We start from the raw sequence: 144,179 nt of genomic DNA, 5'->3' as shown, positions 1-144,179 counted from the left end.
CCAAATAAGACATTATTAAACATAATTTTGTGCATCGGTTAATACAGTTTTTGGACAACCCGATACAATAACGAAAAGACGGAACATAACAGGCTTACCGTGCTCATTTTATATATTTGGACAAAGTTAGCTGATGAATTTTCAAAATATTTTCAGAGTGAGTCATTTATTTAATTGCCGTCTTTTCGTTTTGCTCATTTATATTCAACACACAAGTAATTTCAGATGGTTTGAATCTGTTTTACTCTATTAAAACAGAAATCGATACTTCTAAGAATTTCAAAAATAAAGAAAATATTATTTAAATACATTTTGTAATATCAATAACCCAGTTTCTATATTTAAATCTTGTGGTTAATCGTGGTATATATAACGTGCACATACGCAGTACGTATAATTTTACACGCCGCAATTAACACACCATTTCATAATCAATTATTTTACAACAAATTGTTATTGATTCCTTGCCATTGTGTCTGGTGATAAACCAATAAACGTGATAATATCTTCGTGCCTGCTATCAGTGGATTCATTTACTACCGGTCTATACTTATCGATAATATTTCAAGACACGCGTATATAAATCTCTCACAAAAATATGCCCACTCTCAGTATCCACGCGAGAATGAGTAAGCAATGGAATGTGTGAGAGCTGAACGTAGTGACAAGCCGTGTCAAGTTTTGAGTAAATACCATCGATAACAGATTACACCTACTTAGTCAGCAGAACGATTGCCTGCGGCCGATAACTTGGCAGGCGAACAAAGGCCGCGTCCCTGACAGGCAGAGTAACTTGGCAGCCTGCCAACATTGTTGGCAGCTGGTGTTTATATTAATACGTTACTAAAAATAGATAAGCTCACGAGTCGTAACTAGGCTGTGGAAATTTTCATAGGCGTTTTCTGGGGATTTTCCATTGACTTACATATCACGTGATATCCGCCTCGCATAACAAGTCTGCGCAGAAATAAGAGGACATTGTATAGAACGTCCTCAGTCAGAGAAGAGGCGGAGTTCAAGACGACATGTGGTTAGTCATGTTCGGTAATATCTACATTGTAAGTTGGAAAGGACAACTAGCAGATATTGAAATATGATTGTATTACCTCTCATTATCTGCGAAAGCTCTTGGCAAAATTTCAAAAAATATAATAACCTACTGAAAATTCCAAGTTAAACTGATAATGACAGAAAAGAGTGAACCGGTTTAATGTCATGATCGGCTGGGATTGAATATTTGGCAAACAAATATTTTCTCATAGGATTAATTATGAAATATATACAAAAATGAACACGTTTAGTCATCGTGTTACGTGCGGTGTATGACGTCATTTTTAATAATGACGTCATTATGCATGACGTCATTTCAATTTCCACATATGCCACCATCATATTTATTTAAGTGTGGCATTTTATATGACGCTTTTATTTTTTAAGAAATGTGTCATTTAACGATGATTCCAAACAAAAAATGCTAAATCATAGAAAAAAAATCGAAATTTATGAAAATGTTTATTAAGTTAAAAACGTGCGAATATATAAACTTTAGTTCACGAAAAATAGTGGAATGACGTCATATAAAATGACAAAATTTATGTGTTGGAATGACGTTACAGACATTATCATCATCAACAAGACCACAAATTTCAACTAGGATTTGTCAATAAGTCTGTAACAGGATTAAATAACTTATGACACGGCTTATGTGACGATGTCGTCATAAAATTTGGAGATTTATAATAGTATGTGGGTTAACGTATGTGTACGGGCATACCGCCTCGAGTTCCTTTGTGTTGATAGCCTTTGTTCGATACAAAATACCCTGTGGCGGTCCTCCGCTAAACTAACCGGAAGTAACACAGTGAAGCCTACACTCTTCAAAGCGAGACTGCAGTAATGGCGGCATGTTTGTATCATGCTAATCTGTTTCGATAATAATGCGATTGCTTCCTATTTGCAGGTTTGAAAATGGCAGACGAGATAGAATTTACAGAGGAGGAGAATCCTTTTAAACTGTGCGTGCTTTGTGCAACTGATTTAAAGGACAAATCTCCAAAATTACTTCCATGTCTGCACACTTTGTGCAACGCTTGTTATCAGACGCTCTTTCAAGTTTTAAAACCTGAAGACCCAAAGCTCGAGGTCTCGAAAGATGAATCTGAGACAGAAAAGGAAAATGGCGATAAAACAGAAACATCCGGAGGGGGAAGCGGTGATCATACGTCGATAGACAGTCCGTTAGTTTTAGTGGATCTTGAAAAACCGGCGACCGGTGACAAGACCAGTAAGTGATTTGCATGGAGCTGACCGTGCTTGGTTAAATTTGTGTATAAACTATTGACGTACAATATGTTTGCCATGTGCGTAACTAAGTACAGTATAACTTTGAATATAGTCACATGCATGCAACAAGCAGTCAGAAATTATTTATTAATTTAATTGGTAAATTGCACAATGTCCGATGTTAAAATTGTTATCACATGTTGTTATAACTGCGAGTGTTATATGATTACATGTGTGTATTGTAATGATGTATTCAATCTAGGCCTACAGATGTATGAAATTGATCAATTGTGCAAAGTAGAATGTATGATATAAATCTAAATAAGTACTTATAATAATAATAATATTAATTCAGGTAAAATGAACTTCACATTTTATCTCGGGTTTAAAAAAAAAGAGGATATATTTTAGAATATTATAAACAGCAGTGTGTAATTTGGTGTTTAGAATAAGCCCACTGACAGATTTTGTTAAAGTATACTGCTGTAACTAGCACGAAAACCTTTTTTTGCTACTTAATATTAAAAGTTTTTGATAGTGTTGCTGAACTGGACTGGGTCAATCGTGGATGGTCAGGTAGCTCAATCGGTAGCGTGTCCGTCTAGAGTTCAGAGGGTCCCAGGTTCAAATCACAGTCTTGCTGTGCATTTTTCCTTCTATAGCAATTGTTGGGAATTTTCATTCATCTATCCTTATAAATGTTATCTACATGTACTAGTCCATGTCATTGGACCAGTGCAAGTGGAATTGCACAAAGCTGACTTAAGTGTATATATCCCAATGACTATTTGATGACCATGGGAATTAAAATGTGTGCCACTATGAGTCCTGTTGCCATAGTTTTGTTCGAGAGTGGGTGTGGAACATCCCTGCATATATATTGACTGCATTATAATGGAAGATAAAGAAATATGAATTTGGTTTTACACATGTTCATGAATCGTTCTTAATAAACACTGTTTACGTTCTGATAAGGTTTCTCAGTGATTTTTTGGACACAAGATACATCCTAGTCATGGATTTACAAACTTTTGAGAATCCACAACATCTCTGGGAAATAGACAAATTAAACTCCCAAACGTTTTGAAAATGATATTCATAACTCATGGATAAATTAATCCCACAAAAATCAATTGTTTCTTTAAAAATACATTATGGTGGATCATATATAGTTAATTTGCTCTTAGATAAATCTTAAGTCTCAAAAAATTGATATCATGTCTAGTACAGTATTACCCTAACATTAAAAAGGATCTTTTGGGTTTTTCCCAGCCAGGTGGTAAGGAAAGCTATACAAAGGTTAAACATGTATGTAAATTGATAGTAAATAAAAATATATATAAATACATATTACACCTTATAAAACTGTTATTCAATACACTCTAAAGTTCCAAGGAATTCTTAAATTAAGAAATTATGAAGAAGTGTATTTGATGATAATATCTGGAGGATTCAGATTTCATGAAATATTTTATCTTTTATATTTTACAGAAAAAGATGGTGAAAAAAGTGAAGACAGTTTCTCTGTGTCCTGTCCAGCATGCAGTATTGCTGTTGATAAGGCGCTGGTGATTGACAATCTGTTTGTGAATGTTGATGCAGACACACCAATAGTAATAGATGAGGATGAAGAGGAAAAGGAAGAAGTTCACAAATGTACAGCATGTGATGAGAACGACGAAGCATCATCTTTCTGCCTAGATTGTCGCGAGTGGTTGTGTGATCAGTGTGTTTTCGCACACAAACGTGTAAGAATCACCAAAGATCACTCAATCTCACCGAAAGGTGAACTTAAAAAAGATGACGAACCTCCAGTTACAAAAGGACAGAAGAGCATGTTTTGTCGTACACATAAACATGAACCTCTAAAATTATTTTGTGAAACATGTGATAGGTTGACGTGTCGAGATTGTCAGCTTTTAGAACACAAAGATCATAGGTATCAGTTTATGAATGAGGCCATTACGAAACAGCGAGAAATTCTCCAACATGTGGTCGTTAAAGTGAAACAAAAGTTACAAAATTACAACCAGGCTGACAAAATACTCCAAGCCAAAAACCAAGAATTAAAAACAAAGTTGGAAGACGTTTGTGACAACATAAGAAATGTGACTGATACACTTGTGAATGAAATAAAATCACATTCTGACAAACTAGTTACTCATCTAGAGAAGTACATAAGCAGTAAAACTTGTGTGATATCAGACAAACAGAGGTTAGTGAACGACGCTGTGTTTCGAATGAGACATTCTGTACAGTTTGTGGAAAATGCTCTAACATTGGGTGACGACCTGTCAATTCTCTACACTAAGGGCTCTATGATGAAAGTTCTGGACCAATTGTCACGTACTGGCATTCCATTTCACCCAAGCATTCTTAACTACGCTATCACATTTGAACATGAAAAGGACTTCCTCCTGAAAAACATTATTAAAGTGGGTCATTTGGTAATTGATGGTACTAATTATCCAAATGCGTGGCTAGGGGGTCATGTGACATCACAAGCCTCCCCAGTTGCTCTGCCTAGTGCCCCTTTTCAGACCACCCCTCACTCCCATGCCCCCAACATGACAGTACCTCATCGTCCCCCTATCCCAGGCTTTGAGAGTGTTGCAGCTAGAGTTCCTCCGAATATATACAACCATATTAAGAACCAAGTTAAGAATTATCCACCAGAGAAACAGCGGGAGATGTTTCAGAAAATGGTTGAACAGTACCAGCTTCGACAACAGCAGAAAGCAATTCAGCAGTTTAGACAGCAGCAACAGTTACAGCAGCAGCATCCACCACCTCCGGGAATCTATGGGGGAATACTCAGTGGCTCCAACTACCAAGCAGGGCAGGTGCCTGTCATAGAGGCCACGCGAAACCTCAACAATATCACGAATGGTGGCATGCCAGCACGTGCTCAGATGTCGGGTGCATCTAGTAGGTTCCCAGCCAGTGGCGCGATACACAATTTGGCAAATATGGGTGGAACATACTATAACACTGCAGCTCCGAGTCGGCCCCCTGCTCCTGCCGGAAATCGCAATCAACCACCACCATCTTACAACAGGCCCATGCTTCCCCAAGGTATGAATGCATATGCCATGCAGCAGCAAAACTTACCAAAGCGTAGCACTGCCCCTGACCTGTCTGGATCGGGTGGTTACAGTGCACCGCGATCGGGCATGTGTCAGGAGGCATCAGGTCCAACGCAGGGCGGGTACCGCCAGAGGCCGCAAATGTCAACCGAGGGGCAGCACCAGCCATGTAGCCCCACCGCTGGGTGGCAAACAACTATATGTGATCTTACCAATAAATATCTGCCCTCCACGCAATCAGGCCCCAAAACATTTGAGCAAACAAGATCCCCAGGTAAGGCTCTTGGTGTTGTTGTGAATATATAACCCCAGGCAGTTAGTTAGTAGCTTCCCACTCATTAGTTTAACCTCCCAAGTCACCAATCTAGCATGAACTAATACTATTTGCACATTTTACCCTAGTTTCATTTTCTGTTGCAAGGGAGACAACTCTTGAGCTAATCTTACTTCCCCATTTTTCAGTCGGACACTAGATGACAGCATGCTTGCTAACATTCTTTTGCATCAGGTGGTTTGCTCTGTTCACTAATTTCACTTAACAAGTGTCTTGATTTTACAGCTATTTATCAGTGCATATAACTTGTAATTACATAAGTGTTGCATGGTCGTAGTAGTGCGGCATAGCCTGTAGTTGATGGCAATCACTTAGTGATGTCGTAGGAACATAGCACAATAAATGTTTTTTGCATAATTTTCAAATTACCATATTAGTGTGCCTNGGTGGGTGGGTTGAAAAGAGGGGTTTGAAAAGTGTACAATTTTGGTACATGTATTGATTTTGACCGCCATAGTAAAGACAGGTCACAAGTGCAGTTCCAAGTAATTTTTATATTAGAAAACTTGGTCCAAACTTGTAAAGTACATAAGCTTCCTAGCATTCTTGTCTGTAGCAAATTATTTGATATTTATAAGAGACGGGCAATGATAGAAATTATTTGTTACTGGCATGAAGTCTAAGACTATATCTAAAGCTAGATTGACATTTTAAATCTTTTGTCTGCTAGGGCCCATAGTACAAAGTACATGCATACTATAGATCCACATATACCTATCAATGCTAGCTAGTGGGATTTAACAGCTAGTAGGCCTGCAATAACTCCAACTGACTTCGCTTCGCATGGACCTTTGCTGGCTCGGTCGAGTCACGTTAAGTTGATTTTATTCAGTTCGTTATTTGAGGTCTGATTGCGTGAAGCTGTGCAGTATTGATATCGCTGAATAATTAAGGCGAAGAGTTTTGTAAAAAAAATAAGATGATTTTCGCATGAGTCCATGTATTATTTTTTTGTGTGTGTGCAAATATCTGATTGTGAACACTATTTGGACATATTTGACTTGTTAATAAGTCATGAATATGCTTATAAATCTAGTTTGGGACATCTTCACATAGCTGTTGATGACTACGCCCCCTTAATTTCATCAACCTTAAGAAATTGATATTTGTACATATGTACATAACAGTGTAGACTATGTATAAGACATGGTGTCTCCAATCACGAATGTACATCAAAGGTGCAAGCTGGACAGCAATACATTCCTGTCAACTTTTATTCCATTAAGACAAGACATTATTTTAAGTAATCAAACTTTTTGAAACTAGCCACCAGCATTAAAGACTGAAAAAAGCAATGCTTTGCTTCAGATTCCTACACTTTAGAATGGCAATATTGATCAATGTTGCTGGCCTAGTGGCCTATAGCTATATAAGCAACCATACATGTTGGACAATATTAATACATCTGTATGTATGTACATCTACCCATGGTCCTTAATACATATTTCTAGACATGTTACTGCACAATAAAATAATGTAGCTATATATGTTGTACAATGTATTGTTAAATTTGTCTTACGGTAGATATAAATCAAGTACAATGTATCGGTCTAATTATGGGATCTTCACGATATCATGATATCGGGCATTCTAAAAAGAAAACTTTTGAACTAGTTGGATAAACATCAGTTCTTTACAGGGTTTGCACTGGTAATGTCATAAATGAGATCCTTTTGAGCTTAAATAGGGTCCTTTTGCATAGCTAGAAAACCATTCCTGAAAACAAGTATATGGTCCTTTTCAATTTCTTTACTTCAGAAGGCTATAAGTGATTTCTCGGATGCTGATGTATGATTCCTGGACTTGCACTTTCCCTGTGGAACTTGCCAACATTTAAAGAACTGACCCTGTCTCTGAGTTTGATTAATGGGGGCATGGGCGCTGTCAACATTCTGAGAAAGAAAATTGATAATTAGAATTAATTGTGTATGTTATTGATATTAGTTACTAATTACTTGTCAATAGGTGCCCAAGCTGCCTCTCACGCTAACCAGACACCAAGTCCAGCAGGGGCTGGGTTTGACCAGTCAGGAGGTGCAAGTCAAGGTGGGACGAGAGTCACTCCCGACCTACCTCTAGCTACAAGTAGTGCTGATTCTGGACAGGCTGTGGGATCAGTCACAGCCAATAGGTAAGGTTTAGATCTCTCAGCAATTGTTATTAACTTATATTATTCACCCCTGAAATTTCATAATGAACTATTCCAACTTTTGAATTGGAAGAGTTCAAATGTGTCTTCAGGTGTTAATTTAAGATGATATCCTGCAGCTTTCAGCCAATGTTTGATTATTTAAAAAACAATGAAGTGCTATGTTCATTTTTTCTAGCATCATTTAAAGAGGTTCTCAACTTTACAGAAAAAACATAAGTCAACAGAAATTGTAAAGGACTATGTTCATTTTTCCAGCAAATGTTATGAACTTCCAAAATTCTAAAGATAAGTCCTAAAATAATGCATAAAATAGTTTCAGTTTAAGTCATAAACCTTAATCCACATTATTTTCACATTACAGTCATGTAAAACTAGAGTTTACAGATTTTCCTCCTTGTTCCTTCTCACAAATACAAGCACAGGTAAGTTAAAACTGCAAAAAACTTTGCATCTACATTGTATATGTATTCAATTAGAAAAGTTATAAGATCCAAATTTCAGAAATCTCAAATTGTTCTTCAAACTGTTTAACAGCCACTAGATTATTGACTTTTATCAGTTGATTATATTCAATGTATATGGATGGCCAGATTTGTTAAGTTGGTAATTGTTATGATTGAAGTTTGAATCGGCTTAAACAAGCAGGTCAATTGCAAAAAATATTGGAATGTTGTAATCAGTACATATTTGATAATCTGTAAAATTGTAACAACATGAATGGAATATCATTTAATGCCTGAATACTGATACTGCTGATTATAAAATATCCCTTTTTGATTCAGTCATATGTCTTTAATATAGATAATTTTCATGTAAATTTTAACCATTTTTTTCATACAATTTCATCTTCAATAAAACATTGTTTTGCAGTCTGTAGCACCAGTCCCTTTACCTTCCCAGCCACCCCCTCCCCTTGTACACATGAAACCTCCTGTAGCACCTGTGGGGGGAGGCAAGACGATGCCAGTTCCCATCAACAACGACCCCAACGAAGACTACTGTGCCGTGTGTCAGAACGGTGGTGACTTGTTGTGTTGCGACAAGTGTCCGAAGGTTTTCCATATTAGGTGTCATGTCCCTGAGCTCAACGCTTACCCAAGGTACGTCCAGTAAGTCCATGCATTATCCTTTGGAGAGTACTCCGATCCTTCCTAATTGCTGTTGTTGGATAACTAGGAACTTTTCTAATCACTATAGTATCATACACAGGCCAATATCTATTCCTTGGTCCATTCATAATCACTTTTATGCAAATACAAAGTTTTCTTTACTTCAAGTCATTTAAATTTGAAACAAAATGTGTTAAAAATAATTGGTCCATTTTCTGTGCATTCATATCTATTCTCACCAGAAGTGGACATTCTACTTTATAGGAAGTTGATGTCCAAATAGTAATGCTGAATTTTATAACTGCAGTTTTTGTAAAGGTTTTAAGATTAGTTAGTATTTTGAAGTTACCCGCAACTTTAATTTATCCCTTTGATTTGCCATGGGGAAATTGGTTATTACTTCACTCTAGTGTTGTTCAAATAATCGATTTAGTCAACGTCTGGTTTTGAAAATCGATTAACTGATCCTCGTTTTCCATGATCGATTATAGTTTGACAAATTTAAGTATTAACAAAAAATAAACTCGGATAGTTACTGTTATTACTGCCGACAGCGAGTTGTTCGTTCTTGGGCCTAATAACTTGACCTAACGTCCCACACAAAGACGATGCTGATTGGCTAGCTGGTCCACCCGACAACCAATCGGAACTTGCGTTTCAATAGAAATGCTGCATGGCTCTGTCAGTGCATGACAATATGGCAAACCAGGACATTCAAGAGATTAAACTCTATGACCATACAGGGCTACTGATTTAAACGTTAGGAAGGTATTGTTCCTCCTTAGCTGGATATAAATAAAACACTTTGTGTAAAAGTGTGGGCTATCTTACAAATAAAATGTTAAGTTTGGCGGGGTGTCATCAGGTGAATGCCAATCCATCGCAGCATATCTGAATACGAGATGCAGCTGTCGCAGCATAATGGACATTGCAAACATCATCAATTTTATTTCCAAATACATATTTTTCAATTATTATAAGGTTCTGTCAACATACGTATTGTTTTTGTCTGAATGTTGAGCGTTATTAGTGAAATTCTCTAATGTCTGGTTTCCCCCTGAAACGAAAGTGAAAGTAGATTTCGGAAAGCGAATATAACCTTAAATTACTGAATTTAAGTTCAATTTGATCGATCATTAGTTGATCATCAGTCACTTGATTGGAAGTGATGATCGAGTATAAATTTACAAGTGATTCCCAACACTACGTCACTCATTTTCTTCTGAAACTGCGAGTAAACATGGCTCAATGATTTGGTGTTTTGAAGGACGATACAACTTACGAATGGATTAATTATTTGTTCACAGTGGAGAGTGGAGCTGTAGCTTGTGTGCAAAAGATGACGACTTGTGTCTCGCCCAGAAGGAAAACAAGGAGTTCACCATTGTTCCAGGGACCGGCAAGAGAAAGGCGCCAACGGGGCTCACTGACAACGAAATCAAGGTAGGAAACACAACAAACAGCTCAATCAAGGTAGGAAACACAACTAACAGCTCAATCAAGGTAGGAAACACAACTAACAGCTCAATCAAGGTAGGAAACATGACAGACAATGAACTTATATGGATGTCAATGTATTTTTCAAATAAATTTAGAGGTTAAAGGGTTTTATAACTTATAAACATTTTACATCCAATACTTTTTGATAAAGGAGGATGTTACTTCTTATACCAGATTTAATCTAGCAATAATTCCATGTCTGGAAACGAGCCCACTCATATTTACTGGTACTGCATTTCAGTAGAAAATCCAATGTTATTTCATTGTCCTGTAATAGCACCCCCTCCAACACTTTGATATCAAAATTATGTGTTAACCCCCCCTGTTCTTATTGCAGGATAAGTGCAGTAGTGTATTTCTACTGTTAACTCTGTAAAGAGTAATGTAGCAAAGCGTCCATTCCTGGTGGCTCTGGTTCATCTATTGTCAAAATAAGATGACCAGATGGGCTTTTATGCTACTGTATTTAGGTAATGACATTGCAATGACGAAATACTTTAAAATGATCCTTTATTATCCCCCAGAATATGTGTACACAGATGTCGCATGACCTTAATTATCTGTTGCAAAGACTTCGGCCCTTTTCATGTATCCCTTTCAACTGGTTGATCGGTTTTAAATGTGGCACTTTCAGGTGCAAATCTTGGGGGACCTGCAAATGTAAAATTGTTTATGCAGGCCTTGCAAGGCTTTGTCAAAGCTCGCCTGAAAACAGCATCTCTTTGCTAGGTCCGACCTTATTTCATATACGAACAACTCTGGTCCAACCGATTCAACAGTTTGGATGGCGATAAACAAATGCGTCCCTATATAAAACCCCTGATCAATTTATCAGGACTTAGAGTGCTACTTCCCCTTGATCCTACTGACTCTCATTATTATTTTATATGTTTACCAGGCGTGCGAACGAATACTTCTGGAGCTCTTTTGTCATCAAAAGAGCACTGTGTTTCACGAACCTGTCAGCAAAGCGGTGAGTTTTTTGGATTCTTTTGTTTTTACGATATAGTCTAGATCTGTTGCATTATTTGTTATTTTTCATATATTTATAATTATAAAATACTATATTGCAATGAACTTTATTTGTGAACAAGTTCTGTTTAAGAGCTTTATTCTTAGATCAAGTACCTTAGTTTTTAAAAGACTAGGTGAAAAACTTTCCTTCAAAATTGATTTGTGTCCTACATCTCATAGCGTGTGATACAATTTTCTGTGTTTGTAATATATAAGTCTGTGTTTGGCAAGTATAAGTACAATATGATGTGCTTATAAGATTGATGATGTTGACATGGCTATAAACAGGTCTGTAGATTATATGTTTGTTGTTTTAACAGGTGCCAAACTACTACAAGATCATCACCAACCCTATAGACTTTGGTAAAATCAAATGTAAACTGCAGCGACAGAACTTCAACCACTACAATGTTGTGGACGACTTTATCGCGGACATGCTGCTGGTTTTCAGGAACTGCAGAACTTACAATGATGTAAGTTCTACGACCCAAGTACATAACATCAAAGTAGGAACTGATTCAAATTCTGGCATGGTTAGCTGGGTAGATTCGCCCATCTCCAGCTTGTATCATATAAGTGTCATATTTTCCGGAAGATAATTGAGAATTTGCAACCAGCAATTTAGGTCTGCAATGAAATATTATTTCTGTATATCAATGGATAAGGCAGACATTTATAATGAAATTAACTTCTTTAATAACCATTTGTGATTTATTTGATGTTTATCAGGTTTTGATAATAAGTTGTCTACCTGTAAATTATAATAATACAAGCAAACACAGTAAAGTAGTGTTGGAATGACTGATTTAGCAGCAGTGATAAAACACAGTAGTGTTGGAGTGACTGATTTAGCAGCAGAGATAAAAAACAGGAGTGTTGGAAGGACTGATTTAGCAGCAGGGATAAAACACAGTAGTGTTGGAGTGACTGATTTAGCAGCAGAGATAAAAAACAGGAGTGTTGGAAGGACTGATTTAGCAGCAGAGATAAAAAACAGGAGTGTTGGAAGGACTGATTTAGCAGCAGGGATAAAACACAGTAGTGTTTGAATGACTGATTTAGCAACAGTGATAAAACACAGTCGTGTTGGAATGACTGATTTAGCAGCAGTGATAAAACACCCCGTAAAAAATAAAACGGATAAATCAGGATAAACAAAATGAAAGCAAATATTGTTAATGCAATTCTTAGTGATGGGATCGGCTGCTACCAGTAGTTCGCAAAAAAAATGTGCTTAAAATGATCTATTATGACATACTGCTTCCTTGTTGAAATCATCTAAATGTATGTCAAAGTTGACAATACTTTCCTAGCCAAAGATTAAATATATAAAAGCTTGCAGAAGAAAAATTTAAAAACTTGCTTGTGGCAACTTATCTTCCGGAAAATATGGAACAGTTTATAATCCTTGCTGAACTTCAATGTTGTGGTTTTATTTTCCTTCGAGTCCTTCTTTTAGGGAAGGTGGATGCTCTATAACAATCTCTTTATTTCTTTTTTTATCTTATTATTTTTCATCACCTTTTATTTTGTGTGCATTGGGATGAAGTGCTATTTTGTGTGTGTTTGGTTTTATTTTCATTTTGCTATCATTAACATGTCTTGTTTTTACAAGTGTTTTTGTTTTGTCTTGATAAAAAGTTTCTTTCTGATTTGCTTTCCTTAGTATCTATACAACTGTGATTATGTTTTTAACCAGATTTGTAAACAGATTTTTTTTATTTCTTGCATATATATTAGTGAATTATTTCATGGGATCTTGTCATTTCGACTGTCATCCCGGCTCCTTGCCTATTAAAGAAACTGCCTGAGAACTCTTTGCCATTTCAGAATGATTGCCTATCGTTTGAAAATTCAGCAAGTTTGTAAACAAAATGACTTGGACCCATTCAAATCTTTTGCAGATAAAACAGAAAACATAAAATTCTACAAGCTCTGCAGACAACATTTCTGTTAAAATTTTATTGAATTTATTGGATGATGGAAATCAATAAATGGAAACGTTTTGGGTGAGATTTCTGATAAAAGTTATCCCTGATTTGTGCAGAAATCCCCTGCAACATTTATGGTGAAAATGGTTTTGAAATGAAGTGCCCCAGCCCCCCTACACACTTTTGAAAAAATAATTCACCAAACTTCTTCGGATTCACTGCATGATCATAATTTAACATCATGTCATAACCCTGTTAGTTTACGTGTTTTTTCGTTTTCAAAATAAATAGTTAACAAGCCACAATAACTGTGTTTTATATAATATAAAGAGACAAATGACTTACTTTAGTGGATATTTTGGCAGGAACATTCAGAAAATTGACATGTTTCTGTACCATATCTAACAGTAAGGTTAATCTGTGGCTAATGTGATTGGATAATCAAATAGACTTTATAGTAAAACTAAAAGAAATGCAAATTACCCCATGTGATGCTTTATCACATGGCGTTTCAACATTAATCTATCTCAGCTTTTCCTTGTATCATACTTGACTCGTTTTGATTTGGTATATGTGTTAATGTTCTTTGGATGTATCAGCGAGGTTTGGTCAATAATATAAGGTTCTCACAAATTGATATTGTAACGGTTGTATTGTATTCAGAAATTCAACTTATTACAGTTTTCGTCCGATAGGTCATGGCACTCTTTCAACAATGTCATTAAAATCGTAATTATGAATAGTTGCAAGATATTGTGTCGGTGAATAGGTGAGAATTTTCAAGTTTTCAAAACTTTTATTGACGAACCATAAGTGTTTGCCTTCTCTACCATTTCATTTCGTAATAATTGGAAATTTCGAGGTGAAGTTTTGTTTCATCACTAATAACAACAGATTTATGTCGAAAGGAAGAAAGAACTAGTAATAATATGTTGAAATGGATAATTGTTTTTTGATATACCTCAGATTGAAAGAAAGGTGTTTATCGTTTCGGAAACACGAGTTTCCAATAAAGCTTTGATCTGTTGTAGTATAGTTTTCGCACTTGTACTTACTTGAAAATACCAGTTTATGCAGTTTTGAAGTATTGCAGTGCAGCGTATTACCTCATCAGAAATGTTTAATGTTCAACCTACAAATGGATGTTGGGAAAATAGCTTTGCTGTGATGTTACTATCAACTTGCTCTTGAATTCAGATACATGTATTTGAATCAGTAGTTATATATTCAAAGCAATATATGGAAACGAATTCCTCCCCCCCATAACAGAAAGTGATATCAATACAATAAAAAATTGAAACAGATGTTTGTTGATGAAAGGAAATATTTTGAAAAAAGATATCTTACTTGTTCAAAAAGATTGATGTAAACACTGAGGTTTTGTTGTAAATTTGTAATAATCTCCATTAAGAATACTGTTGTATGATAGTATTTGTTCTATGAATAATGTGATTCTACATACACTGTATTTACTTTTGATATAGTGATGATATTTTTACAATACAGGATGTTTTTTTTTCTTGTAGGCAACCTCTGAGATCTGGAAACATGGTAAGATGGTTGAAGAGGAGTTTGAGAATCTGGTCCATCGCTTCCTGCCCTGCTATGTGGATGTCCTGGATGAAGAGCGGGATCGACCTGTGATGTCAACCTCCCCACAAGATCCCGCTGCCAAAAAGAAGCGATCAGAGGATCCTGCTGTTCATTTCTCATAAGCCATAAAACTATCGGCACACCAGTAGGATATTGTCACGACAGTTGACTATTGAATGCAGTTCATTCAGGCTTCATGGGGCAGGTTGACTGACGGTTTCAGTGATAAGCAGAGAAATGAACTCGTTCAGTGCTAAGTCAGTGGGAACATGTATTTTGTATTAAATTGTTGCAGGCCAGTTAGGAATGTATGTAGAAATTTAAAACCACATACAATTTATGCCAACAATTTCATTGGAATCTCCACTTTTTCCAGGATTAAGAAGTTTTCAGAATATTGTGCTATGCTATATTGTGTGATTACGGGAGACAGCATATAACGATATGTTGGAGGTTTCTACTGTATGAGAGGAAATTACATCCTGGAGACTTGCGTTAAAGCATAGCAACTTTGTTATAACCCGACAATAAATATCTGGGTTGTTTCTCCATCTGTCCCTTTGTCTGCCTGTCTGCATTTATACCAATTTGTCTGAAATACCATACTGCTTTAATTAAACATGGGCTAAAACTGCCTTTTTCCAGTCTACTATTAAAATATATGATTGGGTTCAAACAGACTCTTTCAGCCTGTATGCAGCCTGTAATACAAAATTCTATAACCTCTATCTTGTAAGACCTATGGCTGTCGACATCAGTGTCTTACATCCTACATTATTTTAAACTGCCATTTAATTTTACACATTTCTGATATGCATGATAAAATATTAATATTTTCCAAATTTAAGAATGGCTATTATTATGGTATTGGAGTCATGTAAAGGATATTACACAGCCTTTTAAGAACATATTTTCTTTTTACATTTCGTCAGGATCTGATTTGCTTTCATGTGACTATATATGGAAGCTTATGTAGATGTATCGGTAGTTATTTATTTTGTAGTTTAGTCAGTGTTGGTTTCACAAATAAGATATTGGGACCAAAAACCTGACTTGTCATGTACTGTTTTACCTCTTAGATTATGTTCAGTAAATACCTGATGCGATAGAATTATGAACAGATTATATTGAATGAGTTTTATTGAGACATACGCAATAGCACGAATGTACTAACCATAATTATACCACATTTGTTGTGTTGTGCAAGATGATCTTGATGCATTTTCTTACTTTTACCATATGATATTGGCATTTGTCAACATGCAAAGGAAGTTATAGTAATATTATATATCGGGATAGGCTTTTGGTCTGTTTTTGGTCAGTTTGTAAACATGGTTTATAATTAACTCAGGTTAATCTCAGGACTTTCAGTTGAATCTGGACTTTTAAAAACCTCAAACATTTTCCTGAAATTTGGAGGGTTAAAACATGTCAAATGAAATTTTTCATTTCAAACCCAAGATCAAAGCTCATTTAAAGGGAGTCAAACGTGTACATGCAAAGTCATTTGAAAGTCCTGAATCTAAGTGTCATGTGTTCATTTTCTAGGTTTTCATATGAGTGAGTTAAAAAGAAATTTGATATAACAAATCCTGATTTTTACTTAACTTTATGCATCTGCTGTGTGACCCACATATCTGTGTGATCAGTTGTGATGAAATGTAAACAATGAACCAGATTGTAAATTTTATGAACTATTCTTGTTGAATGTAATATGTTTATACAACACTTTATGATTAAGTGTAGTGATGTTGACTAAAAATTGCCGAAATGACCCACTGCTCTCAAATTCCAGGATTTTCCCTGAAGTGCCATGTAATTTTAACACCATGATCAGTGTTTTTAAATAAGATACAACAGGTGGCTAAGTGATTGTCAAAAACCTATTTTTTTGCCTACTATTATTGAGATTTTGCTTATACATTTGTATAAAAAAAACTTGATCTTCTTCAATGACCATTTATTTGTTATTATGTTTGCATAAAAATTGACTAAAAAATCAAAATGTTCATAGAAGTTTTCTATTTTTGGCAACATATTTCATAGTCTAAGAAATGTTGTTGGGTCTCATGGTTTGCCAGTCTGTTCTATGTACAAAATGTATAAAGATTATCAATGGGAGATGAGATTAATCTAAGCGAAATTTGGTTAGAGTTTAAATAATGATGTGTGTATACAATGTGTATGCCTGTCGGAATTAATAGTGCTAGCTCAGATGTCGCAGAGTTTGGACAGTAAAAGAATGTGAGACAAATCTTATTTATAAACTAATATAAGTTATAGAGTGATTTTGATTGCCAGTCCAAACTTTTTTTAATATAGCTTATCTCATGGAAGGACAATCTGATCTGTCCTGTTAGTTAACTTTATTATAATGTAATTTGTCTGCATACATATTAAATAATGTTTTTAATATTTCATGAACAAGGTTAATAGATCATTGGGAGTGGATATATAGCATTGGTGAAATCTTAAAAACCACATTGATTTAACTTCATTTTGTCAGTAAAAAGTAAAAAAATGATTTAACTTCATTTGGTTAAAAAAAAAAAAAAAAATGATTTAACTTCATTTGGTCAGTAAAAAATAAAAAAAGAATGCCTTGTGATATATATGCAGGGTTGTGTACCTTAGTGGTACAACCATTGAAACCAGTCTGCATGGCACATCATACTTTATTTTAAAGGACTACCATCAATGTATTCCATACTGCAAAGATGCATGTACAACCACATACATGTACGATATTTGACACACAAGGTTGTTGATGGAAACATACTTATTAAGGATATTTTTCCCCACATAGAATATGGGTACAACTGTATACTTGGAATCTTTGACAAAGAAAATTATTTGCCCTTTATCTGTGAATCCAATTTTCCAGTGTGACTTTGACATTCACGGTGTCAGTGGAAATGTATGATAATATAAAGACATGTTCTATTATTCCTTGTTAAGATTAAGATGGAAAGGGAAAGAGAGAAAATTCAGTTAAAATGAATATTTTTTCCAGTAGAATAAAATTTGTTTGGCAATATGTATCCTCAATAATCAAATGTGTGCAAGGAAAATTGTCTTACCATTATAGAAATGATGCATCTGTTCATATGAATTTATGAAATGTATAAAGGAATAACAAAAATAACCCTGTGATGTATGAACTATTTCATTATGTGTTCTGTATTAGATGAATAGTGATAGTGTATGGCTGTGTGTTGATGCTGTCGCTGTAGATTTATGTAACTGTGTTCGTGATGTATGTGTATTGATGCTGTCGTACCAACCGTGACTCGTATTGATGCTGTCGTACCAACCGTGACGTTGAATGTCCATTGATGTTGATGTATGGCGTTCTGAAGGCATTTACATAATTTCTGTGGACAATTGTGTAGTACAAGATTAAAATGTTCAATGTGTTCTGTAAATATTGCAATGTGAAGGGGAAAATGTTGTGACAAATTAGCAAATCTTAATGAATTATTTTGATACTTAGCTCATGCAATTGCATGTTCCATGACTCATGATTGATAAAAAAGTCAAAAGATTATTTTGGCGGTGTTATGTTTCGTTTTTACTCCATACAGATGTACGACAGATCATACTTTATATTTCACTTTGATGATTGGATTTAATGTAGTGATTGCATTAAAAGTACATAAATTTCGAAACAAGAAAGAAAGCCAAAACAAAATTGCTACTCTTTGGTGCATCAAGACCAGTAAACAAGCCTAGTGAATCAACAATCTTGACTTAATCTTTTTATGTCACGAACCAGGTGATGTTGCAGCCATGACCTTTAGCTTACAGCTTCAGCAGCCGTGGTATAATCTTTACGTTCTGGATGACCAATTGCTGCAGGTCGATTCAGGTGAAATTGGTGTCGGAACAACTTGAAGCAATTGTTGATTTTGCAACCACGACATTCGTCCTCCAGAACACGCAGCTGTCTTACGCTTTGGAAATTTTACTAACCTCTAACGTTTCCAAAGGAACCGTTGACTAAGTTTGGTATTCAGAGCCACCGAACGAATACAATTTAAAAAATAGTAATACAGTTCTGGGAACCATGGAACGTCGGAATAAGAAAGGAAGACATCATCCAAAAAATGCTGAAGGCGGAACCAAAGAGCGTTCTCAAAAGCAACACATTTCGTGCATCACATGTGGTATCCGTTATAATGACTCGATTCCAGAATTTATTTTTACATGTCAACATAGACCTAAGATGCAGTGAATACTAATTTTGCTTATGAATGACATTGGAATTTCGTAGCTTGAATTCAGGACAAAAAAAATACCGTTACATTCTTCAACGTAGAGTTTCTAGTGGTAGAAGCTACGATACAATTTCAACGTAGATTAAAGAAGAACCTAAGTGAAAAAACACTTTTCAAAGAGTTGTGGTGGTTAAGTGGCCATCATTGCCTCACGGACGATAACTGTCAAACAAAAGGAGTGCTGAGGGCCTAAGTCATTATTGGAGCCCACAAATTTATATCCAGAAATACGATCAAATTTACGATCGTAGCCACAGGGTTGTGGGTTCGAAGCCTTCGTGGGGCAGTCGTCTGGTATTAGCCGCAGCCGCTGGCTTTTCTCCACCACCACTTCCTTACTTGCCTTAAAGGCCAGTGATGGGGTATCAAAGGGAGACAACTTGCGAAAATGAATGAATATGTAAAACTTTGGCTGCCTTCACTTCAGAGAAAGATTTTCATCAAATTCAGGGTTTTCAAAACAATATTTGATACAGATTTTGTCATGGCTACAGAGTTTTTGTGAAGAATCTTAATTATGGTTATCATTTTCTTTGCAAAAAAATAATTAGGTAATATTCCTAATGTAATATATTGGAGGCTGTCAATCAAATTTGAAATTTGAATTTGACCCACAGTAAGTTGTTGCCGAAAGTTTACAACTGTGTTGTTGCCATGGCCCTAGCTACGCATGCTGAGTAAACAAAAGTCCCTACCTTATCAACATTTGGCGGCAATGACCAGAAACCAGATCCCTTAGGCACATGCACATGTATGTTAATCCAATTATCACAGTCAATAACTGATAACAAGACAGAACCACACTGCCTAAACACATAAATAGTAATTTATTCAAAGATATGACCCATATATCCAATACCACCAGGATTTGTAAATCATAATATACAAGATAGATCACAGGCATTCTATACTTCTGCTGATATCACACAGATTCCTCCTTCTTTGTCAGGTTTGGTTCCATAAATGACCCATGTATGGGACACCACCTGGATTAGGATACCACCTCCTCACTTACTGTATTACATCGTATTATTATCGTGTATGGCTATATTTCTCTAGTGCTTGCTTTTTCCTTTGTAAATAGCGAGCATCTTTCCAAAGCTGTCGGTGTAATAACATTACCCAAAACTTCTTATAAACTTCTTTCCTGCTATGATGATTTCGTGCATGATGGTTGGTTCCCACCACAGTTGTCTGTAATTTCCATCTGTAACGCAAGGCTGACTAAAATAATGATGACACTCAGTTGACAATGTATCTTTTTCAACAATACATTCCTCATACTCTCCTATTTCAAAAAGGCTGCTGCTTGCTTCACATTTCTCTGGATTTTCATCAAAGTTGGTCATTGTTGCTTTACATCGATTCTCAAATTCGTCAGTATCAAACCCTATATAAACCTTCTCTTCTAAATCCGTATCAGTAAAATGGGTTGGGGGAATCCTTCCCTCCAAACACCCCAATGCAGGAATCCCAGTGTGACCAGTCGGTATTAGGTCAAGGACTTCCTGTTGCATCATTATGGGTGTGAGAGAAGGGTATCAAATTCTCTTTGATGGTGAGTGCTCCGGAACTTAATTATAGGTGAGGTACATTTTGGGGTATTATTTGTATATTTGTCTTCAAAAAGTAATAAGTTAATTAATAACTGTCTGATAGAAAATAAAAATACACACACAAAATGAATTGTAACGATATTAAAATGCTGATCGAATAAGTATACAAATACATATATTTGTCATTGGTGATTCCAATAGTAAATATAAGATAAAATCCTTTTTGTTGCACCACATTAACCTATATATTTGAACTATTCTATTACAATGCATAGGGACTGTACAAGGTAAAATAATATGTATTTATGAATAATTAATAGTTGACTGGGAAAGACATTCGTTGATATTTGATAGATGATATATGTATGTATTGATACAAAAGAGTTGCGTGTAATATGTATGACTCGTGGTTTTATCAGATATAATGACAAATAGACCTTTATAGGTAGCATCCTGGTTATCAATACAAATGGTACTAGTCGAATATATATAGTCACTAAGCTACTAAGTCACATTACAATAGAAACTTCAAGAAAGAATGGCAGCTGAAAGAAAACGTGCTTCAAGTTTTAAGATTGAAATTCCTTGTGACACCAGCAAAAAGCAAGTATATTGTCAAAAATACACGAAGTGAAGCAGGTGCTGTACAGACAACTGAATCGTCAAGTGAACAATGGTGACATCTTGGACCACGTGTTGGACGCCTTTATTGAGCAGCACAAGTGCCATTTGGATACCGTACGAAGAAATACAAACATGGCTACCTTTCTACAAGTGCCTAAAAGAATGTTTATCAAAACGTGTTTATGACAGCAGAATCATCATTATAAAAGTTAGTGGAGGCCACTGAAAACCATGCTCGACTCTGTGATGGCAACATCAGCAAGAACACTTTGTTTAGTAAAGGACATGTTGCTGTAGTGCGACTCAATCGTCAAAAAGACAAAAACAGATTTTGGTCGTCATCTCCATACCTGCCAAACAACGAATATCTTGTCAACCATAGAGTGATTCATGGATTTGTGTGTAGTAATATATGCTTCCTGTCCAATTACAAGGTTTTGTAAAGCTTCAAATATTGGACACATAAATAAAGAGAAGAGAGATTACATGTTTCGGTTATATAAGGATTACATAGAATCAGAATACAGGGACAGCATTGAGTGTACGACAACCTTCATGGTATCGATATCATGACGGATTAGCATGGTTGGAGAAAAAATGCAAAAGATTCCAGCGTTGTGGCTATTGGAGAACAAACACAAAGTACTGGAGTGTATCCATGTGACTAAGTCTGACATTGCGTCACAAAGACGAGCGGTTCGGCACTGAAAAACTTATCAATATTTTGATTCCAGGATGTAACTATCAATATTCACACACATGAAATGAATTTGATAATCAGCCACTTACGGTCAATCAGAATGATGCATGGCATGCGGTCAAATATTTGAAAAAGGCGCTGTAAACCATTATTAATGTGCCGGCATACCTGAGAGGAAAAACATGGTCCGAAGAACTAGTTGACAAAGTGCAACCAAGGTGTACTCATTTCCATTGGGCCATGACAAATTGTGAAAACGACCAACCAAAACTGCAGAAAGCTTTAGTGAATGCTACACAACATTATCAAAATGTACATGGTACATCCTACAGCTCGATATCAAAAGGAGCAAAAGTATAACCGTCCGTGACTCGCCTGAGGAGTAAAATGGCAGAAAAAAATGCTTCTCAGAGTTGTAACAAATTCTGCTGTGTACAAGCACCGCGAAAATTACGTACTTGCCAGAAATACATATTACGTGGAAAGTTTCAACAACACCATGAACATTTTTCAGGACAATAGAATCAGTTTCAGTGACAGTCAGTACCTGGCAAGTTCTCAACTTGCAGTCTGTCACTGGAATGAGAATGTTGACAGACTCTTCACCTCAGTTTAGAATCCCCGTAGGGCGGAGGCACCACGTAGTAGAAAAGGAAAGAAAAATTATAAAGCACCAACCTATCATTACAGGGATGCTATTCGGAAGAGATTGATCAATAATATCTTTCAGTGATTTATCATTTACTGATATTAACACAGACAAAATGAAACTGTTTTAATACAGAAAAGTGTTCGAATTTTTGATTTAAAAAACAGTCAGGAACACGAAACCTTCATGTGAGTAAAAATACTTGTTCACACAATCAGTAAGTGATGCAGTATTTTTGTATATATTTGTATGCAACATTGAAGCTAAGCGTTCGATAGGTACATTGTTCAAACCTATTGGTGCTGACAGCATTTCACTACCGATTCTACAAGTTCAACAATTTCTACATCTCAGTTTTCAACAATGAAATATTGCAATATGTTCAAAATGAGAGTTCACATGCCATTGTAAGCAATTGTCGGAAATGATGTCGGAGCAACCAGTAATTGATGACTAGAATCACTTCACTTTCTTGTTGAGGCTTTTGCGATTGTATTCGTAACCGGTGGCAAAACTTCTAACAGCGAAACTATAGACGACGTATTAATCTGTCTTATATCTGAAGTCGACTTTGTGCAGAGAAGAAGAACACGGGAGTAGATTTACATTCCCTTTATCGGATATCGAAATTGGACGAAAAATACCTACAAAATGGCTTATTTAAATTCCTTAACAAAACGTTTCTAAATTTAACCAGATTTCTTACTTGGTTTTGGTGCGCCGCCCTTATAAACTTATTAAAAGTCCAAAGGACTTCTATAGAAACATGAATCTGCCAAAAATGTCCCGAATGACTTATTGTATACCACGACTCCTCGTGCGAAACTCGCATAATAGCTAAATGATTTGATCTTCCACACTTCATTGGTTCATTGCTGATTTTGGCGAGGAACAAGCTACACCCGTTTAACCTACTTAGGGAAAGACAACTCGCACGAACTATTATTATGACAACGTCACCACTGTTATCACTTCATACGCCTTTGATACGACTAAGATTTACAGTACGAAAGTGTGTTTGGAAAGTGATAAATCACGGAAGGAATTTTGAAAATCAAGGAAGATGAAAAACTTACCCTTAGGTTGAGAATTCTCTATACAATTCACGGGAGTAATATTCAATTAATCAATCTTTTGTCTCTAAAACTAGCAAACAGATGTCGCTATTGTGTCAAGTCAAACTGCATTGAGTAACGTCAACTATGAGAAGAAGATTCGAAACACCACGGGCGGGATTGGGGGACTCCTCTTTAGCCCGTGCAGGTTTGAAACATAGGGTTGCTGATCATAAACGGTGCCTTATTTTCCCCTTCCCGTCCTGCAGAATAGGTTGCTTTCTTCGGTGTCTTATACTTCAGGGACAACGAAGAAAAACCCAATTGGTCTGGTATCCCGATTGAAACACCTGAGATCATTATCTTTTCTTGCATACCTGCTACCTGCTCTTTCTTTTGTTGGCGTCTCACAAAGCATCCTTTCCCGTCTTCATATGACCTTAGAGACATTAACCCTTAACCTATAAAAACACACTGTCTTTCTAAAGATTCTTAGTAATATAAACCTCATGTTTTATCAACTTTAGAATTTTGACCTCGGGATGAGATTCCAATAAATCTGTCCCAAGAGGGAAAAATATCAATATTAAATTTGAAGAATATTTCAGCATTGCTGCTACACCACTTCAGTGGTACTAAAGGTCAAGAGAATGAAAACACAAGGTTGAATGTACCGAAATAGGTGTAAAGAATAGCAAAAGGGAAATGTGTGTATAAAACCCTTTATCACGTACAAAACAGGAAAAACTCCAGAAATGTTAATAGTTCACACATTCGGAAACAACTTTTTATGCTATACACTGGTTAACCTTGTCTGAGAATTGGTTGTTTAGGGTTTAATGCCTCGCAGGAGCCAAGGTCAGATGAGGACGGCCGTGTCTGAGGACTTGATAGCTTCAATTTAAAAGGATTCCGGAAAATATCATCTCGTAGCAGTCGTAGCCAAATTATCGGACAGTTAGCTCAATTTTGCGCCGGAAAAGAAATTATGTTCAGTATATATTTATTTTGGAATTCCCGGTCTTAACCAAAGACATCACATCATGTCAACTGAGCTTAATTGTATTACTGATAACGGCTTCCTGCACATAATAGACTTTATTGTAATACAACGTATTCACCTTATTATATGTGTCGTTGCTGACATCCGATGTAGAAAGCCTCCCACAAACCATTGTCGTAGTGATTAAGACTAGGAGGTACGGAAAGACACGTAATTGTATGACGCGACTTATTGCTTTACCTATCTCATTAAGCTGTAACGCAACCTTATATAACATAGTCTCCCTTTTTTGTCGTCTTAATGTTTTCAATAACAAGATGTTTTTTTCTCAGATATACTGGTAACCTTAGAATGTTAATGTTTGTATCTCATGTACGCTGGTTCTCCATAACATCATGGATGACTGTCGGACAATTATTAACGTTTGTGTTTAAATGGTTATTGCTTTGAGTTCATTTTTATGCTGTTTAAAAACTAGTTTCAGAGCACTATCTTGAAACCCACGTTTTTCCAAAATATAATGTGTCCCCTCAAAATTCCAAACGAATTCGGATTTGTGTTGCTATTATTTCGGTTATACTTAATAAGAAAAAGGCAGAAAGGATTCGGAAACAAACAACGTCTTTTTAACAATGAAATCGACTACTGTAAAATGCTTCATTCGCGGTATTCCATTGTCACGGATGTAAAAGATCTTGCTAAATATGTAAATTTCGCGATACATTTTTTCACGGATTTTAGGTCTAGTGACTATGGCGCTAAGTAATGTGCATATAATTTGCTTAACAATTGGAAACCTAGACATGTCACACAAGGGAGAATGCATGACTTGATCCTTTAAATAGAAGGATATTGTTGTTAACAGCCTGGCAGTCCATTTAACCAGTAGGAAGTGTATTCATACATTATATCATGCTGATCCCATTATTCAAGACATAAAATTCCAAATATATCTTATTCTAAATTCAGAGGCCGACTACGGTCTTAAGAGCCTAGACATAACTCAAGAGGATAATAAAAGCTCTGGATCCGAACGAACGATTGTTTGCTGGATGTGTATTACTGAAATCGATAGTAATAGTTGTCGGTAGAATATATTTAGAAAGTAACCTTTTTTATTTCGTTATGCTCATTTACAAATATAACTGTTTAAAAACTTATTTTTGCACACGTTAAGGGCCACCGTTAGATGTATATATATATTCAAAATGATCTATTCAGTACTATTGCCTCCCATGTTTTGTCGAACACGTGATGTCAGTTTTGAGACAGGGTTTGGAAGAATGGGGATTATTAAGAGTCACTCGTGTCAATGTATTTTTAAAAAAAAATATGTTAAGGAAAATGGGAATTGAAATAAAACTTTGTTTATTTAACTAGCATCATTTTTGTTCCAAAACGGGTTGAGTAAGAATTGTCTTTCCTTTTAAAAGATTGTACCTATAATTTCATTTAATTAAGTTTTATTGATGCGATAATACTGTCAGTTGTCTGTTCGTCCGCCAACTATTGATCGGTGTTAACTTTTTCCTTAAACGTTTTCTTAAAATCCATAAGGCGTGGACAATGTGTATTTGATTTGACTTTCTTGGGCAAAAGGCTACCACATGACAAGAATAAACATTTCCCGAGAAAGATGTTCCTTATTTCTATGGTAGTATCAGATAAGTTTTCCAGTCTGCCACTTGGAAGCATATTGGCGATTCTAGAAGGTTCTTCCTGAGTTTTTCAAATAGTCGCAGATCATTGATATTTGTTCGGGCTGAGGTTTAGAGGCATTGGCTGTTCTGGGAAAATGTTCCGGATGTTTCTGGACGACACCAAAATCTGTCAGTGCCTCTGGAAAATCGTATTTGATAAATGTTAACACATGCAGCAGAATGCTGTGGAGACTAAATGATTACCACAAGAATCCACAATGTTTATATAAATCCATGGGTATATCCTATACGGGGTCGTTTAGTTACATGATATATTTAGCTATAATTAACAGACAACAGTTGAGTTCGAGCAATAACACTTGCAATCTGCCATTTTATTTTAATTCATTTTTTTTTCCATCAACACAATGTACAATACAAGACATGGAATATTCATCATACTTCTCTGCTAGTAAATGTACAGTGTATACAAATGATTCAATATACACGGATTCCTGTTTAGTTAATAACATTAAGAAAGAAAACGATTAAAACAAAGATGAAAAAATGAAAAGTAAAGATGAAATTTAATATAAAAATATTTTTGCTGCAAAAGAGTAAACCACAAAGTACCATAATTTGCCATTTCCTCCCTTGTCATTGCAGATTCGGGAACTTTTTGTTTTGATATGAGGCGATCAATACAAGACCTAGGCAGATTTTCTTCTTTATTTCCTGCGTATTAGATATAAAAAAAAAGATCAACCGTTCAATGGCACCAGCAGGAAATTCCAACCTTTTCTTTTTCTCTCCAACCCGCTTCTACGTNCCCCCCCCCCCCCCCCCACACGCACACGCACCAAAACCCCCTTACATTAGCCCTCCAATCCTCCAACTAATATACTATATTTGCGATAAACGTCTAGATTACATACACTTAAAGGCACAGTGTTAGGTATACGAAGACCACCTATAATTATTAATTAATTTAACGATCTAATGTTTTCTCCTGTTCATGTTAGAAGAGTTTATTTAATGATGAAATCAAAAAAAGTTTCTAATATCATATGTTTATCTATGTGAATATATTTGCGCTTTTTACGATTATTTTATGACGTTTTTACTTTTACATTGAGTGGAGTGTTAGAATAGCACAGATAAATGTTAATGGAAGCGGTCTCCGTATTGAGAAAATAAAAGGGTTTCTGCAATTGTAAGGATATAGGGGTGCTGAGACAGATATCTATGAAGTAATAGAACAAGGTCAACAAATAAGGATAAACTATGGAAAAAAGAACTAAGGCAACGTTAATATGGTAAGATATCTTGAGACTCGAGAATCATCTTGACAAAAAAAAAAAAAAAAATATCCTTAAGGATAAGCATTTCCTGTAACATATCTGGCATCCTCGCATACTATCGCCAATTCAGGAAGCTTCCGTCTGAAAGTCACACACACTTAAGAGCGCGTATATATATTTTATCAATGTATATTATACATTAGTTATATATTTCTGATTGAATTTGAAATGAAGCAGTTCAATTTCATTATTATTTATGCTTCACTCGAAATATATGTATGTTTTTATATATATGAAAAAGATATTGTATTTTTTTTCATATTTATGCACCATTTATAAAAGACCTAAATACACATTTCTGTAATTTTGTCATACAAGCAATGCACATGTAGTGTTTTTCTTATTTTTCTTTTTCTTATATAACTTCTTGTACTGTATCATTGCAGGGATATTTGACGGAAAACTTGCGGAGAATGCCACATTCGGTACAGGGAATGCTTGCACTGACGGGGCACATAATTTCGATTTTTTCTTTGTGAGGTTATTGGAGTCTTTTGTTTTAATGTCTACTCTGTTCTAGCTACGTTTCTGGATTTTGGACTGAGAATGTTGATTTACCCTTCTGTATTGAAACTATGAATATGTTCCATTCTACTAGAACAAAAATGTAAAAAATAGTTTAGGCACCCCAAAGGGCTATTACGAATTGTTCAGTGAACAATTTGATATAATCTGCTGTTGACCCTGTAATTAATTTGTAAAAAATGTTCAAAGATTATTTTTGAAGCGTGCGCTTGGTCAATAAATCGGCTAGTAGTTACGTTCTTTGATAAATAACACAGATACGAAAAACAAGGCAAGTGTAAAATTATCAGGAATCATTTTTCGAATTAATACCATATTATGGAGACAAATAAATATAGAGAATTGTAATTAATTAGATTAATTAAAATGGTATTTACATATATTACATAATTATATATTTAATGAACAGAAGATAAGCAGGTTTTACAAGCGGTAGATTCTGTGGAAAATATACATAGCACATTGAACAATATAACTTGCTATGTGTATTTTCCAGTATCTACCTCTAGTAAAACCTGTTTTTAACTTACGCATAGCCCGACTTTAGGTGTCGTAAATTTTCATGAAATAATTTTCTTAACTGACCATGTTATTTTTAACTAAATGGCATTGCTTTACGTATATCTTTTTGCGGTTATCTTATTTTTGCGCTTTTCTCTCTTTATATATTGAGCTAGATTATGATTGCGCTACAGTAACTGAAATATCCGTATATTGTTTTCCATACAGATATTGTGGGTATGTCAATGTATCGAAGCTTATTTGTTAAAATTCGCATTGTGCTGAAATTTGAGTCCGCTAAAATGAATATGTTTACAGTATGCTACTAAATCATTTCAATTTAAAACAAGAGATGCATGATACGAATGATTGTAATACTGCTAATTGGCGGGAACACATTTTCCCTTGTGTTTATGAAACATTTGTAATATTGCTAATAGGCGGGAACACATTTTCCCTTGTTTTTATGAAACATTTGTAATACTAAATCGCTTTTATTGAACTACTGGGAATTGTCCAGAAGTGTTGGCGCTCTTTTAACACATACCCTGAAATAAGAAATTAAATTGGTTACGTTCGAAAGTAACGTGTTAATGTACGTATTGTAACATTGTATTTTATGTTGTAGGTAATGTATTGAAAGACAATTAAAGCTGCTGGCTGAAGGATCTAGAGTTGAGCGTTTTCTAAATAAAAGCAAGACTATTACACAAGGCACGGGCAGATTTGTCAGCTTGCTTACATTTACATAACAGTCCAATCTTTACGTGGCTACATTACTCTTCACCAAACAATAAAGTATATAAACAACACTCAAAAAGTATCAAGATGTCCATTCATGATCATATAAAACACGATCATTTTGGACGCAATCATCTGGTTACATAATTCAACTCGTTGTTTCACATGTTATCATTGTAATGTCTCCCGAAATAAATTTCTACGTCACAACTTTTCTTTCTTCTGTTGATACGCTGTGTTTTACAAGTTTGTCCTTGTTGTCATGACAACAGGTCTCGGAGCTGATGCCACTTTCCTTACTGTTCTGACTAGTCTGACTCATAACACTATGCTTCTCGTCCAAAGTGGTTTCCCTGACGTCACCAGATTGCCGGTCATCCGCGTGAGCGTTGCTGACGTAAGACATTGCACTGAGCTGTCGACACTGTTTTCCAGACTGAGCAATGCTTTCCTGGTATTCCAGCATCTCATCTTCGTCCTCGTAGGCCGAATCTCTATTGTTGTTTTTCAGCAGTATGTAACCCTCATGTCGAGAGGACAAACTTCGACGTTTGCACGGAGATAATCTGAAGTCTTTTGGTGAACACGGTAACTCAATTAGGCTGTTTGATTTATAAGAGGGCATATGTCCCTCTAGATCTAACGAGTTACGCCAAAGAAATGATAGGTGGGATGACTTTCTCCATTCATTGATGTGTGATGTTTTGTCATGTGAATCACTTTGTACCGGAAGCCGTAAAATTGGTTTTGTTTCAAAACTCTGTACATTTGGTGCAGAATTACCATGCTGAAGTTTCCCTGTATCTATATCCGTGACTGCATTTCTGAGTTTTTCTTTGTTTTGGCGGTATTTAGCAAACAATTCTTGAGCAGTTATATCCTTCTTCACAGTATCCTCCCTTTGAAATGAGTGTTCCATATCACATTCCCGCGCACTTTCAAGCACCGTCTCGATATCGAGCCCGTCTCCACCAGTAGCAGACGTCCCACGGGTCGCACTGGGACGGCGCCGTGTGTACCTCTTTTTATAGCTAGCTCGTGGCTCGTCACCCAGTGTTGAATCATCTGATCCACTTTTCACATCCTTCCGGTCAAAGTGAATGACTATTTGTGATTCTGATCCCGCTAATCCGACTGAAAGTCGCCTTTTCTGGTCTCCGCCGTCCATGTTTTCTATCGCATCTTTACAAGGCGAAGAATCACGGCGCATGAATAATCTCGCGGTGGACGTGACTTTGTCCTCGCTTGATATGGACATACCACCCAGTAAACTGTCGCCGGATTGTTTCCGGAAGTATTTTCCATCGATACCATGTGGGTTGAGAAGTCCATCCGGGCTACTAACACCGCTGTAAGAATTGCTACAACTGCTTCGCTTTTCCGTACTCATCGGACTGTGCAGCTGTAAGTGTCTCCATGACGACCCACAGCCTATTGATACACGCCTACTATTCAGGCTGGAAAGACTTCTTGATATGGACGATTCTTCAATCCGTTTGCATAATTTGACACAGTCTCGTTTAAATTGTTTTGTGAATATTGCATACAGGAAAGGATTAGCACAGCTGTTGAGCGGCAAGACGAATATAGTTAATATTTTAGCCTCGTTTAGGCTTATCAGTTCATACCCGAAGGCAGCTGTTGCTGAGAACAGTATGATAGGCGACCAACAGAGAAAGTCTGTGAAGATTAGAATGGCCATTCGCTTGGCTACTCGGAAGTCCTTTGTGTTCCACGCTTGGGAGCCCAAAATGGAGATATAGATTTTGATGTAGCAGGCTATGATAGCGATGAATGACACGGCGTTGAATATCATTATGAAACAGACGTAGGCTGTAAAATATAAAACGAACGAATAAATTAAGTTTGTATCTTCAATTATACCTAAAACAGAACAATGCATATTAAATCATCAACTCTCCTGGAGATTTTTTTATCTATTGTAAACCACATTATGTAGGCTTAAAAGGAAATAAAACAAAGAAAAAGTAAAAACCGTATATACTGTTAACGGTTATATTTTACCGGTAATCCTATTTTTAAGCTGATATTTATTTTTCATTGCATATATATAGATAATGCGAGTGCGCCATTTCATCGATGCACTAGCGTTAAACTTCGACAATTCGCTAAAAATTGAGTGCGCAAAAATAAATACGTTTACAGTATATATAATAATTCCAGAGCATCTATACACAAGAGCAGAATTGGTACCCTTAAAAGTAATCAATTTAGGCACTTTGTGAATCAGTGGAAAAACTTACCTAACGACTCTCTTTCACTTGTTTCAAAAGGAAGACATATTGCAAATTTTCGATAGTCGCTGATTTCGAATAGCGGCAGACTGGCAACACCTATGCAGAAAATCCATCCTCCCGTCATTACAACTCCTGTAAATACAGATGTCAACGGTACTTCATAACTCGTGTCGTCATCAGGTTATTTAAGGATTAAAAGACTTCGTTCAATATTTATGATGGTATAAAACACAGCTCTGTTCAAACATATTCCTTGATACACAGTAGCGCATCTTGGAGAACCATTATACAATGTACTTGTTACCATAGAAAACACGATCTTCTTCCCGCTAAGGGAACAAGATCATGTTTATTATGGTAACAAGTTCCGTCAGAATCGGCGAACGTCAATCGCAAAACATTCGGTAATTTCCGTCATAACTTGAATTTTACGACACGTCGTGATTGGCCTCGATCCGATTACTCAAATATTTGACGGAAAGACCCGAACAGTTTCTGATTGGAAAAAGATATTCACTTGTAGTGGTACTGTAATGAGATCATATTAACGTCATTTTTGGTTGGTAGGTTTGTCAGTGCGGTACAAAAAGATTAACATTTTGTACTAATGTACGTTTACACACGGTTTCTCTGTAACCAATATTGTCTTAGTGAACTGGTATGTTATATTTAATTACTTGAGTTAGATTAGCTTCTCCACGAAAACCACAAAAATGAATACATCGCGAAAGCAAGTACACAGCTTTACACGTTGTTCACTACATTTTGATATTTAAATACATACACGTGGCAGGTATATTCTCAACATTGGTTAATGGAATAGGACATAAGTCGTATCAGCCAAGATCAATATAAAGAACAGACGTGTGTTGAGGGTAGAACTTTACATAGATGGTTTGTTTACTGAAGTGATTCACATTTCCTTTAGGCGTTATATAATCTCAATATAAACCAAATTAAATATTTATTTTTAGATATGCCCCAAAATAAAAGGGATCCTTACCAAAATGTGAGTAGTTTATATATTGTCACCCTGTCATGTGAAATATGTAATCGAATCAGATCACCCTTTTTGCTGTATTTTTTCATATGTTTCAGAACACTGGACTGTGATATTTAGGCAGTCGATATTTGAAGTGTAAAACCCGACTTTAATGAACAGCATTGTATTTACCTGCAGATTTGAGTGTTAGTCGCTTATTGAACTGGAGAGCGTGTGAAATGGCATAGTAACGTTCCACGGTAATCACTGTCAAGGTAAACACACTCAGCTCACTGGAGAACACGCCGAGAAAACCCGCCACTAGGCATCCAGGACTCATCTGCCAGCGGATAGCGTACTGCTGGAACTCGCCTATGGAAAAGAGAATCGAACACACACTAAAAAGTGAGTAAGTAAGTTTGGAAACATACTGCCTGCTGCTTAAAATCACAGTAGAGATGAATTGCTTCAATGCAGAGATCCTGATTGACTTTTCCCCATAATATGTACTGTTTACTTACTTATGCAGTCAGCGAAGTCAATAATTTGAATAAAAAATAATCAAGCATGAAACTGGTTCAGGGGGAAGAACTCTTACATGTACCTGCACGTATCGTTTTTTACTTATAAGATTTAGCTCCCTTCACTCAATATGTTGCCTTTTGGACTGAAGGCACATAGGTCGTCTCTTACGATGCCCAGGGTTATTTTGAAATATATTATACTTTACGAGAGACAACATCAGGAAGAAATGCTGAGGGTGGATGTGCAATAAATAAAAAGCAGATGTTTCCATCAGAAAGCATCCCTGCAGGTTGTGGATCGAGAAAAGAATTCACCTGTTGTTACCCAACCAATGTATCGTAAGAGGCGACTAATGTGGGAACCCACTGCAGAATAGGAGATTTACATTTGTGCCCTCTACTTGGGGACTCGAAAGCGACCAAAATAATTCTGCTGCACCCATGGCAATACTTGGCCGGGACATACCAAAGTCCTTAAACATGGTAGTTATTATTCCCTGTTTAATGTTCAGCATTATGGGCAGTGACAAGTCAGTATAATGTGACCGGACGGAATGCTGTGCTTGGTGCCTTCGGCGTGGTATTTCAGTGAGATAGCACTATAAAGTCGGCATCAGATCTGCGCTGTCACAAGGTAAAAGTGCACTAAAATACCCTGTCTCCGACAAACTTACACACATGCACGATTACACAACACACATGCACGCAAGTCCTTAAAGGACCATAGCTGTTGATAGGACGTTAAACAATATAAAACCAAACCAAACCAAACCATCAGAAAGGATGTAGTGCACTGGAATCTTGAAAGCAAGAGAAAGAGGAGAAGACCAGAAATAACATGGCGTTGAATGATGGAAACGGTACTAGAAGACACGAATCACAGCTATTTAGCTACCTCGAAATTCCAAGTGTTACGACCACTTTCATTCTCGGCTACCCTAGACTATGTCATGACAAAATCGAAGGGTCGCAAATAGCTATTTTATTGGTTTCAGGAAAAACGGACCACTCTCTATGCTAATATCTGTCCTTTGAAGATCACAGAGGAGCGACACTCGACTTCAAAACTGCCGCGCGATTCTTTTGATATCAACAAGTCTACTTTTAACATCTACAAGGTGGCGCATACAGGGTTGCATAGAACATAAACTAGCGTAACAACTGCAATTTCCAGGATGAGCTCTTGGGAGGCTGGCAAAGAACAGATATATTTGTTGATCTTCGTTGCCATCCTGAACGCCATTTGGCGTAATAAGCAGTAAGTTTGTAAGTAAGTAAGTTACAAAATGTAATAGGATGAATGTTCCATGTTACCTATTGTTGAGGCGTCCACGATGGCTAACATGCCGAGATACACGCCCATACAGAAATCCGCACAAGCAAGATTACATATGAGGAATCTTGGAACCTCCATCTTGGATCTACCGCTGATTGACACGAACAGTACTATACCATTCCCCGCAACTGCTAAAAGGAAGACCATCCATACACCGCACCGAAGAGACCACCAACCGAACAGATCATCACAGGGCAGGAATGGGCCTGGATGTAGAAAAGAATATATATATTATAAAGCTTTAATCCGATTGGTCAAATACGACATTCGCTAGACGACATATATGGTTATCAAAGTTTTACTTTCTCCACGAACAATGTACGTATTAAACGTGTCGCAACGTTTCAAGGCCGACTGGTACCTTTGTCAAACTATGACTTAGTCATGGTCTTGAAACGTTGCGACACATTTAATACGTACATTGTTTGTGTAGAAAGTAAGTCATAGCTTGACAAAGGGACTCTCGGTCTTGAAACATTGCGACACGTATAATACATTGTGTGTGTAGAAAGTAAAACGTTGATATCACATATTTCCAAACTGATGAATCTTATTGATGACATGTATGGTTATCACCTCTGTAAATGTTACGATCCCCGTTTCTTGTTCGAGAACATGACATTATTTGACTTTAATCCACTGATGCTGCTGGTCGCCGATGGGGCGACAGAAGACGCTTACCCTTGCAGAATTTATTATTGGTATTTGCTCAGGGGTCACCATTTCAAACTTTCCTTAGCCCTAGTTTTGTCGATTTCGAGTTCGAGTTACCGTTTTATTGACATTTCGGTATTTTCTTGTTTGATGATTTTAAGCTAACATTCTGGAAGAGATTGACTTTCTACTGGGGTGATCAGATGTAGCTGATTCTTTGCGAACATGGAATCTTATTTACGTGTCTGGTAAGTATGACAATTATTGAAGGGTCTCAGATAGTGGTGAAGACTTAGTACCTGGCAATGGTGTACAGTTCACGGGTTTCCTCACGTGAATTAGGGCCTCCAAACTATCGTACTCATCGATGTCCGACGGGGTGATGTTACCGATGACATGTGGACCGATAAAGCTTGTATAGTGATCAAAGTTGTAATTGTCGTCCGTGTAGTCGTCGTACGTTCGATTATCTAAGTTAACATAAAGAATCGATCGTTATTTTATATTTTTAATGAGGTCCACGTCAACATCGATTACTCACGTTTATATGGCCCCATATACACTCATATATAAGTCCTTAATCGTAATATGTGATATAACTGTATGATGTTTTTAACATTAACAAATGAAGAGTCAGCATATCATCAAGAGAAACGTACTGCATTTGCCATTGTGAGGTTACAATTGGAGTCACAACATATAGAGAATATGTTTCTAAAAATAGAAACAACGAGTCAATATCATAAATCACCAACCTTCACGTGACTAGCATTCAACCAATGTTGGAAAATGATGTCATCTATTATCATTCAGTTACAACCTCACGTACGTTTATTATTTGTTAAGGTAAAGAGTACCACTGCATCATTCATAATCTCGGAGAAGAGTTCCAATCAGAGTTTTGTGAATTGGAGTATTCTCCACTCTATTAACACATCAGCAATGCCTCAGAATTTGAAGTTGATTTATTGATTTTAAATTTTGCGTTATGTTTTTCCCGTTCAATTATTGTATTTTAGACTCCAATGCTATTCATTATTGTAAACTCCTCTGATTAAAATCAACCAATCAGGGCAAAGGGTTTCAATGACAAAATAGATTATATAAATATACAATGAAGTGGTCCCTATGTAGTGGAAAAAGTAACCAATCGAAAATTGTCTACGACTAAAACATGTTGAAATTTAAATTCAATCCAATACAACTGTAACAACAGTTTGTAAAATAACCAAATTCATCAGCCCGAGAATCTGTCAATGGCTTACCTGAAGAGACCGCTAACCATGTAACATCCTCCTTTAGTCTAGTATCGTGTTCGTCCTGTAAATACAAAAAAACATTAATGTTTGTGATCTGTACACCATTTTGTATTTGAATGAGAGCAGGATTTGTTTTCTACTGAGAAATCAATCGCTCCAAGGGGGACGGGTACCTTTTATAGCGATGTTACCTTTTTGTAGGTATCATAAACCATTTAATAAGTACAGAATCGGTAAGTTACCTACTGTTGAAAAAATAAATTATGATTAATATTAAATAATCATTAACATTTCTAAAAATATAAAAAGAAACATTTAACAGAAATATTAAATAAGTAATGTGCTATCACTTAGAATAATAACGAAAGGTATCGCTACATCAGCTCAAATTGGGGAAGAAGATTTCAACTCCAGAGCTCTTTTTTCTTCAACTTTTCATTTGAAGTGTAAATTCACCAGCAGAAAGGTCCCGAGTTTTTCTTCGTTGTTTTTCATTTTCTCTTTTGTATTATATTTATTATATTTCTCATACGCTGAACAGCTATAGTTCTGTAAAATCGGTGGCTAGATGTAATTTACAGTTTCTGTTTTTTTTTCTGTTTTAGAAAATGACAAATAGTTCTTAATAGTGATAACGACGATAAGATATTTTAACTGTATGGTACTTTGCTTTTAGGATTCCTGTCCCCTTGCAGGAAAAACACCAAAGAATTCAAAAGAGAATTTTTCATATATACAGTAAATCCCCTGAATTTCGTTTTTAAAGTATAACTGTAGCACAGATGGGCAAGGGGTCTCCTGTTTACAGGGTAGCTTAGTTACTTAGAGCGCTAGTATAACAATTTCACATCCAGATTCGAATCCTGATCTAAATTTTTACACTCGGAACACTGCTTTTTGTTTAATTTATCCTATTTTTAAAATAAAAGCTCGGCAAGGTGAAGTTTCGTCTACAGACGTTATTATCAAATCTACAGTTATATCGGAAAATTAGTTTCAAAGACGTAGTAATTTGTTTTGTTTGGTACGTATAGTTGGTTAGGATGTTTTCGGTACTTGTAATAAATTGCAGACATCTTATGGTTTCTCATTGTATACTATATTCAATGGGACACCCTATACTATTATGTATAACATATTTAGAACTTTGACGGGAAGAAAATGATTCTGTAACAAACAACAAAAATGCTTCATAACGTCAATAATTTTTACATTATCGGACGAGTTCTCTGTTTATGACGTCAGACTTCTATGACGTCACGGTCCCGGTCACTACCGATCACACTAATTCAACTTTCTGATTAGTTATTACATACATTGATATTGCAATCTGTAGTTTCATGGGTTTAAATAAAAAGTGCATTTTTCACAAGCAAATAAAAAGAACAGATAAATAAAAGAACAAAAATACGATATTACAATGTAAAAACATTTAATAAATATGCCCCGAAATTCGCTTGTAAAAACGTAAAAAAATATATCATCACACTTTCTGTTGTGAACAGTTTAATCAATCGTATCACAACATGTATCAACGATGATTTTCAATGGTAGTACCTTTCGACCAGCATATATGAAGTCACAACAATGGTAGGCGTACGACAAAACAAGTATTTTGATCTTTGGTAGTCTATTAGAAGGAACAGCCTCCCTGAGGTTCGTGTTATGGAACGTCTTCAGCACTTGCAGGTTCTGTAGTCCATCAATTGGTAGGCGTGGGAAATCGTTTTCACTTAAGTTTCTGGAGAAAAAAAGCAAGAGAATGCCGAAATGTCAACGAAACCAATATTCGCACTTAAAATCGATCAAACTAAAACATAATATGAACAAATGAAATGTTTGTATTGGCGAGGAAAATAACACCAGCTGTAACGAAAGGGCAAGGAAAATAAGACTAGGTGTTACGTAAGGGCAATGAAAATAAGACCGTGTGTTACGGAAGGGCAAGGAAATAAGATGAAAAATGAAATAAGACCAGGTTTTCCGTAAAGGTAAGTCACTTGTACTTTACACTCGCCATGTAAGTGTAGGCCAAAAAACGAGGAATGTCATGTCCTCAAAGAAATTACTGGGAAAGTGACAACAAATCCACATGGCACTCTAATGAGCATAATAAAAACACCAATCCTCACATTACACAAACAAAAAGCATAATCCCTTTATGAGAGAATGATTGTAACCAGAGGTTTTAAAGAGCCAAATTGTGACCCATCTTTAGCATTTTATGAAATACCCCAAGCTAGTTTCCAAATGTCATCAAGAACAGTTTAGTAAAATCGAAAATGATGAAGGTACGACACACCCCTGTGATTGCCCCTTTAAAGCTTGGTAATAGATACAGTATGGTAATAGATACAGTATGGTAATAGATATAGTATGGTAATAGATACAGTATGGTAATAGATATAGTATGGTAATAGATACAGTATGGTAATAGATATAGTATGGTAATAGATACAGTATGGTAATAGATATAGTATGGTAATAGATACAGTATGGTAATAGATATAGTATGGTAATAGATACAGTATGGTAATAGATATAGTATGGTAATAGATACAGTATGGTAATAGATATAGTATGGTAATAGATACAGTATGGTAATAGATATAGTATGGTAATAGATACAGTATGGTAATAGATATAGTATGGTAATAGATACAGTATGGTAATAGATATAGTATGGTAATAGATACAGTATGGTAATAGATATAGTATGGTAATAGATACAGTATGGTAATAGATATAGTATGGTAATAGATACAGTATGGTAATAGATATAGTATGGTAATAGATACAGTATGGTAATAGATATAGTATGGTAATAGATACAGTATGGTAATAGATATAGTATGGTAATAGATACAGTATGGTAATAGATATAGTATGGTAATAGATACAGTATGGTAATAGATATAGTATGGTAATAGATACAGTATGGTAATAGATATAGTATGGTAATAGATACAGTATGGTAATAGATATAGTATGGTAATAGATACAGTATGGTAATAGATATAGTATGGTAATAGATACAGTATGGTAATAGATATAGTATGGTAATAGATACAGTATGGTAATAGATATAGTATGGTAATAGATACAGTATGGTAATAGATATAGTATGGTAATAGATACAGTATGGTAATAGATATAGTATGGTAATAGATACAGTATGGTAATAGATATAGTATGGTAATAGATACAGTATGGTAATAGATACAGTATGGTAATAGATATAGTATGGTAATAGATACAGTATGGTAATAGATATAGTATGGTAATAGATACAGTATGGTAATAGATATAGTATGGTAATAGATACAGTATGGTAATAGATATAGTATGGTAATAGATACAGTATGGTAATAGATACAGTATGGTAATAGATATAGTATGGTAATAGATACAGTATGGTAATAGATATAGTATGGTAATAGATACAGTATGGTAATAGATACAGTATGGTAATAGATATAGTATGGTAATAGATACAGTATGGTAATAGATATAGTATGGTAATAGATACAGTATGGTAATAGATACAGTATGGTAATAGATATAGTATGCTAAAATATAAAACAGTGCACCATTCAATTGTCTTGTCCTTCTACGTTTCATCGTCGATGCTAGGAGGCAAACAACTAATTGTAAAACCTAATTGGGCAATACTATTGTTGAGACAGTAAGGGATATGCGTAAAACCAATTCTTTATATGATTCTGAACACTCTAGATATTGTGTTATCCACCCCATTGTTTTGGCCTTATAATTAACGGAGTAAATTATTGCCATATGCTGCAGTAAAATCTTAACTTTGTTAAACTTTTTGAATCTCCAATGTTCAAATAAGTGCCCAATTTCTTCCTATTTCTTGTGTCTAGTGATAGTATTGAACACTTGACACATAGGAACATTTTATTTATTGGCTTTAATGCCAAGAACGTGACCAATAATAAACAGGAATGTGATTTACTGAAATAGTGACACAACTGCCTAGACTTTCTAAGTTCGTGTCACTCGAAGAAATACTTACAAGTCTGTCAGAGCGATTAAGTCGATGAACGCATCGTCGTGTATTTCACCAATTTTGTTTTTTGACAAATCCCTGCAACGAGAAATATGAAAATTCCATTGATAACTATTCCACATTTTGCTACTGATTGACAAATAGTCACATTGATACATGGGACCTAATTATTTTTGTTGTTTAACTAATGCTGAGTGTGTGGTCTCTTTGCGCAATAGCTAACGCATTCCCCATTCACCATGTGGGTTTTCTCCGGGTACTCCGGTTTCCTCCCACAATAAGACCCCCAGCGCGCTCCCATCCGAGCCAACAAGAGTGAAAATAAAATGAATAAGTTCGAAGAGCTTGTTTGACAATTGTTGTAAAATACGAATATAGTTTATATTTTCATTTAACTCTCATTATGTCACGGGTAGTAGTTTCGTTGTATCTTCAATCATCTAATAAAAACCAGAAAGATATACTTAATGTTCTGGTATTTGAAATGATGTATTTAAACGATTTTTGCCCCAACCGTCCCATGCGGGCAAAAACACTTCTTTAAAATTGCGGTTTGATTCAGTTATACCAGTGTGGTCATATTGGACTTGGTTGACCGTCGGCGACCAGGTAGCTCAATTAGCAAGGGGATACCCGAATCTGGGTTGTGAATATTTGTTTCTTTGGGACGAAAACTTCGAAAAGGGAGGGACAATGTAGCGGAACTCGGCTGGGTCGATCATCGGCGACCAGGTAACTCAATTGGTAGATCGTTCGTCAAGAGTTCGAATGGTTCTGGGTTGGAATGCTTGTCTGGCCGTTGTTTTCTTTTTCATGTTACACCAGTGGAAAAATCTGTTGACTCGACTCCGACAACTTTTCATTGGCCATAAACAAGTGTAATACGTTTTGGAAAAATACTAAAGTATCGTTATCACTCGTTTAAATTAGGGCTCAAAAATAGTCCTATTTTCAAGAACACAACGGTAGTAACCTCAACACCGGACGTCATTAACTGTTGTGGGTTCGAGTCGCGTCACGGCACTGTGGTATATCGTTGAACAAGATACTTTCCTCCACTTGTTGCTGTCTACTCAGCTGTAAATGAGTACGTGGATGGGCAGTGCTTGAATTGTTGAATACTAGCTGTGAGAGCCGAAATGGCAGCATCGGCTATATGCTCCCCAGGGAGTTGAGAAAGATATTGGCTGGTTGCAAAGGCCCTATCACCACGCATACTAATTTGTGAACCGCTTTGAGACGACCTACGAACTGTGATAAAGAGATATAGAAGAACCTTGAATTATTATTATTATTTTCATACTATACTTACAGATAGTCAAGTTTGACGAGTCCACAGAATGCATTCCGGGGGATGTATGTGATGATATTACGTGTTAAAATAAGATCCTTTAGATGTGTCAGGTTGGCGAACACATTTTCATCTAGAGATGATACATCGTTGTTTCCCAAATTCCTAAAATAACAAGATATTTCATCATTAAAACAATATTTGTTGATAAACAGTAAGAAAGAAACTGATTAGATTTTAGTCCTTTATAAACTTGTTGATTTACGTACTTTTAAAACTGTTCATGGGGTTGTCTTTTTCATTTGTCGCATATGGTTACATATTATAATGAAAAAGGATAAATGTCCAACTAGCTCGGACATACCTATTATACACTTTCCATAAAACATTACATTTTAACAGAACTTAATTAGATTGGTCTTTTTCGCAATTTTAGTCAAACAGTAAATATTATTTGAACGAAGGAAATATATCAGTCTCACATTTCTGTTTTAACTCAGAGAGGTCGTATTTCTTCCTTCATACGGGAATCGCAGTTATTTTCTGTTAAATTTAGATTATTTCCTTTTTATTTCCATAAAAATAGTAATTGGTTAGGGCCTTTGTAGGAAGTTTGAACATTTTAAAATTATTTCCAATGAAGTCGCCGAAAAGTAAACACGGAAGAGCAGTTTTTATCAGGAGGCAATTGGTCTAGGAAGCGAATCCTCGTGGCAGAAATGCTTTTTGTTGTAAAATGAAAGGAAAGCACAAATGTATGTCTATTCATTTTGTTTGTATCTTTTTGCTTTTGTTTACAGGCTACCAGCACCCAATTAAACAAATGCCGGGCAAATTATTTTTGTTGGTTGAGTCACAAAATAGGGCGCTGGCACTCTCTATCTTAAGTTAATAGCAGTAATCGACTTTCCTGTCGTGCCATAATTTCCTTTCTCTTTTGAAATAATACGGAATATTTCAAAACACATGGAAGTCGTTAGATTTGTAGGCCTGTATTGGATTACCCATCAATTCTGCTAGAAGCGAGGAATATTGATTTTCCCCCGTAGATGTTCATGATTGAACACCTAATATATCTTACGTACGTAACACTCAGATACACATTCACTCCCTATCAGCATTATTGCAATGCTACAAGTAGGCATTTGGGAGGTACCGGCGCCGACAATAACGTATTATCGAACACTCAATCATTCTACAGCCTAATCGTTCACAAGGTTCATTCACACCGAGGTCCATTCCTATTTTGTACTTCAACTCGGCATCACGTTTTATCAATATAACACTCATGGCAGATATGTTTTTAATCAATTTCTGACCATTCTATGACGTAGTTGTAGGATTTTATTAATCATATCCATCAAACTCAATCGGAATAATAGAGGTATGTAATGTTATCCATTGTGGTTGAACAATGACGTTAGTAATACAGTCTGTAATATGTTTGTATGTGAGATATTAATATTCTACCCGAGGGTGTATAATTTGAGCAAGAGTCAAGGCTTTGCTGATGTTATAACACCAAATCTGCACCAAAGGTAGACTATCCGCACCTCACATAGCTACATAATGATTGACCCAGTTTCCCCTCCTCTTAACCGAACATTTGGTAAAACAGGAATCAGCAATGAAATATTACATTAGCATAGCATGATTTCTAGATAACGTGTACGCAAACTGAGGCAAGTATAAGCAAATGCAGAAAAAGTATAATATATTTCAAATTTTATGATCCGTGCAAGACCTTCAGGCAAGCATGTAAAATTATTCCTGTGTTTTGCAGGTGGTGTCATTTGCCGACTGCAACATTGCCACAGTCAGCAAAACGAAGTTTTGTCGCATTTCAATTGTGACGTCATGATAAAAAACATGTTAATGAGTGCGCTGACCATTCTATTTAACAAAACTGATTATACAATTACACATATATGCAGAAGTAGTATACCCAAACGGGTTTTAGAATACAACAAAGATGTATCTAGTCTAGTAAAAAGGAAATATGGTTGCAGGTAGTCTGTTTTTTCCCCAAACGGGTTTATACAACATAACACGGCCAAGCTATATCCTACATTGAGTGATAGAATCCATGTTGTCCATGTAATCAAACAAGTGATGGAATACAACAAGGGGATGCAAGATTTTATTTCCTTTCACAATCAGATTTCAAAATTTACATTTCAGCCACGAATGGCGTCAGTGCTTATTTAAGTAATCAATATTGATCACACACTTGTGCATGGGCTCTGTCGAGAGGAGCAAACCTAATCTCCTGTCGCATCCCAAAACCCTTCACGATTTACCCCACACGATTCTGTTCAGGTTCTGGAGCCTTGGATTTGTTGACTCATATAAAATTATACTGTGCGCCTGCTCTTTTGAAAACGAATCTGTGATGTTAGATTTGGTTTGTTTTTGTTTTATACGGTTTAATGTCCATTTAACACATAAGGTAATTTAAAGATGTGCCTGCATATGTGTAATGTATGAGTGGACGTGTGCATGTGTGCTGGAGGCATGGTATACTTGTGTTTACCGCCTTGCAATAGCGCGAGATTGATGCCGATTTGATAGTGCTACATCACTGAAGTACCATGCCGATTTGATAGTGCTTCATCACTGAAGTACCATGCCGATTTGATAGTGTACATCACTGAATTACCATGCCGATTTGATAGTGTACATCACTGAAGTACCATGCCGATTTGATAGTGTACATCACTGAAGTACCATGCCTATTTGATAGTGCTACATCACTGAAGTACCATGCCGATTTGATAGTGTACATCACTGAAGTACCATGCCTATTTGATAGTGCTACATCACTGAAGTACCATGCCGATTTGATAGTGTACATCACTGAAGTACCATGCCTATTTGATAGTGCTACATCAATGAAGTACCATGCCGATTTGATAGTGCTACATCACTGATGTACCATGCCGATTTGATAGTGCTACATCATTGAAGTACCATGCCAAATGCATCAAGCACAGTTTCCACCAGGTCACATTATCATGACAACGGGTGAACCAGTTGTTGCGAATACCGTGCATAATGAACGGTAAGTAGGGAATATCAAGGGATTTTGTGGGACAGAACCGCTTGCCTGCGTCACTTGAGCGAGCGTTTAACATTAAGACCGTACGTCAGGCATTGAACCTCTGAGCAATTTGTTGGTGAAAATTGAAGATGCATTAAAAAATATAAAGAAAGTATCCCTGCTATTTGATCATTACCGGGATATGTCACAACTGAATAACAAAAGTAGATTTCAATGCAATATTACAGAACGTGTTTTCAATTTTCTTAATGTATGTGAATACGAAAACAAACAGCATCTTCGTATACTTACAATAGATTTCCTTTTTTACTTACAAAAGCTCCAACATTCGGCAACGTGTCAGATCTGGTATTTTCTTGATATTATTGGAATGCACATTTCTGTAAAATAACAAGCAACATAAAAAATGTTGATCATTATTGTATGTGTGAACTTAATCAATATTCTTTCAAACAACATACATAGTGTCTGGAAACAGTGTCTGTATCATACGAAATTTACGAAACGAATATAATATTTTTCAACGTTTTATCGAGCATCTAGTAAGTCTTGATGCCTAAATTCCATGATCTTGACTCGTTATCTTTTTGACTTTATGACGTCATACTATACATTGTGGGTCAAAGGACGGCTAATAATAGACTATAATATCAGTTTATAATACCATTGGTTTGGTTATAATGAAATATTGTTTAATCTAGATGTCAGCATTGACATAATTTAGGTTATAAAAAGACTTAATGTGACGTCAAAGATGATATTGAGGTGACGCCACAACGGGTCTTATTCCATCAATGTTACAGTGTGCCTTAACAAATCGCATGATCGGGAGACAAACTATCTGGTCTCCCTCATACGATCAATTTGATCCATTACCCTTTCCAGTATTCCTTCCGGAGCCTGTTTGGCAGATCTTAACGCCCGATGTGCTTTGGACACTAATAAATGTGGCTATAAATAATTCGTCCTGATACATTTAATGCGTTGTTCTACTTCGGTATACTAGTATACTAATGATAAAATGTTGCCTTTTTAGTACAGAAACAGGATTATTTGATTTTTCTTGACCGATCATATTTCTTTTTGTTTTCGCCTTCATCAAAAGTATTGTTAACCTCGCAGGAAAACGTAGTCATTGTTTCATTTCTACAAGGATAAGGAATATAATAAAGGTAACCATTCGTTTTATTCGCTCGAGGAGAAACCTGTACTGAATCATAAAATATATCGGTTTGAAAATCTTTTTAAATATCATTTCATAAATAAAACAATGGAAGTGCTGTTCTAAGTGGAATCATGTTTTTGAAGATTTTTTTTTACCACAGCACAATTTATATTATTCAGCACTTCTGATACCATCAAAAGTGATAAAAGCTTTGTATATGGTTCCAGCAACTTATGAAACAAACACATACATAACATATCCTCCTTGTATTGTTTTTATGACTTTGCTCTTTCCTATCAGTAACAAAATTTGGGAAATTGTTTTATTCTGCCAATCTCGCCGAAATTTTAATGGGACGATGTCAGAGATACAGTCCTATTTCATTATTTCTTGTATGTTATAATATTGATTATTTGAGCAAAAATATTTTTTTATTACGCATTATCGTCGTTCTGGCTACTATACGTCTTACATGTACACTTTTGTCCACAATGCTTACAGTTCCTTGATATCAGGATGGAAATCACAGAAGTTAGCAGGAATCTCAGTAATGGCGGATCTGTCTAGTTTCAGAGTCTCCAGCTGAGTTGCGCCAGACAGATCAGGGAATTCCGTCATATCTCTTGCCTCTGATAAATGTCTGTAAACACGTTAACTAAACATCAACATGATCATAACTCTGCCACTGTATTCCAAAACAAACAGCAGGTAACATTCTTTAATAGAAATTGTTATATTTTATTAAGGATCCTCCTGCCATTGCCAATAACTATAATATGCATTGTAAACTATTTCCGGAATAACTCTGGACTCGATAAAAGAAAGCTACAGCTTATGTACATTTTATTGGAAACAAGGACAATTAACAAAAACAAAAGAAACGTGTTCAGAGTGCAAAACTCAACCAGGGCCGGCCCGACCAGGATTCGAACTATGGACCTCCGATCATTTTACTGTCGCTTTAACAAAATAAGCTAATTGGTCAAGGGTAGTGGTCATGCCTAGATGTGCTCAATCATATCCAGCGCGAAATCATGAAGAGATTACTGTTTAAGCGGTAAATTACAGTTGAATTATCTAGTGTTTTCCCGCAGTGGACCATGGATCCTTAAAATAATATACTAGCGGAAAAAAGAAATTGTGCATGCCCAAAATGTGTTATAAAAATAAATGTGTATGACGCAGAACAACAAGGTTTTCAGGGACAATTTATTTGTTATTTATAAACAGTTGCATTTCATTTTCCACGTTATGGAATCAATAAGTTCCGCTCAGGAGTGACGTAAATACAGCGAGGGTCAATACTAAGTTCACAAAGTTAATACCTCGTATGTCCACCGTTTGCCTGAATGCAAGCCTGGCAACGTCGACGCATTGAGCCTATCAGACGGTTCAAGAATGCTTGTGGGACGGCATTCCAGATTTGTACCAACGCTGCAGCCAAATCAGCCAACGTCATCGGTTGATTAGGTAATGCCCGTAATCTGCGCTTCATTTCATCCCAGACGTGTTCAATGGGCGGCAGATCGGGGGATCCAGCAGGCCAGGGCAACACGTCAACGTTCTGCTGGGCAAGAAAGTCCACAGCGACACGAGATGTTTGTGTCCTGGCGTTGTCCTGCTGTAGAGTAATAGGACGTTGCTGCCCTTGCACGAATGGAACGACGTGGGTCCGGAGGATCTCGTTACGGTAACGTAGCGCGTTCAAATTCCCGTTTACAACCACGAGAGGCGTTCTCCCGTTGGCTGTGATGCCGCCCCAAATCATAACGCTGCCTCCGCCGAAAGAACGTCGTTGTACCACACACGCGTCACGGAAACGATACACTCTGGAACGGCCGTCATTACTATCCAGGGGGACTCGCGACTCGTCTGTAAACAAAATGCCTGCCCAATCCCGTCGAGTAAATCGCAGATCCCTTCTGCACCAGTCCAGACGTGCTACACGATGACGTGGCAGAAGAACTGGGCGGATTGCAGGACGTCGCGGACGGATAGCTCGTTCACGCAATCGGTTCCGTACAGTTCTCATTCTTATTGGTAGCAACCTAGGGATTGTCCGTGCAGTCAAACTTGCCGTTTGGAAGCGATTTTTTGAAATGGACAAGCCGAAAATGGTTGTCCTGTTGACGTGACGTCACACGTGGACGTCCCGCACGAGGCCGATCGCCGACGTGGCCAAACTGTTGATGTCGTCTCCACAAATCCCGGATTGTGTTTCGATGGACATGAAAACGTGTAGAGACTACGGCTTGGCCCATACCAGCTTGAAGCAAACCAATAATCCGGAGGCGGTCATTTTCATTGAGCCTCGCTATAGCATTAATCACAAATTAAAAGGTTATAATGCTGTTTTTACTGTTCACTGGTCTCAACAGAGCGACTCAACAGTTGAAAAATAAACTTTCATTGTCGAATTGGATGGCTGGACGAGAAAAACGTGGAACCTGGTCAACGCCTATAGAGAGCAAACTGCACGAGAAAAACTGTCAATGACACACGGATAGTGTGTATGTGTCATACTCGGTCATGTGTGTGAATTTTCATGTATATACAGTTGGTAATACATGTTTTATAACAATTCTCCGCATGCACAGTGTCTTTTTTCCGCTAGTATATATGTGATTTTGTATCAAACATGGAACACAATTAGTAAGTGTATAATAATTAAATACAATAATAAATAAAGTACATTCAAGTGGTATGTGTCGTGCTTGTGTGTACCAGATATTCTTTAATGTCCACATGATTGATCTTAATGGACAGTTCAGACTAATGGAATAAAGTCGAAAGTATATTGTCATGTTTTTAGTAAACTAAATTTAATCAATTTTTGGAATGAAGTCTTTCAGAATACATGTATAATTCCTCTTAAAGTCTTTCCCGTCTATCAAGGACATTATTTTGGTTTAAAGTTTTCTCAATATTATAACACGTTTATTGCATACAAACTCATTTCAAATTGGCGGAAAAATCGCCTCCCAAACATAACCCTAAATTCTCTATAAAAGATTTGCAAAATTATGCCGGCTTTGAAAATATTCCTTGTATAACTTGTAGTCAATTATCTTTATAAAAAATATGATAAGCGGCCATTACTAGGTCTATCCTATTCATGTGCACCGGAATATATATATAGAGATATTATAGATTGTCCTGCAATATTGATAACCTATTTGCATACACATGTATTACCAATACTAATAAGAAACTTTAAAAAAGATGATTGATCATTTTCTTAATTAAAGATCTAAGACGATGTTTTGAAACCAAACTACAGGGATCACGTTTGTGATACAAACTTGGTAAAACGCAACATTTAATAGCTATGACTTCTAATGTCAAAACCAGTTTAGCTAGGGCTTGTACTGTTTAAAAAGCTTTATAGTAAGACTAGTAAGATTGAATCGAAAAAAGCTTCGAAAATAAAACGGCCCCGAAAAAAACCGTTGCTTAATTTAGAGATTTTAGGGCTTCTTATTTCAATTACATAGTCAACGTATGCTGAAATAACGAGCGTGCAACTTTAAGCCATGCAAAACGAGTTTGTCTACAAGGAGTGGTAATAACTTACAGGTTCTTCAATGGTAGATTGGTGAAAGCCCGTTTTCCGTAAGACACGATAGGGTTATCTTTGAGTACTAGCATGCGGATTCGGTTGTTACCGGAAAAGGCGTAGTCAGGAATGTATTGAATATTATTATCCTCTATTTGTCTGTAATACATATTAGTTTATTATTAGGATATGCATACCATTATAATTAACATCAATTCATGTAAGACAGTATCGTGCTTAACGTTGGTTGGTATTGTTGTAATATAATACCCTCGTAATTAACATTGGTTTACATAGTTATAATATAATACCCTCGTATTCAACATTGGTTTACATAGTTATAATACAATACCCTCGTATTCAACCTTGGTTTACATAGTTATAATACAATACCCTCGTAATCAACATTGGTTTGCATAGTTATAATACAGTACCTACATATTCTAAACTGGTTTATATAGTTGTAAAACAATATCGATACAACCAAAAGATCTGTAGGCATTCAAAATAAAGCTAGGGTTTTTTCCACTGGAAAAATATAATTTGTAACATGAATTTTGATTTATTTTTTGGAGATATTTATTTATTATATTAAAAAAGGTATTAAAGTTAGAACGTATTCTTTGCGAAAATATACCATTATACTCACACTGTTTCAAGGTCAGGTAAGGCTGCAAAGGCCGGTGGAATATGCTTCAGTTTATTCCTGTTCATTACCCTGTCAGGATAAATAATTACAGAAATTATAAGAAAATAAATTTAGAAAATATGTTTGCACACAAACATAATTCAAATAAACATTTTTCGAAATATAGCGCTTGGTTACATCACATCTGCTCTAGTAGGATATTTGTTATTTCTTCTACGACATAAACAATCTACTAGTTCCAGAATATGTGTTCAGATTATTGATTTTAGAAAACAATAAGTGTAGCCACTTTATTCAACAGACAAGTCATCTAAAAAGAGAAAATGACTTAATAACTAAGAAGGGGAATTATGACATTTCATGTGTTTCAGATTCTAAAATAAAACCATATGGTATGTACTCTGTCATATTCAGACTGATGGAGATGACAGAGTACATACCGTACTAGTCATCGAAACGTCACATAGAAACTATGTGTGACTTTTCATAATAAGGTAAGTGCTTCATTGCCTTTTTATTATTTTTGCTATAATATAAACACGTGTATCAATTAATCGGAAAAAACAAAAAACAAAAATGGCGCGTATTATTACGATTTTGTTTCATTGACATACGAATCTGTATCAATACATGCCTACAGCAAAATCTAGAAAAAGAACAGTATACAGGTCTGTGCCGTATCACGTCTGGCAGAAATGAGTAAATAGACACAGAAAATACCGTTAATTGCATCAATTTGGCGACCAGAGTTATAATAATATTACAGATATTACGTTATTTGTAGAACCAGTATTGCAAATCTTCTTTGATTTATTGATTGAACGAAGCGTTGTTTTCCCAAACAGACTTTCTGTTAACTTGAACAAACCGTTCAGTTTCTATAGGAATGAAATTTCGACATGTGTCAGTACAAAATGTCGACATGGCATACAGTAATAGTCAACCGAAAATCTATCTAAAGAAACCCATCGTCGACCGTTCTACGTGAACAAACTGTCGGTGTTTCTATATCAACAACAAGATAGTCTATCTAAATCAAGAATCCATTGAATAGTCGACAATATGTTTATGTAGATGCGCTATATGAACATATTGTCGACTATTCTACATGAGGAAACTACTAACAAATCTATCCACAACAACAAGCTTCGCCCTCTCTGCATGACCAAACATTTGATGATTCTTCAGTGTCATGCATTTGATCTATATACATGAAACTGTCGACGCATCTACAGGAACGAACCAGCGGCTGGTTGAAAGCAATAATCCATCCACCTATCTATAAAAACACAAGCCATTGGCGTATCTATAGGAACAACGCGCCATAAAAAGACAAGGTCGTAATAGAATAAATTGGTCTTGTGGTTTAACTACATATCGTTGTAATTTGTTTAGATATTTTTTTTGTTATAGTGGAAACGGCTTTGTGATAGAGTTGTGTTTATTGTTAAGGTATTAGTGGTATTGTTTTACCCTAACAGTTTTGTTTTAGTGGTAATGGCCTTGTGATAGAGCTGTGATGTTTATTATAGCAAAACTGGTCTTTTGTTGTTTCTATCATACATGATACCGTGGTAATTTTTTAAATATTGTTTTTTTGTTATAGTGGTAATGGCCTTGTGATACAGTTGTGTTTTTTGTTAAGGTATTGTTTTGCCGTTATAGTTTTGGTATAGTTGTACTGATCCAAATAAATATAAACAGAATTCGTAAAACAATAACTTGCCCCAGGGAGTGGTTTGAAAAAAAACCCCATCGAATAACAGATGTTGAATATATACCAGATGATGTAAATATCAACAGGCTATAAATATAACAGAAAATTCTATGCAATCACTGGCTGGAATTCGGAGAAAAATAAGGAGATTCGGTGTTCGTTTAATACTCTTCGAACGGATTTAGGCAGTAATCGATCTTATGTCTCGTTTGTGGTGATATACTGAAGTATACAGCGAGTCATGACTTGCAGGATCAATAGACGGTGATTGTATATGACGCAAACAGAAGCCAAATCGATGTAACCCGTCTCTTATATACCAACACACAAAACTAGCTATATTCACCACTAATAAGTTTATTTTTTTATTTTACATTTTTCCTATATTTAAGAGTTGAACCGATTTCAATTGGCATTCATAAAGACACATTCAATGAAGCGCGCTAGTAGTTCATGTCGGAAATGTATTTGTCCAGTTTGCATCATATTGCCTATGGATGCCAACTAAAAGCAGTTCCATACTTGATTATTATTTTTGGAATCCGTTCTATGACAGATATTTTCATAGATAATAAATTCAACCACACTTATCAGTATTCAGCATTAAGAAAAAATATTATTTTCTGTTTATGCTTGTGCAGTAAAAAGTACAAACATTTGTACAGAGAGAAAAGCAGTGTTATCCGACGCAAAAATGATGACGGCATGATAATCAAAATGTCAACCATCGAGTCATGACATCCATATACTATATGGATATAGATATTCCTCTGTCAAAGTGCTTTAATCCTTAGTTAGAAATCAATTAGTAATATACTTTTCAGTATAATAATCTAGAATTTGACTTGCACCGTATTATTAGTATTTATCATGAATTGTTTTCTTTAAAATGTATATCTTGCAACTACGATATATAAGTGCTTTCCCTGGTATTTTACTTATGTATACTTAAAGCGTTTAGTGGCATATATCCGGTACCTCAGGGATGAACATAAAGGGATACATATGTGATTACACTTAAATATGGTAAAACAAGGTAATAAATTCAGTATGCCTAAAGTATATCAGGGTGTGGCGCCCGCATTGATAGCCTCAGGGAACACTAGTTATGTTAATATACTTCAATCAATGATGACATTTCGGTGGAAATTTGAGTTTGAGTTTTGCCTAAGGTATTTCTTATCGTGATACCATGATATTAACACGCAATCTCATTTTAGTAGATACCCGGGAGAAATTAGTTTTACAATTTGAGTTCTGTTTATACTCCAGCACTCGCAATTAAAGACACCATAGACTGCTCATCACCAGGTTCATATATTAACATTAAACTACAGTACCGCCAAAATCTTTACTGATCCAATTAAATGTCTGAAAACATTATTTTTTATTTGATGAAAAACATATTGTTTCCACTTCAGAAGCATCAGGTTCAGCGTCGATTGCTTATAACGATGCACTTCGTAACGTCACAATGTATGCAATACTCGAAAGCATGCTCCAAGTGTTAGGGTTTTCTTGATGGACGCGTTCTCTTTGTAAATAAATCACATCGTTGCTACTACACTTAAAAAATATCATGAATCTGCCATAAAAAAAAATCGCAAAGATGATAAGACTTTTGCATCCCCTAAAAGCAATATATGCAGCATGCGCAAAATATTTTTGCAAACCCAATACTATTTTAGTAAATACATTTTTTTTTGTATTTCGAAATTCCCCCTCAAATTAAAAATAATAACGAGTATGCAGCAATTGTCGAATCTGTGACCTAGTTTGAAAGATTACAGTCCTCTTCTTTTTGCACAGCCGATGATTTAAATTTTAATGATTACATTACAAATCTTTTCATCGGTGCTATTTTCCAATCAAAACTTAGATACACTTCCTTCAGTCATGCTTTTGACTGTGAAAAGGCGAAAGCATATGCTATATACGGATCGTTGGCTCAGCCCAGGATATTCTTTCTGTAAATCATTAATTCATGTGGGTTCATTTGCACGTTAATTATCATCTCTTAATTGTGTCATTAGTGTATTATAAACAGCGGGCAACTTTGATTTTTAATATACTTCCTAAATGATTAGGTTGGTTTGTTTGCGCTTTACGTCCAATTAACAGCCACGGTCTTTTACGGTCGTGCCAGGGTTTGGTGGTAGAGGAAAGCCGGAATTCCCGGGGACAGAAAACACCAACCTGTGGTCGGTACGTGGCGACTGCCCCACGTAGGCCTCGAACCCGTGACCCAGTGGTTGATTGTTATAGTGATCAAGACGGTCAGACGTCTTAACCACTCGGCTACCGCGGTACTCCTAAATGATTAATGTAAGACACACAAAGATGATTGCACCTAAAAAATTTGGTAAAAAATAGTTAACCTTTACAATATGGTATAAAAAAGGTCAACCTATAAAATTTTGGTAAAAAAATGGTTAACCTATAAAATTTGGTAAAAGCAATTGTTAACTTATAAAATATGGTAAAAAAATGTTAACCTTTAAAATTTGGTAAAAAATAGTTAACCTATACAATATGGTATAAAAAAGGTCAACCTATAAAAGTTTGGTAAACAAATGGTTAACCTATAAAATTTGGTAAAAGCAATTGTTAACTTATAAAATATGGTAAAAAAATGTTAACCTTTAAAATTTGGTAAAAACATAGTTAATTTGAAAATTCGTTAAAAGAAAAGGTTAACCTATAAAATTTGGTAAAAAATGGTTAACCTATAAATACGGTAAAACCTGGTTATGGATACAGTAAGCCGAAAGTATATAAGGGTGTAAAGCCCATTTGTCTAGTTCTGGAGTCCTCTGAATGTTTCTATTTACCTACAACCAGTGATGACGTTTCGTTGATGACATTTAAGATATTACCTGAGGTATTACTTATCGTGTTTTAACGGACACCATGATATCAACACACAATCCCATTTTAGTAGTTAAACCGGGGTAAATACGTTTTATAAAATGAGATTGGTTTACTTTCCAGAATTTGCAATTAAAGACATTACGGACTGTACGTTGTCAGCTTCATATCCTGATATTAAACTATAGTTCTATTATGATTTTCTTGATAGACGTGACCTGTTAGCCAATAAATGACTTGGTTGGGATAGTCTACCTATATACTGAGCAAGTTTTATGGCTCGCTTTCAAAATGTGGAGTTTCTGTATCTGCTATGAAGGATTAAAGGAGGTGAACCGAATTTTGGCTTATTTTTCATTACCAAAAATCGAATATTGCATACAGTTCCCAAATTATTTTTGCAAAACCAATACATTGTTAACATTTAAAATCTTTGACTGTACAAATCAGAAAAGGACTGATAACCTTCCAAATGAGCCCAGATTCGACAATTTTTACATTACTATAGACATTCTTTCTTATACAAAATGTCGGAATGCAACATCCACATTTTGCACGGAGTGAATTTCCTTTAGGATAGTTCTTCCAGCCTAGGATAGACGCCATTCATCCATGTAGATACAATTGTTAATTATTATCTTTCTATTGTTATTCGTGTAAAGACGACAATGAAATCGGGCAGCACTTATTTCATTAGTTCCTAAAGATTATAATTTTGTTGATCAATCTTAAAAGGAAATAAGTGGAAGTGGAGGTAAAGTTAATGATTGTAAATACTGTCTACTATTGAACAGATCAGGCTAACTTCAATTTTATTTCAGTTAATTGTTTATCAAACATTTTGTTGTAGTTACGTCAGATGCAGTTATTAGTGTTGTATTTTTTACCAATATGTATGTATGGATAAATATGGTGAGGATTGAGCTATGTATATTTGGTGGTCGGGTGGCGCAGTGGTTTGCGCACTTGCCTTTAAACACACTTGGGTTCGATTCTCTAGTCGGACGTGAAGGAGTTTGGGGACACATATCGACCAGGTGAGTTTTCCACGAGATATGCAGTATAATGCCACACCGACACCCACATCGCACCTCCATCCAGGTCAAGTGCGTGATTATTTTCAGGTAGTAAAATTGTTTCATTATTGTTGTGAAATATTCGCCGGATATCAGGTAATTTATGAACGATGCAAACACGTAAGTTTGTCTTACTCGTTAGTATGCCATCAAAAAGGTGCGTTCTGACCAACATCTCGCGAGTAAAAATTACATGCTCTCGAAACATACCTGATAAACGGTATATTTCAATTGAATCATTTATGTTACTTACAATTCGGTTAGGACATTTAATCCTTGGAATGCGTAGTCTTCGATCTCAGCAAGCTGATTGTCTGCCATTCGTCTGAAACATGAATCGACCCATATTGAATAAACAACTATCCAACAAAAACAAAATAACTTTCTAACTATTTCTTATATATTATGAGATTACACGAACACAAACTTGACTCATATGTGCGTTCTTTTGTGTAAGGAAATACGGAAACTGCAATCAAACGCTTAAAGATTAAAAAATAATATTGAAGGTCTGGATCAAAAAAAGTTGTTTCTTGTAATTTGTGTAAGTTTATTTGGTATCTTTTTTAACTTGCAACATTTGAAAATGAAAAAAAGTATTCACATTGCTTTGTAGAATCATAATATTGTGTTGACAATTAAATGAACATAGTGACAAAATTTGAAAATGAAAAAAGTATTCAAATTGCTTTGTAGAATCATAATATTGTGTTGACAATTAAAAGGAGTTTATCTGGCTAAGAGAAGTTCCCATGTCCATTGTTTTACAGGTTTGGCAGCCCATTAAACGGACACTCATTTTGATGACTACGCAGTTGTAATTCCTAGATGGACACATCGCTAAAGCGTAGGCTTGGCATTGAGTTCGACCCCTATAGCTTTTGTGTTTTTTGTTTTATGTTTTCAACTATTATTCTGTAAAATGCAGCGCAATATGTGATTTTTATGAAATATTTCTTTGAAAACTGATTTAAACAACTTCCCACAATAGTGTCAATGGTTATGATACAGTTTGACCTCTTGTTATTATTAACCTTAATGTCAGGAGAATTCTCTCTGATGTTGCCTATCTATTTATGTGTTATCTATTAATGCATTATATACTGTGATATCCTATTTTTTGGTGGGACCCAAATTTCGATATTTTCCGAAAATTCGTGGGTACATGAATATGTGGATTACTAGTTCCCACTCATACGGAGAGTAACGTATGTCAAATACATGTGACATTAAATAATTATGTTTAATAACTCGTGGAGATATACATTCGTAGTTGAAGAGGAACCACGAAATCTATGAAATTAAAAACCCAACGAAAATTGCAGATCACAGTACTATTGATTTCAAAGGATTAAACAAATCATGCTAGTGTGAGCTAAATTGTTTGAATATACAATTATTTCGATACAACAGTATCAAGATACGACTATGCATGTTGCTGTAGATAAGTGTTATATTGTAACACTCCAGAAATGTTTCATAATCGAATATATTTGTTGCAAATAAATAAATTGTTTGCGTTTTGCGTAGAAAAGTGAGTTGACTGAAAATTCATGATTACTGAGACTAATTGAAACAAGGGGTTAACAAATCCTAACCGGTTATTTATGTTTTTGTAAAATAAGATACTCTTTTTGAGGTACATTCGTGCCATTGGTATGGAAAAATTGTAAATGAAAATTAGAATAGTGTTACTATTACCGTTTGTAATACTCCACAACCTTTTTTTTAACATGTCGCAGATTACATATACGGATCATTTTAATGATTTTGAGTACACTTAATTCAGCGAATATTTCTTCCTATTTGTGAAAATATGAAAGCGCGTTTTTTTCAACGGACTTACATCACAATGCGTATAAAAATGTTCGCGTTGTTATATCTCTTTATAAGCCCTCGTGAGGTTCTTTTAATGAGTAACGCAACAGAATTAATTCCGTTTCTATCAGCTTATACTTCTGTGCATTAATCCGTGCTAATGATTATTACATAATGCCACGCTCTTCGTACATTCAATTACATTCAATTTGCAATATTAACCTCACGATTTTGGGATTTCTATTTTACATGATTATATACCACACTGAGAGAAGATTAGTTTTATTACCTACAAGTCCCTCAAGTTCGTGTCTAACCCTAATTTTGTTTCATAATTTTGAAACACGTGATAATACGATCGACTTTGACATTTTGTTAACGGTCAAGAAAAGATTATTACTTTTATCGTTAAAAATAATATCAGGTATAACTTTAAAACTGATTTTAGATTAAATTTAATTCTTTCCTCTTATTCAACCTAAAAGTATGGGTCATCAACGTGTTATGCCCTTTTTCTGTTATGAAGATTCATATTAATTTGCACATGCTCCTTCTATGTAAATTATAGGTATCATTCCATGATTTGTTTTCACATAATATTGAATAATGATTCATGTTTGCAAATAAGATTGATGCGCACATACAAACATCGATATAACCATCTTCTTTTTCAAGTCTTAAAGCGATACTCACAGCAAAACCAGATTTGTCAAGTTGCTGAATGCGTAATCCGGGATTCGTTCTATTTTGTTGACGGATAAATCTCTGCAAAAGAGAATAAAAATTAAATTAAAAATAAAATAACTACAGGTCGAAAGATTTTGTAATTCTGTAGGTGAAAATGATTTTCACAATCTTTCGGACGGAGTAAGTCTTATATTTTGTGCTAAGTATGATGTGTTGAAGAAGACAAAATCATAATCACAGTAGTAACTGCAGCCATACAAATCCACGTGCAAAGTGAGTTAAACCTAGCATAACAAAACAAATCCACGTGCAATGTGAGTTAAACCTAGCATAACAAAACAAATCAACGTAACTAGGAAATCAAACAAACAAGACCGCGTGACAAGGGAATCACACCAACCATTGCAATACAAGACCACGTGACAAGGGATTCAAACAAACCATTGCAATACAAGACCATGTGACAAGGGACTCAAACAAACCATTGCAATACAAGACCACGTGACAAGGGATTCACACAAACCATTGCAATACGAGACCATGTGACAAGGGAATCACACCAACCATTGCAATACAAGACCATGTGACAAGGGACTCACACAAGCCATTGCAATACAAGACCACGTGACAAGGGATTCACACAAACCATTGCAATACGAGACCACGTGACAAGGGAATCACACAAACTATTGCAATACAAGACCACTGAAGGAAATTGAAATTGGTGGTTTTATTTGGTAAAAGCCTAATCAATTTAATCACGTTTCAGCTAACATTGATATGAACCATTCTTAGGGACATTTGATCAAATGTTTGATTAGAAGGTGGAGGTTAAAGTTTGGAAATAATCACAAGATTGCTTTTAATGGGAACATTTTTAAATGATTGTTTGAATACCAAAGTAAGCGATACAAGCCCTCGGAGTCTCTTTTATTTTGCGTACAATTTTGAGTTACTTTTTTCCGTCAGTATTTTGCATGGTGAAGCTTTGAACTAGACCCAAGTCAATCAGGTTTTGCCTTTTGACCAAATCACAATAACAAATACTAGATAAAATTTGATCTCAACCCGATAATATCCACTCACCATAAGGAACATATTTTCAAAGATGCCATGATAAATTCCAAATACTGCATTCGAATTATATTTATAGAATATTTGTCAAAGCGTGTTGATACTAAAGCGGCATTCAATCAGAAACCGTAAAATAACACAGATGCGTCAAATGTTGTTGATGTGCTGATGCCATTGTACCTAAATGAGCGCAAAGCAAGAGGAAATTGATCACATCTCATCACATCTGCTGGATTCAAAGATAACCTTTTTACCAGACCATGTCATTTAGTTCACGAAATCAAAACGGAATGTTATTATGGCATCTGCAACACACATGAAAAGGGCATTATATTGTTGCGAGTGTCGTAATTAATTAACATCACATCTAGCATCAGACATTGCGATACAGAATTTCAAGACATAGCTCATGATGAATTGATATGTGCTGAGGTCGTCAAAACAGCATCAAATTGATGAGCGCCATACTTACAAGGCTTCCAGAGCCGCAAGGTATTGAAAAGCATCCGTCGGAAATGACGTCAGAGAATTAGCTTCAAAATGCAAGGACTTTAGCCGTCTTAGATTTCTGAAGCTCTCAGCAGGCACTTGTTTGATGTGATTGGCGTCCAGATGTCTGAAAAAATTAAAGGAAAGTTATGATTTTGTTATTGACATGCTTCTCTTCTAAACATATAGATCACTTAACTTTATATAGTCATACAGGTCAAAGAAGTACTGAAAACGAACAAGTTTAGCGGCATTCCAATATTTGCGCCCTTTGAGTTTCAGATATTGCGATAAATTATTACTGTGCAAATTGTATTTACTTTATATAAATTTTCCTAATGCTTAAAGTGTGAGTATGCCAATTCATCGAAGTGCTTATCTTTCAAAATTACGTTAAACGCTAGAATTTAAGCCCGCTAAAATAAACGTATGATTATAAGGCATGGCCTACTTAAAATTGGTATATAGGGCAAGGAGATAATTCCAACAATACAAACAATATAAAGTTCAATATTTTAGAGCAAGCCGTTCCTTTATCGAGAAAAACAAATTTTATTAACTAATGACAAAATTGAAATATAACAGTATGTCACTAATATTTAACAAACAAGAATTCCACGGAAGTGGATGTGTCGCCTGCGAAGGAAGCTGGGAGATTACGAAGAAATAGATACACTTTTCATTTCAAGAAATGATGTTAGAAGTAAGCAATAATCAAAGATTATTTTTTTGGATGACATCATTTTGTTATATAATCTGTTATTCTGGGAAGAATACCATGAGTTTTAAGGTACTTGCTATGGATACTCATTGTCTCAATTCCACTCAAATATGGTGTCCACAAGCAAGACAAGCATCGCCTCATTTGTATCCATAAAAAAAATCTTGAAAATGCAAGTATGCTTAGCACTGCATGAAGTTTTATCGGCCGAAGGAAACTCAAGTTATCGCACGAAAACAGATTTTCTAATTATAGTAACAGTGACCTTGACCTTTGACCTTCGGACCTGCAAAGAATTCTTTATCAAGCACTTTTGGTAAGGAAGCACTGCATGAGTTTGAGTTTGATAGGCACAAGGAAACTCAAGTTATCGCACGAAAACAGATTTTCTATTTTTAGTAACAGTGACCTTGACCTTTGACCTTCGGACCTGAAAAGCATTCTTTATCAAGCACTTTTGGTAAGGAAGCACTGCATGAGTTTGAGTTTGATCGGCACAAGGAAACTCAAGTTATCGCACGAAAACAGATTTTCTATTTATAGTAACAGTGACCTTGACCTTTAGACCTGAAAAGCAATCTCAAGTTATCGTACGAAAACCTCTGTGCGGACGACGCCGACGCCGACGACGCCGCCGACGCCAACGCCGACATAGCAATATCTATGTGTCAACAGCTTTTCGCAGGCGACACAAAAAAACATCAACAAACGAACCCCATAAACCCTTCGGTCAGTGTTAGCCGAAGGCAAAATTAGCACTGACCGCATCGTTGTCCATTGATAAAATCGATTTTTCATAAGTCAGAATCGTTATAAAGACACACTACAAATGTAAGACAAAGATGGTGTGGCGGATACATTATAAGTGAACACAAACATTTAATTTAGTCGCTTAATCACGCTATAAAATCAGCAAATTTTTTTGCGGTTTACATCAGGAAACAAGGGAGCTATATTTCGGTTTTGCTTTTCTTTATGACTCGCAAAGAATTTTTAAATTATGTAGTTAAAAACAAAAAATCAAAATTATTTCAAGCGACACGAATCTTACTTGATATGACTGGCATTATAACACATTAAATTAAATAGACTACCCTCTAAACCTATTAAAATGTCTGTTTTTAAATGAAGCGCATTAAAATAGTGCACCTGTTAATGAAGTATATTTAAATAGACCAGCTCTGTTTGTAGCCTGTTAGAATACACTTCCTACTATTGAAAGCCATTAAAACACACTTCTTACTATTAAAACCCATCAATGTACAGCTACATATAATGTATTAGCCATACAAAGCAACCTTAACTATATCATCAGAAAAATGACTTATCCGGAACACCCCAGGTATTTTTCACGTTTTTTCATGATAAAAGGCCGAAATTGTTCCAAATGAAACATGACCAACTATCATAGAATGTCGATGTCCTACAGGGAAAAAACACCAATATTAATAAAATATGTATCGCATCTATAATTGAGATACGGCTGATACGCCATAAAACAGGTTTTATAACATAAAAACATATACATCATAGGTAGTAACAAAAACATTGTCACAAAAATGTGTTTAAGTGTTTTTATACATTTAGTCATTAACCCTCCATTAATCTCTTGTCAGTTGATATTGAAACTGAAATACATGCTAGCTGTATTATCAATAAAGTATATACATTAATGGGGATACTCTCAAGAACGCACATGGTTTTTTGTTTTCTCTCCTCGCTAATATGTCACAAACAGACACATCCAATGTTCATCAGACCCGGTAACAACAGATGGCTTTGTACTGCATCAAAACGTACTCATCGATCTTACGTGTAGGGGAAAACTCACAGTAGATTTTTCCGAGGATTACACATAGAAGCTCTGTCTAGGAGGTACTCATAGTAGATTCGTCTGCAGGTACAACCATAACAGCTTCCTCTAGTGGGAAACTCACAGACGAGTTGTCTGAGGATACACACAGCAGCTTCGTTTAGTGGGAAATTCAAGAAACTCACAGTAGATTTATCCGCGGAGAAAACAGATTTGGGTAGTGCCACACTCTCAGTAATATATTTTGGGGATACATGCAGTACCTTTGCCAAGGGGTTAACTCCCAGTTGATTTGTCTAGGGAATACTCACAGCAGCAACAGGTTTTGAAGCGTTTTGAAGGCCTTTGGTACAATTTCCAATTTGTTCCCATCTAGGTGTCTGTTCCAAACAAGCATAATTAAAGACAACATATTAAAAATATTAAACAAATGTACGTTCATGTATTACAGGTGGAATAACAGTCAGAAAATGATGGGAAAATATTTATAAGCTCTGTTCAATACGGCTGAATAATGTTTCAATCATTTTCGAATGATGGATGTTAATTTTGTTAGAATGCAATTTTCTTTTTTTTTAAATTGTAAAATACATTTATAAGCTAGACGTTTAAACTTTTGTTAGCGTAATTAAATCTTGTGAATCGAACGCAGCCAGAAATAGCCCATGGCTTTTCCTGAAACCTAACTCGGAAGGAAGGTGGATGAAAGGAAATATGTAATTTCCTGGTCGATATTACACCAGTCACACGCATTTTTAAAATTAAATAACGCTCAACGTTAGACGTGCAAATGTAACTCTTTTCCCGATCTGTAGCCCGGCTTTAAACCGCGTCACACGGGATATTTCATAGCCGTGTGCAGAGTGATCTGGAAAGTTGTCTAACTCAACACGAATATGTTAACTAACCTCTAGAACCCCCCCCCCCGCAAAAATGCTAAGCGTCTTCTGCTTCATCGCAAAACTGATATTTTTTTGCATGTAAGGTCACGTCCTCAACGTGAGACGGCGTTAGTGACAACGAAACAAATAGGAACACTAATGAACATCAGCCAAAAAACCAACCTTCATATCACTTTAAGAAATAAAGAAATAACATATTTCACAATTAGTTTATAACGGCGACCGTAAAACTTTATAAACCTGCACCTTGAAACCATGTTTTTTAAGTCTATCCTCAGCAGACAACATCTATCATGGAAGTCATGACATCCGAATCAATGGAGGCATGTAAACACCGTAGGTATGAGAAGGAAGAAGTCGAAAACGTCCCGCTTATCGTACATCTTAGTAGTAAGTCGTTCAGCTTATCCTAGAGCTTAGAAGAAATGTTAGAAGCATAAATTGAGGACAGCTGTTGAAATAAATGCTCACGGGGTATACTCGGTTAACAGGACATCGTCGATATTGCTGGATATGAAATCGCAGAAATCGATATTGGTTCGCTTTTTGTCAGTAATACTTGAAGAGCCGATTGATAAATTCAGTCTCATACGATAAAAACCGGCTTACAGTAGGAAAAGAAAATGCCATCTTCCTCAACAAAGATGTTGTCAATAAGGATTCGATCATGGTCACGATTTCATCCTAGGTATTTTATGCGAGGCGACATTCCGAACAGTTTATTTAATTCCTTGTCGGTGCAAGTTACCTATAGCTCCTGATCTGTCTGCAAAAATTGACCTGACTACAACACGGAGTTACGTCATCGGAACCTATTGGAGTATCCAATGAGGAAACAGAACTGACACATATATACAAGGCTCTCGGTTCGAGACGCGCATTGTTTATGAGCCGTATACATTTCCGAACAAATCAAGATATGAGCAACAAGGAAAAACAAAATGGGGGTGTGACCGTTTCAATGCATACATTTAAAAAACAGTTCAACTTGAATCAAGTGAAAGTTTAAGCTATGGTCGGAACGAAATAATTAAAAGGTTTAGGTAAGCACTCTTAGGAACATCATAACGTCACCAAGCACAAGGATATTACGGGAACTTGATTCGATGCAAAAAGGACAGACACGACGCCAAAGAAAGAACCAAGATGTCATGAATACCGTGGAACGTTTCATCAGTCTACCAACACAGGTAACCAAAGACCAGAACACTCATACCTTTGACAAAGATGTTGCATTTCATAAACAATAGAGTCAATTTTGGGTTTAGGTTCATTGTGTATCTTATTAAAATCAAACTTTGTTTTTGTGAGAACTCATATAGAGTCAGAAATCTGATCAGATTGCAATCCAGCGCTGTAATAAATCTGCAGCGGATATGATCAAATGTGGTTACTTAGTATCGCATGTCACCAAACAAGTCTTTAATAACTGGAGGGAAGTGATACATCGTGTAAGATAAGGCTATATGACAGGTTCAGCACAGTATACCTTGCGTATCCAGCCTTTTGCAATTTTGGATTTTTATAGGAAGTTTCTCGTCAACATCGGTCTGTACTTTCAACATGATCACCATGGAAAGCTTACTCCGAAGCAGTAAGATAAGCGTAATAATTTCGAATTTGCAACCGCAAAATGTCCCTTTCTTGACTGTTACATCCTTCCTTCCCCCAATAACGATGCTGGTATTTCTCAGTTTATTTAATATTCACGGAATTCGTCACGGACAAATAAACAACACAAGGTTTTGAAAGATGCGTATTCATGAGAATGTGTCTTATTATCGTTCTACCTTTTCCCCAAAGATTTCATTTCTGTTTTCCTTCTGTTTATATTTTGTCCACGTTTCATAGAGATGGAGGTTGAAGTCTTCCTAATTCTTTGGTTTTGGTCAACAAACTGTCGTTTTTTACAATGATATAATTTTTCTTTTTGCAAGAAAATCTTTCCTATTGAAAAATATATCAATACAATAACTGAGTGTATATTGCATACTCAGAATACCTAATACAGGTATGAAAATTAATTAAGAAAAAAAAAATGAAAAAAAATGAAAAAAATAATAATACTGCTGGATAAAAAATAAAGAAATATTCACGACTTTCTTACATATAAATACAGACCGGAATCATCATTGCATACTCCTTGTGTGTTCAACATCGGTTTTAACCTATTTGATTTTGGTTCTAACTTAAGTTGCAGTAAAAAGTGACCTATTTTTTTTGAACTCCATACGATTCTAATCTTCAGATGTCACACGCTAGAATAAACAATGCTGTCTATGGTATTGTTGTGCATACTTACAGGGATTTGAGTCGGTGAAGGCCATGCAAAGCGTTGTCGGACATATCCACGAGAACGTTGCTGGTAAGACGGCTGAGGAGAAATATAGCAAAGAAAGCATTTAAAAAGACGGAAGACTTCATATTGATATATACAGATTTTGTCCACAATGGAGCGTGCTTCTCCATTCAAACACCCAAATAGACGATATACTTTATATACTAATATATGCTACTTTATTCACAATAAAGAGTGCTGCTTTTTGACATCTGCCAATAGAGCAATTCCTGAAATTAGTTCTCTTTCAATTCATGGGTGTATTTTCGCAATGACAATATTCACGATGTCCCTAATAAATGTTATGGTTAGATATTATTTTTCTAAATAAAACACTTTCATGTTTAGCTTTTATTTTAAACTAATATTCTTAAACAGCGGAAAGTTGTATGAAAAATCAACATATTTCTAGAAATATTAGGTGGTATACCAAATTTTTGAAAGATCGTTTTAATTTATATAGATATATCTTATGAAAGTAAAGGACTAGGGTCGTTAAGGGTTATTTCTGGCCTCATCGGGGATTTTGAATTAAGTGTTATATTCGTATTCGTGAATAAATGAAGTGTGCAAATATCAGATATCAAATTCATCGCTGTTTAGGAGATATGGCATTACAAAGAGAGCCATAAACCCGCATTTTTCCAATAAAACGTGTGAGTATCGTCTGTTGTACGCTATTTGGTTGAACATTCACCATTTTGAAGAAAATTAACACTTTTAAATTTTTGAAAGACTCCGCATGCAACAAACAAATTTTTGTTTTTCACATGGGGAGGCTTTCATTTATGCATGCTAACTGTCCAAAAACAACTTATTTTGGCTATTATTACATAACAACACACTTCTGTTGCTATGGTAGGGCATCGACGCATGCGTATTGGGGAAAATATGTAAGAAAGATAGACCCAATTAGCCAATATTATGTTTATAACTGAAATTGGTAACTTATTCAAGTTGATTTTTTTTATGAGGCCAAATATGACCAATAACGCCCCAAGTCCTTTTGTGCTAGATATCTAAAGAGGCGGATACAATACATCATATTCATTTGATATTGAAGTTGTAAGAATATACTCATAAGATATATTTCATATACATTAAGCAATTTCCAACGTAAATCAAAATTTTAAGGATTTCTAATTATGAAGCTTTCATTTTCATATCTATCCACCATTATTGTATGTAATAGATTGAAAATCTTGATAATAAGTTGTTGTTATTTCTTTAAAAATATGCCGGCATTGAAAATAAATTTTGAAAAAGAAAAAAACACATTTTCAGTTGAGTTAAAAACTATAACATCTTTGAGAAAAAATTCATGTTACACAACCAAAAAGTGTTTATATGTGACTTTTCGATGACTAGTACGGTATACCATCTTATTTTCTTTTTTTTGAAAATATGCCATTGTAGGCGATAACTGCCTAAATAAATTATAAAATAAGGCTCCTATAAAAAAGGCGTACTTTGAAAATAAGCCTGGGATTCCTTGCTAAGCATGAAAATAGGCCGTGCCTTATTATAGAGTTGTTAGGACATCTCATAACAATTACTTCTAATGTATTAGATTACATTAGATCTTTGAACAAGCACTAAGTGTGCCTGACATACTTTTGAAATTTATAATACAGCGAAATAATCTACAGTGAACAATTTCCAAATTTAAATAAAACGCTTTTTATCAAACAAAACGTTTATGCAATTTATGTCTTTTTGATAAAGGAATACGTCTGTCGTAAGATATATATACATTTTAATACGGCATCTCTGAAAATAAACATGGCAATGGCGAATAAACGAATAAACACACCTTACTTATCCGACACAATGAACATGCATATTTTAAACCAAACTGAAACACTCCGTGGGGTATCTCATTAGATGCACATGTTTCCGGTTTTTGCCGGAGATAAAATCAATGTAACTTTTCGAGACTAGTACAGGGAGATACTAAATATGTCGATCAAAGGGAATTCCATACTCAGGAAAAGGTTGGGCTAGATGACCTAATTGATTGTAAAATACGTCAGTGTAAACTGACATGTCACGGCATTGCAGCTACGTGACAGCATTGCCATTGCCGCTAACGAGACGTGATGCCTTGTTGACATGCAAAGGCCTTCCTACTGAAGGATATGCCGTCTCTAATGACCTTAAATGTTGGGGTACAACGTTTTAGTGTATTAGGGGCATTGGTTTCATTCACGTTTGAGTGTACTTTACTCATTTCACGCCAGTGTGTTAGAAGAGGAGACGTTCATGTACTGTAGCCGTCTTGTCAACACACGTTTTAAGACGCCAAATCAACGATGTTTGGTAGAAAACGTTCGTTCAAAGTCCAGCAATAATATTACAGGAATAAAACACAAATCAATAGTCGACGTAATGATGTGCCAGAAGTACATGACATTTGATCAAAATAAGCCTTATTGGTTTTATTTCGAACAACTGTTTTGCCAAAATAAACTGTTTTCATGTTCTCATGTTCATGGAATTTAAGTAGTTTTATTGCCATGTAAATTGTTCCGACTGATTTTTATCTTTAAACGGATATATGCTGAACAGGTCATCTACAGTATATAACCATTTAGGTACATACGTATGGAAATGGGTACAAATAATATTTTTTATAGAGAGATACATGTACTAAGGATTGAAAAAAGGTCTCGGATAAAACAATGCTTAAAATTCATTATTGTACTGCAATAAATATTCGGTGGATTTTCGGCAGATTAACTTATGCAAATTCATTGTTTACACGAGAGAGAGTGCAAAAACCGTCCACCTTTTCCTGGTTCAATGTTTATTTTCATCGCTGAAACATGTTTATTACCAACTGAAACGAAAGTTATATTTTCTAGGTCCAAGATTTTTTATCAGGGTTATCTAGTATTAACATTTACTGTGAGATTAAATAGTCAACTTAAAGTGAGGGTGTAATGGCCATTGCCTGTGAAAACAGATACTTACAGATCTTCTAGGTACGTATATCTTTCAAAGACATAGTCAGGAAGAGTGGATATGTTATTCATTCTCAGGTCTCTGTAAATAGAAAAAAGAAAACAAAAATAAATGAATAAATAAACTAATCAATAAAAAAAAAACCAGGATATAATATCATTATAGATCTTATTGAGGCCTCAACAAGATAATGCTATTACCTATAAAAGACAGACGTAGAAATAGAGTTCTCCCACCCTTCACAAATGTGTCTCCCGTTTTAGCCAGGAAAGATCAGCTTGTCAATCCCCTAGGGGGAGATTAGCATGTGTTCAGTTGTGACGTCAATAAAATGTGTCACCGGTAATTGTGACGTCATCAAAAATAATTGACCATATTCATACCCTACATGTGTTTTTGTTTACAAACATGGCAGACTTCTGTCGGTGGAGTTGTGACTGAAATAATAGGATTGGAGAAAAATAATCATCTCCTACTTTGAGGGTGTGACAGAGAAAATCTCCAACCCTCGGGGTGATTTTGTTGGTCGTCTAACCCTTGGCAGAGCCTCGGGTTAGACAACCGAGAAACATCGCCCTCGGGTAGGAGGTATCTCTGTCACACCCTCAAGGTAGGTAAAGATTATATTATTCGAGTAATCAAATACAAATATACCTTGAGAGGTAATTAGTAGATATGGTTAAACGTATATTAACCTCTTTACATATCTAAAACGGTAACGCATGGATACAGTAAACCGTATCTCACTGGTAAAGAATACTAGATTATTTTATGCACATGGGTGTAAGATAAGAAAATTCCAACCAAGGGGTTTTCAAATTGAGTAAAACCCGAGGCTTGTTGTTTTGCCCACATTTGAAACTTCTTAGGGTGGAATTTCCATATTGCACACCCTTTTGCATGAAAGAGTATTTTTTTGTCATTCCAATCACCAGAAAACGCTGAGAAACCACAAAAAAAATGTGTGGCAATTTCCGCATTGCGGTATTTAAATGTTTCCGCGTGACGTCCAAACTGTTGTCAAAGTGTGAAGTCACCCATGTGATATGGGCTGTAAGAAGAAAATGTCCAACACTCCTTTCTCCTGGAACTCCTGGACAGAGTTCTGTCATATACTCACAGGAATGAGAGAGAAAAAAAGTGTCGGCTATACATTATGACTTTTGCAAACCAAACAGCTAAAATAGAAAAAATCGCTAAAAATGGAAGGAAAATGGTACACAAATAAGTCCAATGTTTATGTGCTAATAACGTTGAATTAAAATCGTGAAGAATGGACTCTGGATCTGATTTATTAATCTATTATTTCACATAAAATATTTTACCTCAAATATCTGTTGGGGTTAAGGTTTTTGTGTAAAAATATCAGGATTTGAACGGCATTTTTATTAATGTTCATACCAGTATGAACATCGAAAAATGCTGTTCAGTACATACATTTACTTTTTTATGTTAGTTATGAATGAATAGTTATAGGTAATCCCTTACATTTCTATATTGAAGCAGCTGTGTCATCAGGGTAAACGAAATTTCTGGAACAGTCTATCGTCACAAGAATGTTTGCTTTTAATAGATGTCTCACGCTATTGGAGGCGGGATGAGGAGTTTCAAAATGACACTGATCAAAATGTATTCATAGCCCTATGAATGCAATTTATTCTGGTAAATTCTTATTGAGAAACTTTCAGTATAAACGTAAATATAGTTGGTTGGGATTGTAGCTGACATGTTTTCTTTACCAAGCAGATCAATCTGTGATAATGATAGCAATTTTTGAAGGCTATGTTTTTTTTAACAAATGCCAAGTGCATTACAAATTAATCGTGACAGAGTTTAATAAAAAAAAAAAAAAAAACATGGCTAGATCAATGAAAATTTGACAAAACCTTTAGTTAATCCCTGTATTAAATATTGCATTAATTCACCAAAACCGATATTGTAGAAAACAATTTATTTGAAGGTTATTTGATTTGATAAATATCATGTGCAATGTTTCAAATTAAACGTGACAGAGTTTAATTATCAAATCATGGTTTGATTAACGAAAATTTGATCAAAAAATTATTCAATTACAGTATTTAATAATTAGAAAAAAAATCATAAAAAATTCTTGTAGAGGGATTATACACAATTATCTGGAGACAAAACACATAACAATTATTGTACATTGTTTAGACAATTACCATTTAAGTAATGGGCTTATGACTTGTAGAGTTAAACAGACGATGAACTGGCTCTCTGTGTATTTGTACATTCGTACTAAACATTGTGTGTGTCATGGGAAGGACAAGCTATCGATACCAAGCTTAATAGCATGCAGAAAAAGTTTCACTACAACAACGGTTTNGAGACTTGCACAGCTGGACCAAATCCTGCCAAAACTAGACCTACTTGATCAAATAAATGAAAAAGTGAACAATTTTGAAAAATGTATCAGAAACCTCCAACAAGAAATAATAGAGGTGCGACAAATAGCGGAACAGAACAAAGGTGTAAATGATAAACAGGAGGAGCACCACTACAATTTAGAGGAACGTGTTTGCTCTATGGAGAAAAAAAATGAAAATTTAAGGAAAGACAACAACGACATGAAAGAAAATTTCCTGAAACTAAAGACGCATTCTATGAAATATAACTTGCTGTTCTCAGGAATTCCGGATAATGAGGGTCATACTGAAAACACTGAAACTGTTCTTAGATCATTTATTCAGGATCAATTACAAGTAGATAATCCCGACGGCATATCATTCGACAACGTACACCGCCTGAGACAGCGACGTGACGGCAAGCCTCGTAGCATAATTGCCAAATTTGCCAACTTCAATGACTTGGAACGAGTCCTCAAAGAAGCTCCTATCAAGCTGCGAGATAAACCGGAGTTCAGTGTTCAGCGGCAATACCCTCCTGAAATTGCCCAAAGACGAGCCGTTTTGTACCCAATAATGAGGGAACAGAAGCGCCGTGGCAATAGGGCTACCCTCAGTTACGACACTTTATTCGTCGATGGGGAACCCTATAGAGCCCCACCCCAAATGAACCCGCCCAACGGAGCCCTACCACCGGGACGGAACAATGAGCACCACTAGGATCACGTCACAAGTGATGCTATGATATAGAATGTTGCCTGGCATGCACTCAAACTATGTTATATATACATGACCTCTTGTTACACATATTATGTGTGTCTGAGTGAAATAAAAATCTTGAAAATCTTGAAGCGACGTCGACTGTTACATGCATTGGTACAGCACAATGGTTGTAACAAAGCTGTTGTGTTTGTTTTATGGTGTTTTTAAAATGCGTCGAGTTGATACGGACACGTTACAATTTTTTTTCCCCATATGCTCGCTATTACTATTTTATTTGATAAATGTTTTGACTGATTCGTCAAGTGTAATGTAATGGGTTCAGTGACACCGATATGATTACCACCTTAGACTACAGAGTGCTCACACTAAAGTTGAAAGGCGTTGTACCGACTCGGGTCTGTAACAAGTGACTAGATGGTTTGTCACAGTGACGTATTCAATCAGATTAATCTCAATGCTGAACGTTAAGCAAGTAAAAACAACTACCATTTTTTATGACATTGGTATGTCCCAACCTGTAGAGAAAATCCAACAACTTTCCCATTTGGGCGAATGTTCAACATTAAGGCAAAAGTAATGTATTGTCAACAGCGGTGTTAGGAAACCGAGGGTATTTAGGAAGTAGAGAGAAAACATATATTTTATATCGTTTTTATCTCAAGGTATTGCCATAATGATATATGGCGAGCGATTGATAACAGTTTTTCATTATTTATACCTACGTACGAGCATGCAAACATATGCCTGTTGTATATGTACTATTGGTCGTGCTGACCGACAACTCATTCACAGTAAACAGGACTGTTCGGAGGTAGACAATAAACACATCTACCGACAACTCATTCACAGTAAACATGACTGTTCGGTGGTAGACAATTAACACATCTACCGACAACTCATTCACAGTAAACAGGACTGTTCGGAGGTAGACAATAAACACATACACCGACAACTCATTCACATTAGACAGGACTGTTCGGAGGTAGACAATAAACACATCTACCGACAACTCATTCCCAGTAAACAGGACTGTTCGGAGGTAGACAATAAACACATATACCGACAACTCGTTCACAGTAAACAGGACTGTTCGGAGGGATACAATAAACACATACACCGACAACTCATTCACAGGAAACAGGACTGTTCGGAGGTAGACAATAAACACATACACCGACAACTCATTCACATTAGACAGGACTGTTCGGAGGTAGACAATAAACACATATACCGACAACTCGTTCACAGTAAACAGGACTGTTTGGAGGTAGACAAAAAACACATACACCGACAACTCATTCACATTAGACAGGACTGTTCGGAGGTAGACAATAAACACATCTACCGCCAACTCATTCACAGTAAACAGGACTGTTCGGAGGTAGACAATAAACGCATATACCGACAACTTATTCACAGTAAACAGGACTGTTTGGAGGTAGACAATAAACACATACACCGACAACTCATTCACAGTAAACAGGACTGTTCGGAGGTAGACAATAAACAGTTACATAAACTTATATGAATATACAGATAAACAATTTTTAGCATAATTAAAAGCACATGTACTCCATTATACACAGGTACTCATTGAAACAAATGTAATCATTTAAACTGATGAAATCACCTTAACAAATGTATCCATAGAGACACATAAACTCACCTAATCAAATGTATCCATAGAGACACATAAACTCACCTTAACAAATGTATCCATAGAGACACATACACTCACCTTAACAAATGTATCCATAGAGACACATAAACTCACCTTAACAAATGTATCCATAGATACATATAAACTCACCTTAACAAATGTATCCATAGAGACACATAAACTCACTTTAACAAATGTATCCATAGAGACACATTAACTCACTTTAACAAATGTATCCATAGAGACACATAAACTCATCTAAACAAATGTATCCATAGAGACACATACAGTCACCTTAACAAATATATCTATAGAGACACATAAACTCACCTTAGCAAATGTATCCATAGAGACACATAAACTCACCTTAACAAATGTATCCATAGAGACACATAAACTCACTTTAACAAATGTATCCATAGAGACACATAAACTCACCTTAGCAAATGTATCCATAGCGACACATAAACTCACCTTAACAAATGTATCCATAGAGACACACAAACTCACTTTAACAAATGTATCCATAGAGACACATAAACTCACTTTAACAAATGGATCCATAGAGACACACAAACTCACTTTCACAAATGTATCCACAGAGACACATGAACTCACTTATACAAATGTATCCATAAAGACACATACACTCACCTTAACAAATGTATCCATTGAGACACATAGACTCAACTTAACAAATGTATCCATAGAGACACATAAACTCACTTTAACAAATGTATCCATAGAGACACATAAACTCACCTTAACAAATGTATCCATAGAGACACATGAATCACTTATACAAATGTATCCATAGAGACACATAAACTCACTTTAACAAATGTATCCATAGAGACACATAAACTCCCCTTAACAAATGTATCCATAGAGACACATAACCTAAACTTAACAAATGTATCCATAGAGACACATAGACTCAACTTAACAAATGTATCAATAGAGACACATAAACTCACTTTAACAAATGCATCCATAGAGACACATAAACTCACCTTAACAAATGTATCCATAGAGACACATAACCTAACCTTAACAAATGTATCCATAGAGACACATAGACTCAACTTAACAAATGTATCCATAGAGACACATAAACTCACCTTAACAAATGTATCCATAGCGACACATAAACTTTAACATTACCAAATTCAATAACATTGCCACATATCCTAAGATAGTAATTAACACAAATAAGGGCATACACATAAAAGCATGAACTGATATAAACAAAACCATATCGGCAAAGTAACATCGACATGATAAAACGCAGAAAACGTTGGAAAACATTTATCGCAGCCTTGAAGAGTAGGTACTTAAGAGGACTGGCTATATCTATGATAGATTTCGAGCAGAAACTTTACTGGGCACTGTTTGATTTACTCCTCAATCTAGCTACCAAAAAGCATAAACGTGAGATTGCCTACCATTAAACTGCAATAAAGTCGTTTTTCTTTTGAAGTACTCAGAAATTTTCGTCACATGACCCAATACAAATTCTGGAGTTATACATTTTTAGAGCCACATCAATTTTTCACATCAGCAAACTTTCTGAACTCACTACCAAATACGTCGTATAATATAATGCTAGATACGCAAATGTCAAAGGCTGCAAAAACAATACTCTCTAGGTTCCAATTGGTTTCTTTAAGAGGTTATTTATTACAAATGTTACGACATGTTTCGAAATTTCCTCTCGCCAAATTGTGACGACAGGGATAAGCTTACAACTCCTCAGGCGGTCATTGGCGGATACCAATCGATACAACGTTCTCAAAATACCAATTTCTGACTAGCTGTGCCGACAATTCATGAAAGCTGAGTTAAATGATTACTATAAATAGCCAGCTGAATAAAAGGGCCAAATGGCAACTAATTCAAGTGGTGCTAGCAGACAGGAAAATGAATAAGGCCAATGAAGTTGTTAAATAACGGCAATGACCGAGGGAAAATCTTATCTGAAGAAAATCACGATTATGGAAAGCACCAACACTTGTTATAGAATTAAACACAATCGATCTAAATTGCCTACTTCGTAATTGTGTTTATAGTGCTAAAATGTGGTAGTGCTACCTTAAGGAAAAGAGTACCAAAAAACCCAATTAAAACCGTGAAAAGGAATTCTACGTCACTAGCTTGTATTTTCGACTTGAAATATCCTCTCTCATATACGGAAGTGACGCACATAACTTTTTCTGAAAATTTAATGATGATTTTATTCTTCCTGAAATAAAAGGTAAAAGGTTTTTGACTTTCAGTGATATGTGGATATATAATCCCTGAAAACACCAATGTATTTAGTATGCATTCGATAGTTTTACTAATACATTTATATGTGTTTCGCGTCCTTTTGCCGCGATGACTCTTTGCAATGACTCAATGGTATTCAAGCCTCAAAGATTTCTGATGTCATAGTGTTGCTGAATATTGCAAACACCTTACTTTACTTAAACGCAGTCCTGAAGCGAAAGTAACGTATTTATATACCTGTTCTACTAAAAGGTGTGTGAAGGTTAACTTTGAAATTATGAGCCACCTGGGAAGGATTTGTTTTGCTTCATACTTTAGTATTCCCTTGATATTTGCTTTTGATGGCTTGAAAAAGACGTTACTAACATGTTTGAGCATACGCTTCAACATATACTGGATTTAAGTACTGATAGGTCCATGCCGTGTTCATAAGCTTAACAGGGCGGAGATAACACAGAGCGATACGTAATGACTTATGAGGAGCATGTTTACAGCTATCCTTGCCTTATTGTTTGAACGACAATAGCCTCAAGTGAGTACAGGTGTGATAAGCTGTATTTACCTGTCTTGTCCTTGTTTGTTTACAGGTGACCAGGAGGACCGCACGGATAGCCACAGTAGGCCAAGACGTCCGTCAACCGTGCTAAACATGAAACGATCTGACGAACCGCTACTGTCTTCACCCAAATACAAACGTCCCCATGTGGCAAATATCAAAATGAATTAAAAATCATCTGAATTCTATTACAGTACTGTACCAGGATTAATGTTGCTAAACCTTTCAATTGATTTGGAAAAAAAATAAATCATAAAACACATCAAAATTACTGTGTTTTTTGTTAGCGGAAATGTCAGTTTGGAGTATAAGAAAGGCATACTTATTAGTGTACGGTATATACATGGATGTCGATGAATACAATCTCATCGGCAAAGATGAAGGCCCAAATGCTAAAGTTGAGAAAGGTGAAATTGAATCCTTATCAATGCATTTATGAATGGAAGAACGAGAATGAAAAACCATGTTTTGAGTTTATATTATTACATATTTTTCTTGATTAATCTGTATCAATATAAAAATTGAATTTCTACGAGTAGTATGGTGTCTTTGCGGCAGTGAAAGAAGCGTGCAGTACACAGACAACCATAATTGTATACCTGAGTTTGAATATTGTAATGGGTCTTTGATAACTGCATTCAACAATATGCATAATTCATAATTCTGTTTAATTCTCAGTGACATAGGGACTGGATATACCAGGCGTAGGTACTTATATAAGGACAGTAAAAACATCAACGTCAACACTTATGGACAAAATTTGCATCAGCGTTGACTTACCATGGCAAAACAGAACGTTTCTGTCATTACATTATAGCAAAATGTATCATATCATAGAAACACACAAGGACGGAATAAACCATAGCATCAACACACTACCACGAAAAGGACTCATCTCTTAGCATCCTTCATAGCCAATAAAACTATATAGTATACACTTTGGGAGTATGTTTAACCGAAATAATAATCTACAACCACTTCACAGTCTAACAAATGCATGAAGGAATATAACCAAAACCCAACAACAACAAAATATCATGGTATTTCGTTGTCACTACACCTATTTCGCCTTGGTATTTCGTTGTCACTACACCTATTTCGTCTTGGTATTTCGTTGTCACTACACCTATTTCGCCTTGGTATTTCGCTGTCACTACACCTGTTTCGTTGTCACTACACCTGTTTCGTTGTCACTACACCTATTTCGCCTCGGTATTTCGTTGTCACTACTCCTATTTCGCCTTGGTATTTCGCTGTCACTACACCTATTTCGCCTTTGTATTTCGTTGTCACTACACCTGTTTCGTTGTCACTACACCTATTTCGCCTTGGTATTTCGTTGTCACTACACCTGTTTCGTTGTCACTACACCTATTTCGCTTTGAAAACGTGCCATTACTTGTTTAACAAATGAAGCAGATGCTTAACCTTCTGGAACACCTGGTCATTTTTCCTTGTATACTTTCAAGGATATTCCGTTTGAATTGTTATTTATCATATTTTACCCTCGCTTTGAGTTCGGAACACGGTTTTGTTGACATCCTTGTTTTCTTTTGTTCTTTTTTTCAATTGTTAGTTTTATTGTTAGTTTTCTTTGTTTTTAAATGTTTTCGTTTACTTTTAGTAACACGTCTTTTTTTTTTAAATGTTTTTATAATTTTCGTTACAAGTGTGTAAACTCTGCTGCATGTTCATGGTTGATGAAAAGTATTGCTGTTTGGTCGCCGAGGTCAGCGTTAAAATGTCAAGTTTCCTAAAATAACAAGTTGCTATGACAACAACGCTTTCAGTAAGAAGTATTGATCAGAAACACAAATTTATTATCTCACATTCTTTATAGATATTTTTTTCCATTCCGGAACACGATATCGCTATCAGAGGAAATCTACTTCGATCGTTGTATGACAACAAATTAAATTCATCACAAAACTACTTCCGTGTAACACTGTCATCTAGAATACACTACGCTTCAGTCGTGTACAGTTTCGTGGCATCTGATATGTAAAACGGTTGACGTCTGATTGTCCCGATTTGAGGATGTTCCGATATATCAGACATTGATTGTGACAGCATGTTCAAAATTAGCTGTGACACATCAGGATATCTCCCAATAAACAGCCAAATACAGTTCGAATATATTTCTTAGACACGTGTATCCCGTAGAGTATTTACTCAATTCTGTTAAAAAACAGAAAACCATAAAAACAGACGGAGCAAATAAAACAAACAACGTCGTTCCCTGTGAAGAGAGGTGCGGTTTAAAGCGCAGTCCCATTGTAAATATAACACTTTATAAACTTTTAACACACACACAGGCATCCAAAAAGTGAAGCTATTTAGCAAAATGTGGAACTATTTAGCCAGAAGTGATATGATTAGCAGTTAGCGCCTGATTACATAAATTGTTAAGCTATGCATTGTATGACGTCAACTGATTCCGGATAAATAGATCGCTATATCAGATGTCGTATACTAACATCAGTTGGTGCACTGAATCGCTCCGCTTGTAAACAGGCTTGACCCCAGTCCAACAACACATTATCAATTTAGGTTAAACAAATCCCCTTCAGAGAGATTAATAACATGTATAGTTCATTCATACAGTATCAAGTATCATCTGAAACAACACATTTAGTGTACTGGTAGATTGTAGACTAGATTAGAGATTGTTATTTAGTAATGTAGAAAATCCCATAGAAATACATTCACAGTCCTTAAGGTTGAAATGATGGTTATATTTGTATGTAGTCAAAGAATATCATATGCATGTAGTATTAGTTAAAGTGAATATCTTTCCAAAGTTGTAAATGACACGTCATAGTTCTGAAGGCACTTTAATTCTTGTATTTCTGCATAGTTTTTCGGAAATATATAGATACGGATTTTTATTCCTTTGAACTGATAACCACTGACAGGTCCGAAAACATTTGTTTTATACTTGCATCACTGCGATTTTGATTTTAAGTAGGATACATTTTCTCCGCGTTTCTAGTGACTATCTATCATGTATTTGTAATAGGACGAGGAATAGTGATAAAGATAGGACCATCGCTGGGGCTCGAACCTGCGACCATTGGCTCTTCAGCCCAATGCTTTAAGCTAAAGGGGTTTTCCTTACTTGAACGGGGAGGGTCAACATCAAATGTATCAAAAAGATAAAGTTTGGTTTGTGCTTTACGTCCTATTAACAGCTATAATCATTTAAGGACAAGTCAGGTTTTGGTGGTGGAGGAAAACCGGAGCACCTGGAGAAAAACATCGACCTGCGAAATGGACCTGGCGACTGCTTCACGTAGACCATAAAACCTTGACCAAGTGGTGGAGGGCTAGTGGTCGTAGACGGTCATATATTACAGAATGATTTCTAATAACAAATTGCCATGATATACTTTGCAGACAGTATACTTATATATGGTGAACAGGATTCGTCATCCTATCAAACCCTAAGAGTTGGTATATTGATAGAATGTCATCGAGTCATAAGGGTCAATTTAAGAAATTTGATTATCATATGCCATACAATTATGGACTGAGATGAATATGTGGTAATATGGAAATGAAAAATAAACATTGACCAAGACATCCTGATCAGTTATATCAGACTAGTTTACCTATCACGTATGGACATAATGTTTAAATTAAGTGTTACCAAATGTCCAAGGGTGGGTGGGTGGGTTTCCCGAAGCCCAAAACCCCCTCTGGATCCGCCACTGATTGGGATTGAATTTAGTGGTTATACCGGGCTTTATTTAGTTTGTCATCAATAACAATGTGTGTTATAGGACCATGACAACATTTGCTTAAAAATTCATTGCTTAATTGGATTGTTTCTTTTTTTTAAATTTATACATTGTTATACTTTCCGTGTCTTAAAAATCTTAAAATGGGCTCTGGAAAGTGATAAATGACATGTAAATTCCAAGCACAACTGATATAGTTTTAATTCACGCGTCAGCGACACTTGTATTCCAAGACAGAAAATGTATCTTATTTTTCTACCAAAAAACATCAATATATTATAGCTATTGAAAAAAAAACCGACCTAAATCGGGTCATGTCGGTCCACAACGGTACCAGGTTTAGATCGCAATCAGACATGAAATATACGATTTCTATTCTTGTGTCCATTTTTATTCCAGTAATCTCCTTTTTCAAGGAATCTGAGCGTATTTTTATCAGACACGAATATTGCCGTGTCTACAAATATTACTATAGTTTACAAATTAAAATGTCAGCAATTTAGATGAAAATTCAGAGTTTCAGGTCGTAACAACGGAATTAAATAAGCTTTTTCTGAAGTGTCGTTGACATGTTGTGCCACGTGACAGATTAAACACCGGGTTTGACTGATCCACAGGAACAGACACGTTTATCACGTGTTGTATGCATGCATTTTATGTCTGGGAAAGGACATTCTCGAAATTCCAGGGATTAGATCTTGATGTCACAAATATTCGTTTGCGATTTTTGAATAGATCATGGAACAATCTATGGATCAAGGTTAGCTATTTGATTGGTTCCCGGCATTCGAAACTGACCAATAGCAATGCCGGTAGACAGTGGTATCTGTACTTTGAAGAAGCTCCGTCGAATTTACTGTTACGTTGTGTACCAATTATTTCTCTCGAATTTGAACGATAGCGAGAATGCGATTATATAAGACGGAGGAGATGTTATGCTATTATAATGATTAACTGTTTACAGTACCTAGAAACATTGTTTCTATAAGTACTAATTTATTATATGAATAGGTGGGACACAGTCTATGTTAATTGTGTACGAGTTAAGTCTGGCCTTAATTTTCGTTAGGGGCCGCGGTGGCCAAGTGGTAAAGGCGTCTGGAATGTCTGCTACCACTAGTCTTCCACCACGGGGTCGCGGGTTCGAGGCCTACGTGGGGCAGTCGCCAGGTACTTGTCGTAGGTCAGTGGTTTTGCGTACACAGAACAATTAGAATATATATATATAGATTTAAGGATTGGACAAATTAACAAATTGTTCTATCGATATATAGACGTTTTTAACACAAGCATCTTTGGTGCTTTTAAAAATTTTAAATAAATAATTTATTTTTGAAGACCGAACCTCCGTTAAACAGAAGACGCCTGCCCTTCTGGAACACCTGGCCTTATTCTCCTGATACTTTTTCATAGGTCTCCATGTAAAAATACACTTTGTCAATATTTTTTCCTAAATTTACGATTTTTATTCCGAACTATGGTTTTGTTGATACTTAGGAATTCACTTGAAAGGATCTACCCTGTTGTTCATGCAAAAATACAGATGACGAAATTTATTTCCTTTTTTTAAAAGAAAACTAACATGAGATTATTTATCGAAATTTATGTTATATATCAAATACACTACGTAAATTGTTAAACCTATTTCATTGACATAAGGGAAAGGATTTGGCACAAAGGTAAAAAATAAAAGATAAAACAAAAATAGTCGCGGACTTTGGTGCGCAGCTGAAAACCTTATATTTAAAAGCAAATGCTATACATAAATGAAAACAGTTTTACTGCATTAGCAAGCTACACGTGAACAGTGTGGTACATATAACATATTCCTTTTTTATTTTGTAAACCAATCATTTCAGGTTTATTGACCTTTAATGGGGTGTCTGCACATTCACGAATAGAGGGAAAATGCAAGCTCAGCGTTTGCTGTATCACTGTACGCCAGCGCACAACGAGACACATGTATATGAGCTTCCAGCTTCTTTACACTTCTGTCGGAAGGAATAAAAATATTGTTAAAAAATAAACTCATTATTCTTTGGAAACTTGAAGAGGCTCTTAGGAGATGCGTTTGCTATAATATGTAACAAATATTACGAAAACGTATTACCGACAGATGCTGTGACACGTGCGTCAAGTTGGAAATGATTGACGACGCCGACAAGTTTTTAAATAAATTGCAGTATACGGCTTATCTAAAACGCTTTCGCCCTTATCACACAGTGAGCATTGACATTATCAGAAATCTTAGAATGATCACGTCAGAACAGCGACCGAGGCGCTGTAACGACACCTAAATATCTACCTTATTAGACGTAAAACCAGGTTAAATTGTCTGGTACTTTTCTTTCTGAACTATAACGTGAGGGTACAAAAAAGGGACAATTTTTTAAAGAAATATATCAATAATTCGAATAAAGTTTCTGGAACAGAAAGTTTGTTTCTTTAACGAAACAAATCTCCCCTTAAGCTTTTTTTATTTTATTTCTTGGTTATCACCAGAATTTGTTTCTATTTATAGATATTTTTTAATTGAGTAAGATCTACACGGACATTTTAGCTTACCGGGTATCCAAAATAGAACGCCTTATCACAAAGCTAACCAGCAGTACCAAACTAGCTGAAGCTTACCATTACTGCCTCGGGAGACAAGACTGCACTAAGTGAATAGAGAAGCAGTAGAGATCCAAGGCGTTGTCACGTTAATATCAGATTGAACCTGCGCTAGAGTCTCGGAATTAGTCACCTCAAAGGATCATGCGGTGGGGTAAGTAGACCACTATCCTTCACAGTTAAAATACTGAGTCAATATGCAAATAACATGCATAACATGATAAAAACAAAGCAAGACACTTTTTACTTTTTGATATCTGCTCCTTGATGCGGAATCGACATAGAAAACATTACAAACATCTGGGCGCCATCAGGCACGAGTGTGAAATCACATTTAACGCTACGCAGGACACACGACCGCGTTATCAAATAAACTGTCGTTTTTAGATTTGATTTATGGAGTGTCATCTCCAGGAGAAACGGTTATATATACAGTACCAATATCAGAACAGCAAATAGAGAACACAACATTGGAAATCGATGTAAGATGTTTTTCTGAAGAGATAACATTTGTGGAACCCGATTGTAGGTCGTAATGTAGATGTAAAATAATTCTGTCTCAAGCATTTTGCTGACCTAGGTCCGCAATATCCATATGTATTGCAAATATGTGTCATATCAGCCTGAGTTTTCATATCCAGATATATGTCATATCTATGTCATATCTATCTTAGTTTGCCATACCCAGATATATGTCATATCTACCTTGGGTTGCCATATCCAGATATATGTCATATCTACATTGGGTTGCCATGCCCAGATATATACCATATTAACCTAGGGTTGACATATCAAAATATATTTCATATCTTCATCGGATTATCGTATCCATTTTTTTTTCAATATCATCCCTAGGTTGCCATATCCAGATATATTTCATATCAACCATGGGTTGCCATGTCTAGATATATACCATATCAACCTTGGGTTGACATACCCAGATATATTTCATATCTTCATCGGATTATCATATCCAGATATATTTCATATCAACCATGGGTTGCCATGTCTAGATATATTTCCTATCTACCTTGGGCTGCCATGTCTAGATATAATTTCATATCTATCTATCTACCCAGATATATTTCACATTTACCTGGACCGTCATATTCAAGTTACACGTATCACGTATGATGTATTCTGTATATATGCGTTGGACCCTAGTTGGTCTTGATATTTGACTTTCCATGAAAAATTATCAAAATTATCCAGAAAAATGGTCGGAAACAAATTTCGATATCACAGTTCATTTATTGTTGAACTGGCTGCAAATTTCGCTATAGGTCATACAGGTTGACTGTTTCATTCTAAACTATAACATCGTTCGTCGATAATGTCAAAACATCATCAATGAAGACACATGCACTCCACAGAATTATTTCTACGTTGGAATTTCACAATTACATTTCTCAAAATAGCGACTTGGGTGTTTGGAACATATAAAATTCACTTAAGCTTTTTATCTTCAAAAATGCATAACGATATTCGAAATGGCAGAAGAAAAGTGATGCTTTATCAAATATATTAAATTAGACTAGGAAATAGCTTTAAACTTCCTCAATCCCACTCTGGACAGAAAGTGTCGATACTCGTCAATAGAGCCACCATGGAATGGAAAGCGACTGTCATTCATGGATACACATTACACATTCCCTTGTAGACAACCAATTTATAACACTTAATGATGAATAATTCAGCGAAGCAAACTAACGGGTAGAATTGGAGTTACGGCTAGTGAATGTTTGGAACCAATATCTTTTGCTTGGATATTGTGGGGAAATATTGTTTTTAAAGGGTAGGAGGCTTCAAAATAACAAGGTACAGAATTGTCAACAAAATCAACATTCAAACTCAAAATCGACAAAACAAGTGCAAAATATAAACGGGAAGACTTTTCTGGTAACTTAATAAAAAAGCAGAGAGGCCCTTAAAAACACACAGTATGACCAAATGTTCCGGACGGATAAGCGTCTTCTGCCTTATCGATGACACCCACCATGTAAATCTAGGTCAGATCCAAGTTATCTTACGTCATCACACCGAGAACTTGGGTAGTGACAACAAAACTACAAGACACCCTAATGTGCAAAATAAAAAAAACACATTGACCTTCATATCACAAATAGAAAAATAGCATATTTCCCTACTAGATCCTGGTGGCTTAATTCCGAATACCCATCCTACTCTGTATAGGGCTTTGTTAGGAAGAGTATGCCTTTTTGTGTCAAAATACGATAAATCAAAAAGCGAAACCGCCATCATTGTGGAAGTGACATTATCCGGATTGTATATATACGTCACCAGTTTGCAGATTTAACCACCCCCGCACCTGATCTGCATACCCGATCGTGGGCTTTATATCGTACACGCCACATGACCTAAATACCTCATATATCATGTCTTACCGTGGGTCTTTACATGATTTCTCATCACTTTTACTTGATTAATCAATGAGACTACGTGTGCCAATATATCCCGGGTAAGCCATACATAACAACATATGTAATCTCCTAAAGCCTGACCGGGACTGGCGCATCAAACGTATCGATAAGCACTGCTCCTTGCGCTGAAACTAGTGCTCCATAGTGTTGCTTCTAAAGAGCGCTTAAACTAGTGTTCCGTGGTGTTGCTTCTAAAGAGCGCTTAAACTAGTGATCCGTGGTGTTGCTGCTAAAGAGCGCTTAAACTAGTGTTGCTTCTAAAGAGCGCTTAAAGTAGTGCTCCATAGTGTTGATTCTAAAGAGCGCTTAAACTAGTGCTCCGTGGGGTTGCTTCTGAAGAGCGCTTAAACTAGTGCTCCGTGGTGTTGCTTCTAAAGAGGTCGCTGTAAAACAATTTAGGCTAGGCGGGGCTATTTAAATATTGTATTAGAACAAACGCTGAGATAACGAATCTAACAACTCGAATGTAAACAATATTATTTAGCGTATTTACAGTTTGTTAGGACATGTATGAGCACAGGCACTTGAGTTTAGCCATTAGAAAAAAAGACCGGTCCGGAATATGATCAGCCCCTAACGTATATCTAGCTGTGGTATGAGAATGCAGAAAAATGAAGTGTCAAAGCATATATCACATTTTCAATACACAAAGAAAAGACAAAAGCTGAAAATTGATACCGAAAGGAAACAGTNCCCCCCCGATAAACAAACACAAACCAAATAGGAATTCCATGATTATCACGGAGTAGATTTCATTTTGCTCTCCGATAACGGAACCAAAGAATTTGATGACGGACAAAATGGCATCGAGGAGGGAATAATGGCGGTACATTACCATGTCGTAAAATTAGGGCTGCAACGATACGCATTCCTCATGATACGATACGATACGTATCGCGGTACGATGTTTACGATACGATACGTTCCACGATACAAATATATGCTTGAAAGGTCAACTTCATAATTAGTGAGTGTGATTTTATCAAGTTTTGTCATAGACTAAAATACTATCAAAACATGTTTGTATAATTTCTAATACTCTAGCATCTTTATTGAAGGATTAAAAAATACACGGACCCCTTTTTAGAGTGTGATGAAAATTGATTGATGAATTAAGTACTTTTAGTGTATCGCGATACGAGCTAAACAAAACAATTCGATAAACAAGAAAGTATCACGATACGATATCATACGATGCGATACATCGGTGCAGCCCTACGCAAAATAAATATATGAACTCCATTAATTAAATCGTTCATTTTATCAGTGGTAAATATTTTATAAGTTAAAGTAAAAAAGAAATCGGTCAATAAAAAGATATTTAAAGGAAAAATCATTTTAAAAATATCGGAAATATTTATGTCCACAAAAAAATTAATTTAAATATTTTGATTGTAAAAATAGTATTCCTTTGAAGTCATTGCGTCATTCACGACATAATGGGGTCATAATGATGCATGGGTTGTCATAACTCGTGGCTTTTGCCAGGAAATGTGAACAGAATGCAATATAACGTTTAACCATTAACATCAATTGACATCAACATGCATAAAATGATAACAAAAAACCCAACGTTTTGCCCTATTACGTAAAATTAATCGATGATTACATTTAGACATCAAACTGATATGTTAGAATCAATTTCCTGTAGTATTTTGAAAGCTGGTTAAAGCCGCGTTCCTGACATTAATTTTAGACTAGAAATTAATTGTGACAAGTTACATTTCCCCCCGCGCTTGACCCGTTTACATCTCGATATTGGCGCTATGGCCGTCATCAACCAGCGTCATCGAGAGACAATTTGTTATTACAAAGAGCAATTTATCTGTCGATGAAATAATAATGAAACAGGAGGCAAAATCAACAAGATGTCTGTCAAGATGCATTGGTCGCTTCTACGTAAAGTATGGATACTGTCATTTAATATATAGAGGATCCCACAATCGTGTCCATGTCCTATTGAATTTATTAAACGAGTTCAATAATATAGGCTGGTGCCATATCAAATTATTGAACGAGTTGAATGAATTCAATATGACATGGATACGAATGTAAGATTCTATTTATCACATAACATTCATAATTTGAAAAACAAGCATTCAAACACAATTATGTTAAATCAAAGGACTCCGATCATAGTATTGTCGTTCCATGCAGTGCAAAATAGTTCCAGAATTGTTTTTAATAATGAACAGTTTTAAATGACAAAATAAACATCTCAAATTCATATCAATAAAACTAACACTAAATGTATCACGTGGTATAGTAAATAAAAGTAGTACCAGTAGCGGCGTAGGAATATGTTCCTTTAGGTTTTATGACACGTGTGTAATACCATATTTATGTCATGGCCGGATGACACAGTAAAATGGATCAGTTGTGTGATAAATGTTTTACCTTCTAATAAGTATTAGAATGCACAATTATTTCTTATTCTCATTGGCTGGATTATAAATATGTCGCTAATTTGCGATAACGACTTGGCATTATTATTTTAAAAAACCAGCAGGTCAACATTAGCATGTGACGTCACTTCAATTGTAACGCCAAAATGCTCCCAACCAAATTCAGCGTTTTTCTCTTGACGAGTTTCTTATGTTCCATCTTTTTTGATACATCATAATTACATATTTAATGATACAATTAATGACTTGTGTTTCCCTGAATATGTGGTTATACCAACATGAGAAACGATATTTATCTCAAATTCGTCTCGGTTAACATTTTTTCAGGTTTATATGACCACATTTTTACGTCAACAAAAGTCTATAAAGAATAGGTTGTAAGCTATTGTTAGAAAAATAATTTGAATTGTTTAAGGAACAACTTTCATAGCTGTTGTTGACATTTCCGGGTCTTCTCTGTTAAACGTTTGGTGTTCAATCCAATAGCCGTAATGTGGTTTGTTATCAGCTTATATCAAAGCTTGGTTGTGGTTTAAAATAACGAAATGATAAATATTTCAAAACAAAAGGAAACTAATTGTTGAGTTGTAGATATTCTTGAATAATGTCGATCTCATCATGGTCCTCACAATACTCTTCAGCATTGTGTGTTTTTGTGAACAGTTGCTGTAAAATTAAAATCGATTTTTCCAATTTCCAAATTTTGCAGATTTAATCAGGCCCCGAAATACAAACAGAAAAAATAAAACCGCTATTTGCCCATTTCTAATATAAAAAAACCCATGCGTAATCTTATTTCAGATGAATTCCAATCAAATGTTCCAGTTTGAATTTTTTTCTCTCCAAATTACGTTCTGAAGCTGAATGCCATGGGGCTATTGATCTACGATCTGCGTGTTTCGGAGCTGTGCATGTATATTTTTTCATGTGTTAACAATTATATGGGTACAGACATTGTTAAGACCGTGGAATAACTAATTTAATTACAAAACTAACGTATATGCTGTGAATACGCCCATATCCTTTTAGGTCTATTGGGAATAAATTTATCAGTGTTACAATTGTTTCCCTACTGAAGTTAATCCTTCGATCCTATTCAGGCCCAATATAGAAGATGACATTTATGAGCACCGCGTTGTGCTACACTGATACAAAGTTTGATAGACACTGAAAGGAAATCCTTACTCTAAAAAAGAAGCGTTTCGTTTCGTTTCTTTATTTGCTGGTGTTTTGCAAGTAACCATGTACATGTTTTCAGCTTATAATATTGATAGTGATAAAAACAGTATCCAACCACAACGGACAGTAATATTTTCATAGTGACATAATTATATAGTGTCTGTTCAATAAGTCAGCAGAGCCCCCGCTCAAAATAAATAAAATATAAACAATAAATAATAAAACACCTTATCAATAGTCGAAATAAAATCAAAGCAGTTTAACCTGTTATATATACAGTTTACACTGACATTCACTCAGAAAACATTATTCCCGCAAACTAGAGTTATCACCTCATAGCCTGACCATGCATGACACGTGACAAGTTTTCATGACGTTAACAACAATGTAAGTGGGTGGAGCTATGCAAATTTTCTGTGAACTGAGAGACACTTTTAAAAAAAGTGACGTCATGAACAGTAAATGTGAGACTTTTGCATAGATCGCACATTAATCAGTTTTGAAAATGAAATGTATGTCCCCTGATCTGACTAATGAATATAATAGTTGTGAGACATTCACAGAATATTTTTTTAATAAGGAATACTTTTTCTATTTTTATGCGGTAGCTAGGTGATAGATCCAGTTGAAAGCGAATACATTTATCAGGGATTGCTTGTTTCGTCAACTATTCAATTTACTCGTGCTCAGCTGGAGTTATCGCCTCATAACCTGACCAAAATAGAAAACTATTCTTAGATACCACTCACTGTGACGTCATACTGAAAACGATACATGTGACAAATATAAAGTCAAAATGACGACGTTGAAGACTTCCCGATGGTCAAAGAAACATTTTTTTTCTTTTCCCAAATCACAGACATTCAGACACAGATATAAATAGTTTATTAAAGTCTCACCTTCTCATACATATACAATGGCACACTAAAACATACGTAAAACATACGACGAAAGCGACTCTAAAAAAATTACAAGAGACTTTAAGTAATTAAAAGGAACTTGCTTCTAAATAGCTATTCCGTCTTTCTGTTTGCAGAGTTATCTGCTCTTATGAGCAGGTATTGATTGTTACGTCATTAGTTTGTGTGAGAAAATAACGTCGTTTTCTCAAAAAATGATGACGTCACTCTCACAAAAAATGACGTAACAATCAATACCTGCTAACACTTTTTAAACTCCGCAAAATATCGATAGAATGACGGCTTCTTCGACACGTTAAATCACTCCAATGTGAAAAATAAGCTCCTTCAACGTCTTTGTCTATTGAAAAAACCCAACGAAGGACTATTTGCATTCACTAACAAGGTTATATTGTCACTTCATCCAAAGAACCAGCTTAATCACTCCTTACATCTATAAATTTAGCAACCTGACGTATTAGACCCTGGAGGGGTGATATTACAATGATATATACTTGTAGCTCCGGGTCATCAACTAATTGGAAACACGATAGTGTCACCCATGTGGTTTAGACTGCTGCAAATGTCTTATACAAATTGATTATTTCCAATGAGAATACAAAACACGAAAGAGTTCTTGTGTTCAGGGAATATATCAAATTGTGATAAATGACATTGGAATGGAACAGTAATAATGTTGAAAGACAACATTGTTTTATAGTAATCGTTAACACTGATGCCGGGACGTAATTGCGATGGCGCGGCGTATTAATTTCTTCTAAATTTCATTGATGGTTATTCAGTATAGGTTTGAGCTGCATGTCAAATGACGTACTTTTGGTGAATGATAGGTTGCTAACCATGCCACATTAACTCTTATCCGTCTTAATGGAACCATCAGGATCGGTGGGGGTTATGCTTTAACGCAGCATTTAACATCATCGCTTTGGGACTACAGCGCGATGCTACAAATACGTGTTGGATAATTATTATGTCAGCACTTCCACAATGAAGCATCACCAAACTGAGAGCATTCAGGGCGTTTTAAAATAAGGGTATCTAAGGAGCTTCACGGGGCGTCGGCCTGCTCTCACCGTGTAGAAAAGGACATTTATTGGCATAACATTCATTATGTAGTACGCCTACATCGCAATTTCCAACCAAAACCAATTTATGCTGCTGTTGTTCAGAAAGATATGATATCTATACGATCGGCGTGTGATAAATGCCGACTGATAATTCAAGTCCGAACGAGGTGTCTTTATGAATGTGAAAAGATAACAGCGGTGAAATTCTGTTTTCTCATTTTATAACACAATTTTTGTGTGTGTTATGGTGACTTTAAAAACTCTTTTTTGTTTTATTTATTTATCTATTTTTTTTTATTTTTTTTTTTATTATTTGGGCAACTACGAAAAGACGAACCATAGTGTAAGATGACACCAAAAGGTAGACATCTACTGGCGTCTTTTCGACAATTTTTTGGCTCTATTTCGATATCAAGCTTTCGTGCTTTTTCTTGTTTCTTTTTTTTCCCTTTTTTTTCCCCTTAGCGTATTTTCGCGGGAGACAGAGCGAAAAGACGAAAATGCAATGAATTGGCCATCTTGCTCGACTCAGCAGCGGAGAAGGACTTATAGAGTGTTAACGACATAAAAATGTTATGTACACATATAATTCTATGAAAGGGATAGTCTAGGGAACTCAAAGAGTAGTATCAGTGAAATGGTTGTATTAATGGACCGTTTGCAGTGCTAATGAACATCGAAACCTATGTAAACATGGCGCGTTCAGCGCTATCACGTATTGTTCTGTCTGTATTAGTTACGGCATGGTCTGTCGTTTATAGAATCATCTCGTCATTATGGTATCTCTCGTGTCACCACCATCATGCCAGTATATCGATTTTAACAGGCTAGGATTGAATTATATTCGTAACAGGATTGTCCCCAAGGACTACCATGAACGTGAGGAGTAATTTCACCATCGTAATACACTGCCGCCATTGTATACTTTATTTCCTGCTACAACAAAAACCTCGTTATACTGCCACCATTTGAACTATGACCTTGTGGCATTACAAAGCGGTGTTGCATAACATTGAAATACATTGATGCAGATATAACAAGGACAGAAAATATGACAGCAATATCTGTTAGGGGGTAAATGAAACGAGGGGCATTATATCGAGGTTTTACTATACTTTCTGTTCCCAGAGTGATAGGTTTTGTGATAACTTCTCAGAATAACTGTCAGAAGTTCCGGAATACCTATGAAAACCTTGACAGCGCACATCGTGTACCCATTTCATCATATTACGCACTGTACTAACACTATCACATACGTTTTCTGTGTAGTACGTCACATCAGCCATTAGGACGTCACAAGGGACAATACAAAATGACAGTCAGGAATTTGCTACGAAGGAAAACTGGAAGTGCTTACTTTTACTTTTTCTAGTTAAATTGATGACAAAGTATGTCTGTTGAGATTTTGTGACACAAATTGTCAAATCAAATTTTTCAAAAGGTATTTATGAAAATCGCTGATATTTGTTTTATACAAATTGATTTTATATTCCATTTATCTAACGTGAAATAAAGGCTGGCTAGGTTAAGAAATCCGTAACTGTTGAATAAGCCCATGTTTCCTGTAAATCGGATTTGCTTCCCTGCTGAAATATTTCAGTATATTAAACTAAAAGGAACATACTAGGATTTAAGCCTTGCTTGTGCTTTTTTTAACATGTGAATAACATAAATGTGTATGTCATTATTTTGGAATTAGTTCAGCTTAAATCCGCACTGCTGGTAAACTTTGGAGGTTGAGATTTTATTATTTATTTTAATGTTAAAGCAACTGTGCAAGTATGCAAAAACAATATTCTAATCATTTTGTCATAACCTAAGTTTTCTATGAAGACGAACCATATGATCAAGTTCAGGCAAAATAGAGGAGGTTTACTTTCGTAATAAGGTCAAAATAACGAGGTTATAATGTGATCCGAAACATAAGGATTGAATGGCATCTTTTTAAATTTTATGTTGGTATGAACTGAACATTGAAAGAAATGCCGTTCAATCCTTATATTTACACTCTAAATGTTTTACTTATTATTGACCTGAATACAGAAATTCCCTCATATTTCCGATATTGAAGGGTTCAAACAAGATTCCTGAAACAACTTATCGTCATCAAAATGTTTGCTTCTAGCGGTTGTCCCATGCTATTCGAGGCAGGAAGAGAAGCTTCGAAATGACGCTGATCCAAAAGCGTTCAAAGCCGGGGGTTCGATTCCCGGATCGGACGTGAAACAGTTTGGGGTATCCTGCCCGATCACGTGAGTTTTCTCCGGGTACTCCGGTTGATTAACAAAAGTTGAAATAACTTGTTTCGCAATTGTTGTGAAATACATAAAGTTCAACTAAAGTCGTTAGGTCTACTGAAGAGTATGTCATCTAAGACAAAAGGTGAATATGTCGTGTATATACGAGAAGGTGTTTATGTAGACATAATAGACATGTCATTATTTCAATCGTATAGTCACCACTTTTATAAAGAAGAAGAAGAATTACCAGAGTAGAATTGTGGACACAATCATCACAGTAAACAAACGTAAACAACATTTCCCGTGCGCGGTAGTGGATGTTAATGGTCAGGTTCACACTGATAAAACGGAGGTACTGGAAACTTGGAGAAAGGAGTTTAGAAATCTGTATAGAAACGTTACTGACACATTGGGGGACACAACAAACACAGTGAACCCATCACGAGGGAGGACATATTTAAAGCGGTGGAGGCTGCAAAGTTAAACAAGGCCGCAGGATTTGATGAACTACCAGCGGAAGTATTCAAAAATGATACAGCAATAGGATTACTCTATACTATTTGTCAGGGATGTTTTGAGCTTGGTAAAGTACCGTCAGAATGGAACAAGGGAATTATTAATCCAATATTTAAACCTGGATCTGACGACAGGAGAAATCCGTTAATTTATCGCGGAATTACTCTGATTTCAGTACCGTGTAAGATTTATTGTTATGTTTTAAATGCCAGATTGAGCACCTGGATGGAACAGAGTGAGGTCTTATGCGACGAACAAAATGGATTCAGAAAAGGTAGAAGCTGCGAGGGCCATATTCGCTCCCTATATCCAAACAGCCCACATATGTATGCTTTATCGACATGCGCAAAGCGTTTGACTCAGTGGAACGTAACCTTCTATGGTATAAACTACGTCGTGCCGGAGTACATGGAAAGTTTCTATCGGCGATTCAGTCATTATATACTAACTTAAAAAGTACAGTTAGAGTATATAACGACCATACCCCATGGTTGGATGTGGAGTCGGCCGTGAAACAGGGCTGTCGTATCTCGCCCAGTTTATTTTCTGTGTATATCAATGATCTAGCTGAAACAAATCAATGTTGCAGGATGTGGAATCCCAGTGGATGACGTCATGCTTAGTATACTCCTCTACGCAGATGATATATGTGTAATCGCGCCGGACGAAGCCAAACTTCAACGTTTACTCGACATTGTTACTCAGTGTTGCAACGAATGGAAACTATACGTAAACCCAGCCAAATCAAAGATAGTTCATTTCCGAAATCCATCAATACCGCGTACTAACGCTGTGTTTCACATGGAAATAGTGGACTCCTATAGGTATCTGGGGATATGGATGGATGAGCACCTGTATATGAAAAAAGCTGTGAAAGAGCTCGCAAAATCGGCAAGTAGAGCACTAGGTGCACTCATTGGAAAACATATATCTCTGAGAGGAATGTCATTTGATGTATTCACCAAACTATATAACACGGTAGTGGAACCGGTTCCGATGCATGGAAGTGCCATTTGGGGTACCACGGAACATGCAGTAATACATATGGTACAGAACAAAGCTTGCAGATACTTTTTAGCTGTTGGAAAATATGCATCTAACACAGCTACCCGCGGAGACATGGGATGGTTATGCTATACAAAACAAAAGATAACATGCTTAAGGCTGATGTGTAAAATCAAAAGAATGGAGAACAGTCGACTAATTAGTAGAATCACGAGATTGTCATCCAGATATCGGAATGGATGGTATTTCGCGGTTAACAAATTTATGAAAAATATAGATACGGACAATCTAGTGAATAATGTGAACTTTTCTACACAATATGTCATAAGAAATCTTGTGAATAAATTACGCGCTGCAGATAGTGCAGAGCGGCAAAGAGTTCTATGGAACGACAATAATAACGTGAACGGAAATAAACTCGGAACATATAGGCAATACAAAAATGATATAGGCACAGAGAACTATGTGAAATCGGACATTCCACGAACCAACAGGCGATACCTAGCCCAGTTTCGCGCCGTATGTCTTCCGCTAGCAGTGGAGACTGGAAGATATGCCAGGCCGCCCATTCAACTTTATGATAGACTGTGTACCCATTGTGACATGAGGAAAGTCGAAGACGAAAATCATTTCTTAATTGAGTGCAAACTGTACAGTGATTTAAGATATAATTTGCGAAATCAAGCCTGTGCTGTTACAGAGGGGTTCTTAATGCAGGACAGTGACACACCGTTCCTTAACATAATGAAAAATGGTGTACTTCAGCCAAATAAAGGTCAATTTATTTTTAACGCGTTTAAGCGTAGAAAACTATACATGCAGTAATCTAAGTAATGAGCATAATATATGTGACATTTTACCAGTACATAATGATATATCATCCGATAAAGTACCAAAGTGGTTTTATCGCTAAAGTTGGTAGTACAGGAATAGGTAATGAAATACCTTATAATTAGCTAACAAATATTTATATCTATATAATTGGCTTCTTTAAATGTGGTGGCTCTTATATATTTAATGTATACTATTGCCTTTTTGGAGTCTCTAAAGTCAAATTTACTTTGACACCAATATGTAACAGATATAATATCTTTTACTTTGACACCAATGTGTAACAGTGTTCTAATATCTTATGATAAGCTATATAGTAAGTTGACAAAAATATTGGTCTTTTTAAATTTGGTGATATTTATATTATTTTAAGATAAATTATTGTCGTTTGGAGTTGCAGAAGTCTAAATTAACTTGGACATCAATGTGCTAGAATAACTTATGGTTAGTTGTTATAAGTATTGTTCTCTCAAAATGCGATGACACTTGTTATTTTGTATCTTATTGCATTTTTGGAGTCTCATAAGTCATAATTTACTTTGACAACAATGTATATTGAAATAACTTATAACTATATGATATAATAAGTTGACAAATATCTGGTGAAACTTATTCCAAGGTTTATATAATATTGCCTTTTCAAGTATCATAAGTCAAACTAGCTTTGACAGGAATGTGTGGTTATAAGGTATAATAAGCTAAAGTAATCTGACAAATATTGAGCTTTTTAAAATTGACAACTGTTTTTAATGTATATTCGCTGCCTTTTTAGTGTCTCATAAGTCGATTAACTTTGGCTGGATATTGATCTAATTTTATGTACATTATATTTGTTTTATATGTAGATCAATACACGTGGTAGCCCTATAACATTTAGTATTAGATACAATATGCTAAAAACTACCTACACAGCACCATACACAGTTGTTTCGTCCTTTTACGACTGATTGATGATGCTAGGGGGTTAAAAAGGTGGAAATCCAAATTTGACTAAACTTCTGTCGAAACAGAACCGGCGGTGCACCTTAAAACACCTTAGTTAAATAATCTTAACAAAAAGATGATTGCTGGCTTAATGAACCGTGTCGCTACTCAGAAATGATCACATCCAGTCACAATTGGCAGACGGCAACATTACAATATCGAAACTGGCGCCACCTTTGCAAACGTGTTGACGTCACAAGATGGGTAGAGCGGTCCGCCGGGAAAAGCGTCAGTAGTCATATATAGCCGTCCGCAGTGGAGGAACGATCAGGGCTATAGTAAACGACTTTAATTCTTTGAGGGCCCACTTCCAAGGAAACTTTTTGTCTCATAGTTTTGTCTGGGGAGGAATAACGCTCGAACCGTTAGGTGAAATCTCTATTCATCTACGGAAAGATCGAAAATTGTTCCTAAGGAAACATGCCAAAATAGAAAAAAAATAGTCTCATTTCATGTCAGTGTGTTATTTGAATATTCAAAACAATAAAAAAAATCTGAATCAAATATGGTTTTAGTTTATAACGAATGAAAAACACAGGTCTAACGGAAGTCTCAAACAATTGCGCAATTTAAAATGTAGAACGCTTGATATCACAAAATATCATTATAATATTTAAATACAGTAGACGTCAAGGTCTGTTTACAAATAATCTTTCTCAGCATACAGACGGTGCTGCCATTTCGATGCTCGCAGCTAGCATTCAACAGTTCTAGCACTTTCCAACCACTTACTCATTTACAGCTGAATAGACTGGAACAACCTGAGTAAAGTGTCTTTTTCAAAGATACAATACAGCGCCATGACGTGACTCGAACCCACAACCCTTCGGTCTCGAGCCCGGCGTCGTATCGCCTAACTACCGTGCCTCCTTGATATGTGCATAAACATATTTTCATCACCACCCAACATTTTTTAATCGGCGGTTTCTCCCTATGTTCATCATATGCTTTAGACGTTGCTAGGACGTAACCCCCCCCCCCCCCCCCCCCAACAAACAAACAAACAAACAATAAAGCAAGCCCTTAAGTCTTATTCCCCTAATACTAACGATATGAAAAAAACCGGGAAACATCAGACACAATAAGCAAGCACTTTGTACCCAGATAAAATAAAGGTATACCACAACTTAAAACTCCAGCCAGCAACCAATTTTCCTAGCAATTTGACAGATATTGATGTTGGTTTTCCCAGAATTTCTTTTGATTAGTCCGCTGTTAATTAACATAGTTTGCTTGATCTGTAGCTGAATAATATCTTGGAGGAGCTGAAAACCAGTTTGCAACTCAGTATGGCGCCAAATGAAACACGCCAGCGTGATGGACATTCTACATTTTCTGACAACTGTATTGTTACCATAACTGTCAACCATCACCATAACAATCTTGATTTTGAATATATTGGAGCTGAATTGTTAATGTCGATATCAGATGTTTTTGTGTTATATTAAGATACTAAAACAACCAAGCAGTCACATGTGGAATAAAAAGACATCTAAATCCAATGTGTCAGGGAGACCACCCTCGATAATTCAAAACGTGTTTCTCGTGAGCGTGCGGGTTAATAAATCTTTGAGTCTCCCTCACAAAAGGGCAGTATGAGTATATAGTCCCACGGGGAAAAGACGGTCATCAAGAGCAGCACTAAACACAAGTCATAATTAGTATCCAATTATTTACCCTGAAGTCAAAAACACATGTAAATTGGCCTCACGACAAAATGTTAACTTTGTGAAAAAATAATTAAATGCGGGGTGGGGTCTGGCAACGCTAATTGAAGTTGATTGTTTAAATATTAACAACACTAATGGCGATTTGACATATTTTCCAGAAAAGATTAATTAATATACTGAATATGAAATAGGCCGAAGCCGTACAGTGTATAACGTTCTTGGCAAGCATCAGCCAACCTTGCTTTATAATATGATAGTTCACCAAATCAATTATTTTATTCTGATTTTTTCCGTTTTTACAAAAAGCCCGTGAGCTTCCTGGAACTGAGCGTCTAGTTTCGTTGTTCTTGAAGCAGGATTAATCAAAGTCTAGACAAGGAAGAACGATCAAAATAAAAAATAAAAATGTCTCTGTGTTTTGTTATGAGTCATAAAGATAAAACTCCCCAGTGTAGATCTGGTGAGTGATCTACCGTAATAGGAAGGCAATTTGTCTGCCTATCAAACATTCAACATTACACCTTTTTAACGACATGGTTAAAACATTTTTTGTCAAACCCAAAAATAAATTTCAACATAAACGTTGAGATGAGATAATGATGTATTGGAAAAGTTAAGAGAAAAAAATGTCGATTTTAATATATCAATGTTGCTGAAATATAATAAATCTTGTTACGAAATGTCTGAAATATTGAGGTCAGAAACAGCACATGAATTGACCGACAGTATTGTGGGTTGTGGACGCTTGTGAACTGATACAACTGGTTAACAGTCAAGGAAAGGAGATGCGACTTTGTCTAATTACTTTTTTGATTTCATATTCAGTTGATGATAAAGTTGTTTCATCCATAAATAATTAGAATTTCGAGAAAAATACTGTCATCCCATTGGACTTCCAATCCTTAGGATAACATTACCAATTTCCGCACTTCTTTATTCTTTTATATTGACATGTATCCCTACTTACAAGGTGTGTCAAAGATTCTTTTTGACGAAGGAGAGGCAATCTTAAAAGAACCCCCACAAGGGTCGAATTTATTTGCCAGACAATCATGGCCCACTCTCGTACACATTTGAAAACTTTGTCACTTTATGAACTGAAGCGCTGGCGTTAAATATTGCCTGACGCGAACACTTCGGTTATATGTCCATACACAACAAAATGAAATTCTCAAATAAATCACACTTTGACATATTTTCAAACATGAGAATAAAATCAATCGTGCAAGAAATAACATTCGGGAAGGAAGAAATGAATCAAAAGAATGTGTACTAAAAATGAAATAAGCTACTTCCGGTTCCGTGCGTGCTAGGTGTCATACCTTTTGATTGATAACACGGGAGACAAATGTTGAATGTGTGATCGATGGAAATAATGTATTAACATCTTCCACATATATGTCTACCGTTAACCCATTTGTGTTTTCGATGATAATCCAGGAATGTGGAAAATAAACACGCGCTAGCAACTGCACATTCAACCAGTCAAATGACGTCACTATTTTACAATTGCAATAGGAGAGGTAAGAGAAAAGCACCGTCTGACCGGGATTCGAACCCGGGGCTCTCCGAACTCTAGACGGACGCTATACATGTACCTACTGAGCTACCATATGGTCGCTGGCAATCGACACAGTCCAGTTCCGCTATATTCTTCCCTTCCCTTCCGCCCCGAAGACAATGCTATTTACAACCAAGGTTGCCAAGATTCACCCAGTGTCTTGAAACAAGGGTTGGTCACAGGCACCATTGTAACAGGAGTGGAAAGCGAAATACACGGCCAGTCCGGGATTCGAACCTGGGACTCTCTGAACTCGAGACTTGAGCTACCTGGTCTTCGGCGATAGACCCAGTCAATCCGCTTCACGATTACATTCAAATTGAACGTTAACCTTAGGAAGTACTCCTATACGTCGAAAAAAATCCTGTTTTGGATTGGGAAACAAATCCTAAGCCACTTTGGGATGAGAAAGAACATTCAACTCTCGTTGTAGAATTCGTATATGTCTAACTATCGCGTTAGAGCCTTCGTCTACAATTAAATAATCGGATCTCCTGGGTAGAATGGGTGTTTTTTTTCCCCACCTCCAAAATGGGAAATGATTCTATTAGTTCTATTCCTATCAAATTGTATGCCAAACGCAATGATTAAATGAATGGTAATTAAATTGTGTTTCCTCAGTAGTCAAAACATGTACTAACACAATATCCATATACGTGTTGTGGCCAGCTTCAGGTTCGCATTTAAAAATATCATCCCTCAGACTCAACGTTAGTTCTCATTCCCTCAAGCCAAAGATAAATCAAATTAATCCTTTGATCATAAATTGCAACTACCAAATTGAATAGTTTAACATTTGTAACTAGTATGCGTACATATAATTGCTACAGATAAAGCATTATGTGTATTACTAGTGCATAGATATATAAACAAATATTGACGTTTTATAAGTGCGTATAAGAATGTTTTCCATATATCATTGGTAGTGTCCGTAACTTATAGTTCCTTGGTCTGAAAGTGTGGGCACTCTGGCAGTAGTTGGAGTTTGTGATGCCATGGCATGACTGAATCTAGCTTTAAGTTTTGGTGTTGTGACACGTTTGAAAGTAGTTTTAGTTTGTGATGGCGTGGCTTGTCTGAAAGTACATTTGGTTTGTAGTTGGGTGGCAAGTCGGGTGGCTACTCTGAAAGTACGCAAGTTTATGAAAGCGAGGCAAGTCTAAAATTGTGTTTAGTTTTTGTTCGCTCGGAAATTCTTAAACAATCTTTAGTTGGTAATGGCGTGTCCAGTCTGCCTGTAGGTTTAAATTCCGCTCACTAAGGTTGTTTGTTATGGTTTGCCAGGGCTCTTGGGGTATTGGGGAATGTATGTTGAATCTGAAAGCAGCTTTATTTTGCGATTGCAAGGCACGTCTGAAAGTGTCTTTAGTATGTAATTAAGTGCGAAGTGTGACCGTAGGCTTACTTTCTAATGGTGTGACAGGAAAAATGGAGAGCTAAATGAAACAATAGAAAAATTAACCAAACACTTACGCACGAAAAAAGGTTTATACACAGTAAAAGTAATGCTCTATTTGTCATAAGGGGTGATAATCGATATGATAGACACATTAAATACAACAGGTGATATGCTTCAACAACTATTAGTCGACGTTGTGCGAGTTTTATTAATCCCGCGAGACTTACGCTACCTCCCGTATTCATTCTGTCGGCATCAGTGTTCTCCCTGTAGATAAGCATGATGACATCAGCAAATGGCACAGACAAATCAAGTCAATAAATACGCACTTTGTTGAACGGATCGATAGGTAATGTTCAACTTTAATACTGTTAAATGTACCTGCCAACAACGCTCTTGTCCGCTAACACATCTAATTCCTGCTTGTCGATTAGAAATGCATGAATTTAGTTTGGTATTGCGTTCTCAAAACAAAAGTCGGAGGTGACAACATATGAGGGTTGCATTGTCAGGTTGACGGGCACAATAACAACAGAGGACGTGAACCATATGTGAGTTGCATGACAACAGCAGACATGCACCAGATGTGGTGAACACTGTCATCTTAACGGGCACCGTGACAACAGAAGACGTGAGCCAGATGTGGTGAGCATTGTCATATTGACGGGCACAGTGACAACAGAAGACGTGAGCCTGATGTGGTGAGCATTGTCATATTGACGGACACAGTGACAACAGAATACGTGAGCCAGATGTGGTGAACATTGTCATATTGACGGGCACAGTGACTACAGAAGACGTGAGCCAGATGTGGTGAGCATTGTCATATTAACGGGCACAGTGACAACAGAAGACGTGAGCCAGATGTGGTGAGCATTGTCATCTTGACGGTCACAATGACAACAGAATACGTGAGCCAGATGTGGGTAGCATAGATGTGGGTAGTTACATACGTTAACACTGTTGATTGCAGTTACATCGTGATTATCATTGTACACTGTTTTTTACAAATTGGTGTTCTATTATTACATAAGTTACACACGAAACACTGTTATCATATATATCATCATTCTCATCTTCCTCCTCCTCATCATTAACATCATAATCATCATCATACCATTGTGCCTCTAAAATAACACAGAATACCATATGGATGACACCAGTGAGTGCAAGTGACAGGAAATACAGATTTGTGCAAAAGGAGATTGATATACAGTTGATATAAATATCAACTCATAATCACAGCTTGAAAAAGGAATAGACACGTTAATCAATCCGTGGGTAATGAGATGGCTAACATTGCATTGGCTGCTAAATGACTGGGAAAGCCGTAGTGAACGCCTTTTCGGAAAATATAAGGCAATTTTTGAAAAATGACGTGAGCGATTTAACATCGTCAATAAAGGCATCACAAATGGAAACGCTTGGAGCACCCAGCAGATCAGCCTCATGGACTCTCTGTCTCACTGGTCGAAAGTTTTGCAAAATTCGTAGAAAGAGTATCCCGTAAATTTTCTTATTCTAATTCCTCGCGGTCTATCAAATAATGGGCGACAGTGTCTTAATGTACCCTTGCAATGCGGGCATACTAATTAACACATAGGTAGAACAATGCACATTTTGGAAACAGATTGGCAGGTTCCAATAAAAGAAGGATGCCACTTTGAAAAGGACAGGATCACTGAAGGTTTCATTTCAGGATGACAACACTATCATTGTATTAGCAAAACACAAAAAATAAGTAATCTATTAGCTACACACACAACATAAGTAATCTATTAGCTACACACAAAGCATAAGTAATCTATTAGCTACACACAAAACACAATTATTATATTAGCTACATACAAACCATAAATAATCTATAAGCTACACACAAAGCATAAGTAATATATTAGCTACACACAAAACATAAGTTATCTATTAGCTTCACACAAAACAGATTTAATCTATTAGCTACACACAAAAAATAAGTAATCTATTAGCTACACACAAAATATTAGTAATCTATTAGCTACACACAAAACACAATTAATCTATTAGCTACACACAAAACATAGGTAATCTATTAGCTACACACAAAATATAAGTAATCTATTAGCTTCACACAAAACATAAGTAATACATTAGCTACACACAAACCACAGTTAATATATTAGCTACACACAAAACACAGTTAATATATTAGCTACACAAAAAAAAAGTAATCTATTAGCTACACACAAAACATAAGTAATCTAATAGCTACACACAAAAAATAAGTAATCTATTAGCTACACACAAAACACAATTAATATATTAGCAACACACAAAACATAAGTAATCTAATAGCTACACACAAAACATTAGTAATCTATTAGCTACACACAAAACACAATTATTATATTAGCTACACACAAAACACAAGTAATCTATTAGCTACTACACACAAAACATAATTAATCTATTAGCTACACACAAAACATAAGTAATCGATTAGCTACACACACAACACAATTAATCTGTTAGCTACACACAAAACACAGTTACTCTAATTTCTTTTGGTTTATATAGTCAAAGTGGTTATAGTTTAGCTAAATTAGTAACCCCTAACATTTACATATTATCCAATACCTACACACCATACACTTACATTTTAGCGTATACTTACAAAATACATTTTTGTACAATCATTTGAACAACTCTCATTATCTTAGCCACACAAAACACTTATGTTTCACAGAATATATATATATATAAATGACTTTATGATGGCAGTGTTGAAAGTAATTGGATGCCAATAAAACTGTGTTATTTCAGCTATTGATATTGCATTATAATGATTGGCAGGTGACTGTCTTTTCTCACGGTTCGTTCTTGTCTTTATTTATAGTAAATGCCTTAATTTATTATCCGAAAGAATTCTATTTGGTTTTTTTCCGTTTCCCTTCAGAGACATGTTTCACGCGAATATTTGCGAACTATTTCTTATAGTTTTTGTTGTTACGTTTGAAGAGAAGACGTCCAAGATCGGAACACGATGCTGTTAACTCATTTATACTTAGGCCGAGGCGTGATTCAGTCGTGTTATGCTTCTAGTTTGTACCCACAAGGGAACAGCGCATCACGAAGCCAAGGGTTGTTGGCTGTTCTAACTAAGGTCTCCACAGGAAACGGAAACAGTAAACAAAGTTCACATGACACAAATGTAATAATACATTGACAGTTTTACAGTGTTGTACTTTGAAAATCAATTTTGCTCAGAAACCGTTTCAAAATGAAAGCTAGATATGATGCTTTCAAATAACAAAGCATTCCAAACCAACACACTTTGTCACTAAGAGTAATTCACACTTACGCTCGAGTTATAAAGACAAAATCGACACCGAACAATTAGGTATGTTCAGTTTTTTTTTTATGAATTCTAAGATGAATTGTTACATATATCTCTTATCTGAAGGATATAGATTTATGAAGATATAAGATTGTACCAAGTGTTTAAACATTTTTGAATAATTTGATGTCATATGAAATGGTTTCATTGACTTATCTAGAACGCTCGATAAATAATGTAATAAACATATTGAATAAAACAATGACGTATGAGCATTTCAATACGCAATTTTGCAATTCCAATTGTATCATTTTATAAAGTACGTTTTCCTTTACGTGCACCTTGTTATTATATGAATTGACACAGTTTTGTTGTCGACCAAGGATGGCATTTGCAGTATGTGCGACGTAATTCTGGCTGACTTTAAACGTATATCAGTACAGTTTCACTGGGTGTAGCGTAGTTTTGATCTCTACATAAGAAACATTCAGTGTGTCCAATAGTGTTAGAAATAGTACCAAAGTGTCAACAGAACCTTTATTTGAACTAATAAATAATAATACTAGGGCAGAAATAAACAAAGGATACATTTACATAAGACTATTTAAAAATACTAGGAAAAAAGACCAGGTGTTCCTTGAGGTTAAGCGTCAAATGCTTCATCGATGATATCCGTCATGTGATTCTAGGTTAAATCTAAGTAACGGACCTTTTTTCCTACAGTTTATTATGATCATGTTCGTATTCGTATCAGATCAATTTATTTCCAGTGTACAAAAAAGGTACAGAGTGTGAATCCATTTTATCATGATTTCTTTATCATGTCTTATATCAATGAAGTAACAATAACAAAGTGATATATACATTGAAGAATTCAGAACTTAACAAATAGGAAAGGGGTGGAAGAGATCATCAGATTAAGGGTAGTCGGGTGGTGCAGTGGATAGAACTGCCTTTCACCAAGGCGGGCGGAGTTCGATTCCCCGATCGGACGTGACAAGGTTGGGTTACCTGCCCGACCACGTCGGTTTTCTCCGGGTACTCCGGTTTCCTCCCACACTAAGACCCCCGACAAGCTAACATCTGGGCTAACAAGAGTGATTAATATAACTTGTTTCATAATTGTTGTAAAATAAATCAAGTTTATCAGATTAATTACTCTTTTGCACTATGGCCAGTCTCAATTCTCTAACAAACCTTAGAAGCAGGCAGGCAGACATGATACCCAAGTTGTGGCGAAGTGGTGTGTGGTTTATTCTATCTAAAATAAGCGATGAACGTTACTGTGGTCAGACAACAAATCACGTACGCCGTCAATATGGCGCCTTTTCACGAGGACTTATAGGTTATCCTTCACGAGACAGTCAATCACGCTGTCATGACAGCTATTACTAAATTCTGCTACATACGACATAACTGATACATGATGTAGGACAGTTAGCGTGAAATCATTTAACACATATTGTTTATAAGGGTTCAAGGATGGGCACTTCGACAAGTAATTGATTAAATACATAGATATAAATCATCTTGATTTCCGGATTTTGATAAATAATATTGTAAAATGATCTCCTACAGATGTATCACCGTTAACTATACAACTGCTGTGATGATATTGTGTGACTATAGTGATAAAGTGTTACTATGGATATAAAGTGTAACTGCTGATATGGAGTTATTGTGATGATGCAATGTAACTATGGTGATATCGTGTAGCAATGGTGAGAAAATGAGAAATTGTAATTGGAAAAATCTAAACAAAAAGGATGGCACTGTTGTATAAAAAACGAAAAAAGGAAATCATAGTATCTGTATGCATTATTTCAGAATATTGAAAAAAAAAGGACAGAAAAAAATGGCAAGAAAAGCCGTAAAGTAAACGGTGGCGGATTTTGTTTTTACACCAACAAGGCTGACACATGATGTCGTTCAAGACTGAAGTTTGCGCAATAGGGGTCATGAGAATATTACTCCAGATTTAAATCGTTAGCATTCCCATAAATTATCCTACATGTAAGCTGTTAGCAACAGGTCAAATTAGAACTTACCATATCAGGTAAATAAAGCGTGAAATGTATGGTTTTAATGAAGTGATAACTGGAACAATAGGCATTGATTAAGGAGATTGGGAATTTCTCGGAATATTTTGTAGCCTCTATATATATCCTCTGTTTCATATTATATACGTACTGTTCTAGTCAGGTCTTGTAGTTTAAAAAAAATCATGAAGTATTAGCAAAACCGTAATTCGAACTAAAAATCAATAAAACAAGTCAAGGAAAGATTTACACGGAGAGCTTTGAAAAAAACCTAAATTGGTAATAAGACCAGGTGTTTCGAAAGGGTAAGCGTGTTCTGCATCGACGACATCCGCCATCTTGATATGAGTAAAACCAAGTAATGTCACGTTGTCATAGCGATAAGTTGGGTAGTGGCAACAAACCAACAGGGCATACTAGAGAGCATGTTAAACAACATCTACCTTTATATCACACTATATCCTCGATACTCCAGGGGTTACGCTCACATTCGCTCTTTTCACCCCTAAAAATGTGTCATAGCGAAATCGAAGTCTCAGTGTGCATCACCTTGTGCATCAAAAGAATTTCGCGGTCGCGTAACGGTCAAATAGACTGGCTTTGAAGTCGGTTGTCGTTCCACTATAATGTTAAAAAAGAGAGGTATCAACCTATTGATTGGTCAGAGTGTTGTTTTCACCTGGGACATAGCTATGACATATTCCAGCAGTGCAGAGAATAAAAGTGAGCGTAACCCGTGAAGTATCGAGGGTGATCACACTAATTTAACATAGTTTCCCAAGTTACGTCTTTATTCAAAACTGATCAGAGATAGTGTATACATTCAAGGCATGATTACCCACATTTAAGTCACAACACCGAATGTCAATTCAACTGAATCGTAAACACGTTTAATTATATTTAAGGTTCCTTGAGCCGTATACTGTAACATATACCAAATAAAATGCTTTTGAAATTAAAATACTGCTAACCATCACTAGAAGTTGATCTGCTCATTATCCGTCTTGTGTTTCCCAGTACTTATCATACCGAGCTGACAACAGAGCAACGTCAGCTGACAGATCAAATGGTATTTTTTTTTTATATACTGTATAAATAGTATTCTTAGCTTAGTGTCGAGAGTCTCGTCGCCTTGAAAATCAGCAGTCTATGTTCTTATTTTACTGTTGATTTCACCTTTATTCGTACAAAGACAGTTACAGGTTACGAACTCTTTCAGGGCAGGGATAAAACAATATGAATTTATTCAAGATATGTTGCTGAAAATATAAGAACGAATAGTGCAGTGCATAATTTCCCTTATCTAAGGTCTAGAGGTCCTTGGCCCGAACTCCCATAACACACACAGTTATTTGTTTTTACTTTTTTTTAAACTTTTTTTTTTATTATTATTATTATATTTTGCGTATAAAACTCTTTGCTATAGGAAAACGGCAAGCAAAGTGAGAACAATGCAGAACCAATTTGAACCTTTCTTCTTTGGAGATAAAACGCAAGTGTCTATACTTTAATTACAATATCATTGGTACACAATTGTTACATGCGAACAAAGAGAAACATGAATTGACTAGCCAAAGAAATAGACCCTCCAACGTCTTCAAATTTTTGCGGATAAATATCACACAGGTATAAATAGAGCACATCTCAAGACAGAACATAAAGTCAAATAAATAGCTCTCTAGTTTTAAGATGCTGAATGAAATCTGTAAAAGTTCCATAATTTCTCGTTTACATAAGGCACCGCATAAATAATCGCTATCCTATTCAATTCCATCGAAGAATTCTCGTCACACAAATGGAGTGATAATTGGCGGGCTTCAGCCATATATAGGTACAAATGGCACGTGCGTCTGCACGCAAGGTCGGTTAACGGCGACCGGACCAGTAAAGTAGCTAGTTACAGTCTGATTGATATGGCGCTAGCATGGAAAGGAGTGATAAACGTTCCTCACACTTAATTTGTAGTGATAATATAATAATGTTGACGCCAAAATAATATAGCCTATGGAAAACTTGTTTATATTGATATCATAGGAAGCTATTCGTCATCACTGAAGGTTGTAGATTTAGAAAACGTCATACCTGCTGTAACCCACTGTATGATTGGTAAGTGGTGACTAACATTGAACCTCCTGCACAATTGTGGATATTCTTTCGTTCTTATTTGGGTACACAAAGGAGACAGTATTCAATCTGCAACGTCCATTGAATATATTTGTGTTTCTCTCTCTACCTTCTAATAAAAGTTTTGTTTCTTTGCGCATTGCTTGACAATACGCCTCGCTGGCCTTTAGGTTGAGCGTTTGTCCGAGTAATGAAGGTTTGTTAATACTGATCTGACGCCTGACCAATACAAACTTAAGTCAGTACAATGTGTATTAATTGCTCTGTGCTTAACGTTCAGCTTTAAATATTGGATATTAATAATAAATCTAACAATGTTCAATTAACACAAGTCATATAAAACAATTTTGCTGAACTCGCAAACAGGTTCTACGAAATTGTATGCCTAAGTAGATCCATTTTCTACTCGCAGCTTATAAGAAAGAAAACCCTCGGTCGTCTTTTTCCATTTATTGTTCTGTGTTATTTTTCCAGACATCGTAACAATGTATTAACTAGGAGTTAAAAATGGATTGGTTTTCAAGTGTAATTTTTATGTGACTTTTCGTGAGTTCTCCTCGAACGACTCGGCGAATGTAGCAATGTGTTTATCGATTACAATCGCTAAGAAAGGTGGAACGGACAGTATCATATTGTTAATGTAACATGTATTGGATGAAAGCTGTTAAATATTTGCTTAGGTTGAAAATATTTTATGCTCGGAAAGTAATTTGTTGATGTCACACAACGAGTTTCTCTCTGGCTATGTCCTATATCAATAACAAAAAAATCTGCCATTCCTGTATAAGACGAATAACCACTTATTGATATGCAAAGTTAAGTAATATTTACTGATTTTTGATAAAAATGTGTATTGTGCGAATTTGTTTTTATAATGTCATAATTCAACCAACCAGAAAAAAAGGTTGAAAACACTTCAGTCAAGCATTTCTTTTATATTTTCACATGTAGCCTTGAAACTTTATAATCTTTTTATAGATAACAGCTAACTACTATTAGGCTTATAATTAACTTAGTATAACATCACATGTTATATGGGTCATATGACTAAATATCCCAATTGCTAAGGTTACAGATGTAGTCCTTGAATTGACATTTTCACTTTTATGTGTAAATCTATAATTTTTCTATTGGTAGACTACCGTGTAACGGGCTATTTCCGCAGGCTTAAATTTCCGCGGTTTCGTCCCAAAATTAGAACATTTAATTGACATGGATTGTATTTTCGCGATCTAAGACATGTAAAAATCCTAAATTTTAGCGGTGTTTTAGCCCAGAAACGGGATACTCTGCATATAACGTGTCAAACAGTCAAAGGAATAGGCTTTATGACAGCATATTCAGAAACAACAAGTAAGTGTATTCTGTTTTGCTAATCATCAACTATCATTTGTTATATAATCTGTATTTTAACATCTTATATTGCTCTTGATGTGAATTAATCATTACAACCACATACTTGCTATTTCATGATGATATTGCAGTTATGAAGTTTATGATGGCGGCATGTCTTTAAGGTTGTCATATTATTCTGCGGATTATATTTTCGCGATCACGTTAATGACCCGCGAAATCGCGAAAATATCCTCCCCGCGGAAACATCCCGCCATACAGTATTGTGAATATGGCTAGTTTCTCGCACAACTTAATAATACGTATATGACGCTACTAACTTATAATTGAAATTCAACACTAGCGACATCTACTATATTCATTTCCACATACATTGCAAATATTATTAAGGACAATACCACTCTTATTTACGTCCGTATCACTCCGCCCCCCATTATCAAAACATGCCACAGTGTAACTTCTATTTACACCCACGTAAATCCGCCAACCAATATCAAAATGATATAACTTTACAACGTTAAATGTATATAGATTTGAGTCATTCAAAAACCATGTAAGCGATGTCACGTTCAAATTCCTCAAAGACATGTCATACATTGTATTACCGGAACTAATTTGAGGTATGGAATACAAACATATGAAACTCATTGCTGATTGGCTGATTAATTTGCTAGAATCATTTTAAAGCAGTTAACATGTATCTGCTTTCATTATAAAATGAAATAATTCCTATAAAAAAAATTCGCACATTAGTCCATGAATATTAACATTAAAAACCGTTGTGTTTAGAAACAAAATTCAGCCATTGGTTATGTATACAAGTGACCAACCTTGTCCTCTGTCAACGAGTGACTAAAACCTTCACAACAAGTGGTGTGACGCGTTGTAAGCCTCGTAGTAGCACATACAATGGTGTACAATGTACAGTTATCAATAGTGATATACCACTGTATCGTCATAGACATTACTGCCAATCAGTTTATTGTATTCATATGTAGTTCTACTATTACAATACATTTCATAGTGCTATGTTTTACATATAGAGCGTATTCCATGTAGTATTGGGGAGTTTTAGGATGTATGCCATTGTATTATGCCATGGTATCATACCATGTAACGTACGACATTGTAGTATATGACATGATATGATAGTAGTAGAATGATAATCTATTTAAAATCAATGTACGTCATGGCATTGTGCTGTACCGGATGGAAATGTATTATATTGTAATACGCTGTATTGTTATAGTCTTTGTCGCCGTATTACACCGTATAAGATTATGGCGTATTTCAGTGTAGTATTCTATACTAGAATTATTATAATGTAAGACGGACGTAAGACACTCACTTGTAGATACAGCATGTCAAAGTAGGCCTATAGTATGTCGCTGTATATACCGCAATAGCTACTGTTGTGTCTTGAAACGCTTGTAACCTGAATCTGTTAGCCGCAGTAGACAGTGTCGTCTGTCAATAATTGCAGCATGTCAGGTGAGACGATCAGAATTTATTTACGTATTCACACTACGCGATGAAGTAATAATCAATGAACTAATTAAGACTAACTCCCGCACAGCTTTGTGATGTAAATGTAATTAATTCTATAGTGTATTGCACGGTAGTCTATAAAAGTAATGGTAAATAAGGGTTGTCACTGTGATTATTCCATCCTCGATACTCCAGAGTTGACGCTCAAAACGCTCTCTGCACCACTGGAATATGTCGTGATGAAATCGAAGATGATGTACGCGCCACTTTGTGAATGCTACAAGTAGACTAGTTTGATTCTTTGATGTACAGTCAAAGAATCTCGGGGCAGCGGTACGGTACCATTGACTGGCCTTGGAGCAGCGTGTTGCTCCTCTTTAATTTTCAAGGACATGTATCAGCCTAGCGATTGGTGATTTCGATTTTGCCTATTTCAGGTGTGATATGGAGCTTAAGTTAGCGTAACACCTGGAAGTTTGAGAATGAGTGTATTCTGGTGCCACAATCATAAAACATCTTTTGATACTTTAGTGAAAAGGTTGATTTATCAATCAGACAGACTATCCTTTGAGAATATTAGTCCGTATTTTGTGAAATGATAAACACCTGTACTAATAGAATGACAGTAAACAGTAAGAAAACATTTCAATTTGGACAGAGTCAAGATTTGTTCATGCCCACCAGGCCTTTGCGTACAGGATAAAGACAATCTGGGAAAAGAGATCATTTGAGCTAGGCTTAAAAACCAATGTTAATATTTAGGAAAAAATGGGTTTTTGCGGTTTGCTTTCAAAACCCATAAGTTTGGTTGCATAGAAATGTATTAACTTTGATGCTTTATTAATTTACACTTGTGTTTTAAAATTATCAATTTTATGAAAGGAAATGCAATCTTTTGGGCATTTAATGATAAAATGATTAATGGAGTGCACACCGCGGTTCTACTGAATGTTTCCTGAATAGTACATGTAGTATAAAATAGAGAATAATACATGCCTTTTTCCATATCACACCCAGTATCAACCCGAGACTGCAATATCAGCCCAAGGGCCGAAGGCCCGAGGGCTGATATTGGTCGAGGGTTGATACTTGGTGTGATATGGAAAAATGCGTGTTTTATTCTGTTTATTACAAATTTACTAATAAAAACAAATATCTTATGATTTAATTTTCTTTTTGAAATATTGAAAAACGAAAAATAATAATCCAAAAGTGGTGTGATATGGGTTTTGCGGGCTGATACGGGTTTTGGGGTGTGATACGGCGGGGGCTGATACGGGTTTTGGGGTGTGATACGGCGAGGGCTGATATGGGTTAGAGCAATTGTGTCGTATTGCATATACAAAAAACCCGTATTTATCAGTAAGTATGTAATAAACCATCTTACGTAATAGGTACAAATGTATACACATAACAATGCTTGTAACACATCATTCATTCCTCTTAAAAGGGCTGCAACGATATGTCGCGATATTTTGAATACGGTACAATACACATTTTTTTGTTAGGAGATTTCGATACACCTACGATATTTTACGGATTTTGTCGTTTCTAAATTCAATCTTCTCATATCGGTTTTAACATGGTGAGTGACAGCTCCAGTTCGGCATGCACGTTAGGCCCATTTTTGACCAAGCCTATTTCCATTTGTAATATTGTCATTATCAATTTGCGGCACCTCTTTTCTCGTTGCTTCTACTGTTATTATATGTATCATTAAACATATTGTACTGTGACCACGGTATCGTGATACGTATCGTATCGTCAGGTTAATGTATCGTTCCAGCCCTACCTCTTTGTAAGGAGGCATGATCTCTAGTTGACACGAGATCGCTTACGTTGTATTGCGATTGCAGAACTTTCAGCATATTGCTAGTATAGGCGCATTTCATTTATAAATAATGCATGCTATTGACATTAGTATGATGTAAATTCTCCATATTTCATAAGTAATATTGATGTTTTGTGTTTCAACGCTACTACAATGGAAAACTTACACTAATAGAGATGGGTTTCACTGTAAAACAAAAAGTTACCTTGTATATAGATAGTATCGTGTTATTTCAGTTCATAATTGCAAATGTATGGACATCTGTAATCCCCAAAGAAACATGGTCACAATATGTTTTCGTTGATTGAGACAAAATGTGTTATTTTCAGGAATAACATAAACACATTAGTTAAAGGTTATTCACCACTAATTTTCATGCGAGATATAGGGATATAAGGACTAGTTAAATGATTAATTAATACTTACAGTTCCCGGGTGTCGGTCGGTAAATGCTGAGGTACGGTTGTCAGGTTTCTCCTCCGGCAGTTACATTGAAAACCCCCAAACGTTGTTGCTTTTATGCACTCACACACATTTTCCGGTGTCCCTTCAGTAGTGTCCGCAGCATTACAAACAAATAAACACGCCATGGCGACGTACAAAAATACCGCCATGACGGAAGCGATGTAACCACTTCCTGTTAGGGTCGCCATTAGAAATCACGGGAACATTTCCCGGACGTGTAGGATTCGAGGTACTCCCAACAGGTATAAAGGGCAAGGGCTAGGCCAGAGGTATCTCCGAACTCTTCAGTGTCCCCACACGGAATGGCGAACCTTTGACAGTCCCTGCCTTGAAATGACATCATTATCGGTTATCATCACAATTTGAAGTATCGGTAATCAGCCATATAATCTACCGAGTCGTTAGAACGCAGATAAAGGGATGTATCTAACACTTCACAATGCCGGATTTAGAACAAACCCAGCGCATCACAAAAGGATGCGAGCCCTCTTATCCAAGTCACCCGATAGGGGCTATGGGCCCCTCCGTACGGCAACACTGTCCGACGTGTACACATTTTTCTGAAGTTTACTGGAGTAGAGGAGTCGGTCCCTGTAACTATATAACCCTGTCCGAGGGCTCAAGTGGAAAACAAGCCTATCGATCTCTGCGCTTGTAAGTCTGTGTACGCCGTCTATAGCCGGCTAGCATGTGTCACAACGGTTATAAATCCCGCATTGTATCTCACGAGATCTAACGGGAGGGACATTCCGGGGCTTACATATCCACAATACTTGGTTAGATGTAGATACAGATGACTGGTCACATGGGGGTGAGGAATGGGGGCGCGTGCGAGCGCCGTGAAGATGCAAAAGAGGACTTCACCTTTGTAAGGAGGGTGTGTGGCGTTCACAACATGAACTTGCATATATACTTGTTGAAATCGATTAGCTACTGAGGGTCTAAGCCGGCAGGTCTGGCGAACTGTACAAACCTATTCCCTAACATAAACTATCATAGACAATGTTATATTAGAAATATGTTGAGGAGATTGGCATTGTAAAAACTCTATACATAAGTGAAGCAGACAGACAGAGAATTGGCACAAACAGTATACATATATCACGCGCTGTCTACAGCGGCACGCAGACTCTTGGAAGGGGAGGGGGTCGTTTGTATGTTTGTTTTGATGGTATTTTTTCACACTTGTCTCAATAGGTTTCCATTTTTATAGCCTAATTACAAACCGGCAATATCGTTTACATATTAATATCTTCACATATTTTGTTAAAACATTGATCTATATGTTTCAATTGATCATATTTGGCACAAAACATGTTTGCTGATCGCCTCAATGTTTTATTTGTTTCCCCGATTTTGATTACGTTAGAGTTAATTGGGAAACGGTGTATTAATTATGGAGTTCCTCCTATGTGTTAGTAAAACCAAAATTCATGATTTAAAAAATTATTGCAAAAAACCTTTTTGTGTAATTTGCAGAGTAATGAATGTAACAGATTAATGCTGTAAGACATATGTTTCACGTATGTAATGAATATCCCATAATACTTAGTAATATTGTTTATTTGTAACAACAAAGAGTATATGACGATTGTGCCAACAAATGATAAGGTCTTTCAATGATCGTTTAAAGATAAAGAGTCCGAACAATTTACTATAGTACACAGGCGTCGAAAACTGTTTTCTGTTACATGTAAATGTATGCTATTTCTTCTTAACTTATTCGAAAACGATCTTAGATAATGTCCTTCCTAGGGAGCTAGAATTATTGTAATCCAAATATTTTGTTGCTGAAAAGTGTTTGTTGATTAAGACAGTGTTGGAAACAATCTTATCAATTTTGATTTATTCGAAACACATATATGAATAAAATAGTCATTTATTACAAAGAGATATGGCGGGTTGCTATGCCTAATCCCCAAAGCCATGTTACGCAAGTGCGCGCATCCAACCGTGCACTGTTATGACGCGTCCTCAGGTATTTTTTATACAGGTAGCAATATCGGAATCCCGTGTCTAAGAATAGATTATTGTAAACAGACCACATATTTGGTATTTCGGCATTATTAAAGCACTTGATATAATTACTATTGCCAGTTGGAGGGTAAAACAATTCATAAATTTTATCAAAAATAGTTTCTTACCTACAAAGCGTAGCTGTACTGTACACGTGTACAGGGATGTGTTGACATGCTTCCACAGAAGTATGTCGCACTAAATGGTAAAGAAATTATTACTTACAAAACTGATAAGTCAATAGGAATGTTTTAAAATGTAAACAAAATCTTCCATCGATTTAATTAAAACCACCATTGCCTTATTAAGGAAAATGATCACATGCCTCAATATTAAAAAAAACCCAAAAAAACTGAAGGAGGATTCGAACCTGCACCGTTTATTTTCTAGTCACAAGTAAACTGCGTTACATATTCGGCTACATAGAACATATAGATATTGTCAATTACAAACTTATCACCGATCGCAGTTTAGAGAAACTTAATCACCTCTGTTTTTCATTTTTTTGAGCACTTTCCCAAAGGAGGCCACTTTTCCGTAATACGATTTGATTTTGCATATTACATCACGGTCACAAAAAGTTTATTCAAAAGTTGGTCCTCGGATGGGAAAGTGTTGAAAGTATTATTTTAACTCCGGGAAACCCCATCACTTTCATAGATATAGTGTATATGGCTATATTTGCAGTATCATATTAGCAATACCTAATTTCTCAGCAGTTTAAAAATTAATATTCAATTGGTTTTGTATCTTTTGTATGCATTTTTGCTACACGAAATGTTTTACTCCTTAATTTTTTTTCCCCGTTTTCATAAATGCCGACTTAGGGAAATACGGGCAGTTTTCCGCCATACCTCTTTGAATCATAACTAAATAAAAACACTCCGGTTAAGCATGAAGCTGTTGCTATACCTAAGAACGGCGGAAATTTTTGAGCATGTTCAAAAATTTCTACCGTTGACTGCCGTTGCTGATTTTCCGCCGATGTTCTGACGATCAACTGCCGTTCCTAGCGATGTGATACCATTGCGCTGCCGTACTTGTGTGACGGGCCCTTAAGAAGTAGAACAGGAACATCCAAAAAAGGGTCATTATGAGCTCATGTACATTCAGCTGTTGTACCATTTGCGTGTTATTACTTGTACAACTGCAAGAAATGATAATGATGAGGGTATTTTTATATTTTAAGTACGCTGTTACATGTTAAGGTGCTATTAAGTCAAAGAAGACCAAAGAAGTCGATTAGAGAGTGAATATAGAACTCCAAACAAACCGTAACTAGTTGTTAATGATAAGACCTGAAGCCAACGTCCAATGTGGGCATTTTTTTTTTCTTTTAGGAAAGTTGGTGATAAATATCCGGGGCTTTCAGTGAGAGGTAAACATGTAAAGTACACGTACCACCTTATCGACCGACAACGTGAGTCTGATTTCCCACACTTACACAATACACCCCAAGCAGGATTTATAAGTATCATTATATATAAATCTAATGAGATATTTGTATTAACGGTAGGATTCGAATAAAAAGAAACAAATTCAAGTCGGATATGCACGCACGAAAGTACCTTAGGGAGAATTTCAAACCGCACAAAGTACGATATCAGTAGGTCGTTACTTGTCAATTTCTCGACATGAATTGTTGTGATAAGATTACAAAAACATTTTTCATCACTTAATTGTCACTTTAAACTTGTTTACTTTGCTCGACATCGACATGTAGGATATAACTGCTGTTTAAGCCTTTTCACTCTTTATTGGCTAATTTGGCTTTCATAAAATGCCGAGTTACCGGAGGATTGTAACCAACCGTTCGAACAGACTTAAGTAATACCAAAACTGTATGAAGTCTAGAGGCTAGTTGCAATAGATCATCAGAAACTAGCAATTTTATTGAATTCACTTATAGTGGTCGTAATACAGGGACAATTTTTGTTTGTTTTCAAGGGGTTATCGTCCTATTAACAGCTAAGATCATTTAAGGTCGTTCCTCCATTTGTGTAATGTATGAGTGTTTGAGTGTACGAGTGCTGGAGTAGTTACATGCAGGTTGGTGTATTTGCCTTCTTGAGATAGCGCGGATCTGATGCCGACTTTTAAGGGCTACTACACTGAAACACCATGCCGTAGGCGTCCAGGATAATTCTTCACCTGGTCACCTTATACTGACAACTATCTAACCATTTGTTACGATTAATCCTAATTGCTGAATGTTTACCAGCGTTGGTTTTATACAGGGTTAAGCTTCCTTCTAACAGCTAATGTTATTTAAGGATGTGCCGAAATGTGTGTAGTGCAAGCGTGCTGGAGTGAGGATATGTTGATGTGATCGTCTCCCTGTCATAACGTGAATCTGATGACGACATTATAGTGTTATCTCGCTGATGGCATCAAGCACAGCATCCCTTCCGGTCACATTATACTGACAACGAATGGACCCGTTTTTACCAAGGAATACAGGGGAAGAAAATTAATAAAATGAAGTTCGACCACATCTTTGATATTCCATGGGTTACGCTCACTTACGCTCTCTGAACATAGCATGTAAAATAAGCACAACCCTTGCAGAATCAAGTATGGTTCGACCATGATGGACATCTCATAATTCCTATAGAGTACTCACGAGACCATCAGATGTAATATTATATTCGGTTAAGCTGTTGTAACGTTAATGTCTTTGGGACGATTACGTCTCCTTTGAAGAGTGAAAAAAGACATTACATTTGCATCAGCATCCTTAACATGACAAATTTCCTGCAGAAGCTATACGGTCGTAACATCAATCCGGCGTAGTCGGGCAAGTAATTATCAGTAACTACAGAACTAAATAAAACTAAGCAATTATCAGTAATGTCTTGTTGCTATTACCTTTGGCAATCTGGAAGGAGATGTACTCAGATTGTTATGCCTTCTTCAGAAATGTTTCTTCGAACATTGAATTGGTCAACATTTACAACATACGTGATAACTGCATTTTAAGGGTACTTGCCTCATTGCAGGCAAACCATTTACAGCCAGACGCATGTGTGATCACTGCATTTTAAGGGTACTTACCTCATTGCAGGCAAACCATTTACAACCAGACGCATGTGTGATCACTGTATTTTAAGGGTACTTGCCTCAATACAGGCAAACCATTTACGACCAGACGCATGTGTGATCACTGTATTTTAAGAGTACTTGCCTCATTGCAGGCAAACCATTTACTGCCAGACGCATGTGTGATCACTGTATTTTAAGGGTACTTGCCTCAATGCAGGCAAACCATTTACAACCAGACGCATGTGTGATCACTGTATTTTAAGGGTACTTGCCTCATTGCAGGCCAACCATTTACAGCCAGACGCATGTGTGATCACTGTATTTTAAGGATCCTTGTCTCATTGCTGGTAAAGCACTACATATTTCGTACACAGAATAACCTAAACTGTATCCTTTAACCAGTTTGGGATATAACTGAAGCGTGACTTCTTTTGTGTGCTTCCGATTAACAGGCAGTTCGGTTGACTATTGCGACGATATACTGATTGAGGGTCCAAGGTTCAAAAGACTATTGTTGATTTTTGTTGTTTATATGAATATTCTGGAAAGTGTATTTTATCTTTTTTGGATCTATTTAAAATGTGTCATTGTTAGATTCATGCCGGAAGAAACTTTTCAATGAATAGTAACAGCCTTTAGCGGTTGTACTGGGTTCCTTAACGAAGACTAGTACATTACTTGGCCTAAGTTATTCGTATAACTTACAAATCTGTGCAAAAACACACACGCGCTTTTATTTGAGGTGAGTACGCCATACCCATACACCTAAACTCTAACGAATATTTGAGTTTTAAGGATCGTCGTACCACAACCAAAAAATTAAACTTCCTTTTTCCCCGATATGACTATAGTTTTGATTAATCATTTTTGAAAGGAAACACCCTTTTTGGCGGAAATTTCATTAAAAAGGATAATAAACATGAAATAATATTTAAAATAAAATAAAATAACAATCAAGAAACAGTGTTCTGAATATAAAAATGCAACAGTACCAGACCAGGAATCCAACCCTGAACCGCCTATCATTATACTATCACTTTCAGCAAGCAACTGTGTTATCTAATCTAATCAACCGTAGTACCCTGACCGAGGCGGGCTAACTTGAAAGCCAAAATGAAATGAAGCGGAAGTTACTGATATGTACAACAAACTACNGTACAATTTTAGTATTATCAGACGGTGGCCCAACGTTGGGCCAACACTATTTTCAGACAATGGCTCAACGTTGGGCCAACATAATTTTCTGCCACCAGTGGCCCAACGTTTGGCAAACGGACAAAAAGATGCTTTGCCAATATTGTATGCCTACGTTGGGCCAATGGTACAGTTTCGTTGGGCCAACGTTGGCCCATCGCTGGTGTGCTACAGTTGTGTGACCGCACAACGCACCAAAAATACCGTGCGCACACCGTGCATACATCGTTCACACGCCGTCCGCACTTTGTCCATGCATGGTGCGCACAACTGGGCGATTTAACAATCGTTCGCCCCGTTGTGCGCTTCTCTCCGCACAACTGTGCGATTTGGTACAGTTTGTTGATCAATATTACGGAATGAAAAAAAGACGGAAGGCTCGTACTACATGTAGTATACAGTAATTTACATTGTATTTATTATTGTAATTTCTCATCACAATAATTGACATTATGTACAATTTTACAATGCATGTAACACAGTATTACAGCGACCGTTAGACTGTCAAGAATAGATGTGGCTCCTAGCTAGGTAACAGAACAGGTAAATAACAATTTGATGAGTGACCAAAGTTTTACCTGGCCTGTGCCTAACGGGTCGAGCTGATATGTGATACCGTATACCGTTATGAAAACACAACTGGACGGGTAGTATTTGTTATTTGCATTCGTTTTAATCTAAAGCTCTCCTTCACCTGGTTTTTACACCTTGGCGCGTTACGTAAGTGCCCCGGGCGGGGGAAAATTACGGTCAGGTACAAAGAGGCTGTATTTACCTGTGTTGCCGAGGCTGTTTTGTAAGGTCTTTTAAAAAGCACCGAAAGCGCCATTTCTAAAGTATAGACAGAAAGATAAGCTCGTAGATGAACCTAGAATAGAAAAGGAAACATACTAAAAAAAACAAGTTTATATGTCTAAACACCAAACCGTGTATATTGTTAAGCCATTCCTCAATTTACACCAACCACGATTGTTATCGCACAACGTTCGTCGATCGTCCGCACAAATGTGTGCAAGCAATGATCGTCCAATTTTTTATCGTTCGCACTTCGTGCACACATCGTTCACACATCGTGTAACGTTGTGCGATCCCACAACTGTATATGGGAGCTAGCTGTAGCATTATGATGCCGTATCACTCAAACAGCGGAATGCCTGATTATTAACATGTCTATTGATCTGTCCCGAATTACAAATTTGAACTAAATTCACTCCTATACAATCAAACCTGCATTCATGGTTACCTTCGGAAAGTTCATAAATTATTGCATGTGGTTTCTTCCATTTTGTAATAAAGTTATATTCAAGTAAGTATGACATAAACATTCCTGTCTAGTGATTCATATTTTCTATAGAAAAACAAAACGGCGTGCAATCAATAATGGGATTAAGTATGTTACAGAACAGTCCGCAGCCAATAATTTCTTCAGAAACTACCCCATACCGGTCCGTGCGTGTTGTAATGTGCAGCTGTCATAAAGTCGATCAAATGAGCAGTCGAATTCTCCCATATAGTGTTATTTAGTACAGTATCATTCCTGGCTCTTATTCTGCGAGAGAACTCTCCAGCGTTTTGTCACTCTTCAAGTCATTAATACTGTTTGTCAGTCCTTATCCCCATGGCGTCGTAAGTGGTCTGCCTAAGACCATCAACACCATGGGGAGATCGTTCGAAGTTCACGTTATTTCATACGTGGTGTTTGCACTAGGAAGATAACAAACGAAACGTTTTATGTTTGAACTAGAGGTGTTCCAAATGTACTGTAAAAACGGAACCTTTCATGTTTGGAAATTTTGCGTTGTGACTCTTTAAACTTCACACAGATCTATATATTCTATATATCCATAATGTATAGAAATATACATATATACTCGTATGTGGATATTTTCGCGCTTATTAACTAAACGCCAAAAATGCGAGGATACAAATGAGGTGGCTAAATGATCAGTTGTCGTGCATGCTTATCAATGATAGCAACACTTGTCATAATTCAGACAAAGATCCATATACTGTACATTGTGTCTAGTCTTCTCCTTGCTCTTTCGTTGTTAATTTTTATCAGTTTCAACATCTTCCAACCTTTGAGCGACCTTTGATTTAACAAGCTGTCAACCCAGTAAGAAGTGAGAGGTAATGATGGACACGAATGGGGAAGGGAGGCAAGCTGTCGTATTCAATTAAGATGCTGGCTACGACTACAAAGAGAAACGGTTCTAGTAAACAAGCGTACTATTTCACTTCCATTCCCGAATCAAAAGATTTGTCAGCTTAATGTAAACATTAACTACGATCACACAATACTTTGAATTATCTTAATTAAAACAAAAACGAAAAGCACAAAATTGAAATTTCACATTGCTTGTATGACCGATTGTTAAAATACAGATATGAAACGTTTTTTAACTGATCAAGACGACATAATACAATTAGTTATATGTATGAGAAACAAATTGTCAAGTTGTTGAATCTTAATGTCGATAAATCGAGGTCGATGTTGTTTTGATTCCGCCTGATGACAGATAGCTTTTTTTACATAGATGGAATGCTATACATATTGAACAAAAACAAAACAGTCAGAACCCAGTTGTATTTAACCCTTAATAGCTTAATCATAGACAGACCCAAGTTTGCAAATCAATTGGTTAAAAATATACGAGAACAAATATGAGTTTTTGCGTGTATATCCTGAAAGGGATTATTTTGAATCTTATAAAAGTAGTACATACCTTTTTTCCGTTTTCATAATAACGAAAATATCTTAATTGTACCCTTTAATAACTAGGGCATAAACTGGCAAAATGGAAGATTTCCATTGAGACCCTTGAAAAAGTACAGAGAGAATTTCACCAGGCCCCGTATTCATGAAACCGCTCTCATTCTCAGGTATGGATTCTGTGCAGCTGATTCAAACCATCTGTCTTGTTTATTACTTGAATCATATCAATCGATCGAAAAGACAAATGTTAACACGGAGAACAATATTCGGCTTTAATCTCTTCAAACATTTTTCCCATATCGTTGTCAAAATAAGATCATTTTTTAGTAATTAATATTCGAAACAAGGAATAAGGCTTGAGCATGAATACGTGCGGAAAGGTAGCCGTCTCCTTCTTCATCGACGGTATCCTCGATGTAAATATAGGTCAAATTCAAGTAATGTTAAGTCCTCGAAGTAGGAATCGAAGTTATGCCAACGAAACCACAAGGCACACCTATTATCATGATTAAAAACGTCGGTACTAATTACCCTAAAAATATCCTTTCTAAATTATTTATTACCGACCGTTATTGATCTCTCTCTGACGATTTTCTTCTAAGTCTACTTCACATGGATCACTGAAGAAACTAAAACGGACTTGCTGTCCCGATTGCATCACTTTTGACCTTCCGATGGTAAACTGGATTTGAAAATATACCTTCCAATAGCTATATGCGGATAAAAGTATTTCGACTTCAATACTTTAGTGTTTAATCAATGTCATGGTTGTATATTAAGTAGCAATCCAATCGGATTGAACTTCATTTTCTCTGTTCAGGAACTACCATATCATGCAAATTTATGGGTATCGATTTTAATCTTACATTCTATAAACTAAACACAACCATGCTTAGTTTTTCATTACAGGCCCCTGTCTCCCGAACGATCTTTATCTCAAATTACGAAGTTCCATTAACTAGAAAATCTGCTTTCCCTCTGGGGAAATTAAAGTTTGGGAAACAAATCTTCGTGAAGATGTTTCGTGAAAACAACGGTAGAAGCAGCCTGTGTGAATGATAGGACACCTTGGCTTGTTTGTGTTTTACGCCCTATTACAAATGTAACAGCTATGGTCATTTAATGAAGTGGTGATGGAGGAAAGCCGGAGTACCGAAGAAAAACCACATACCTGCGCAAAAGTACCTGGCGACTGCCCACGTTGCCTTGAACCCTTGACCCAGTATTAGACTCCGCAGCCATTCAGCAGCCCGCACTACCCAAAACGTTTCATTGAAAGTGACTTTGACAATGACAGATTGTTTTATTAGTCGCATGTAACGTATAAAGCTGAAAAAAAATCTCCATAAACGTAACAGATTTTAATTATTGTTCATTCAGCATTTTACCACGTCGGCGGTGTAATAACACCAGGTATTTTTAGACAATGATTTATGGGCGTAATGCATCTTTAATCCCAATAAAAACCACTCATGTAACGCTCTATAGAATGCTTACGCATATTCCAAGTATAAATAAATGAGCCATTGTGACTGGTCTTGGATGAATTAGTTTTGTCAAATGAGGGTCACACGCGCGCATGCATGTACATATCTAACCGTTTCAATCACAGCACTGTAATTATATCAGCTGATGTAATCTATGTACTTTTGGGCCTGTTTTCTGTGGATTTGATGTATGCTGGGTTGTCAAAAAAATATATACACATGATTTATTTAGTTGTTAACATCCAAAACAAAAACAGGCAAAGATTGAATATTGAAAAGTTGAAAACAATTTATTTATTTCAAAAACTAAATAAGAGTAATCTCCCCTGAGCTGTTTATGTAATGTTTGTAAATAAGTTTGGAAAGGACTTAACAAGTCCAATCCAATTGACCTTTATGCACAGTCAATATATAATCTGTTCAAATTGAAATATCAGAAAGGGATATGATTGCTGGTGAAACGGACTTGGAATGTTGCCTTATAGACAATGAAGGGAACATGAAAGAATAATAAATCACATTTATGCGGAAAAAAATCGATAAAACCATATATTATTGTGCACTCAGAATTCAAAAATGCAGGAAAATGAGAAATTGAAAAATGCAAAATTTATTCAGGTCGATATGACTTTCGTTATCTATTATTTTTAGTATCTTTTCACCCTCGTAATATTTTTTCACTTTATTATAATTATTTCCTAAATATCATTACATTTGAAATATTGTAGAAAATTCACTTTATCGTACATTTTCTTACATTATGCGTCTCTTTATCCATTGTATAGAATAATACTCACCACAGCCTTACCAACGATCGTTCAGGTTCCACGTACGCAATACATCTTTACTGGTTTTCCGACTGCTGACGAAAATAACTAGTGTTTTGATAATACATCTGGGTGCCATCGGAGACTGAGGTTCTATGCATGTAGAAAATAACGCGACTGACATTTAATGATTGTGTTGAGGGCATTATCTAACCTAACCGCATGCTTACCAAAGTATAAAAGTATCGTTTGCACGGCTGGAGTAGCAGAATATGGACAAATAAGCAGCTCCGTTTTCGATTACTTGAGGTTTTGTTTTTCTGTGAAACGCAAAAATATGGCAAACGATGGCAACGGTCTTACATAATGTTATAAAAGACGGGTTCATAAAAGGTCATTGCGAACGGTTCTACACAAGGTCAATGCGGATGGTCTGGTACAAGGTCAACTCGGACGGTCTGGTACAAGGTCAACGCAGATGGTCTGATACAAGGTCAACACGGACGGTCTTACACAAGGTCAACGAAGACTGTCTTACACAAGGTTAACAAAGACGATCTGCCACAAGGTCAACGCGGTCTTACACAAGGTCAACACGAACGGTCTTACACAAGGTCAACGTGGACTGTCTGACAAAAGGTCAACACGGTCTTACACAAAGTCAACACGGACGGTCTTACACAAGGTCAACACGTAAGGTCCTATATAGGGTAATCGCGGACGATATTACACAAAGTCATCGCGGACTATCTTACCCAAGGTCAACCCAGCACGGTTTTACACAAGGTCAACACGGACGGTCTGACACAAGGTCAACGCGGACGGTCTTACACAAGGTACACACGAGCGGTCTGACACAAGTTCAACGAGGTGTAACACAAGGTCAACACGGACGGTCTTACACAAGGTAAACGCAGACTGTCTGACACAAGGTCATCGCGGATGGTCTTACACAAGGTCAACACGAAAGGTCCTATATAAGGTAATCGCGGACGGTATAACTCAAGGTCATCGCGGACTGTCTTACACAAGGTCAACACAGCACGGTTTTACACAAGGTCAAAACTGACGGTCTGAAACAAGGTCAACGCGGTCTTATACATGGCAATGCGGTTTTACACGAGGTCATTGCGGACTGTCTTACACAATGTCAACACAGCACAGTTTTACACAAGGTCAACGCGTACGGTCTTACACAAGGTCAAATCGGACGGTCTGACACAAGGTCAACGCGGTGTTTCACAAGGTTAACACGAACGGTCTTACACAGGTAAACACGCGGTATTATACAAGGTCAACGCGGACTGTCATACACAAGGTAAACACAGACGGTGATACACTGTCAAAAAGGACGGTTTGACACAAGGTCAACACGGACAACCTTACACAAGGTCAACGCGGACGGTCTTACACAAGGTACAAACGGGCGGTCTGACACAAGTTCAACGAGATGTTACACAAGGTCAACACGGACGGTCTTACACAAGGTAAACCCAGACTGTCTGACACAAGGTCAACGCGGACTGTCTTACACAAGGGCAACACAGCACGGTTTTACACAAGGTCAAAACTGACGGTCTGAAACAAGGTCAACGCGGTCTTATACATGGCAATGCGGTTTTACACGAGGTCATTGCGGACTGTCTTACACAATGTCAACACAGCACGGGTTTACACAAGGTCAACGCGTACGGTCTTACACAAGGTCAACGCGTACGGTCTTACACAAGGGCAAATCGGACGGTCTGACACAAGGTCAACGCGGTGTTACACAAGGTTAACACGAACGGTCTTACACAGGTAAACGCGCGGTATTATACAAGGTCAACGCGGACTGTCATACACGAGGTAAACACAGACGGTAATACACTGTCAAAAAGGACGGTTTGACACAAGGTCAACACGGACGGATTTACAAAAGATCAATGCGGTCAGTTTGACACAAGGTCAACATGGACAATCTTACGCAAGGTCATCGCGGACAGTCATACACAAGGTCATCGCGTATGGTCTTACACAAGGTCATCACGAATGGTCTGACACAAAGTCAACACGGTCTTACCCAAGGTCAACAAGGACGGTTTGACAAAAGGTCAACACGGATGGTCTTACACAAGGTTAACGCAGACGGTCTTACACAAGGTCAACACGAACGTTCTTGCAATAGGTTATCGTGGACGGTTTGACACCAGGTCAACACGGGTGGTTTTACACAAGGTCATCACGGGTGGTCTTACAAAAGGTCAGCACGGACGGTCTTACACAAAGTCAACGCGGACGGTCTGACACAAGGTAAACACGGACGCTCATGCACAAGGTCAACGCCGACGGTCTAACAGAAGTTCAACACAGGCGGTCTTACACAAGGTCATCACAGGCGGTCTTACACAATATCAACGCAGACTGTCTGACACAAGGTCAACGCGGAAGGTCTTACACAAGGTCAACACGGAAGGTCCTATATAAGGTAATCGCGGACGGTATAACTCAAGGTCATCGCGGACTGACTTACACAAGGTCAACACAGCACTGTTTTACACAAGGTCATCATAGACGGTCTTCCACAAGGTCATCAATGACGGTCTTACTAAACGTCATCAAGGACAGTTTTCCACAAGGTCATCACGGGCGATCTTGCACAAGATCAACACCATATAAGGTAATCGCGGACGGGATAACTCAAGGGCATCGCGGACTGTCTTACACAAGGTCAACACGAAAGGGCCTATATAAGGTAATCGCGGACGGGATAACTCAAGGGCATCGCGGACTGTCTTACACAAGGTCAACACGGACGGTCTGACACAAGGTAAACACGGACGCTCATGCACAAGGTCAACACAAGGTCAACACGGACGGTCTGACACAAGGTAAACACGGACGCTCATGCACAAGGTCAACGCCGACGGTCTAACAGAAGTTCAACACAGGCTTTCTTACACAAGGTCATCACAGGCGGTCTTACACAAGGTCATCACAGGCGGTCTTACACAAGGGCAACACGAACGGTCTTACACAGGTTCAACGCGGTATGACACAAGGTCAACGCGGACTGTCATACACGAGGTAAACACAGACGGTGATACACTGTCAAAAAGGACGTTTGACACAAGGTCAACACGGACGGATTTACAAAAGATCAATGCGGTCAGTTTGACACAAGGTCAACATGGACAAACTTACGCAAGGTCATCGCGGACAGTCATACACAAGGTCATCGCGTATGGTCTTACACAAGGTCATCACGAATGGTCTGACACAAAGTCAACGCGGTCTTACCCAAGGTCAACAGGGACGGTTTGACAAAAGGTCAACACGGATGGTCTTACACAAGGTTAACGCAGACGGTCTTACACAAGGTCAACACGAACGTTCTTGCAATAGGTTATCGTGGACGGTTTGACACCAGGTCAACACGGGTGGTTTTACACAAGGTCATCACGGGTGGTCTTACAAAAGGTCAGCACGGACGGTCTTACACAAAGTCAACGCGGACGGTCTGACACAAGGTAAACACGGACGCTCATGCACAAGGTCAACGCCGACGGTCTAACAGAAGTTCAACACAGGCGGTCTTACACAAGGTCATCACAGGCGGTCTTACACAATATCAACGCAGACTGTCTGACACAAGGTCAACGCGGAAGGTCTTACACAAGGTCATCGTGGACGGCATGCTGTAAATTGTTGAAATTGTTAAAAACGACAAGACCATGTAATCTCTTATTAGAGGAAATAAAGAATGTCTGCCTGTCTGTCTCAAGATCCACACGGAACGTCTTACACAAGATCAACAAGGACAGACTGACACAAAGTCAACGCGGACAGTCTGATACAAGGTCAATGCGGACGCTTTTACACAAGGTCATCGCGGCCAGTCTTACACCAGCTCATCGCGGATTGTCTTACACAGGGTCATCGTGTGCGGTCTTACACAAGGTCAACAAGGACGGTCTGACACAAAGTCAATACAGACGGTCTTACAAAACGTCATCAAGGACAGTTTTACTCAAGGTCATCAATGATAGTCTTCCAAACGTCAACATTGACAGTCTTACACAAAGTCATTACGGGCGGTGTTACACAAGGCCAACGCGGTCTAACACAAGACCAACACAGACGGTCTGACAAAAGGTCCACGCGGTCTTACGCAAGGTCAGCGCGGGGAGCCTTACACAACGTCAATGCGAACGGTCTGACACAAAATCAATGCGGATGGTCTGACACAAGGTCAACACGGTCTTACACAAGGTCAATACGGACAGTCTTACACAAAATCAGCGCTTACGGTTTGATACAAGGTCAACACGGACGTTCTTACGCAAGGTCAACGCGGATTGTTTTGAAAGATAACCACGGACGGTGTTACGCAAGGTCATCACGGGCGATCTTGCACAAGATCAACACCAGCGGTCTTACACAAGGTCATCTAGGACGTTCTTACAAAAGGTCAACACGGACTGTCTTACACAAGGTCATAAAGGACAGTCTTACAAAACGTCATCAATGACGGTCTTACTAAACGTCATCAAGGACAGTTTTCCACAAGGTCATCACGGGCGGTCTTGCACAAGGTCAACGCGGTCTTACAAAACGTCATTAATGACGGTCTTACAAAACGTCCTCAAGGACAGTTTTCCACAAGGTCATCACGGGTGGTCTTACACAAGGTCAACGCGGTCTTACACAAGGCAACACGTACAGTCTGACACAAGGTCAACGCGATCTTTCACAAGGTCCGCACGAACGGTCTTACACAAAGTAAACGCGGAAGGGTCTGACACAAGGTCAACGCGGACGTTCTTACACAGGTTCAACGCGGACGATCTTACACAAGGTCATCGCGGACGGTCTTACACAAGGTCATCGCGGACGGTCTTACACAATGTCATCACGGGCGGTTTTACACAAGGTCAACATGGACGGTCTTGTACACAAGGTCATTGTGGAAGGTCTTACACAAGGTCAACATGGACGGTCTTACGCAAAGTCAGCATGGCCTGTCTTACACAAGGTCAATACGGACGGTCTTACAAAGGTCATCAAGGACTGTTTTACACAAGGTCATCATAGACGGTCTTCCAAAAGGTCAACACGGACAGTCTTACACATTTGTTGAAATGTATGTGTATGTACACAATTTGGAAAAAAAATTACCATGCCTCTCATTTTTTATTTTTTTACTTTTTTCTGAACCTGCTTCGAAGTCTTGGGTAAGTTCGAACAATGCTGGAATCAGCATAATCACATTTATGACGTCATAACAGATGGGAGACGGCTTGTATAGGCTTTGGCTGTTGCCCAATTCCCATTAAAAATGATGGATTTAATAAAATATTTTGAAATGAAATAACAGGTGGAACGTCATATTTTCCCGCCAATTTCTCGACTTTTCATGCGTTGCATGGGCCGAAACTGACCCATATTTGATATCAAAATAAAATTGTATATTACAGCAATTCGAAAATTAAAGCTATGCTTATATATGTACCATCATGCGAAACCGCCAGTGCGTTACAAGTATAACACAAATCGATAATAATTTAGTTTACAAAAAGTTCGCAAAAGTAAACAGAAGTGAGGTAATGATTTTCTTTCTATTCTCCCGAATGTAACTTTCTCCCTTTGAGCAATTTAAAAATTTAGTTACCCTGCCAATGTTTCTTGTGAATGTACCACCCAGTTAACGGAACTGCTCAGATTCTTCACAATATAGGGTTCATTATTGACCAATCACAATGGCATTTTAGATTTACTTCCGCAGATAATTTATTTTTCTTCTTTTTTTTGGTAAATACAATAAGTTATTATCATACTTATGTAACAGATTTTTGTAACCGATTTCTATAAAAAAAGTAAAAAAAATGTAGAATTGCGTCTGGTAGCCAGTTCAAAATGGCGCACAGCCTTGTTGTCAAGCGTGACGTCATTATAATATGGCATCAAATATCACGCTACAAACCCCCGCTCTTTTTAGATGAAGAAATATTTTCGTATTTTTAAGTTAAATGTTGTAATACATAAACAAAATAGTTTTTTCCTGTTATATAGTTGATACATTTCACTCGTATGACAGAACATACTTATCTTTTCACTCATGCTTCGCACTTATGAAAAATATCGATATTCTGCCATACTCGTGAAGTATATATGGTATTCAAAGACAACCAATTACATTTACATCCTCTATCTAATTTTGGCACAAAAAACGAAATATGTGTGAAATATATATAATTATATCAAACAAGAAATGGCAAGCTTGATGTGTAAATTATATTTGGAAAATCATCGAAGATAATTTAGAGATCTCTCTTGTAGTTGCATTTCTTTTAGAAGAATATTGATCTTATTTCACAAAATATTAAAAAACAACACACTCGTTAAATTCCTCAGACGTGAACGAAAATAGCGCCATACCATGAAAACATGAATTAATGCCAAAAATAGCGTCATAATGATAACGTAAGCGGGGCCCTCGTGTTACTAACCGCCGGTACTAGCAGGCCGTCCATCCTCGGGAACCTGTCAGTAGAGTCTGTAATTTGAAGTGTATAAATCGTGTCTGGTTAGTAATTGCTTCGTTTCCTAGAATCCAGCCCGAGTGACGTCAATTATAGGAACTCGACAACAACATTTAGAACTAAAGTGGCCAGAGTCGGCCCGGAAATGGGAAAACTTCCGGTAAAGACAAGCAAAAACGGTCTAAGTGATCATATTCTTTCCTGTCTCATGTCGAAAATCTGACACGAATAACGTTGAAGCGTTAATGTTTCAGGCAGAAATGTTTGTGTAACGTATGTACTATATCGTTGTCGGCAGACTTTTAAGGCTTCTGGGTCCTGGAATTTGAAATTAACATGAATCTACAGTCATTGATTTATAGAAATAGCTTTAACATTCCACTATTTGTTTTCTATTATTTGGTCGACACTTTTTGCAATCCCTAAAATTGAAATAAAATAATAGATAAAAAATTACACAAGATTTGCAGCGATAAGTATTTAAACTATCAACACAAATTACAGCATAATCCATTTGAGTTCAACCCTATACAGAGCTCAGTCTCGTTTTCATGTATTTGTTATAGCAGTCAGATTAAGGTCGAGCAAGGACATCATCATCATCATCATCATTGAATGTTCACGGCACGTACGTATATACCTACCTGTACCTGTTGCCCACTCACACATTCCGCCCGCCGTCCAACCTCTGTGCCCGAGTTTACAAACTTGCCTGTGCCTACATGTGTCTACCTTATAGCCAGTATAGAAGCGGCTCGTTAATTACAAATGTCATTGGATGTTACTAACTTAATTATATTAATCTGCTGTATGCAGTGTAATCGGATCGACATTTTTAAAAATATTATTAAACTTTAGCGTCATATTAACAATTAAAAGTCATGTAGGAGGTATGGTTACTCAGCGTGTGTGAAGTACATTGTATGCGTGATCGGGTGGCGCAGTGGATAGCGCACTTGACCTTTTCACCAAGGCGGCCGGGGTTCGATTCTTCAATCTGACGTGAAAAGATATCGGGTCACCTGCCCGAACACAAAGGTTTTCTCCTGGTACTCTGGTTTCCTCCCATAATAAGACCCCGCGCGTTTACATCCGGGCCAACAAGGTGATTAATATAAGTTGGGAAAATGTGATTCAAAATTGTTGTAAAATAAATAAGATTGATATTTTCTTAAAGTATGCGTAATCTTTGGAGTGTAGTACCTCCGCGTGTGTAAAGTAGACGTAATCTTTGGAGAGGTATGGTGAGATTCAAGATGGCGATTGTAACGCACGTACAGTAATTACTCAGATGACAAAAGTTTGATAAATGTGCATATATGGTGCTAATTGACAATGAAAAATGGTATATACCATGCATATTTAGTATGTGAGAATTCCTCTTATTTACTCGGTAATTGAGACGTCTTTGTCCGAAGCGAATATTCTTTTGTGTGGCTTAGTGAAATTTTACATGCGTACATATACGTGTATATGTGACTATTTCTGAACAAGTTTGGTACGAGCTTAAAATGGACACTTCCCAGCTCCAGACGCCTTCCCAAAACGAAAGTCATCAGAAAATACAACACCAAGTCCGAGCGTCCCTACTCAACCAGGACTCAGGAACAGAAATTCGTTTAGTGACCCGACTCTAGAACCGACGCCATCTTTGAAAATGGACGTCGGCAAAGGTAAAGAGATTGACTTTAATTCACTCATCCATGCCACCGTATCTAACCCTACCTTTGCCTCTACGGTTCCACCAGTATGGGCTGAGGCCACGCTCGCACATTTCAAAAGTATGATGAAAACAGTTGTGTCGGAAATGATGGAAGAAATAGTAAAACCCCTCAACAAGACCATTAGTGATCAAGCCGATCGTCTAAATGACCAGTGTATCCAAATCAATATCCCACAAAGAGGAACACCAGTCTTACCAATACCTGCCATACTTTTACCGGTCTAAAAGAACTAGAACAATACGGTAGGCGAAACTCACTGCGTTTTCACAACGTCAAGTTAACCAACTCTGAGTCCACCAACACCGACCCTAAAGTAGTAGCTATCTGCAGGAAGATTTCCCTAGATATTTCCGAAGATGACATATTTCGGTCACACGTCATCGGGAAACCCAAAGATGGGAAGTACCAAATCATCTGTCGATTTCGCAATTGGAACATCATAAACCGTGTTTATAGGTCAAAGAAACCCCTGAAAGGAAACACTGATCGAGTGTTTATTACTGAAGACCTGACGAGACATCGACAAGGCATGATGAAAGACTTGTCCGCTGCCAAATGCCGAGGAGAACTGGAATCATTTTGGACAACATAACGATATTCATGCAAACTCAGTAATACATTCGTGACTCTAACAGATTCTAGTACCCCCCCCCCCCCCCTTTTTTTTTATAGGGATGTGGTGAACATTTGAACAGCAGAAAGTTGTGAACAGCGAATTGAGTAACACTAGTCCGTTTGCATGGAGAAAAAAACACCCAAATGGTCCGATATGGTTTGTTTATACTATCTGTTGCTTTGGAGGCAGATATCATCTGTCATACATTACTAATGATGAGGATGTATGTATTATAATTGCAGACTATTAGCCCCTCCCCCCTCTCCCCTCCCCCCTCTCTCTGTCTGTCTGTCTTTTTCTTATAATTTCAATTTATAAATTAAAGCATTTAAAAATGAAATAGTGTATATGTGTATATTAATTAAGTCTTCTTGTACTTTTGTCCAATCCATTTATTTGGCAATAAAATATGTTTAAACTAAAGGTATGATACCTCCGCGTGTGTAAAGTATACGTAATCTTTGGAGAGGTATATAGTACCTCCGCGTGTGTAAAGTACGCGTAATCTTTGGAGAGGTATATAGTACCTCCACGTGTGTAAAGTATACGTAATCTTTGGAGAGGTATATAGTACCTCCGCGTGTGTAAAGTATACGTAATCTTTGGAGAGCTATATAGTACCTCCGCGTGTGTAAAGTATACGTAATCTTTGGAGAGGGATATAGTACCTCCACGTGTGTAAAGTATACGTAATCTTTGGAGAGCTATATAGTACCTCCGCGTGTGTAAAGTATGCGTAATCTTTGGAGAGGTATATAGTACTTCCGCGTGTGTAAAGTATACGTAATCTTTGGAGAGGTATATAGCACCTCCGCGTGTGTAAAGTATGCGTAATCTTTGGAGAGGTATATAGTACCTACGCGTGTGTTAAGTATACGTAATATTTGGAGAGGTATATAGTACCTCCGCGTGTGTAAAGTATGCGTAATCTTTGGAGAGGTATATAGTACCTCCGCGTGTGTAAAGTATGCGGAATCTTTGGAGAGGTATATAGTACGTTCGCGTGTGTAAAGTATACGTAATCTATGGACAGGTATATAGTACCTCCGCATGTGTAAAGTATGCGTAATATTCAGAGAGGTATATAGTACCTCCGCGTGTGTAAAGTACGCGTCATCTTTGGAGAGGTATATAGTACGTTCGCGTGTGTAAAGTACGCGTCATCTTTGGAGAGGTATATAGTTCCTCCGCGTGTGTAAAGTATGCGTAATCTTTGGAGAGGTATATAGTACCTACGCGTGTGTTAAGTATACGTAATATTTGGAGAGGTATATAGTACCTCCGCGTGTGTAAAGTATGCGTAATGTTTGGAGAGGTATATAGTACATCCGCTTGTGTAAAGTATGCGTAATATTTGGAGAGGTATATAGTACCTCCGCGTGTGTAAAGTATACGTAATCTTTGGAGAGGTATATAGTACCTCCGCTTGTGTAAAGTATGCGTAATATTTGGAGAGGTATATAGTCCCTCCGCGTGTGTAAAGTATACGTAATCTTTGGAGAGGTATATAGTACCTCCGAGTGTGTAAAGTATACGTAATCTTTGTAGAGGTATATAGTACATCTGCGTGTGTAAAGTATACGTAATTTTTGGAGAGGTATATAGTACCTCCGCGTGTGTAAAGTATGTGTAATCTTTGGAGAGGTATATAGAACCTCCGCGTGTGTTAAGTATGCGTAATCTTTGGAGAGATATATAGTACCTCCGCGTGTGTAAAGTATATGTAATCTTTGGAGAGGTATATAGTACCTCCGCGCGTGTAAAGTATACGTAATCTTTGGAGAGGTATATAGTATCTCCGCGTGTGTAAAGTACGCGTAATATTCAGAGAGGGATATAGTACCTCCGCGTGTGTAAAGTATAAGTAATCTTTGGAGAGGTATATAGTACCTCCGCGGGTGTAAAGTATACGTAATCTTTGGAGAGGTATATAGTATCTCCGCGTGTGTAAAGTACGCGTAATATTCAGAGAGGGATATAGTACCTCCGCGTGTGTAAAGTATACGTAATCCTTGGAGAGGTATATAGTACCTCCGCGTGTGTAAAGTACGCGTAATATTCAGAGAGGTATATAGTACCTCCGCGTGTGTAAAGTATACGTAATCTTTGGAGAGGTATATAGTACCTCCGCGTGTGTAAAGTACGCGTAATATTCAGAGAGGCATATAGTACCTCCGCGTGTGTAAAGTATACGTGATCTTTGGAGAGGTATATAGTACCTCCGCGTGTGTAAAGTACGCGTCATCTTTGGAGAGGTATATAGTACATTCGCGTGTGTAAAGTATGCGTAATATTTTGAGAGGTATATAGTACCTCCGCATGTGTAAAGTATGCGTAATCTTTGGAGAGGTATATAGTACCTCCGCTTGTGTAAAGTATGCGTAATATTTGGAGAGGTATATAGTACCTCCGCGTGTGTTAAGTATGCGTAATAATTGGAGAGGTATATAGTACCTCCGCGTGTGTAAAGTAGTACCTCCGCGTGTGTAAAGTATGCGTACGTGCTGGAGGCGTTTTGTATGTGTAAAGTATGCATACATGTTGGGGGCGGTATGTTTGTCTGATGCCGACTTAAGAGTGCTACTTCCGTGAATTGCCATGCTAAATGATTTCAGCACAGCATTCACCCGGTCACATATCGTACCGATAGCGATGATTTTTAGGATAAAATAACAACTTTAAAACATTTTAGGGCTTTGGTGTGATTGTCTGCAGAAATCACCGTCTACATTAAAACCCCAAAATAATTTTACTTCTGAAAATTTTAACCTATCAATTTTTAACTATTTTGCTGTTTTTTTTCCCTTTTCCTTTTGAGGTACGTGTACAATGTATGATGCTAGTATTTCCCACCACCAAGCGTTTAAAACACGTGGTGGTCTCCTTTTTCTGTCACTCTTATAATAAGTAATGATCATGAAGACTTAAAGGTACAATTTAGCGAAGGACTTTTTTTAAATCAACTTACAAAATTCTTCATAGTTATATAGTTTGATACGACTTATATATGAATAATACATCTCGAGATATTGACAGGATATAGTGTTTTCTTGAAGTTCTTAACAGTAATGAAGACGTACTTAATTGTTAAACCGTGCGTTTTAGCGACAGGTTTCGGTGAACGTCCAGCTAACAAATGTGTCTTTCCAGTCGAGGAGAGAAGGTACCTTCTCGCTTTACTTACCAATACAAGTACCGGCATTTATTCAGAATCAATAATATCTTTCAAACAACATCTCAAGCATCGTTATAAATGAATGATTTATTTTATATATTTTTGTACTGATTATTAAAATCCTATTGTGAACAGAAATATGTCGTTAGATTTATATTATGATTCTTATAATTCTTGCGACAAAGGTTGTGTTTAGTGTGAAATCAGATTCACTGTCGGTTACTGTACATGTTTACTTCTCACAGAAAGGCCCGGATATTGCGCTATTTCAGTCTTAGCTTTATTTATCACCGACTTCCTCAAAAGATAAAACTGACCACACTGAACGTTGAGCTAAGGTCATGTCATTATCAACTACGTAAACTTTCGTTATCTTTATTTTCAGTATCTAATCGGGTGTTATTTGACTAAATAGCCCCTTTAAAGTGTTCAACACACTCCGCCCCCTACCAACCCCCGGATTCACGTCTGATGTCAGTCATATTTCTTGTACATGATCTACTGTCTCTTACAAGGTTTCTATATATTATCTCTCACAAACAGACAGACAGACCATTTTTGTCAGAATGTTTGTGGTCGATTTGGTATTGTACACATCTATACACTGTATGGGGAATAACTCCTATCACTTTGAACGGGTTTTTCCTGACGCAGTGAAATTTTGAGTGATGCTGAAATATATTTTGTGGTATTGGACATTTTTATAATTTTTCTGAAAAACAATTGTTCGAACTACCCATATGTTTCGTTCACAAACGATAACATGGAAGACACTTTGGAAAACAAGTATACATATTTAATAAAACTATGATAAACTAAAACCTTGTGTATACAATTAACATGATACAGATTTTTCTGGTTCGTATCATGTCCGGGCCTCGAACTCACGATCTTCGACACCAAATTGCATAGGGAGAAATTTACGTAGCTCTGCCTATTACACTGTCGATGCATATTTCTCTGAAAATAAGTCTTTGAAGTTGCAATGGTCTACAGCCTCATAATCTAGACGTAATGGAAAGATATACACTTTTTTTTTAAATTCTAATTTTGACGTTAAAATAAAAATCCATATCTCATACTGGTGTTAAATTTTACGACCGGAAAACATAACAAAACTTTACGGGATACTTCACAAATACAAAGCAGAAGAAAATGTAGGATTTTGCATGATCGCCCATTTAAGAAATATTAAATGTCAAAAATGTGTGACAAGACTATGAGAATAAATGCCATTTGTTCATTTTCGTTCTGTCTAATATCTTTATTTCTAATACATAATTACCAGAGCAGGACTTAATACCAAATGACTGAAGTGTTCTAGAGACGGTAGTATATCTGCCCTAAGGAGACTGTTAGTGAGAACGGACCTACAGAACGGGTAATTTGTTATTTTTTCAGTTAAAGGTTGTTTGTCCTCGATTTGTTAACATTTTGACCCCTTGGTAACCAGTTGGCTTATTGCATCAGGCGTGGGGACTCTTTACTGTGATCGGATTGTTGTTACTATCCAGATGTTCGATTACGATTTACGAAAAACATTACATTTTCAGAATACAAGAATTAATCGGAACAAATATAATGAAAGTAATGTAAATATAAATATAAACTATAAAAGTAAGGTATTTCGAAATCAATTGAGTAATGTTCATTCATAATACACGTAAATTTCATTGGAATGGCGCAGACCATATTTTGATTAAAGTTGACCAGAATTTTGCAAACGATACTCCGTTCACAGGTATTACATAGCAGGTGTGTTCAAACATAATAAAAGGTCGTATATACTACAGAGGTTCTTGTTCTCCTTGAAAGGGACTGTGTTGGCCATACACATCTTGTTTATATGTACAATTGTAACACGGTCATATACAGTCTGTTCTAAAAATAGCACCATTCCAGCAGAATGTCTTTATATTCCCAACTCTGTAGACTAAAAAAGGAAGAAAGAAACATCATCTCATATTCCTATCAAATATTAACAATACAAATGACTTTATAATTGTAGTGTTTCAAAAACTATTTAATGACAGATTTTCGGGATATATTCAAAATAATGGCCAGTTTACCCTGTTAGAAAATGTAAAATTTGCCAAATTTTGTCATTGTTTTCCTGTTTTGGTGACTTTACCAAAATTAAAACTTAAATTTATCATTTTTTTATGATTTTTTTTTTTGTATACAGCTGAAAATGAGTTTGTTGTGAATATTATTTTTTTTATCACAAGGGAGATAACTAAAATTGAATTACCTCCCTTATATATCAAGAGGTGACAATAATATCATAATATGTTACAGAGGACACCTAAATGTATATATGTGGAAAAAATGAAAAAAGATTATTGACCAGATTTTTTTACCAATAACACCCTGTTCCTCCTTAAAAGCTGCAAATTAATATACATAAAGTACACAATCAGTTTATCCAATCAGGGTTTAATAAAATTGACACCTCATCCAGAGGACGATTGTACTCTACATTTAAATATCGCTTTGGTTTAGAAGACTATTTGATACGTTTAAACGCAAAAAATAGGAAAATTATCTGCAAATTTAGAACTTCAAATATTAAGCTTCCAGTAGAAACAGGAAGATGGTGGGAAATCAAAGACAGGACAGAATATGCCCACTCTGTAATACTGGTATACTTGTAATAACGATACTTTAGTCAAAATAGGGGAAAAACACATTCCAGCCTATTTTTGTACAAGTCCAACCCAATATATAATGAAAGGAATGTTTCCAATTTTTAAAATGAAATTGTTATATATTTGTTCGAAAATTAACAAAAGTAATATTGTGTCTCTATTCTATAAGATTTTTTTCTGTTTGCTTGTGACATTTTATATACGTTGAACACTGAATTATTTGTATGTAGCTACACGTATGTATATAATTATGTACCATGCTATGATATAGAATGTCTGCCTGTCATGCACTCAAACTATGTTATATATACAAGACCTCTTGTTACACACCTTTATGTGTGTCTGAGTGAAATAAAAATCTTGAAAAATCTTGAAATCTTGTTATCAATGAAATTTCAAATGAAGACGTGACATCATAGACAACGAGAAGATATATATCCGTGTTCAGCTACTGTACGTGTATTACGACAACTTGTTCAAATAAGAATACGTGTACAGGTAAATTCATACCTGAGTTTGATAACCGTGACGCGGGTTGTCTGATTCCAGTTAGCTTTTACCTGGGGTTTTCAGTTTAATACGGGACTTATACAAACTACTACTCTGTTATCTGGATATCATTTGATAAAAAAAATATGTTTAAATATTTCTAGTTCTTCATTAGCCAAAAAGCCCTTAGCTAGGCTGATATAGGTACATATATATGCATATAACATTCTCTAAACATAATTAGAATAATATTTAAACCAACAGAGTGAAAAACTGAGATTGACATACAGCTGACACGGTGTTATGATAAGGAGTCAAACGGCGAGGTTCGATACGGATTAATATTGTATCCTAATTGTTAATATGAAGAGGGACTACCAGAATAAATTACTGTTCATGTGTGTGTGTGCTGCAACATGTTCCATGTATTTACTCGCAATGCTTCCATCTGTCGGTAAGTATACTACGACATTGTTTTTCTCCCTGACATTATTTTTTCTCGTCTGTGCTTTATTTGCCTCCATATTAAAAGATTGAAACAACGGTAAATTGAAATGGCGAGAAGTGGTAATGACCACAAAGACCTAGGAATTTGTTACAGCTATATTGGACCTAAGATATTCAGAGTAAGGACTTTCGGTAAAAATGACACCCCCAATGATCATGTTCTCGTATATATGATCATTGGGGGTGTCATTTTTACCGAAAGTCGATCTAAACCCCTAAAACATGTAAAATTACTCTGAGCACCTTAGTTTAGGTCCAAATATAGATGTAACAAATTCTCAGGTCCCTGTGGTAATGACTTGCCACGTCACCGCAGTAATTACAACTCTTATGAATTTTGAGTAAGTAATTGAACCTCTGTCCCTATATCTGGGTTTGCAAGTATGGAAGATTGTCTTCAAAATTTTAAAGATATCGATCAAGATCAGGCAATTCCAGATTTTGATTCCATCTTAATAGTGACATTGACTTGTGATTAAGCGCTAGATCAAAGAAATCCAATGTATGTCGATTTGTGATCTTCTCCAGCTGTAACACAAACAAGATCTCATCTCAAAAACGGGTAAAGGCAATTTAAACCTCAATGAATGAGTTAAATAGCGAAAACCACAAGATACAGTTTAGAGACAGCATAATTGTAACAAATCATTGGATATAGACAATATAACAAATCACTGGATATAGACAATGTAACAAATCACTGGATATAGACAATATAACAAATCACTGGATATAGACAATATAACAAATCACTGGATGTAGACAATATAACAAATCACTCGATATAGAAAATAAAACAAACCACTGGATATAGACAATGTAACAAATCACTGGATATAGACAATATAACAAAACACTGGATATAGACAAAAAACAAACCACTGAATAAACCCAAAGTAACAAATCGCTTAATATAGAAAATGTAATAAATCACTTATACATTGTAAAAAAATCACCAGATATAGACAATAAAAAAAATCTCGTGACGAAAATAATATAACAAATCACTAGAAAAAATAATATAATGAAATCATTGGATGTATATGTAGACAAAGTAATGAATCACCTGCTAGTTAAAACATTATAACTTAACTGATAAGGTAACGCATTAAACTACGAATGGTTATAACAACCGACCTATGTAACTGTATCTTAATCTCAAACTTACAAAAGACATTGGACAGAGACATTTAGTTCCAATTTAAAAAAAAATGTCATAAAATGAAAAACCACCCAGCCATTTTGCCAACGGATTTCGGGCCTACACAAACTCAGGAATTCGATATTCTTCGTCGCATAACATTTCGGTCTACTAGTATATCTTTCATGTAAATGACTGTCTCAACACTCGAATTGGTTGAACAAAAATAGTTTAGGTCGACTGGGGAATCCCGTGACTCGTCATCGTTATTGCACCTATCACTACCTGCCTGTATGTCTTTCAAAAACAGGCGACATCGGTGTTAAATGTAAAGCTTTATAAAAAAAATGTATTTTAACTCAATAAGAACACAACATGGATTTTAAATTAAAAAATAGTGAATCGGTTCGGTTAATTGCTTCCCATTAGTGGTTCGTATCGACACAACTGACATGAAGCTAGTTACGGAATACACGTATAAACATTGTCATTTAACCATCATACATCGTATTTTTTTCTATTAAAGGTTATATACTGTTTTTTATGTTTGCAATTTACTTTTTGATTGTTTTACATGCCTCAAGTGAGATACAAGGAAGATGGTTTGAACATAGAAATCATGCTTGAGCATGAGAACGGTTTCATGATCACGTGTCCAATGAAGGCTGAAAGCTGCTAGTTTTGTGGTCGGTCGTTAGATCATATTTTCCCAAATATATATATCTGTGAATAGTCTTCTTGTTTTGTCTATATTAACTATGAAAGGAAGACGTGACACCAGACTCGTCCCATTTTTTTTTATTTTTTATATATATAACAAAGAGCTGACATTTTAATTGGCGTATTAGATCAATAGTTATTATACCGGGGATCGTTATATAGACTATCTGGTACTGTGTAATACCGGGGATCGTTATATAGACTATCTGGTACTGTATAATACCGGGGATCGTGATATAGACTATCTGGTACTGTATTATACCAGGAATCGTTATATAGACTATCTGGTACTGTATAATACCGGGGATCGTTATATAGACTATCTGGTACCGTGTAATACCTGGGATCGTGATATAGACTATCTTGTTATGTGTAATACCGGGGATCGTTATATAGATTATCTGGTACCGTGTAATACCGGGGATCGTGATATAGACTATCTGGTACTGTATAATACCGGGGATCGTTATATAGACTATCTGGTACTGTATAATACCGGGAATCGTTATATAGACTATCTGGTACCGTGTAATACCGGGGATCGTGATATAGACTGTCTGGTTATGTGTAATACCGGGGATCGTGATATAGACTATTTGGTACTGTATAATACCGGGGATCGTGATATAGACTATCTGGTACTGTATTATACCGGGGATCGTTATATAGACTATCTGGTACCGTGTAATACCGGGGATCGTGATATAGACTGTCTGGTTATGTGTAATACCGGGGATCGTTATATAGACTATCTGGTACCGTGTAATACCGGGGATCGTGATATAGACTATCTGGTTATGTGTAATACCGGGGATCGTTATATAGACTATCTGGTACTGTATTATACCGGGGATCGTGATATAGACTATCTGGTACTGTATTATACCGGGGATCGTTATATAGCCTATCTGGTACTGTATAATACCGGGGATCGTTATATAAACTATCTGGTACTGTGTAATACCGGGGAGCGTTATATAGACTATCTGGTACTGTGTAATACCGGTGATCGTTATATAGACTATCTGGTACTGTGTAATACCGGTGATCGTTATATAGACTATCTGGTACTGTGTAATACCCGGGATCGTTATATAGACTATCTGGTACCGTGTAATTCCGGGGATCGTGATATAGACTATCTGGTTATGTGTAATAACGGGGATCGTTATATAGACTATCTGGTACAGTATAATACCGTGGATCGTGCTATAGACTATCTGGTACTGTATAATACCGGGGATCGTTAGATAGACTATCTGGTACTGTATTATACCGGGGATCGTTATATAGCCTATCTGGTACTGTATAATACCGGGGATCGTTATATAGACTATCTGGTACTTTATCACATGCCGATGCAATCTTACGATAGTAATACTCCATTTTGTCAGGTGTGTTTTCTGTCTGCTTGTATCACACATGTGCGATACAAGATCCTGTATCACCACAGTAGCCGGAACTACTTTTTAGGGGAATTCCCTCTACTGACACAGCTACAAATAGCCTGGTATTTGTATTCAACATAAACTTCCAAATATCGTCACAGTCGCGTACAACATCACATTCATCACCTCCAACGAAATACCAACGAATACTGCCAATTGTTGACTCAGATGATGAAGATTTTATCTAGATTTCTTGTGTTTTCCGACCTTGGCGTGTGACGTCACTCAGACTCAGAGCGTGCTGTGCCGTTGCGAGACTTTGGGAGAATTTGTAATGACCAACATTTAAACTTACATGAATACACATAACTTTCTGCCATTAAATGTGTGGCATTTTAATTATTC

The 144,179-nt window shown here is 36.4% G+C and overlaps 3 protein-coding genes across 8 annotated transcripts in view; 2 read left to right on the top strand and 1 right to left on the bottom strand.

Annotated features, from left to right (window-relative positions):
* The first annotated feature begins 928 nt into the window (after positions 1-928).
* Positions 929-18,549, top strand: LOC110440261 (E3 ubiquitin-protein ligase TRIM33-like). Of its 6 annotated transcripts, XM_021483228.1 has the most exons (10): positions 929-1,058; positions 1,961-2,284; positions 3,775-5,643; positions 7,669-7,834; positions 8,217-8,277; positions 8,726-8,964; positions 10,272-10,407; positions 11,363-11,437; positions 11,799-11,984; positions 14,936-18,549. In XM_021483228.1, the coding sequence occupies exons 2-10, from the start codon at positions 1,969-1,971 to the stop codon at positions 15,122-15,124; spliced, it is 3,237 nt and encodes a 1,078-aa protein (XP_021338903.1). In that variant the 5' UTR covers positions 929-1,058; positions 1,961-1,968; the 3' UTR covers positions 15,125-18,549. The 6 variants fall into 6 exon arrangements, with proteins under 6 accessions (XP_021338903.1, XP_021338907.1, XP_021338906.1 ...); XM_021483232.1 differs by lacking the exon at positions 929-1,058 and having other exon boundaries at positions 1,857-2,284; positions 3,775-5,358; XM_021483231.1 differs by lacking the exon at positions 929-1,058 and having other exon boundaries at positions 1,857-2,284; positions 8,726-8,955; positions 11,799-11,951.
* A 9,523-nt stretch (positions 18,550-28,072) lies between these two features.
* On the bottom strand, positions 28,073-114,825 carry LOC110440280 (leucine-rich repeat-containing G-protein coupled receptor 5-like). The gene is made up of 20 exons (XM_021483254.1): positions 113,585-114,825; positions 68,876-68,947; positions 65,867-65,938; positions 62,974-63,042; positions 60,112-60,255; positions 58,572-58,643; positions 56,314-56,385; positions 50,400-50,468; positions 49,769-49,909; positions 46,694-46,834; positions 45,344-45,409; positions 41,990-42,133; positions 40,684-40,755; positions 38,205-38,388; positions 36,654-36,708; positions 35,688-35,858; positions 34,713-34,940; positions 33,067-33,246; positions 31,899-32,024; positions 28,073-31,467 (listed from the first exon to the last, which is right to left on the bottom strand). Exons 1-20 carry the CDS (start codon positions 113,809-113,811, stop codon positions 29,834-29,836), a joined length of 3,939 nt encoding a protein of 1,312 aa, XP_021338929.1. The 5' UTR covers positions 113,812-114,825; the 3' UTR covers positions 28,073-29,833.
* Positions 114,826-140,056: 25,231 nt separating this feature from the next.
* The window catches only part of LOC110440293 (carbohydrate sulfotransferase 5-like), a 19,213-nt gene continuing 15,090 nt past the window's right edge, over positions 140,057-144,179 (top strand). Inside the window, exon 1 of the mRNA XM_021483267.1 lies at positions 140,057-140,472. Coding sequence (XP_021338942.1) covers positions 140,382-140,472 — 91 coding nt within the window. The 5' untranslated portion in view covers positions 140,057-140,381. The remainder of the gene's footprint in view (positions 140,473-144,179) is intronic.

The sequence above is a fragment of the Mizuhopecten yessoensis genome, unplaced genomic scaffold, assembly GCF_002113885.1.
Source record: "Mizuhopecten yessoensis strain PY_sf001 unplaced genomic scaffold, ASM211388v2 scaffold11177, whole genome shotgun sequence".
NCBI classification, from domain to species: Eukaryota; Metazoa; Mollusca; class Bivalvia; order Pectinida; family Pectinidae; genus Mizuhopecten; species Mizuhopecten yessoensis.
Note: the sequence above shows the minus strand (reverse complement) of the source record. Positions and strands in the feature narration are given on the sequence as shown.

Bases quoted from the DNA above. Each gene is read 5' to 3' on its own strand.
- LOC110440261 (XM_021483228.1), top strand. From the start codon at position 1,969: ATGGCAGACGAGATAGAATTTACAGAGGAGGAGAATCCTTTTAAACTG. The intron at 2,285-3,774 runs GTAAGTGATTTG...TATATTTTACAG, and splicing joins GGCGACCGGTGACAAGACCA to AAAAAGATGGTGAAAAAAGT. The intron at 10,408-11,362 runs GTAGGAAACACA...TATGTTTACCAG, and splicing joins TCACTGACAACGAAATCAAG to GCGTGCGAACGAATACTTCT.
- LOC110440280 (XM_021483254.1), bottom strand. From the start codon at position 113,811: ATGGCGACCCTAACAGGAAGTGGTTACATCGCTTCCGTCATGGCGGTA. The intron at 60,256-62,973 runs GTGAGTATTCCC...TAATTTTTTCAG, and splicing joins CTTCAAAACCTGTTGCTGCT to ACATCTGGACGCCAATCACA. The intron at 38,389-40,683 runs GTAAGTATTTCT...TTTTTTCTCCAG, and splicing joins TTAATCGCTCTGACAGACTT to AAACTTAAGTGAAAACGATT.